A 144,179-nucleotide genomic window follows, 5' to 3' on the forward strand; every position below is an offset into this window, starting at 1 on the left:
TTTTTTCAAAATTTAACTTTTCACTAATTGACCGATTTTGCTATTTAAAATTGCATTCTTTAAAATGATGTAAAAAAATTATCTATACAATTCAAAAATTTTAAAACTTATATTAAATAAAAAACCAATGATCATTTGCTAAAAGATATATTTTGAGTGGAATTAAATTTAAATAAACGAATTTTACAACTGTGAACAAAAATCAATTCGTTTAAAAAGTTTACAAAAAAAAAAGAAATTAACATGAAGAGATCCAAATTTTGGAATTCTCTTCTGTCCAAACTATTGGAACCATATTTCCATAGTTCCGGCTGCCCCCAATATCTTGGGGGTCAGACATCTACATCACTAAAAAAAAAAAGTTGGTTTACTCAGAGAAAGTGCATTTTTGTGTCTTATTTCATAAAATATTGTTACTGTAAGACTGTCTTTTTTGTGTTAAAAGGGCATTTATACTCTATTCCTTTACTACTTGATTAAAAGCGCCAAATACTGTCTTTGAAGATTCTGGACCTCATTTCAAATCAACTTAAATAGAGTTGAAATGTTTAATGCTCATTATATGAATTATTTGCTTATGCTTTACTGCTACTTCGTAACCTGAATTAATAGTGCTTTGTTTTTTTTAATAAAGTGGAAAACTGTATTCTTTCTTCTTAGAATAAATCAATTATATTTTAAATGTGAATAAAAAGTACATTAAGTGCTTAATTTCTGGATCACTTTTATCAATATTAATGTACTTAAGTGTGTACTCAATAAAAGTTGATTTAAAAAAAGGAGCTGTTTTTGTACATTGTTTTTAAAAATTCTGCAAATCAAGTTTCGTTTCTTTTTTGCCTACTATGGCAGGTAACACAACTTTTTTTTTATTACAATTAATTTAAGACAGAAAGTAAGATTTGTATACTATTGAATTTGTAATTTTTGTTGAGAAGAATGTAATTACATGTAGAGAATTGGCATTTTATGTTTAAATTTCATATTGGTTCAAAATCAAAATCACTCATCCTAACCTATTTCAAGCATTGATTTGAAATAAATACTGTACTAAAATTTGGATATATGTCCAATTTTATTGTGTTTTTAATCGATTTCATTAACACACTGCGTTTTTAATCGAATTTATTAACACAGAAACTGTTCGTGTAGAATAGTTTCTGTGTTATTCTTCGTGTAAAACAGTTTCTGTGTTAATAAATTAATTCAAATATGGTGTTTTATGCTTTTTAAAGTGTTGACCACGCTGTAATTGGTCTTGTACCAGGAAGGTTCTGGGTTCGAATCCCGCTTAGTGCATAGGTGTAATCTATCTGTCCTTTTAAGGGTGACGTTGATCCACCTTAATGGGACCCACAAAACAGAAATAAACAATAGTGCCTGTCACGTGCCATATGTTGCCAAAAGTGGTGGGCATTGAAATAATATTTCTGGAATAATAATCTTTGGAATGTGTAACACATCATTCATACAAAGTCATCTTAAAGACTAACAGTTAAAATTGAGTCAGCTACTTTAAAAAAAAAATCTTTCTTGTGTTTCAAATTTTATAAATTAGAATGTCTTTAAAGATTAACAGAATATTGTATTTTAAGTTTATACAATTGTATAATATTTTTATGCTCAATTGACTGAATTAAATGATAAATTTTATATTATGCCTTTTGAGGTAACAATATGTCTTTTTAAATCTGTTCTGGCTCTTTCTTTTAGTATCTTGCTTTTTTTTTGATGTGTCACGTTGATGCATTCTTTTATATATATCTAACGTCGTTGCCGAGAGGAAGGATAAAAACAGGTCTTAGGCAGGGAAAGAGGGCACAATATTTAATTTTTAGAGAGAGAACAATCATCAAAGTGACACAAAATCGTTGTGTTCTTCAAGAAAAGTTAGTTTCCCAAAACTGTGGCTTTTCTTCAAGTCAAGTGTTCTATTGTTCAATACTTATCAGTGTTTCAATCAAATGACTTCTACTAACGTACTATTGGACATATTTTCTAAATTTAAGAAGTTTTAAATTAAATACAGTAGCATTAAATTCTAAATTGAAATTTATTTAAACTGAAACAGCTGCAGTGAAATAGTAGTAAGCTTGTATATAAAGTGAACTAAGTACCTTGGATAGATATTCTATAAAATAGCAGCTTTCCCTTAATCTTCAAGAAATGATAAATAAATGAGATACATTTTCTTTTGATAATTTTTATTTTTACCTTTTTATTTATTTTTTAGTGGTAAGTAAGAGTACAGCATATATGCAAAAAGTACAAAATAGGACACACAAAAAAAAAAAAAAAATAAATAAATAAAGCATGTCTATTTTTTTTCGTTCTTATACAATAGACAAAGAGTATTGGTAGACAGCTTGACTCTATGATGGTGCAATCACATAAGGTTTATGACAGCTACTAGTGGCAACATCCTGAGAAAAGGAGCAGCTAAAAGTCTTGTCTGCTTATTCAGCTGTAAAATAGAAGCATTTTTCTTGATAAAAAAATTAAAATCGTGTTACCTTAAGGTTCTGCAGTGGGTCAAAATCTAATCTAAGACATAAATTGTATTAATATCTGACAACTATGCCAAATAATGAAGAGCTTAATTATTTTTTATGAATTTAAAATATTTACTTATATATAATACATATAACAAAATTAATGACTAAATTTTGACTTGTTATGGCACAGAGATATTCTTCAAAGCGAATGAGAAGCTGCATAAATCATAGTAGAAACATGAAGTCCTGGTAAACATATCTCACAGAAAAGCTTTAAGCAGACAATGCTGTGAGATTATTCTCCGGGACAAATGTAAATCATCAGTAGAACAAACGGCAATGTGAATACTAATAATTTTTTTTAATTAAAAACAAATTATATTAAATATTTAAAGAATAATTTCTTACATAATCCAGGCAAAAGCTAGAAGAGAACAAGTTGCTTCAAATTAGTATTGCACTCAAGATACCTTGTGAAAATTTCAATCGATGGCTAAGTATATAACTAAAATTACAGCTCTTTAAATTGTAAATCTAAAAAGGATTGAATACATTACCTCGAATCAACTTGAGTAACAGAGTGAAAGAGGGACATTTAACACAAAAGTATACATTTAAAGAGAACATTTTCAATTATCAGAAACGTGTTATAAGCATGCACACATACAATTACATATATAAGAAAAATACCCACAAATTATTAAACTTCCGACACCTTCAGAGAAGTTTCACTACTCGTTATTAAAAAGCATAATAAACATTATTACAAAGCAGTAATGTTGAAAATATCACATTATATATAAGCAGCAACATTCATTCATAGAAATGTTAAATATTTTTTTCTCGGCAAAAGACACAGTTTAAAAAAATAAAGCCCAAATAGTGTTTTGCTATTTATAAGTATTTATTTCATGAAAGATAAGAGATACATTAGGCAACATACTAAGTAAGCTGAACAAAATAAACGAATCACAAATTTTCAGCTCATTTTAAAATGAGAAAAAAAATTGCGTAGCGTGGAGTACAGCTTAATTTCAGAAATTATTTAAATACTTCTTTTATATGTGTACTACATGTCAATACTCTCAATTGAACTTCGTGTTCTGTCAATCGTTGTCCTTGAATATTTCTTATGGTGCAAAAAATTTATTACATGTCAAGTTTTGTTTTAGTTTTTCTCATTTTATCATGATTTTTAACATTATATATTCACAATAAATTTTAAATCATAAAATGAAAGTAAATTAGTTTTTATATCTTTAATTCAGCTATCAATGCTTTCAAGAATTAATTTTCTGGTGAAAAGCCAATCCTAACATAAGTTGTGATACATTTGAATAATGGTGGAAATTTAATGATATATCATGTCATGGCATGATACTGCAGAATTACACATTTTGAAAGTTGGTTCTTGTGAAAATTTTGAGTAACTTACAATCGTCAATAAACATATAATACAGGGTTTAAGAATATATAGAATCACTCAAATAAAATAGGGCGAAGTATGCAAAATTCCTTATTAGTTAATTTCATTTATGTAAAAGTATGGCTAAAATAAAAAAAGAGGAATCAGGAATTAGTGTTTTCATCTCAGAAAAAAAATGGGTGAGAATTTCTCACCCTTTCTCAAAAACAGGGTGAGATTTCAAAAAGTTAAGTGAGATTTCAAAAATTAAAAAAAAAAAAAAACACAAGGAGACTAGAAAAAAAAATCATTTCTTTAATTATAATGCATTTTTAACATCTTCTAATTTTTAAAGCATTGAATATTTTTGCTGCATCATCATATGGAAAATGTTCTACATCGACTTTTTCATCAGCTATTCTCATTAGGTTGCTCAAATGCGTATTTGTTTCGTTTCTACCCACATTTGTTTCATTTGTCCGTTTCGGAGTAGAAGATATTGGCAAAGTATTTTACATTAACGAGCAAAAAATTTGAACGTCTTACATGAAGAAACCTTACCTACAGTAAAACACGTGGTTGCAGAGTTCTGAAAGAGGTTCCTTGGTTCCGAAGATGAAAATAATAAAAGATCCAGGAAGAAAAGTAAAACGGATTTTATTCTAAATGGCGCAAATGAGAATTTTTTTTCAAAATGCGAGAAATTCGCGAATTTTGAAATTGGTTTATAGAATGCGCAAATTTCTCGCGGTAATCATTTTTTTAATGCGAGAATATAAAAAAATATGCGAGATTCTCGCGCTCTCGCGCTGTTGTGAAAACAAAGAAAACAAATTTAAAATGCACGAAACTTAAAATATGATCTTAGAAAATAAATATTTTATTGCTAGTTAAGTAGGTTTGTGAAATAAAAGTAATATTTACAAAAAATAAATAATTCACATTCTCTAACATAAAATTGAATTAATTTTCTTATGGAAAATCAAACTAGAATAAACTTGATTGTGAAAGATTAGTCAAGGGTCCCAATCCTTGTTTCCAAAACACGCGTGGCAGTGCCTTTCCATAGGGAAATGTATGGAATTAGGTTGCCGGACACTCTTTCACTGTGCTCCATATAATTTTTGCTAAAAATAAATGAAGTCTTGTTATAAAAAAAACATACACTCTTAAAAAAAAAAAGGAACAAAACCACTCAATTTAAGGAAAAATTTAGAATTAAAACTTTCACTCCATTAAAAGAAGGCGTAAAATCAAACAAATATTAAAATATTCGAGAACTTGTTTACTTAAAGAATTAAAGTTAACTAATAAAATCTTCTTAAAAAAAACAACTAAGCTACACAAAAAATTAAAAATGTCTCAAATAAATAAATAAAAAGCTAAATTTCTAAAATTTCTTAATATCACTCATGATTAAAAATTCTCTCACTATAGAATATTTTACAAAAAAATTTTTAAGAAAAAAAGAATTTAAGCATCTCTCATAAAAAAATATGCTTTTTTAAAATATAAATAAATAAAAACAATATTCTCTGGGTAGAAAATTTTTCTTTCAAAAATTAAAATCAAGAGCCTTAAACGTAGGAAAAGATATACTTTAATTGCTTAAACCTTTCTTGCTTATTTAGTAAAAGGTATACTTTAGTTACTTATATGCATGCCATGAAAAAATACATTATTGAAGAAAAATAAAAGTTTATATCTGTAAAATAATAATAACCTAGTTCCAGAACTAAGATTTATTTAAAATAAATTTAACAGAATGCATAAAACAGAGATTGAAGTTTGAAGAAAATATTTAATAATTAATTGAACAATAATAATTAATATATAAAAAATTAAATATATTGTGTGACAAGAAAAAGTTGCTATTGAAATAAAATAATGAAAAAATAGTTAAACAAAACCAATAAGCTAAATATAAATTTTATCTTTTGTTCTAATACTTTTATTCAATTTCAAAATTTAAATGAGCATAAATACAGAATGATAAAGCATTACTTAATATGGTAAGACAATTTATACTACTAATTGGCAAATGAAAATGAAATGTATTTGACTGAATTATAAATGACTAAGTAAATTATCACCTTACATGGAAAAAAAGACATTTTGTTGTTAATATTTTTACAATTCATAAGATTGTTATGGTCAATAATGAAGTAATTGAAGTGGAGAATAATAAAATAAATACAGATATAGTAAACGTGACTTTACGCCTAATTTTTCCAAGTCAATAAATAAAATAAAACCAGCATATAAACAGATGTAGAAAAATGATTAGTTTAAAATTAATGATAATTCACAGCATAACTTAGTCACCACCTTTTTCTCCTCATGGCAGCGAAGGAATTTTGTAAGTCTCCCACAAATTTAATGGACGAGTAATTTCTATCGCTGCTAAGTTCTTAATGTTTTCTTTTAAAATCAGAAGAGGGTTCTACTCTAGCTAGCTAGTCCTTGAAAATTCTAAAGCAGTTCTTTTCCAGCGATCTTCTCACTCTTTTCTCTAAGTTTTATTTAATACTCCAATTTTTATGCCTATATATATTTTTTTTTCATAGTTTATTTTAACTACATTAAAGGCTATGCCCCCTTCTATTCATTACTCACCAATCCTTAGAGTTTCACAATTTAATTTCTACAAAAAAATTAAAAATTTAAACAAAGGCACGTTTAAATAAAATATCAGAAAATAAATTTTCATAAATATGACGAATGGCCAAGAGTGAAACTGTATGAAAGGTCACAGCAACCTCCCATCTTGCAGTAGCAAAACATGATAAATTTTCTAAAGCATTTTCATATTTTCTTTGACCATAGTCGAACCAAAAATGGGATAATACACCTTCCAATTAAACTTATCATGTTCCTCCAGGTCATTTCTGTATCATTTTCTTCCAGGATCTCGTTTTGCAGTCATGTCTTGAAGAATGTGACATTACAATTTAAAAGAAATCAACAACAGCTGAAATTAAAATATATTTAAGAATTAGTAAAAGAATTCACCAAACATTTAAAATAATTTATTAAAAATATTATTATCAAAGCTACATTGCTTTGAATATTACAAGTAGCTACACATGCTTTAGTAAATAATAAAAATAATTGATAGCAAATAACAGTTATAAATAAAACAAAAGAACTTCATAAAGCATATAAAAGCAAATGCGTTTTGTCTGTAAAAGGGATTGTTTTAAATAATAATCACACAAGTAAAATTCATTTCAACACGATTTAAGCAATATTTTAAATAAGCAGTCAAAGATAACAAACTTGATCTTCCACCCCTGAGTGCAGGATGAGGGTAAACTTTGAAATCATAATTATGAACTCCCATTTTTCTTTATTTCATGATTCTCAAAAAAAATTTACTCTTATGTTTTTGTTTTACCCTTATCTATAGGTTTATTTATTTTGCTTTATAGATGACGTTGTAGGGGAGAAATTTATATACATTATAGGTACCAACTGCTTAAAATGAATTGTTGAGTTAATTGAACAAGAAGGATATCCATATTTAAAAATTGCTATGTTCTGATCAAATTGATAGTAAGTTGGAAATATTAGACACCGAACTTTTTCAACTATTAAGTTTTATCAATACATAAAAATCAAACGACTTTTTTAACTATTCAAAAACGAAATCGGTTTAAAATTTTTAGTGAATCTCATTTCTCTAAAGCATCCAAATTTTCTTTGATTCCAAAACAACTGAACCGATTAAACTTTTTTGTGACATTAAGAACTAAGAATTTGGCAAAGGAATAAAATAAATTATTGTTATGACAGGTTGCTCTATTCTTTAATTTCAATTCTTTTGCAAGTCTCTAATTTAGTCAGGTTACTTACGTCTGAAAGAGAGGGGTAGTGTCTGATTAATCTTATTTAATATTTCTATTGCAGAATCCATCAGAGTTTAGACATCAATAACAGCATTTAAAGAACAAGACAATCACAGGATATTACATCACAACATTTAATAGTTAGTCACAGCACAGATTTTTTAAAATTTATTTTCTTTGCATATGACATAAATGAGCTCACGGCCAACTGCTTGATCGGCGGGTGCACTGCCTACGGTAGAAACTAGTTGCAGAACTGTGGTGAACAATAATTTTGTACAAAATAAGAGGTAAACAGCAGAGCAACAATTTTGTGCTTTAGTATAAATAACTAAAGTTTATTTAAAAATGATAAAAGATTTCGCTTTTGTAAGAGATAATAAGTCTGTGTATAGTTCATTTTGTAAATATACATCTTTAACCTTAGCTGATAATTGTCTTTGCCAGGTCCTGTGAATGTGCCATTTACATAGCAAATGTGGAACCTTTTCAAAAATCGTATTGAATGGATCAGCTGTAACTTTATTATTAGTCATTATACAATTACAATTTAGGTTTGGAATTTTAGATTTAAAAGAAAGAAATACTTAATGGTTTCTGCATCTAAACTGCTAGTAATAAAATGTGCAACTGGATAACTATGTCCAAACTCTGTAACTGAAGTTTATCTAAAAATATGATAAATATTTGTGTTATGAATTAAGCTAAAGAGAGTTTACTACATCATCAAGTAAAATTTAAATAGAACATTAAACAAGAAAACCCATATTTCTTTTAGACTGCTCTTATACCTCACAACTTACAAACTTAATTCTTTATTCTGATCTTTTAGAACAGACACATTTACAGACTGATGGCAGAAATAACTAACTTTTTAAAAAATTAATATAAGCAACTAACTTTCTGATACAAGAACAATGTTAACCTTAAAGGAGAAAAAATAAATCTTCAAACAATAACTAAAGCATCACACCAATATTAACAAAAATATGGTTTAATAACACAAGCCTGTGAAATGGATGTAATTAAATTAAATTTTAATTAAATTGTTATTGCAGAAATTGTTATTGTTAGAAATTGATCAACTTGTGTTAAAGTTTTTAAAATTTTGCAGTATGATCTACAGATTTAGTTTTTAGCCAAGTTATAGAAATAAGCATCTGTACATTGTTTCTAGATTATATTATTGAAGTGTGTTTGTGCTTTTATTTTTATTTGTTAATTTGTAAATCACTCTAGTTTTCAGAGGTAAATTACATGCATGTTAACTAAAGACTATAATACTTAAGTAGTTTTATACAGTATTTTAATCCGAGTTCTTATTTAACCCAAACAGCCAACACTCAATATAAGGACTCTTGCTGACTTAAACAGAGCATTTAAATTATAGTATAGTGAGGTAACGTGCATAAAATAACGGTTCTAAAAATTTAATTGTTAATAATTCTTGCCAGGTAGATAAATTTTTTTCTGTAATTTAAAAAATAGATAAAATACTTCTCTTTAAATACTTCTTTGAGGAATGAAAACATTTAATTTCAAATGCTATTATGGAAAGTTCATTTCAGTAAATTGTATATTTAAATATACAATTTACTGTGTTTTGATTAAGAAACTAAAAAATTTTTCTTGTTAAATTTCAAAATTAGATACTAAGATTGTCAACAGATGGAATCTATGGTTACAAACACCATTGTTCCACCTGAATTTGCAAGAGTGTCTAAATTAATGTCCTTAAACTTGAGCAGGTTTTGCTACATATGGTGGTCATTTAGAAAACATTTCCTTCTGTTGTCTTTTAATATTATCAGAACTTTTGTTCAATTATGTGCAACTAATTATAAAACTAAAAAATTACCTAGTTTCTTAAGAACAGTAGCAAAGCATCTAATTCTATCACCTTCATTTTTTCCTTAGTTAATATTTCAAATTCTAGGTCATTTTTCTGACAGAATGGGCAATAAAATAACATTGCATGCATCAAATAGCAAATGGGACTTCCGAATCTTACATTTTAATGAAGAGGTCCTATGCAATAGGGAAGCCTACAAAAAAGAATGTAAGCTATTTATAAAAGCGCAAATGAAATAAGATGAGTCATTCTATGATCTTGCTTTTGAAAATAAAAAATACACACAATAGCAAATAAAGCTAATTACTTCATTCAAATTATTTTAAAATAGAGTCGTTTAAAATCGTACCAAGAAATGACTCAACGGAAACAATCTTCAACTTGATTGATGCGACCCAAATTAGTACCGCTGACTCGACGAAATTAGTATACACCTCTGAGTAATAATATTAAACATCAAGTGGTGTGCCCTCTATACCTAGATAAATATAATTATGAAAAAAAATTAGAGACAATAACTAAAAACACACAAAATTCACTGAATTGGTTAAGTAAGAACATTTTAAAAAAGTGTAATGTCATTAATTTTGAAACTTTACAAGAAACTTGATTTATGAGTATTTTACAAGATGAAGTTTTAAATAAATTTTATCTAAAACTGATTTTGCCAGCGAAGTGTTACACAATGATTCAAGATGCAACAAGTTTTCAACTCTGATAAAACTAGTGCTTTATATATATATATATTTTATTCTGGGAATTCAAGGCTGAAAACACACCATTGAATCATAATTAGATTTATATTTCAAAGGAGGAGTTATTTTTAGAGTCTTGTCCCTCTTTTACTTCCATGTTAGGAAGCATTAATTGATTTTTCACAATGCGTAGAGTTACAAGGTATGTACGAATGGAATCTAATTACATCAAAAATCTGTAAGTATTTAATATGAGACCAATGGTTTTCGCATGTCTCTTGCTGAATAACGTGTTTCAATAAACATCTGCCTGAACCATCCGGAGTTTTGTCAACCCCCTCCCTTGTGGAGAGTGGATGTGAAATGTTATAGCCACCAGCCTACCTTTAAATAAACCTTTTGATAACTTATTATGGCTTATGACTGCATTATTAAAAAAAAAATACAACAAGGATAACAGGGATGTAGCCCTGTTATTTTATATACATATATATATATATATACGAGGGTTGTTTTTTTTTCAACCTCCGATGGGCTGTAAAGAAAAGACCGGTCAATATAAAAAAAAGATTTTATCACCAAAACTTATGTACAATACAGCTTATTTCTCTACATAATCACCTTGACAATTAAAGCATTTGTCATATCTGTGAACAAGCTTTGCAATACCCTCTTCATAAAATGTAGCCGCCAATGATTGAAAGTGAGTTGTGACGGTTTCTTTGAGCTCCACGTCAGTTTGGAAGCGCTGCCCTCCAAGCCACTGCTTCAGTTCAGGGAAAAGATGATAATCACTCGGTGCTAGGTCGGGACTGTATGGTGGGTGATCGAAAATGTCCCATTGAAATTGCTGAAGGAGTCGTTGGGTTACACGAGCGCTGTGGGGACGGGCATTGTCCTGTATCAGAACAATTCCAGAAGTCAGATTGCCTCTTCGTTTGTTTTGAATAGCTCTCCGTAAGCGTCGCAAAGTTTCACAATATGAATCTGCATTAATTGTTGTTCCAGGCTGCATAAACTCCACAAGCAACACACCTTTTTGGTCCCAAAAAACAGTTGCCATAATCTTACGGCTGTTGAAGGTTCGTTTGAATTTTGTGGGTCTCGTTGGAGAGTTTGTGTGCATCCATTGTTGTGATTGTCGTTTCGTTTCGGGCGTGTCAAATTGAACCCATGTCTCATCACCTGTCACAATGGATTTCAAAAAATCTTCTCCATCAGTATTGTAACGGTCAAGAAAATCCAAAGCTGCACCCATTCGGCGAGTTTTGTGGTTGTCAGTCAACATCCTTGGGACCCAGCGAGCGCAAACTTTTCTGTAGTGCAACCGTTCAGTAACGATAGAGTACAGGGCAGATCTTGAAACACCTGGAAATTTCATCGATAATTCACTTATGGTGAACCTTCGAGTTTCCCTAACCGCTTTGTCAACGCGCTGAACAATGTCGTCTGTGGCGACAGACTTGCGTCCTTGACCGCCTTCGTCATGAATATCAGTTCGGCCATCTTTAAATTTTCGGCACCATTCACGAACAACGCCATCACTCATAAAGGTGTCTCCATACACTCGACTCATTCTTCGATGAATTTCCGCTGCACTGTTCCCTTCTGCCTGCAAGAAACGGATAACAGCTCGCAATTCACAGTTGGCGGGAGAATCAATAGCGACAGCCATGTTTATGTGACTGCAACTCAACTGGAAATGACCTGTTGGAATCGGCATTACAGAGCGTTTGTGCGGGGAAGATGCGCAGTCGCCTACTGCGCACACCAATCACCTGCTGCATTCCTGGCCATCATACTGTGCGATCGGAGGTTGAAAAAAAAACAACCCTCGTATATATATATATATATATATATATATATATATATTATTTCTTAGGGAAAATTTCACTTTGTAATTCAACCTTTTTGATTTAAGTTTAAAAACTATTTTTTATCACAATCAGGCTGAGTTATGAGAGCGAATGCAAAATATATGCTTAGTGTGACAAAATGATCGATGCACAAAAACTAAGTGACAGTACAATAGACTACACATAAATATTTTTGAAAATTAAAAAGAATAAAACAATTTCAGTACTTAAAAAATTAATAAAAATAAGAATCAAGGAGAAAAAATGTTTTAAGAAATTAAAAAGAATGCATGAAGAAGGATTTTAAGAAATAAGAACTTTAAAAAAAATGAGCCCCACACCAGACTCCAAAGAATGGAAATTAGTACTTGATAATAATACTGTATTTTTCACTGAGGAACCAAAGTATTAAACTCAGACATGATAAATGTTATGGTATCTTTATTTATTTATAAGATAGACAAATGATTCCTAAAAGAAGAAATTATCTGAATTTTCTTCATTTTTTTAGCGCTTAATTTTTTCTTCTTTTTGTATATAAACAATAAATAAAAGACTTACAGACAAAAGAAACATTAAAGCAAACAGATTCCCCCTTTACTTAACTAAGTGTGGCTTTAAAAAAAAGAAGAAAAAAAAGACATCAAAGTTTGTAAAATCTATAGCAAAAACTGAAAAAAGATTAATGATAAAAACCTCAAGTATTTACTACAAAATCACACAAATCGAGCAGGTCAAAAAGAAATTAATCAAATATATGTTTCAAGATTCACATATTATAATTAATAATACTGTACTAAAAATATTGAGATTTTAAAAATATTCAAAATTTAGCACTGGCAACTGCTGAAAAATTCATAGAAAAACAATAGATTTATCGTATCAGATTATTAATATTCAGTTGCGCAATTTGAATTTTCTGTATCATAGTAATATCTGTATTTCAAGATATTATGTGAAAATCAACAGCAATGACTGCAAAAAAAAACGTAAATCAAGTCTGCGAAAAATCAATTACACAAATAAATATGTGATTAGAATTTCTCGCTTCTTAATAATATTGTATGAAAATATCACGATTTAAAAAATCATGACGATATCAAGTAGCAAAAACTGTAAAAATCTCAATTGAAAAAAACAGTAGTATCCTCGAAAAACAAACGATAATAATAAATACATAAATTGAATTTTGAGGGTCATAATAATATTGGATATTTTAAAAACCATGAGAAAATCAGTTGCAGTAACTGCGAAAGAAAAAAAAACCCATCGAAATCAGGAATTAAAATGATATCCAGCGGGTTGAAATCTCCATTTACAGTTATCATACAAAAAATTCAATCTAATTGTAGCTAAATAAAAAACGAGAGCAAATATATAATATTGATTAAATAATTCCTTTATTACAAATCGAAATTTATTACTCATTCAAAAATAAAGTTTAAAAGGAATGAAAAAAAACACAATTTTTTTTCTAGAGAACAGTAATTTAAATGTTAACTATTTCAAAATTACTTTGAAGATCATTAACTTAAATATTTTTCTATTCGCCTCCGTGGTTCTATTTTTCTATTCTATGGTTTTCTATTCGCCTCCGAAGTTATGACAGATACAAGATAAGAGTTAGTTATTACAGATATAAAGCATAAAAATTCAAGCAAATCTGCTGAAAAAAAGTTCTTTTGGATCTCATTAAGTACTCAAAAAGAAAAAAAGAGGGTGCTTGTAAATGAGGTATAAATTTCATGTTAACGAGATTTTGTGTAAGTGGTGAAATTAAAATTTTTTATTGGAGAAATTCCGAGAAAATTTTGTTGAAATATAAATTATTGATTTACGAAAGTCCGTGAATCAATAATCTTGCGATTCGCGGAATTCTGCAAATTAACAGAAGAAACACATGCCTGATAAGAACAAAAATTCCCAATAATCAACTTTAAAATGAATTTTAAAAATCTAATTAAATAAGTCAAATATATTAAAAAAATAATAGTAGATAAATAAAAAGGATTCTACCCATACATTATTAGCCCTTACTGTTTACATTCAAAATTGCAATGAATTTATCTTTAAGAAAAACATACCTTTGGCATCTCCAAGACTAGAAAATATAGAGTTGATTTTACAAAGAATATTTTCTGTAAGTTCGCGAGATTTTGCTATCATTGGAAAACTATTCCAATTATACACCAATTCCTAAAAGAAACAATATATAGCTTTAATGAGATATTACAAGCTAAAAAATTATAATGTTATGAATAAATGTTAAAATAATTTATAGTGTACTGAATAAAACAGTTTAACACATTTGATCAGCAATATATATATATATATATATAACAATTGCATTCTAGAAATTAAAAATGCAATTTGAATATTTAGTAAAAATGGCAGCTCTAGACACATTAGTTACCCATAAGATTTCTTTTTGTGTGTAATGCAGATTTTTGTTAAACATTTTTAAATAAAAAAAATTACAATATTAAAAACAAATTCTGCACAAAAAAAAATCAAATTTAATTTAACAAAAAATAGCTCAAAAATTATATTGATCCACCGGGGGAAAGATTAGGTAAGAAGCAATTGTCCTTAATTAAGACAAATAACCTATTAAAAATACACATAAAGCATTTAAAAAATTTAGTCAAATAATGTTTTTTTTTCTGAAAAAATTCCCCCCAAAAGTTTTTTTTTACGTAAATGAAATTTTTTTTGGAAATAACAACTTTGCCATTATCTCATAAAAAAATAGAAGTATATTAAATTTAGAAATATTTTCATAATACTCTTTGTTATCTTGTTTTCTCATTTATTACTAAAATAATACTAAACACTTACATTCATTGTGTAAAACATTTACAACAAAAAAATGGATAGTTTTAAATCATATATTGAATAAAAATAGGGTAATTATTTATACTTAATTCATGAATTCATTCTAATAAATAATACAGATCTCAGTGAGCAATGAAGTGAACTCAGTGAGCTGATGTGTCAAAATAATTACTGTTTTTTGAAATAAATTTCCCTTCAAAGTATAGAATTTTTTCTCTAGATACATCAAAAATAAATTTGAAAGCTAATTTAGATCATAGTTTAAAAAGTCTTTATTAACAAATTTCCTAACATAAATTTCTTCTCCTTCAATTTTTTAAAGTTGCAACATCCGATATTTTCTTTATGTTTCTCATGGCCAATCATAAAAAATGAATCATATGACTAGAATAAAAATTGCAATTTAAATATTGTTTTAAAATCACTGAAGTTTGAAGTAAATATTTCCTTAATTAAAACTTATCTTTAAAAATTATTCTTACATTTAAATTATAATTATATTTTGTTAAAAAAGTCATCAACACAAAAATTGTAGTTGGGTATAAAATTAGGCAGGTGAAAAACTGAAAACTTTAGCCAAAACATCATCTTCTTCATGCATAAATAAGCACCAAATTCACAAAATACAGAATATGAAACTTCTCATTGAAAAACAAATTATGAAAACAATTTTAGAAACTAACAAGCAGTAGGTAATAAAAATTTAAAAGAAAAAACTAGTTACAAAGCTTAAGAGCACAGATTCTTTTCTTTAAAAAAAAAATAAGCGATATAATTCAAAGATGATATGAAAAACTTGTGATACCTATGATATACTAACAAAACTCATGATATACTAAAAATTTAGAAATGCAATAAATATTACTTTTAATATTTATTTATGTTTAGAAATAAAAACTTGCTATTAAACGAAATTTGAAAATATTTACAGCATTTAGATAAAGAACTTAGTTTAAAAGAAAGAATGTGTGTAAAATATTCAATTTACAAATTTTTTAACAACAATGAGCTCATAAGTAAATAATCAATTTATTTAAAAAAATTGATATCAAAAATCTTAATTTAAATAATGATAGTAGAGAATAAAGATAAACTTATAAAACTTATAGAACTTATAAAACTTATAGAACTTATAAAATGTAAACTTTTTAAAATTGTTTGATATTTCAAGAATGTAACAAAAAATAATTAAAGTTTAATTAGGCTAAACTTAAAAGTTTAAAACTAATGTTTGTAAACAGAAAATTATTTTAACTTAGGCAAATATACTTTCAAAGAAATTCATTATACTACATTTAATTTTAAAATATTTAATTTTCACTTTTTTCTTAAACAATCAATTTCCTTTTTAAAAACAAAATAATTTGCTATTTTTTGAAAGGTACCAAATATTAAAATAAAAAATTAGATTATAACTAAAGTAATAATAAATAAGCTTTCACTAAATAAAAAAAGCTTTATCTAAATCTAATTCAATGAAATCTTAACAATTACAGTTACAATTAATAACTAACAAATTTAAATTTTGATATTTCAATTTGATTTTAACAAAAACATTAAATTTATCAAATATGGTATAATTAAAATAAAATCTAAAAATAAACGTAAGATAATTGTTACTTTTTTATATAAATTGACATCACATGAAGAATATATATTAAAAAATACTGAAACTGAATACAAACAGACTCATTGAATATTTTTGACTCGTAATTTAAAAGCCAATATAAAGAAATAAAGAGTTTATAACAAAAGAATATGGTTAAATGATATTTGGAAAAAATAATTAAAAAAACTGTGTCAAAGATTATATTCGTTTATTTTCAAAAACTTAATATAAAAACTAAAGTTTAATTTCTTTCAATAGTTTTCTTTTTTCAAAAAATGAAGTAGAAATAACAAGAGAAATAGTTCACACTACTTCTTGTATATACAAATAATTACTTACAATTATTTATTTTTTATTAATTATTTTGATTTATTATTAAATTATAAATACAAATATCAGGTGTATCAGATATTAATATCATCATGTGTATCAGACATTGGTTTTGGATTTACCAATTAAAAAAATGTTTTAAGTCATTAAACTTACCAATGCTGGAACAATCAGACGACCGTTCTGGAACACAAACTTGACAGATTTTCATACTACATACTTTTCTAAAGGTATAGATTTACCAGCTAATCGTTGTTTTAAGCTTGGAACTTTCCTAAAACAGCACATAAAATAAACTGCTTAATATTTTTAAAATTCAAGAGTAATAATTTAAATGCTACGTTGCAGAAAAAAAGAGCTAAAGTTCCAAAATGAGATAAAATTATATTACTTTAAAAACTTATGATCATTAAAAAGTTTTCCGCAATGATATTTAAATACAGACTTGTTTTATAAGCTAGACCTTTAATGGAAATTTAGAATGGCAATTAACAAAAGCAATTATTTTTGTAACTGCCTAAATAATAGCTTCATAATACATATTTCAGTTGTTAAACAATAGCCCTAACCAACTTAAATAATAGTGTTTTTAAATTTTACTCTCAATTATAAATTGTTGAGGACCACATAATCAATGATGAATTAGTAAGGGTGTGACGAAATAAACAACATTGCAAGTACATAAAATATACACAATAGTTGTAATTTACTTTTCCTCAAACTTCTTTTATTTATAACACAGCTACAAAGGTATAATTGGAAGGCATATCACCCTGGTAATTTATGAACATAAAAAACAAACAGAAAAGAATTGAATTCTAAAAATATTTTAATGTTTCTTTCAGTTTAAATTTTTAAAATGCGTTAAGTCATTATTTGAAATTTTAACAAGCAATATTTGAGAACAAAAATTGTTTTTTAAATAAAAAAAAGATCATCAGAATCATGCTTCTCTAAATTACTTATGTCATTAAGAGTGTCCTAAGAACCTGTTTCTATAATCAGAAAACATTTTTAATCATTTTAACATTTTAATCATTTTAACATTTTTAATTACGTTTGTATAGTTAGAAAATTTTTTGTAATTTTTTAATTCCTTAAAAAAACAAAGATTAAGTAGTTTCAAAGAAATTTAAAAATATTATTCATTTATTATATAAAGATATTTAAGAAACTATGTAAGATGCAAGAATTCTAAATAGATTACATTTACAGATAAAGACAAGCATTTCTATAATCATTACTAAAATAAATCTTACTCCATCATTTCTGAAATAGTACCTTGTAATTCTGTATTTCCTTCTTCTACCATCATAAAGAGAATTAAAGCATGAACATAAGTATAAACCGCATGAGACCACTCTAATCTCAATATATCAGAGCATTTTGCTGCTTCTTTCCAATCACATTTAAAGCTAATCAAAATATAATAAAGTTTGTCATATAAACAATGTATGTTCACAATTATAAAAGCAAGAAGGTAATTAATTCTTAATAATACTAGTGGCACCCTAACAATTCCCAATAAAAAAGATAATGAAATTTTTTACACTCTTGCTGAACATTAATAGACAGTTGATATGTGCCAATGACCTAGATACCCAAAATGTAATTTTCAAAACAAGATGATAAATACTAACTATTTCAGATAATTTATCATCTATAATTATGTGAATAATAATAAGCATAATTAATTAAAAAATCTCAACTTCTAAAAGCAAGGAATACAAATATTAATAAAAATGATATAATGATAAAATAATCATTAAAATGCATATTATTAAAAGTAACAACTAAAAGGAGAGTTATTTTAATAGGACATAATTATTATTCACATCAGTAACTAAGAGTTGATACAAAATAAAAGAAAAACTCGATATATCAGCAAAGCTATCACTTATGTTTTTGCTTGTCTTCAACTTTGAGATAAAAGACTAAATTAAAACTTTGTTTTTTCATATTCCCAATTTTAGGCAAGAAGGAAAAATAGCTGATAGTAAAAATATGATTATTGATATAATCATTTGCTTGGGATTTTTCCTTAGTTCATGTTATCCTCTAAAATGTAGTGCACTTATGAATTCTAAATTATATAGATTTAATGTTGCAGTATCAATTTATGCAAAGTAACAGAATTGCTCAAATTTGGAAGAATGGGTTATATATTTAATATTTTAGATTGCATCAAAAGAACAGTAAATAACAGTAAATAGCCAATTTTTCAAAGTCTTTGCCAAATGCAAATCTTAAATTTTCATGATTCATTTTTTTTTCCTCACAGAAAATTATTTTACGATAATTTGTTATAAGCTTATATTATTTGGACCCAATTCTAATTGGTTATGTTGCGCATTCCCAAGAATTACCGCAATTGAATAAAAATATTGATTTGCTTAGAAAAATTCATTTTGAGGATCGAGTTAAATATAAATTTTTCTTTCCAGTGGAAAAATAATTTGGCAAAACACAATTTAATTCATCAAATTCACGATTTTATCGCATTTGGCGAGGTGGCAAATCCTTAGCACAGGCCCTGCATGGGTTGAAGAGCAATGGTGAGCAGGGTATGCAAACCCCTTGTTAATTAATAAAAACTTTTGCAAAGTATAGAGCTGTGCATTAGCTACCTATCACCCTTTTAGTTTTTTAAATTTAACTAAAACACTTTAGCCTAAAAGTTGATTGGTTAAAACTATTGAATTAAAACATTATTAAAAATGAAAATTGTTCAATAAAACACGAATAAAAATGGAATAGTTAGAGCTCAGTCTATTGTAATTTTCAAAGAAATTAAGAACATCTAATTATCAATTGAATTTTTCTTCAAAATGCACAAATTTATAAACAAAGATATAGTATATGACTAAAATTAAAAATATTTTTGTATCCTTAAAAAAGATTCATGGGCAGAGATAATGCATTCATTATCAATGCATGAAGAATTTCAAAAAATATTTCTAAAAATTTTAAGGGATTCATGCCTTTGGTAAGTTTATTCACAATGACTTAATAAACAGAGAGAAAGTAATAAAAATAAAAATAAATGAATAAATAGTATTAGCATGCTAATTTTAGTTTGAATCTCGATATTTACCAATCAGGAAGGACTCGCCAGTTATCTTTACGAAAATAGTCCCTCCCTAAAACAAAGAAAATAATTTATGCGAACGGTCAAACAAATTAAAAATAAAAATACGAAAATGATTTGAAATGAAAATTTTAGTTAAAAAAAGTTAAATTATGAAGACATAAAAAAGTAGAAGAATTTTACATTAGTTTTGATTTTCTAAACATAAATAAATATAAAACATGAAGAAAAGGGGTATAAAAAATTTAGCACCTTTTCTTTACTTATGGAAAGCTAGTTTAAACTAGTCAATGTGTTAAAATAATAGTAACTCTCCAAACATTATTTAGACAAATGATTAATCTCTATGATCAATTATAACTTTCTTTCTTCTGCATGCAAGTCGAAAAAGGTTTTCTATCAGCAAGATTGTGCACATTAAAGAAATTTGAACTCATAATCCTCATAAAATAGTTAAAAAATAACAAATTAATGAAAATACATTGTTTGTTGATAATACGAGGAAGAGTTTAAATAGAAAACAAATGTCAAAAGTAGAAAATAACAGATAGTGAACTATTAAAAAAGGAAATTATTGTGACAATCTAATAGGTATTCAGCAAATAACAAATGAAATCTTATTAGGTCATGCTAAGTATAATAGAATATTAAATATTAAGTTTTAGCTTTTGAGAGAGAACAACTAATCAAAAAATGAATTATTTATGTTAATCATACTTTTTATCCAAGGAAGCTCATGTTGCGCGAGTTTTAAATTTTTTCAATTATGCTAATATTTTATAATTTTGATCCTAATTCAACAGAGATAGATACATAAATTTGAAGTAATATCCTGTATGTAAAAATTGCTGATGCATTGGTCATTATAAATATACATATGTTTTTCCATAACTAAAAGTAGCACAAAAATAATAAAAAGGTTAAAGTATAAAGCTGTTTCTATCAATACCATAAATACTGCTCTTAGTGCATGGACAGAAAATCACATTCATAACAGCAAACATGAAATTTATTAACAGCAGCAAATTACCTAAATGCTTATAAACTATGTCTCGATTTTTGCTTCTTATATGCATATGGGTTTATGTTTAAATAGAATCCTAAAACACATTCTAAAATTGAATTAATATCTAAATATTTTATAATCAAAATGTTTTTATCCCTAAAATCTAAATGCTTTCAAAAATTGAAAAATTACATAATAAAATATAATTTTGGTGACAAAAAGTAACACTTACAATCTTTTCACTTCAACTTTTCCGATTACTCTATAATGGCCATAAGGTTCAGGCAAAGAATCTATAAGATACAATAAAATAACACTTTGATAAGTAATAACAGTAATATAGAAAACTTCAGCATGAAAGAAACAGATGGTAACAAAATAGAAGTTAAGAATTCAAAACAAATTTTTCTACTTTGTTTTTTCCATTCGGCAATAGAATTTTTCATATTTATTTTAAATAACTTTCATGGACAACTAGCATTTTGTTATTAACTTTCACAATTGCTAATACCAATAATGTTTTTTTTTCTTTTTTTCCAGAAATAAAGTAATGTAGAAAATCAAAATTTTTGGGTGCTCAAATATCAGGAATAAACATCTATCCTGCATATTCCAGGAAGTTAAGCTTTAACTCTCAGTTAAAATTATAGAATTAGAAAATTTTTATTTCTATATCTTTACATAATTATTTGAACAAACCCTTGTAGACAAAATTTCATACTTCTATGAGAGAGAATGATGAAATTTGAAGAATAAAAGTTGATAAAATGTTATGCTACGATAAAATGTATGATAAATGTTACAATAAAATGCTGTTAGTTTTAAGGACTGGAATTTGAAAAAGAAAAATATCCATATTTATTTTGATAATATTGGCAAAAATCTTGGGTCCTAAATGATTTATTTTCTTAGGGACAGAAGAGAAAGAGAACACTTCAGGACTTGCTAAATGTTGTGCCTAAGACCTTACAAAGTCTAGAGATATTCTGAAATTGAATGTAATAAAACTTTTCATTACAGTAAATGAGTAAAAAAATTGTGAAGTGATCATTGAATGGAACTCTTAGTATAGATATAGGGGCATCAGATATAGTAAAAGACTCTGCCTCCTGTTTTCTAACACTCATCAATCGCTAGGAAAGGGACTCATAAGAGAAAAGTTTTTAATGCTTTGGCTTCGCTAAGGCTCCAACAATTTTAATATATATTTATATGTGATTTTTAATTTCATATTTGAAACTTTTATTACAAAGAGAAACAAAATAAGCAAATAAATAAAAAATAACGTAATCATCAGCTCACACTTAAAATATAAATTTAATATATTTCCCAGTTCAGATAGTTGTTTATTCTTAAGAAAATAATTGAATCTAATAAACTTTCATTTAGAACTGATCTTAAATCATTAAATTACAAGAATAACTTTTCTACCACAACTTGGGTAACAGACAATGTAGTTACAATGCAGCAGGCCTCTTGAATGTTTGTAGGACACGATGAAATTTCTGAAACATTGATGCATGAGTATGATAGAGCTGTCACGGCTTTGATTCTAACAAAAAGGAGCAGTAGCAAGGAAGCCACTGTTGGCTATAAAATCCCAAGACAGGGGGCCGCATCATAAAAAACATCACACTAGGATCGACCAGTGGTCAATTCCCACTTCCATGTTGAGATCCCTGCATGTGTGGAGATGAAGGAGAATAGATTCGTTCAATACTTTATTTAAAAACAATTCTCTCAATTTTTATCATTATTTTGGAAGAGACACTGGAATGTTCACAAATTCCATCGTGACAGAGGGAACCTCAGATGAAGCATCTGCTCCCCTCTACGCACGCTCTATAATAAATCTATTTCTTATTATATGTAAAAGTGATTAACTTATCTAAATGAATTAGGCTGCATAAATTTAAGTCTAAGCTAAATCTTACTTCGAGCACGATCGACAATGGAATATGCGTCGATCCAGGTATTTGAGCTTGTTAAGGTTTACCTTTACAGTTAAATGGTAGGTACTAGGCACAATGGGAAAAGTAATTTAAGAAAATTAGGCAGTGGCCAGAAGGTTGAAACGGGGTGGGTGGGGGTGCTGTGATAGCATTAGCACAATGGGGGAAATTTAGGGCTACAGCTCCAAGGAAAATAAAGCTTAGGAGTGATCTGGCTCCAGCTCTCTACCCAGGAGAATCGCTTCGCCATTCTACACTATTTCTTATACTATAATCATAATTACAATAAAATACTTTTTGAAGAAAATATCATAAAGGGAAGCATGCTAACTTTACTATAGAACAGTTTAAAGGAAAATAAACAATATTAATAAAATATGAGAAACATAACAACATAGAAACTAGACAATAACTATTTCTGGAGACAATATGAAGGAAGACTCAAACACTTACGAAAAAGGAGTGTCATCAATAGGTCCACAGTAGTAAGAATTATTCCGAGTAACAATTCTTTTCTGCTCCAGATAAAAAAAAAAGAACATTAAAATAAGTAACAAAGTAAAAAACCCAAGGAAACAGCAAAATTATTTGTATAATAAATAAAAGTAGTAATAAAGGTAAGAAAAATTCATAAAAATGAATTATATTAAAATCTTAATCGATTGCTAAATAGCAAGATAATTCTAAGATCATATTAGATCACTTCATTATCACAAATTAAAAGAATGCAAAAATTTAATTTTTGAAATCAATTGGGAAAAATAATACATTATTTGTTATCATTATTATCTTTATAAATTTTTTTTAATAATTAAATATGGTTATGAATAATATTTTAATAAAAAAATTCATGTTCACAAAAAATTGTAATTTACTTTAATTTTTTTTCTCCAGCAAGTAAATCTGTAACAGAATAAAATGTAAACAGTTTCTTAGAAATTGCTAAGCAACTAGAAAACTTTAGTTTCGTTTAGATGAGGCGAATTGTAAATAACATTACTTGCATGCATTACAGACGAGACGGGCTCAACCAAACCCTGATACCAGCATTATAACAAAACAAAAAAGTTTTCAGAAACTAATGGAGAACTTCCTATAAAATTTAAATATATTTTTTTTCTACCCTCAAAAAAAAAAAAAAACATACAAGAATCTGTTTAGTTAAGTTATTTGGTATAAAATATATGCAAAGAGCATTAAGAATTTAGAAATGTTTAATATCATGGCCTGAAAATATTTAATTTTAAATAATGTATTCTATATGTCAGTAAATATTGGCCTTATAAATAGGTTTTAAGAAATTCTCAGCGTTTTTACTTATCAAATCTTTTGCTCAAATCAAAAGATTTTGGGATTACTCTCAAAAAGTGAGTTTGAGCTCACTAGTTTGAGTTCAGCTAATTTCAATACACTTGGACTGGCTACATTTTCCCCATAAGAAGTTTTAGTTATTGACATCATCATCATTGGCACGACAGCCCGGGGTGGGACATAGTCTTCTCTAGAAGATTTCTCCGTGTCATTTTTCTTGTCACCAGATCTTACTAGTTCAAAATGCTGATTATTTTAAAATCCCAATGATTGAGTCATTCAAGTTTTGGATGTCCTCTAGCTTTACTAACAACTGGTTTGTGTAAGAATATCTTAGGAGTTGGACTAGTTGCATCTTAACAAATGTGCCCAACAAATCTCATTGTTCAAATTTTATTATATCTATGTCCTCATAAATTATGAAAATTTCTGTAGAAAGTGCCCTCTTTGACTTTGCCAAAAATGGTTTGCAAGATGTTTTTTTTTCCACAGATGGTTAACATAAGCTTCTTTCTTCGGGAGAGTCTAAGTTTCAGATGTATAGATAAGGATTGGGCATCTAATAGTTTTGCACAGGAGTAGTTTTGTATGTCTCTTTACGCATACTGATCTAAGGCCATTTAAACATTTTAAAAGTATTATTTTAATTTCTATTGCTTTATAAAACATAACATTGCTGCATAAAACATCAAGGTGAAATACTACACAAGGGTATCTCAAATTCCTTCCAGTCTTAAGTCATTGTTAAAAGGAAAAGGGTAACTAACAAAAAGGGATTCTCTGAAATTAAATAAGTTCCATTTTTCTGAGGAAACAATTTGAGCACACCAACAAAAACTGGGGAAAATGTCGAAACTAAGTGAATACAACACTAAAAAAAATTGAGTGACATAAAAAAAAAGTTGCAAAACTTCTCTGGTTACTTGATGTCATAAAAAATTTCAAATTTTATTGACAATTAATTAAGGAGAACTACTTACAAAGCCTTCAATTGGAATTTTTACAGACATTTCCCCCCAACCTATTCTTCTGTCTACCATGTTTTTTCTTATCTTCAACAACATAAAAAGTTCATTAGTAACGGAAACCAGTTTTAAAAGTAATTTTAAAATAAAATAAAATTTCATACTTACTATTAGCAACTGATCTTCAAATTCCTTGGAACAGACATAAAAAATACAAGTTGCAGTTAAAAAGAAAAATAAACAATTGATTATGAACACATACAAAAAGCAATAAATTTGCAAGCATTACAAATTAATAACTGTCAAATCTATCATAAGGATTAGATTACTTCAATGAAAATTCCATGTAAACAAAATGTAGTAAATTAAAATATTCAGGGTTTATAGGAAATGTAATAATTTTGATGCTATGTCCATAATTACACACATTCTCATATAAAAGTGTTTTATTATGTTCATGGAAATAGAATTTCCAACCTCTGCTAAATTTTATAAGTTTAAATTACCAGATCAGTCAGGGAATTTTCCAGAACATGTATGCACTGTTGTACACCCTTGGTAAAAATAATGCCATTACTAAAATATTCGATAATGAGTTTTTTTTAAAGTTATAGCAGTTTGAGCACACAGTTTTCTGACACAATTTATAGTAAACGGAAACTGTTTCCAGAGATAAATATACCATTTATTAAATTATATATTAAACTACATATTATTAAATATACACACACCATCTAATAAAGAAAATCGATGTGTATACAGCACCTAACTCTCAGCAGCTAGATTATTGAGGAAAAATACTACCAGTATTAGTTGAATAATGGATTAAAGTCTCCCAATTCTTCTACAAGCAATGCAAAACAAGATTTTCAAACAAAAAGTCTTTAATGAAGGAGTAGTGGTGAGTTTCAAGTCAATATTTCAAAATAGCAAGTTTGATAGTGAAGAATAACTTTAGATGTAACATGAAAATAAAAAGTTTTGTCCTTTTTCATTAATTTTTACAGAATTACACAAGTTAAAAATGTACAGAAATATAAGTCACAATTAAGGGCCAGCACTGGATACAAGGCGACTAAATACAACAAATGGTGAATAAAAAATTGCCTATCAGCTGCAACCGAATCGGCACTTTTTCGTCCAAAATGCACCCGCGTGCATTAGCAAGCAGGTTATTATTTCTTTTTAACAAACATAGAATTATTCTGAATATTTTTTATATTCTAAAAATTACTTTATTGCAGCCTTATTTTTTAAATTTTTTCTTCATTTTAGATATGAACACTGCAGCGTTTCCCATATTTTGGGAAATGACTTAAATTATTAATAACAATGTCACCTTTTTTAAATTGCTTAAAATTTTCATTTTTTGAAAAAACATAAACGGGTTTAAAAAAATGGCTATGGTTGAAAATACATTGGCTAGTATCAAATTTTCTTAAATTTTTCCAATAACTCACAGCATTATTGCGTCTTCACTCTGAAATTTTTGAGTTTTTACAAATTCCTAAATACAAGTCAAATTAAAGTTGCAAACCAGAAAATAATTTTAACAAAGAAGATCAGACTGAATATGGAGTTTAATAATACAAGACAAAACACTGCGGCAAATTTAAGCAATTAAACTAAGACTGTCAAAAAAAAAGAAAAAAAAAAAAGAGAAAGACTACTGATGTATTTCAAAACAGAGGGAGTAATTTATATAAAGCTACTTAAAACTATAACTTTGTTTTGACAAAAAATAATCATATGAGTTGGCTATGTTAATAAGATTGAAATTTTCAAGGATATTAACACAGAGAACAAAAAATAGGAAAGAATAACTTACATACAAACCCGAATTTGTGTCAACTAATTCAACTTCTGTTAGGTCGACATTTCTGTATCCTGGCTTAAGTAACTCTTGAAACTATAAGAAAATATTTCATATCATCCCAGAATAGTACAAAAGATTGCATTTCAATCCAATGCTTCAATTAAAAAAAATTATTAAGGTCTTGGCCTACTAAAACTGTACTAATGAACCAATTACATTTTTAAGGCAATTAATTTCTCAATTACTTCATTAGAAAAAAATTGTTTATATTACTTTCTTTAGTAAAATTATTTTTATACAAAGTACTATCTGAAATACAGTAAACATAATGCACTGCAATAAAATCTACATATTGCATTGCAATGTATTTTACTTTATTTTTTTTCTTCAAAACTGCTAAAATAATGGTTATTAAGACGCTTCTCGTACAATGGACGCTTAATTATTTTGTTTTACGTAGATTTTACTTTGGATAAACGAGAGCTCGACGTGTATGTGTGTAAAATGTTTTCGACTTCTTAATTAGTTCCAGAGATATAGTGAAATATTCAAAACGTCAAATTAATATTAAGGGACCAAATTCTAAACCACACTTCTTTCTTAATCATTGAAACCATTTTTCAAGATTTCAGCTTTCCCCATATTTTGAGTGCTAAGAGTTCTAATGAGCTGTAAAAAGTTATGGTTTAATCAAAGAAAGTATATTTTTGTGTGTTTGATTTAAATTTTAAGGAAATTGACAAGCATTTCAGCGTATTTAAAGTTAGTTCCTCAAATCATTAAGATTGCATTGTAGCATACCTGCCAACATTGGAGAAATAAAATAACGGAGATTTTACTAGTGACATTTTTTTAGGCTACAAGTAAAGTTTTGATACATCAAGCATAATCATGTAAGTCAAAATTGGAAATAATATAAGCACTTACATTTAACGAAGTAAAAAATAAGTAAATAAATCTTAATCTAAAGAAGATCTTTTTAAATCATGATTTATAATTACTTAAACTATTAACACTCAACATACTGCATTACTGGCAATAGCACCATCTGTTGAGGACTAAGAAGTATTTTTGACATCAGCGGATATTTTATCGCCATTTTTTCAACAAAAAAAAAATTTCTTCAACATATATGGAGAAACTTGGATATGGAAAACTATACGGGTAAAAAGGAGATAGTCATAAAATACAGGAGCCTTCGTTAAAAAAACAGGAGACTTGGCAGGCATGTTGTAGTACACGAAACTCAGATCAAAAGTTATTAAAGCATTCCATTTTCTTATTTTGCTACCGTATATCATATGTTTTATTATGAGCATATCTAATTCCAGAATTTAAAAAAAAAAAAGACTACTAAAGGAATTAATATAGATAACATATATGCAAGTTCAAATCTATATCGTCAAATCTCAAAAAAAGTAAAAATTGGTCGGAAAATAAATCATAAAAACAATAAATAGGAAATATAAAGCTAATCTATAAGAGACAAAAGTTTTTTTCTCCTTCAAAAATTTTAACTCTCATTCCTATTTAGATTAGTGCCTATAATATAATAATTATTACAGTGCCTAATATGAGGAGGAAATACACAGTTTGCTTAATGCGTAAAATAATAAAGAACAAAGAAAGGAGAGAATAGTAATTTGAAGGATGTTGAAAAGTGCTATATTTACAAAATTTGAAATCAATAAATTGATGATTGAGAAATGATTCGAGTTGTTTATGATATGAATGAAAAATTCTGTGCAACATTTTCTTTTAAAGTAATAGAAGAAATTATTCAATGAGACAAAAGAAATTACATTAAAATTTGGGAAAAGTTATAGGAAATGAATTTAATTTAAGAAATAAGTGCTGATATTAGTTCAAAACATTTTAATAAACAAGTGATATTAAGTAGCATTGAAAAAAAGTTACCAATGGTCTAAGCTCTGGATGAAAAAGTACATGCTCATTATTTGTAATTGCAAATGAATAAGCATTGACTCCAATCTAAAAAAAAAGAAAAAATATTTTTATGCACATAATACAAACTTTTAACAATACATGAAATACAACACACACTGCAACCGCCATATGAAATTATAAATAACAAGTGTCTAAAAAAAGCAACGTAAAAATGTTCAACATAGGTTTGAAACTTAGTTCTTGCCCCTACAATTTCTTAAATAAATGTAATAAAAATAATTTCATATGTTACTTTGCGATAGTAAAATTAAGATAAATTTAAATATAAATCTTAAGATATTAGTAAAACTGTTTTAGTTAATAAGGGGATGTGTGTGTGTTTTTATGGCAAGCAAATTATTATGTTTTTAAAATTTGAAACTTTATTTAAAGTCAAACAGGAAAATACAGATATTTTTTTTCCTTAAATTTACAGAATAGTTAAAGACATCAAATTTCAAACATGTAGTAGAAGTAGAATGAGTCACACACTCAACATTATCTACCACAAAAATAATTTCAAGCATACAAAGTAGATTAAAATTTTTTTTTGTAGAAGATTCATTCAAAAAATTTAATTTTGCTGATAATTGGATTTCTAAGATTTGGATTTCAACTTCTTTTCAAATGTACAGTTTTGAATAGTATACATTGTAAAAACTGTAAGGTGACTTTATTGACCCTATGACAGTTAGAAATAGAAAAAGAAAGTCACATAATGACTTGTAGTTTGTTCTGCATTGTGAAATCAGAAAATAAACAGTGAAGTGGTGTACAGGACAGAACTTGCAAAGCAAATAGTAAATATTGCAGAAGTGAATAACTTGATTAAGTATATTCTTCCATTAATGCATAAAAATTTCTTAAACACATAGTGAATATTTTAATGCTCTAAAATAAATTCTCTTAAAAAAATATAATTAAGAAGATTTGATTGTCAAAAATAATAAACAGCAATTATTAATAACAGCCGTTTTCCATACGCTAATATTTTCCTTAATCTTCTAAGAAAAAAAAACCCTCACTTAATATCAAGTACTAAAAATTCCACATAAGAAGAAAAATGCAATCTTACTGCCATGATTATCAAAATTAAAAAATAAATAGAAAAAAGTTATATGAACAGAACCAATTCTGCGATTGGTCAAAATTTGCTTCAGCGCATTAAATATTATCGCACTGAGTGATCGATATAAAAGACATTCTGAATAAAAAAAATGCAGAGTTCAGAATCAGTTGCAATTAGTATCATGGTGATATTGACCTTTTTTTTCCTTCAAAATTTTTTTTTCATGCAAAACTAATGCTAGCCTTTAAAACTTGAATCAAGTTTTATCAGAAAATGAGAACCCTATACACTTTTAATAAATTTTGATTCTTAGTAATTCATTGTAATTTTTATACGAAAAACTGTTTCTATGTGAAAAAATAGCTTCTTGGCTGAAAAATGTTGAATTAAAAAAAAAAAGCATAAATAAAATAAAAACGCAATAAATGAAACTATATAAGGGCAACAATTCAAAGCAATAGTGTTTTTCAGGTTCAATAGCTAAACTTGAAAACTTTTGGTAAAAAAAAAATTAGGAAAAAATGAATTATTAAAAATCAGTACATACTTTAAAAACATACTGATTTAAACAATGTTAAAAAATTATTTATATTTAATTTACTATACTGTAAAAAGAAAATCAAGTTTAAAGCTGATTTGATTTTTTTGACACAAATAATTATACTAATGTATATAGAGAGAATATGAAAGATACCTTATAAGCTCTTGTTAATTTAGTAATTTCCCTGATAGGAACATCAGTACCAGCCACTCCCAATAAACTAGCAGACTTGATCTAAGAGAAAGTTTATTTCAACTCACAGAAAAATAAATAAATAATAAAAAAACTCTTACAAGAATAAAGAAGGGAAATTTGCTGCAAGTTTCACAGTTTGCAACGTTAGGCCAGTATACTTACATTTCGTTTATCAAATACTGGAGTGGCAACTGTAGTCATTAATTGAAGAGGCTGAAAAGAGCAACACTTTATTAGAATTATAAACTTATTTACATAAAAATAACCTAGCTTTTTTATTACAGAGATTAATGGCACTACTTTTCGATTTGTTAAATAAAGATTTTTGCAAAAAAACCAACAATTATTAACACCAAAACGTTGTTAAAGCAAACATTCATTGAACCACTTGTCTTTTTGCATTCTTGTCTTTAGATGCTCTAAATAATAATTAACTAATTTTATTTTCTAAATAAAATGTATTAAAATGCTATGTGCAGGCTAGGGTTTGAAATTTGTTGCAGGAAAAAAAGAATCAAATTTCGTGGAAGATTCATGGTATGCAAAAATAAATAAATACAATAAAAGACTTAGATAATGCAATAATAATAAAATAAAATCCTTATTAAAGCAGCTGATTATTAACAAAAATTCATGCTGTGATATGCATGGCATGTTAAACAAAAGATTCTTTTTTCATTTGTTTTAGTTTGATGTTATCTACTTTCGCTTTCTTATACTACTTTATACATTCTATCCAAGGCTATGCATTCTACAAAATGAGAATTAAAATTAAGAAAAAAACTCAGAATGTAAAAAAAGACATTATAAACAAAGAGCCTAGATGACTAAATACATCAAATTGTATGGAATTCATTAAAACAGGTGTTTATTTTCAGATTTTTTTGCAGTAATTTAATAATTCGGATGATGAGCAAAATACACCATTGCAGTACTTTAGACTAATTGCTACAAACTCAATAGTTACGTACAAAGTTAAAAAAAGTATAGCGCAAGCTTTAATGATGTTTGGAATTTTAATATATTTAGCATATTATTTTAAGAAATAATAAACATGACATTGATGTTTTTGATTTCAAAAATTAATCATTTTTATAATAATTTTGTAATATTATAATTTCCTGTCTAAGAGCTTTGTCAATCACATTGAAAACTCTTAAAAATAAAATATGACACAGTAGAACCTCAATCCAATGTTCCCCCATGTATTGTCTTGTTTGAACAGTTTTATCCCAAATGCTATTCTTATAATGTTAATAATATCAGTTTTTGTTATGAAACAGGCAGATTCCCACATCTGTTTTTCAGAAATTTTACACTAAAAAAAATATCAATAAGAAAAAAAAGGAAGTAATTTCTGATGATACCGATGGAGAAGAAGATAAGGATTTGTTACAGTTTGGGAAAAACGCCTCAATAATCACGCTTGATGTTTATGAATTCATTTCATAAAATGGTGACATCTGTGGAGTTGTCAGCTTGAAAAATGGTTGCAGAAGCTGAAAAAGTGCAAAGTGATACTGATGAGAATGAAATGGAACCACAACCACTGCCAACATTTGCGAAACGCTTTCAAAATAATGAGAGATTTTCCATAGCCACACGGAAATACAGAAGATGAAGAACAATCTGTCGAAAATGTCAAAAGTTAGTTGTTGTTAGAGGAGTGTTGTTTTCAATGAAATAGTTCCAAATATTTTAAATAAATATATAAATCAGTTATTCTTCTTTCCTTTGCATCTTAAATATTTTTGCAGCAAGTAAATTTCAATTAAAATTTTAATACTTATTTTAAGTTTATTGATTTTCCAGTCTATTATTTCTTTACAACTTTTTATGTGTTTTCAGATCATTATTTAATATTTTTGTTGGCCTGCATTCGCCACTTTCCCGTATCTATACATTGTAATGAATTGTTCTACGGGAAACGAGCAATCGAGGTTCTACTGTACACGCTACTAGCAATGTATGAAATTCGGTATTTTACATAATACCTAGAATTGCCCCACAAAGAATGAAATGATTAAACATTGTTTTACATAATATTCAGGCATTCTCTGGCATGTACAAGTATTCTATAGAACGTTTTATCTTCAAAGAGATATAGAATGGTTTACCTTTAAAGAGGTATTGCAATGCTTTCTATCAAGTGGTGGAGAGATGTTAGAGGGTATATATCTATTTTTATCTATCCAAAACTGATGAAATCGATACAAAAATGCTAAATGATTTAAAACTGTATCACGAAGAAATAGTGATATGCAGCAGCTTAAAAAAACTTCACATCTTTATTTTCAATTAGATAAATATAAAACAAAGGTATATATTAAATTAGGGGTGCTCAACCTGCGGCCCGCCAACCCTCCATGTGCGGCCCGCGGCCGCAATCTGAACAGAATGAAAAAAAAATTAAATATTTGTTTTTGAAAAATAATAAAAAAAATTCGGTAATTTAAATTTACACTTTTAAGTTTTTGACGCACCCAATCTCAATCAATGTAGTTTTTCGATGGTTAACGCTACGGATTTCAGCATAGTTTTAAAAATCCCAATATTTTTAATACATCATTATTCCGATTTACGAATTTTAATTACCACTTTTGACGCCTTTCGTATGTGCCGATTCCAATGACTTTTCGGTAGTTATTGCTGCCCATTTTCAAGTAGTTTCTGAAATAGCGATTTTTGAAAGTTATGAAACGCTTTATTTGTGCAAACTTCATGGAAAATCTAAATGACTTTAGAACCTTTTTTCAACAGTTATTGCTGCACATTTCCGCCCGGTTTTTAAAACTTCGATATTTTAGCACGATATTATTACGAATCGCGAGTAAAGAATCGCTCATTTAGATAACCATTTTTTGACACGGCTTAATTGTAACGATTTTATCGCAAATCAAATTATTTTTCAATCGTTATTCTAGAAATTATTGCTACACATTTCTACAAGGTTTTGAAAGTACCGATATTTTTTATACGCTATTGCGACGTTTTAATTTCAAATCCCGCACTTAAATTACATAAAATTTTGATGGACTTTATTTACTCCAATTCCATCTGAAATATAAAAGTATTTTGGCTATTGTTTTAGTAGTTACTACGTTTTCCCCGTGATTTAAAAAGATTATGATATTTTTAATACTATGGTTTGACAGCAAGCGAGTTTTGAATCGCGCATTAAAATAATTATTTTTTACGTGCTCTGTTTGTGCCGATTTTATCATTTGCGTTGTATCGATTTTAACACGCATTTTTTAAGAGGTTTTTCGAGCGTGTTTTTTCTTCTTTCCCGTTATTGCTGCATTTTTATTTGTGATTTAGAATATACCTGATATTTTCACACAATATTACAACTCGTGAAATTCGATTCAGTTTTAATTTTTTTTCGTAACTTAAAAAGTAATTACGTATCTTAGCCAAATCAGCACCTTCCCAGGAAAAAAAAACGAGATGTGTTTATATTAAACGCGGTCCGTTTTGCAAAAAAAATAATTCAAAACACTGCATAATTCTTTAGTCCCATGAACACGTGCAAGTTTAACAACACACATCGAACCTATTCTTTTTGTTGTGACTTGTAATTTAAAAGTCATACATCGTAATTTGTATTTACGCTATCTGAAAATTGCCCATCGCATTTCGTATTAACATTAACGAGATTTAAAAATAATCCATCGCGTTTCGTATTTACATTATTTAAAATCACATATCGCGATTCGTGTTCTGGCGTTTAAAATATCATCCGTTGCTACTTTTCTCGCAATTCATATGCACGCGTTTTAAAAACCATATATCGCGATTCATATTCATGCATTTTAAAAATCAAGTGTTGTGAGTAGTCCTTTCGCAATTTAAAAGCCACAAGATTCGTATTCACGCGATTTGAAAAACAAGCAACGAGTTTTTTATTTAAGCAATTTAAAACTCACACATGGCAATTCGTATTCAAGCAATTAAAAAATAACGCATAGCAATTCGTATTCAAGCAATTAAAAAATAACACATCGATATTTGTATTTCCGCGATTTAAAAACCCAGAAAGGAAGAACACCATCTAGGACAAATTCCAAAACTGATGATGTTATTTGCTCTAAGTTTAATACTACCCACAACAACAGCTTCTGTTGAAAGACTGTTTTCCAGAATGAATTTGGCCTGTTCAAAATTACAGAGTAGTCTTTAAATACAATCATTACATTTTCATTTAATGGCTCAAAAAATATCACATGATCAAGTAGATAAAATTATCACAATATTCAAAAATTTTGCAAATTACAGTATAACCATTAAGAAATTTTTTAAACCATTTTCTACCTTCTGGTAGCATTTTATATCATTTATGATTATATGCTGGGAAATGATTTGTATATCATTAAATTTTAACTGTATAAAAAAAGATAAGTTTCGTAAAGTAATGTAAATTTTATTGATTGTAAATAGTAAGTGTCATGTTAAAAATATATTCGTCATAAAAAGTTGTAAACAAGTATCTTAATAGTTTTTTATTATTAAGGAATATAGTTCCTTAAAATTTAATGTGTTTTCTTTCTTTCTTTTTCTTCCCTCTCTCAGCCTCTTATAATTTAAAATAAAAATGTCTGAAAGTTAAAGTACATTCCCTAATAAATGCTAAATCTTATTTTCCACTTAAGGGGTTTTGTTTTAATCATTTTTAACCCTATAAACTTTCTTTAAATCAAAGTATTTAACTTGAATTTATATTAATAACTAGAATATTTATTTATTTGAAATTTAATTCTATGAAGAAAAAATTTAACGTTAAAATCTATGTTTAAATGGACTTTTGTATTTTGTAATGTGATAAAAAAAATTTCAATTTTTCCATAGTTTTTAAATTATTTCAATTTATCTAAATTTTTTCTGATAAATTGATTCTGATTTTCGAATTCTGTTTTCTTTCTTAAGTAATCAGTTTTGCATTTTCTAATTTTAAACGTTTTAAAGTATTGTATTTTCTGCAAAGAGATTACAAGGTTAAGCGACAAAAAGAATTTAGTGTTATATAAACAATGATGTTTATATAACAATCACCACCAACAATTGCTTTCAATATGTAACATATCATCTAATAATCTAAACACTTTGGCATGCGGCCCTTCATTGGTCAATCTGCTGTGCATGTGGCCCTTCACTGAAAAAGGTTGTGCACCCCTATATTAAATGCTATTTTTTTGTTGTTGTTATAATTATGTTAAGTTTAAATAAATATCAATGTGAATAGTTATTATAGATAATTTAATTATTTTATCTCAAATCCAATTAATGCCATCAATTATTCCAAACAATTAATGGCCTTAGCCTTCGTTGCTAGTGTACCTTTCCTGTAAATGGGCAACTCTCATTAACAGACAATTTTTTAAGTCTCAAGAGTGTCTGCTTAACCAAGGTTTCCCTGTAATAATAATTTTCATGTTTCATACTTTGCCTCAAAACACTAGGCATCCTACATTATGTCGATGCTTTATATATTTCCAGTAACATACATATAAATAAATCATAACTACATTTTTTAAAGACAGAATCATATTACAGATATATTTCATTTAAAAATTCAGGAAAAATACAAGTCAAATAATGGAACAAAATTTTTAAAAAGGTTTTAAGGGTAAAAATAGAATAATTACACATAGTATAAATTACAATTAGAACATAATAGGGTACACACCTGTTTTTTCTTGAACCTACTACGAGGAATCTAATACATAAATAGCACATGCAGAATGTTTCATGAGATAATGTAAAATTCCAGAATGCAGCATGCAGAGAAATATAACAAATGCACACTGTTAAAGAGTTATCCATTAATATTTCAAGTAATACAAAAGACATCTTCCATTATAATAATGCAAAAAAGAAAGAAAAAAGCATCATTCCAAATTTTAGTTTTACACACAATTTTCATTGCTTGTTATAAAAAAATCAAAGAAAGTTAAAATAATAAGATAAGTTCAAAACTAATTTTGTTTTTCATAATTTTTATTAAAAAACACAATTTCCTTCGCTATAGTTAATTTTTTAAAATTAATTCATCAGTCTAAATCAGATTAAAGGTTTTCTTCAAGACCCTAAAGTGAATCAGTGAATGTTAAGGCAAACTTTGAAATTACAGGGTATGGATTCATGGAATTTGGAGTCATTTGCTTGTTCAGTAATTTACTAGAAACAACAAACGTCAGGATTTGAATTGGGAATCAAGCAAAACATAGGGTCATTAACTTTAGAACAAAAAACAAACCCTAATCTCTTTTGTTTCGTGTTCGGGCTCAGGTGTACTATCAGGATCAGCATAATCTTCATCTTCTTGGGCAGAATGCCACTGCTGAATTCGCATTTGATTTAGCTTGATACGAATTTGTTTAAATTCTCTATCCTTCCATTCTGCTAGGTTGAGGTCAGTTGCCTGAATTTTGTTTAAAAGCAGTAAATATAAGAAATTATACCAAGTACTATTTTTGAAAATTAGATTGGCTCTAATTTATAATAATAGTAATAAGAACTCAAATAAAATTTCATCAAAATTAACAATGAAAAAATAGATTAGTGCATAGTGTAAAAGTATTAATCATGAAGCATTATGCATAAAATAATTTAGGTTTAAAAATGATTTTTAAGATCCTTAAAGCTTTAAAAGAAATCCAAAAAACATGCAAGTTTTAAAATAGTATAGCTGAAGTGGTATAAAAATTGCGGCTAAAATGATATAGCTGAGTTTATTAGCTTATTACTTAAAAACGATGTTCCGATACATGCTCAAATACTATTATTTTAATAAATTTTTATAGCAGAAAAATGTAAAAATATGTCAAACGCTTGTGGAAATATTTAACTTATGAACTTTAAATAAAAAATTATTAATTTAATAATAATAATAATAAAAGATAGTGAAGTAAAACTTCTTAAATTATATTTGTATTACAATATATAGAGGACATTCATTATTCATATATTGGATATTCCCAAAATATGAGACATTAAGAAACATTTATTCAATTATTAATTATAGTTCATATTAAATATATTGATAAAAACATCTGCGTTATAGAAACAGACATGTACGTAAAAAATTTAGATTTAAATACTAAAAAGGATTAAATTAACAACTCACCGGCACATCTGCATAGACAGATGTCCATACAAATGGTCATGTACCAGACAAAACAACAGGCCTGCTCATAACTGGCACATATTTCTGAAACAGTAAGAATAGAAATTCATTAAATTGATACCCGACAAAATTTGTCCCAAAATTTTGGTAAAATATTTTTAAAAAGATTTATACATTTCAAATGTTGATAACAGAAAAAGATACGAGTGACAAAAAAAAGCTTTTATGAGTCTTTCAAAAATCATTACATGATTTTTAACAAAATTGTAGAATATAATAAAAAAAGAGATTACATTGCAGTCTTAATTTTAAGAAATATTAACCATTAAATTCTTATCAAAAATATTCACCTCATCTCACGCACATTTGTTTTAAATTTTATTCCGGTTTAGAATCAAAGACTATGAATTGGTGCATATGAGAAAATTTTATGTTTTTAGCGAGTTCCAATTAATCACACCCAAATAGGTAATTTTTTTAAGCATGATTCATGTACTATATTGCACAAATAATAAAAATACTTATTTTCTCACATATTTTTCTCATGCATGTAAAACCAGATTTTTCATAAGTAATCCTGAAACAATAAACTGTTATTTGACAAGGGGGAGGGTTAGTCTAAAACATGGTTTCATAATATTTGAATAAGCCCTAATCACCTCCAAAGAAGCTCCTAATCACAAAAAATTAAAAACTTTTATTTTTAATTCAAAAAATAAATCAAATTCCTTCTTAAAGTAATATTGCATCTTTAAAAAACTAATTTAAATAATACAGTTAATATTTTTTTTATTAAATTAAAATAAAAGATATTTTCAAAACCTAAAATTGTTATGTCAATAGAAGTGAAGAATTTGTGTTATAAAATTACAAATTTTGTGAAAAGGAGGTTTAATACAAAATTGTTACTTTTCATTGAAAAAAGTTGTTTACAAACTTTCCTGAATTTTCAATTTTTGCTGGTTTTTGTAACCAGTTTCTATCTCCTGCAGGTTTTAAAAAGCAAATTTATACCCCCTGAGTTTCTCAGGTTTTTTCTGAGGGACATAAACCTTGTCATTCCAATGGTAGAAAACTTTTGTCATAGATTACAATAATGCAAGGTTATTTCCTTTTACAAATATTTTATGCAATACAAATATAGGACAACCAGTGATACATTTTTTAGTAAAAAAATGACCATTGAACCAAATAATCTAAAGACTAAAAAAGTTTGCATAAAAAATATACACAGATCTAAACTTTATCCCGAACCTCAGAAAGTGTAGCCATGTGTGTATAAAAACCTGGAAAACAGTAAAATATATTACGGCCCTTGAGAGTGGAAGACTAAAAATCATACACATACATAATGAATAAAATGAAAAACTGAAAAAAAAATGAATTTTTGTTCAGAAAATTTGGATTTAAGTTAAATAATCACAAAGCCATGTTTATATTAAAACCAATCCAGAGTAAAAAAATTTTTGTACTAAAGCAACTAGACATTTGCATTGATTCTATTATAAATTACAAAATGAAGCCACAGTCAAAATATCATAATAGGCAATGGAAATTTCAACAACATTGATATCTAGACAGGTATTTGAATCACTAAAAGGAGGAGGAATAAAAATCTGACAGCACACAATGTGACAATTAAATTTCTTAAGTTTTCTGAGTCTAGTTTTGACAAAAAATAAAATTTGTTCTCCAGTTTTTATTTATTGATTACTATAAAACAACTTGCATTATATTTCAGTGTTCTCTTAATGCTACTTATTTCAAAATTCAGAAAATAATTATTTCTACGAGAATGAATATCTCCGTGATCACTAATTTTTTGTATATAGGAGAGATGGGCAAAATTGGGAAGAGGAATAAAATAGGGAGCAGTCAGTTTTGATTAAATTACTGCTGACATTTATCAGATATGACATGAAATTAGAAGTAGGTATTCATCATTTTATTCAGAGATGAATGAAAGAGAGTGCAGACTATTTCTCTGTCAATAGTAATTATTCGAAATATTTATCATAAAAGTTTTAATTTTTACATCATCAATATTACTTTGTAGTTTTTTGTTCTTTAAAGATTTATTTTCAGTAAAATCATCTGATAATGCCTTTTTTTAGCAATTATTTAAGCAGATTTCGCATCAAGTTTAAAATAATATAACTCTCCCTTTCTGTTAAATGGCACTGTAGAATAAAACTGAGATTTAGTCAGTTGGACAAAATCAAGTAGTACAAAAGGCTATAAGTTACATGCTAGACCAAGTTAAAATCATAGGAAGGTTAGATACAGAGTCCCAAATGTAAATAATGGACACATGAAGCTTGTACCAATGCAGAGAAGTAGGATTAAAGTTTTATTTATGATTTCTGTTAGGTCAGTTACACATAATTTAATAAAAGTTACAAACATATGAAATTCATAATTACTTATGTTCCTCAATTTTCAAGTTTTTTGCTTAGCAGTGTACAAGGTGATTGTGTAAAAATTTAATACTATAATCAAGCATAATTTCAATGCAAACCTGATGTTATTTGACTAGGTTGGATAAAACCAAGTACTAACATAGTTCAAAAAAAAAATGTATAAAAAAAAAGAAGACAAACCTTTATTTGCACAGGCCATCCAATTTACTTCATGTGATTCAGTAACTTCCTTACCAATTAGGTATGTAAATACCTAATTGGTATTTACATACTAACAACTAACCTATAAATTAGTAGAAAAATTAAGCAAGATTGCTTCCATTTAATAAAATTATAAAAAAAAATTATATTTAAAATGATAACTGCTGTCTTATAATGACAAGAAAACTTACAGGTAAATTTGGGTAATTGTAACTCCTAAATATGTCTTCAAATGTATTAGGAGCTCCATCGGTAATTATCATAATGGCTTGATTACATTGAGTACCCAATCCAGATCGATTGTACTGCAACAATAAAGTAAAATTTATTTTTAGTTTTGATTGAAAACAATTGAAAAACAAAAATATTTTGATGATGATAAAATATCCGTTCCTGTTAACAATACCAAAGTTGATGCAAAAATACATTAAAAAAATAGTGCATTCCTGGAGTCAAATTTTTTGTAATGTAAAGTAAATTAGATATCATGATACATGTGAAGTTGCTAGCAATTATTCAATAATCATAAAATTCGCACAAAACAAATTCAAAGCCATAATACCATTATTTACAACATCCAAATCCACTCTGTTAATGCAAGGCTGCTAATAATTAATATCTAATCTTACTATGGCCTCTCACATTATACGTACAAAACAATAAACATATTTTTCTTTTCCACACAAAAACAGTCCAAACACTCAGTAAATACACTTCTCTTCACAACATGAACATATCAATTAAGTTAAATTTCTAAATATGGTTGCTCCTATTCTTTTGTTGTCAAGGCGACTATAATAAGTTTTTTAGTGCTGAAATTTAATATATTATGTAACATACATGATTAGATTTCTTAGTAGTGCCTTATGGATCACTGGAGTTGAGGTGTTACAGTGGATTAAATTTAGGTAAAGAGAAAGCTTGTAAACAGACGGTTACAATTAAGTTGTTTTGGTAGAACAGATCCTTAACACAAGGAAACATTTGGAGAAAGTAAACAGGTTTCGCTAACTTATTAATTATTTTCTATATTATTTGATTGCAGATTTCACAGCTTTGGGGAAAAACATGCTAAATATTTTGAAAACACTCAAATTTCTGTAATTATGTGGTTTGTAAAAAAACAAAATATAGAATATTATTTTCTAAATGATTAAATTATATCATTAAAAAAAGATGTCTAATAAACAGATTCTTGATATTTTTGTATATTTCAAATCCAATTCCTCCAAATTCCACAAACTACCATTTTTCCTAATAGCATGGTCATTTCATCAGAAACAATAGTACGCAATATACTAAAACAACTTCAGAATGGATTTTTTTAAACACCATCTAGGCATTTTAGTCAGCTTCGAATAAAATCTTCTCTCAACTGTAAAATTTTCCAAGTATAGTATAAAAAAAATTTTTTCAAAACTTTTTTTGAAATTCTAAATTTTAAATATTGATCTCTATACTCACATATTCACAAGAATTTTTTTAGTCAAATTCAAAAACATTTAGTTATTGTGGAATGAGTCTTAAGTTTATTCTTTAAAAAAAACAAACTTTTAATGTTTAAGAAATCTAAATATACAACACATTTTAGTTTTTAAGCTCAAATATGTATATAAGTTCAAAAACAAAGTTTAGAGTGAAAATGTCAGAACAAAATATCGATGAATAAAATATATTTAAAATTTGGAATATATTTGAAAACTATAATTGTTAGATTGAGGTTTTCATAACAATTCCAAGAAACTTAAACATTGCATTTCATAAATGACTTATTATTATTATTTTTAAATTAGATGACTAAAATTTGTCTTATATTTATGACTAGGAGGCTTCGCCCCCTGCTCGCTGGCGCTCGCCAACCCCCGGAACTGCTTTCGTAGTTCATTTCGGATTGCTTCGCAATCCAATGCTCGCTCATTGGATACGTTCTTAACGTCTAGCTTTTGCATACTTTTTTTAATACTGAAGTTTCGAAAACTTTTCACTGTAGAAAGTTCTAAACCTGTACATTTCAATATTATTTTAAAAATCCAAGCAGTTCACATATTTTTCTTAATCACACTATTCTAAATTTCAGTTGTTGAGAAAAGTAACTGTTGTAAGTTTTGTTTCAAAGTCTTTCCCACCAGAGGGCTAAAGCCATGTGTTGTAAAACAATATGAAATAGTAGTCTGCCACTGAACGCCGGATGTAAAGCATTGGCTTTGATGAAGATAATTTTGTATTTTTTATTCTCTGAAGGGCGCCACCCTATTAATATGGAATTTGTGAAATAAATGTAGATATTTTTGATTGTTGATGAAGCCCATCATTTTGTGTTTTCATCAGTGTTCAGAAGCAGAACAACTATAAGTTTTTTATTTTATCACAAAAATATAAAATGTATAAAAAACAAAGAAAAGAATAAGAAAATGAGTATAGTCATAGAAAAAGTTAAAATTATAATATAGTATTTGTCAGTAAAAATAAAACTTTTTGTTTAAGTCATTTCTAACAATTCAAATTTCTCCGAGGCAATTCTAAAGTATAAATTAAGGTAGTATTGTTAAGTTGAAACACAATATTTTTAGTTTTGATGTCAACAATACAATTAAATTTTTAACAAAAACGATTGCTTCCATTGTTAAATTCAATGTCAACAATTCAAATTTTTCTGAGGCAACTCTTAACCTTTAAATATTACTTTTTTATGTACATTTCTAAACGTCAGTATTCAACCACAAAACAACTTAAAGTCCTCAAATTTAGCATGAGGTTGTAAAATGTAATGAAAGAGGGTCATAGCAATAATGAAAGTAGAAGTAAAGTTAGTATTGCAAAATTAAAACAATATTTTTAATCAATGAGCCAAGTTCTTCAAGAAGCAGTTGTAGAAGTAGGTTGTTTATTTAAAACTTTATAGAATTTCTTTAAAAACACAATTGTTAATTTGGGCATTTGGCGATACAACACTTATAGAATTGAAGGATTTGTTACGTCAAGCGCTCAGGTATCATAATTTTGATCTAGTTGTGCTTCTATGTCATTTTGATTTATGTTGCTAAGTTAACTTTCAAAAAATTCTATGGCTGGCAACAGCATTTTTATTTTTTAACTTGTTTATTTTTATTTCTTTTAGAATTCGTTATTTTTTTAGCGAAATGTTTTTTAACCTAACAGAATTATGAAGAAAATAGATATATGAAGAAAATAAAGTAAATATTTAAGTGTTGCGAAAAGAAATTTATTTAGTTGTACAAAGTACTTCAGCCAAAATTTGGGAGCCACGTAAGAGAATTATATATATTAGATCAGAAACACATCATTAAAAGGCAGAATGCATTGGTGTTTTCAAAACGTAAACAAAATAAAGCAAACGTTGCAACCAGCGGAAAAGAAATACAGCCAAAATTTGGGAGCCACGTAAGAGAATTATATATAATAGATTATATAAGTAATATTTTTAGAGATAAAAAATTTTTTTGTTGATAAATTAAAAACCACAGGGACAACTTTTTATCACCGTGAAAATTTGAGAATAAAGTTTCTCATGATACACTATTTTGCATGGCATTAATTTCACGATTTCTAGCAGTGAGAAACTAGTTTGATAGGAATTAAACTATGTCTTATGTTGATTGGAGTTTAGAATTGACAGTTAAAAGGGATAGATGAAATTTTAGTCATATATATTTGTGAACGGAGAATGTTAGGCTGTTAGGTTAAAACAAGGAGAATTAAATGGACAAAAAAGATAAAACAGAGAGTGAAATAATACTATTGAGGCTAAAAGATACACTAATTTTTAAAATATCAATTTTCATAAATTTCCATCAAACTTTTTAGAGGTTTTTGTAAAAGTAATATGAGTTACATATTTATTGTTCTGATCAGAAGAAAACACACAGAAAATATGCTAAAAATTTCAGGAAAAATATCATTTATTATATCACAGTATTATAAAATTGAAATATTTTATCACTTATTCATTATAGAATTGATAGATTCACAACCATTGAAAACAGATATTTCATGTTTATATCTGTTTTCAGAGGGAAAAAAATTACAAATCAATCACTGCACAAAATATTAGTTTCAATGATAATTTCAGCAAGCAAATGATAATATTATTTAATTTTAAAACATATGAAACTTACTTTTTGGAGAACTTCAAAGGCTGTTATCAAGCTCAATGTAAAATTTGCTATATTTGCTGTCTCCATTTTTTTCATATGCTTCATAAATTTCTAAAAAGTATGATATTTAAAATTATGGTATGTATCACAAAAAATAAATACATAAATATTGTTTAACTTCATGACATAACATGCATTAAGAGAAAACCAATTTGAAAGAAAAATTTAAGACTAAATTTTTGTTCTTCAAAAAAGTGACACATGTCTTATTGTTATGAATTTAATTAAAAAAAATTCTTCTTCATAACATTTTTAAATGAAGAAATTGAACAGTTGAGCACTCAAATGATCAAGAATTTCAAAGCAATCACAATCCCAAAAAATATTCAACTAAGATTGAGATGTGAATTGTAGTTTAGTTGAGAAGTCCCAGCCATCCAATTAATTAACAGCAAATTACTACTATCTTATCTTACACAGACAGCTAAGACTATCTTCATAGACAGGATAGTTTTAGTTAAAATAGGATAATTTATAAATATAAGGTAACAATATGCTAAATTATACAACTGATTGAATTGTACAATAGAAAATATGTTAAATAGAGAAAAAAAGTAGAGAATATAGTGGTGTTTTAGTTAGAAATGCTCTCTGAATATTTGGTTTGAAATTTTGATTTTAAATTCATATATCAAACACCGCATTTTATTTATTTAATTGTGTATAAAGATTTGAAATAAGTTAAATCAGATAAATGAATAAGCTGTGGAATAAAAATTACATTATACATTGAATTTTAATGAAAGATAGATCCAAATATCTTTCATGAAACAGAAATTTATAAGAACTTCTGCTAAAGCAAAAAACTTTTTTTTGACGTGCTAAAAAATTGACTAATGAAATGATAAATACATAAAATGTGAACAGTTAAAAAACATACAAACAGTTTCGAAACATTATTCATTAAAAAAAATAGACAGATTTATAATTGAAATATACAAATAAATTTCATGTAAATAATTTAACTCTCATACTCGTATATTTTCTTCATTTGCTTGGACCAAAGCATTTTCAAAGCAAGGAACAACAGGAGTGACTTCGTCCGAAAACAAGGGATGAACCAGGGTTTTCACTACAGCGCGAGAACGCGAGAATCTCGCATATTTTTTTCTTTTCTCGCATTAAAAAATGATTACCGCGAGAAATTCGCGCATTCTATAAACCAATTTCAAAATTCGCGAATTTCTCGCATTTTGAAAAAAATTTCTCATTGCGCCAATTAGAATGAAATCCGTTTCACTTTTCTTCCTGGATCTTTCATTATTTTCAACATCTGGCCCATTATCTAGCTTCCCTGTTTACCAGTATTGTTCGGAGTCTTTAAGAACTACAGAACACCATCCCTCCGAACCTCTTTCAGAACGCATTTCTCTTCAACCACGTGTTTACTGTAGGTAAGGTTTCTTCATGTAAGACGTTCAAATTTTTTGCGCATTAATGCAAGATGGACAAATACCTTGTAAAGGCAATATCTTCTACTCCGAAACGGACAAATGAAAATGAAACAAATGTGGGTAGAAACGATCAAAACGAAACAAATACGCATTTGAGTTACCTAATTAGAATAGCTGATGAAAAAGTAGATATAGAACATTTTCCATATGATGATGCAGCAAAAATATTCAATGCTTTAAAAATTAGAAGATATTAAAAATGTATTATAATTAAAGAAATGATTTTTTTCATGTCTCTTTACGTTTTTGTTTTTTAATTTTTAGAAATCTCACTTAACTTTTTGAAATCTCACCCTGTTTTTGAGAAAGGGTGAGAAATTCTCACCCATTTTTTCTCTGCCATGAAAACACTGGATGAACATAGTTATCATTCATTATAATCAAAACTTTAGGAACAATTCTTATTTTTCTTAATTTTCTAGTTTGCATAATGAAAATAATTTAAACAATAAAGATAAATTTATGAACCGATAGCAATAACAGAAAATAGTAGACAAGTTTAAAATTGACAATATAAGTAACAAGCACTTATTTTTTAAAGCATAATAGACATTTATGATAATAGAATAAATGCTTCAAATATCGCAGAAAATGATAAAAATAAATTTAGACAAATGAGCAAAAACTTATAAAGCATTTTTGGAATCTTTATATATTTTTAGTCGCAGTAATTATTCTAGATGATCCATTACTTATCATTAGTACATTTTTGGATTAAAAGTTATTAACAAAGATTAAATGAAATCTAGAAATAAACTTTTTAATAATTCTAATTAATATACAAAGTTGTCTTACACCAAGAATAGTGACAAAACCATCTTCTGTTAATGTTAAAAGAATATCAGCCACAACATTCCTTGCTATTTCTTTTCTTATTCCTGTCATAGATCCACTACTATCAACAAGTATAACTATGTCTTTTGCTGAGACTGCAGCTTTTACATACCTGAAAATACAAAGTAAATATATCAGAAAACAGAGGATACAGTCAACTTGAATATATATATATATACATAAGAGACAAATAAAAGAAAAGAGAAAGTTTGAAAGAAAAATTAAGATTTTATTAACTGTGCATAAGCTGCAAGTACATAGAACCCATAATGTAGGTTAAAAACACAAAGAGAACAAGGAAACAAACAAAAAAAGGGAGAATTTTAAGGAAAAAAAGAAAAAACTATTGTAAATTAAAAAAAGTAAAAATTATTGAAAATTAAAAAAGTAAATTTAAATTTAACAATAAAAAGATATAATCTAGCAATAAGCTCAAACAATTATAGCTGCAAACCTAGTGCTTTCTAATATTACATTAATATAACAAAAACAAAATATATCAATACAATAGCATAAAAAAAGGCAGTGTGAGAGGCTGATTCACAAACAAAATTTATATATATACACACATTTATATAAATGCACAAAATATGTTTAATTAACACTATCTTACTTATTTAAAGAACTTTTAAATAGCGAAAAGCAATAGATATCTGCATGAAGGTAAAGAAACTTAATCTTTAAAACAAAGACAGATAACATACGTTAAATGTGAATCAAACTGATATTAAGTCGGTTGCAAACTAAAACTGAAAAATTTAAGTTGGCACTCCCTGTAAGATACATTTGCATGTGTGTTGCATATGAGGAATTGCTAATGCATTTGAGGAAAACTTCCTAAATTTTACACATTTTGATCTGCAATCTAAATAGTTATACTTGAAATATTAGGTTTCTTCCAATTATACATATATATATCAGTTTCATGAAAAAAATAGAAAATTGTGGTCGACGAATACCTTATTACAATCTACAGTTTTGTAAACCTTTTCATTTTTTTCACGAACTAATGCATTTCTCTTATAGTTAGTTGCAATAGGGTAATTTCACGATATACAAATATCAGATTTGAGGATTTTAAAACCATACAGCTCAGTTTAGAAAAAAAGCAGTTTGAGTAATTTTTGTTAAATCAATTCTTAGTATCATTTATATTTACTACAATCTATAGTATCTTTCATAAGTTTAAAAAAAAAAAAAAAAAACAAAAACCAGACGTTACGATATGTAAAAACTGTAAAAGCCATGTTTTAATTCTTTTTTTTAAAAAAAATTACATTTCTAAAGGTTAGTAAATATTAGTAGAACTGCTTGATTTTATTAAACTAGGTTAAAGTTTTATACATCTGAAGACTGCAAAGATATAAAGGATGGTATTGCCCTATATTAATATTCATATATAGTGCTATACTAATATGCTTCATGGAAGGAATGATGACTATGTCCCATCCATGAAGCATAATACTAAAGGTTGAAACATGGGAAATGTAAAATAACTTATAATGATGCTATGAGAATAATTAAATAAAGTAACACCATTATTAAGTGACATTATTTAATTTTTGTCACCACTTATTAAAATTAAGACCTCTGGGAACCCTGTAAAAATACATATTTAGATTTCTCATCAAAATTTTAAATCTCACCAAGAGCGAGTTCGGCAATCATAAATGTCTGGCTTTTCCCTGCCTTCTTTCACCCAAGTAGTGGCTGTAAAAATGAAGAAAAAATTTTGAAACTGAAGATAGCTTAAAAATAGTAACAATAATTAATTGCCTAACAAAATGGAAAAATTTATGATTTTTTTAAATTTTTTATATTGCAGAGATTGGATCTGAAATAAAGATAAATTAAAACAGTATTACTCAAAAGCTAGTTAACTAATATAAAGCACTTATTAATTACATTTGAGTATAATTAATTTAAAATAATTTGTATAAAAGAAACACAAAAAAATTAGATAATTTAAAAAACATGAAGTGACATTATTAGATATAAGTTATCAGAGACTAATATGGTCAATTTTACAAGTTTACTATTTCCATTTTTAAACTAGGAATACATCAATTATAACTATAGTTAAATGCTTCTGCACTTAAAAAAAAGTATCCAACAAAATAATTTGTCATGGTCTTCTGAATTGATGACAGTTGCAGTTTCAGCATTTATTTAATCAACAATAGCTAATTGCAGCTATTTTTTAATGCAAAATCAATATAATATGATAGTAGTAAAATATTTAGGGACAATTTTAGGGGAAATTTACTTTTTAATCACATATACACACACATATGAAAAAAAAATTAATACCAATAAGAGAAGGGAATTGTTTTGCTTTACACACAATAGTTATTTTAAAGTCTAAGTTTATTGCTAGGTTTTAAATCATATTTTCAGAAACCTAACTGGCTAAAAGTTAACATTACATATTTTCCCCCCCAACAAGAATAAGTCTTATTTATTAAAAAAAATGACCATAAATTTTTCCTTACCAGGAAATGTGCATAAAAAACCAGTATTACTCCCAAAATATTGCAAATTAAGGAATGGATCAACGGCAAGATTATTTCGAAATGCAGGAGTGAGATATTCTGACCATTTATGGAGTTGAGAACCTTGGGATCTAAATATGAAAATAGCAATGTAAAAAAAATATCCACTAAAAAAAAAAAAATAGTTCTAACTACTATGAATAAAATAGATAAATAAAAAATTCCAAAAGAAGGAGCTTTTGAGAAGCTTTAAAAATAGTTAAAACATTCTTCAAAAATCAAATAAATTGAAAAAGACACAGCTTAAAAAAAAAGAGATAATTTTGTTTAATAAAATAAAAATTGCAAACTAATCAAGAAGTAACATTTTAATATTTATGGCTATTCAAGTCCAACCATTTGAAGATAACTAAGTGAAAGTGGAAATTTGCAGATTATAACAAAAGAAATAATAAAGTATTTTTTTACATTTACTATTTATTATAGAGTCATAGGACAAAAATGTTTCTTAAGTTAATCAGGTTTTGATAAAAACTTGGTTATAATTTTTTATTCCTTAGGTAGTAAATTAGTAGAAAAAGATTGTGAAAATTTAATTAGGGTATAAAGAAAATAAGGCAGAAATATACAGCCCGTTGTACCCAAGAAGACAGATGAAAGTTAAATCATGGTATGAATAAATAATTTTAAAGGAAGTTTAAAAGTTTTTTATTTTTTAATTTATAAATACCAATAAAGTACCACTTTAATTGGAGGTAGAAGTTTTCAAGTAAGTAACGAATTACGACAAAAGTAATCTCTCTACCACCATTTGAAGATTATTGAAAGTTAAATTATAGTAGAGCACAGGTAGCTTAGTTTAAATGATTTTAAATTCAAAAGTACCAGTAACATACCATTACAATTGGTAGCAAAATTTTTTGAGTAAGTTCAATTGGTAAATAAATACAATATGACAACAGTCTTTACTATAACAAGAATAAGCTAATTGAAAGTCAAAAGACGTTTAATTAAAGTCATTTAATTAAAGTAGTGATTATGTAAAAACTAAGGATGTAATGAATAGTGATTTGGCAGAATACTAAATGCTCGGGCAAAAATATTGGCCAAATACCGAATATTCGACGCCCAAATAGTAACCTTTTTTTAAAATTATTAATAAATGATAGTTTTTATACATAAATAAGTTTGTACCCGTGTAGTAAATGGTGACTGATGCACGTTAAATCTGTCGAGTCTCAAAGTTCTCTATGTTCCCATAACAAATCAATACCTCTGGGGGTACTGATCCAGGAGTTTCCTTGTCTTCTGGATTGGTTCAAAATTACAAGGCTACAGAGTTGAACATTAGTAGTCGTAAACCCATTAAATTGGGTCGGCTGTTCAACGACGGTTATAAAATAAAATATTTAGCCGTATTATTAGTATGGGGTAAAGGAAAAAAAACTTCAATAAAAATGCTTAAGATAATAAAGATAATTAGATATTAAAATAATTAAAAACATTTAAGATAAAAAAAAACTATCTAACAGCTATTAAAAAAACTAAAATTGCAAAGTTGAAAAAAAAATAGAAAAAAAATATTGTCTTCATTTTTAAAACAAAATTTTAATGCTAAAAATAATATTTTCCAGAAAAAATTATCTGTAACACATTGAAAGAGAAAAAAACTGTATCAGAAACGTTTTTAAAAAAGCACCAGTATCATAAAAACGCCCATATAAAAAAAGGTTATAGAAAAAAGCGAAACCGAAAAAATAAAATTCGATGATTTCTCAAAGAAAAATCGATGACTTTTTGAAAGAAAATTTTAAAGCTAAGCATCTCAGTTTTCCAATTACCTTATTTTCAAGAAAAAATGAAGTTTAAAAGACTAATAGAAATACTCTTAATTGTCGTGCCATAATAAAAACAAAAATATTTTTGAAAAAGCTAGATAGAAGTCAAAACAAAAATTTTTCTAATTTTTGAATGAAAGATTTAATACTAAAAATCTCGATTCAACTTTTTTACAAAAAAGTGACCATAAAAGAATAACGTTCATTAGAGATGCTCTTTAAAAAATGCTGTAATAATAAAAACGACGATAAAAATGAAAGTTAGCAAAAGAGAAGCAGAAATGTTTTTTCTTCTTAATTCTGAAATATAACTTTAACGTTGAGAATAATAGTTTTCCATGTCATTGGTTATCTGTCTTATTGTACAGGAAAAAAGTGACAATAAAAGAATTAAGTCTATTGGAAATGCACTGTTAAAATGCTCTGCTATAGTTAATACAGAAAAAAAAGACAAAAATGAAAAATTAAGAAAAAGTTTTCAATTTTTAAGACACAAAATTTTTAAAACACAGCAAAACTGATTTCCCTGAATGTAAACAAATAAATAAATAAAAAAAAAAATCTGCATTACAAAGCTCATGGGTTCAGTATAAAGTAATCTAGTTGCGATTCTTCACATTTCGTTTTTCCATATGTCTTTCAGAACATTTACTAACTAATTAACTTAATTTGAACTTACAAATATGTGTAAAAATATCTTTAAATAATGTTTAGTAAAAAATTCGATTTCAGATAATTCTTTATTAAATCTATTCAAATTAACCTTCCTCTTCCAAAAAGAAACAAACCATTTATTGAAAAATAAATTTCTAGATAATACTTTGCCGAATATTTGGCAATGCCAACCGAATATTACGCAAAAGGATCGAAATTCTCCCATATCCGTTAATTACATCCTTAGTAAAAACTAAAACCAAAGGAAGATAAAAGAAATGATAATAAGCTGTAAGAAAGCTTTGTGCCAATGAGGATAGTTTAGCAAAATGACATTCCAGTCACAAAAGTTGTTTGAAAATAAATAGTCTTCCAATGGTGGACAGGCAGTAAAATCTGTTTATATCTAAGAAATAAAAATTATTATTAATGATTTTTACTTCTTTAATATAAGTTACATGTTTTTTATTTATAATTAGTTACATGTAAAATGAAGTAGAGATGACTACAATATTATGTGTAGGAAAAACAACAACATTTATTTAAAAAACTTCAGTTAAAAAATGCGGAATGTTTAAATTACCTTTATCATAAACATTTGTAGGTACATGAACAGAGCTATGTTTAAAATTTACAGGAGAATTAGCAAAACTTCTGTGCGGTTTCATATCTAGATCTCTAATACTCTTTTTGGGCTTTCTTTTAGTTACTACATCATTAGAATCAATTTCATTATTTTCTACTTCAACCTCTTTCTCTTCCATTCGAGCATTATAATATTCATGCTGAAATGACAAAAATTTATTTTATTGTATATGGTTTGTTTTTTATTTAACAAACTTAAGAAAGCATCATTAAACAGAATGTGTGGAAAAACAACATTTGAACCCTTCATAAATGCTGTGTTTAGCTCTCGAATTTGATTTCTTTTTTTCTTCTTAAATTTTATCAAACTAATCACATATGTTAACAGGAAAATAAAGTAAAAATATCAGGTAGATAAAGTCAAATTAAAAAAAAAAAATCTTAACTCAAAATTCCCTCAAACATGTAAATCAGCAGCTAAAAATTAACTTGTAAATCTCAAAACATTTAGAGAACAAGCTTTGCAAAGGCCGATAAAAGATAGGAGGGATATATTTTTTTTACTGCAAAACAGAGACATTCCTAAGTCGAAATAAAAGTTTGTTAAAAGAGATATATGCTTGATAAATAACATCTTTAAATTGAATTTAATGTTAAATAAAGCAACACTTTTTTTAAATGTAGAATAACAATGCTTAAATAATATTAATGAAAATAAAAAGAGATAGAAACATTTAAGAAACATACAATAAATGTTTTAAAATAAAACAAAGAAGCTTTTTCATTTCAGGAAGCACAAATAAAGATTTATCTATTAAAATATCCATAAGCATCATAATACATACATATGACAATGCAAGAAATATTTTTTATTTAACATTTTTGTTCCAAATGTGCATGGTATAAAAATTAAGCTCCTTATAACCGATATTTTAATTACATAATAAAGACACAAGGACTTTAATATAAAAAGTACCATCAATTTTCTACCAATGCCTTTAGGCATTTCCGATCTAATCTTTAAATCCTTTCAAGATAAAAATATTAGCCCACTCAGCTTATGTTTTTTTTTTTTTTTACAATTAAATATATATATTTTTTTAATGTAAAATCATTCTAATTTTTCTAAAAGCTTTTAAAATGATAAAAAAAAAAATACTTAGCAGTTTTAATGCTTAAAATGCCATAAAAGGGAGTTTAAAATTTTTTAATAAATTTAAATTGGTCTTTTAAAAGTATATAGGAGATAAAATAATGGTAAGTCAGCTGAAAATTAACATTTATTTTATTTTATTTAACTAACTTCTTAACATGTTTTTTTTTTCATAAAGTTTTCAAAGAATTTATAATAATGTGCTTAAGTTTGAAACAAGATACAAAGAAGCCTAATCCAAGAATCTAAAACCAAAGTGACTGGGGAAATAAACTTGAGAAAATCATCATTTCCTTTTTTAAAAAGAAGTTTTTAAGATTCAGAAAATACTTTTTTAATTTCAATTAAATATTTTTTTTAAAGTAAAATCATTCTAATTTCTCTAAAAGCTTTTAAAATGATTAAAAAAAAAATACTTAGCAGTTTTAATGCTTAAAATGCCATAAAAGGGAGTTTAAAATTTTTTAATAAATTTAAATTGGTCTTTTAAAAGTATATAGGAGATAAAATAATGGTAAGTCAGCTGAAAATTAACATTTATTTTATTTTATTTAACTAACTTCTTAACATGTTTTTTTTTCATAAAGTTTTCAAAGAATTTATAATAATGTGCTTAAGTTTGAAACAAGATACAAAGAAGCCTAATCCAAGAATCTAAAACCAAAGTGACTGGGGAAATAAACTTGAGAAAATCATCATTTCCTTTTTTAAAAAGAAGTTTTTAAGATTCAGAAAATACTTTTTTAATTTCAATTAAATATTTTTTTTAAAGTAAAATCATTCTAATTTCTCTAAAAGCTTTTAAAATGATTAAAAAAAAATACTTAGCAGTTTTAATGCTTAAAATGCCATAAAAGGGAGTTTAAAATTTTTTAATAAATTTAAATTGGTCATTTAGAAGTATATAGGAGATAAAATAATGATAAGTCAGCTGAAAATTAACATTTAAACTTTATAATCAGTTTTTATTTTATTTAAAGTTAGTGAACACTAACTTCTTAACATGTTTTTTTTTATAAGTTTTTCAATGAATTTATAATAATGTGCTTAAGTTTAAAACAAGAAACAAGAAAGAAGCCTAATAAACATTCGAAATAATCATGGAACAATAATGAAAAATGTAACTATTACTAACTTGAATGATCTAAAGTTGAATGAACTACAGCAATAATAAATATTATATTAGAAAATTACAAACTTGTAAATATTTTATAAAACTTTTATATTATCGTCTAAGCTATTTGAAATAGTCAATTTAATATTGTACTAATTTAATATAAATAGAACTTTCTTTTTCATGTAACTAAAATAAAGGACATAATATCTTTTCAGGATTGATAGTATTATAATAGCTTACTTTTCCTTTAAAGTGTTAAATTTTCATAAGAAAGTAAAATACTCCAAATTTTACACAAATTTATTCTTAATGATCTAAGTACATATTAAATACAAGTGAAAAATAATTGTAATTCTGTAAACTGTAAACATATACAGTGGTGGCCAAAAGTGTGGACACTTTTTGAAAGTTTCATGTTTTTCAACTTTGTGTGCTTGTAGAATATATTAATTTTCACTTAAATGCAAACGTTTATATATCAAATTGAAGGTAATTTAATGTAGAATTCAATAATAAATACAGTATTGCAATATCTGTATTACAAAAAAAGTTATGCAACAAATAGTCAGATCTATTTTAGATTTGCATTTTTTTAAAGTGATACTTACACAATCAATACTTAGTAGGATAACCCTTATTTTTTAAGACAGCTTCACATCGTCTTTTTATCGAGTGAACGAGTGTTTGGAGTTCATCTTTCGTAATCACATGGTGCCAAGAATCAATAATAGCTTCAATAAGTTGTCTTTTATTGGATGGACGTTTTTTTCGTACAAAAATTTTCGAACGTCTACACAAATTTTCAATTGGATTGAGATCAGGGCTGTTTCCCGGCCATGGTAATATATCTATGCCTTTATTTTGAAAGCATGCTTTGCATACTTTTGCTGTGTGGCATGGAGCTGAATCCTGCTGAAAAATAAATGGTGCGTTGTAGGGGAAGAGATCCCTGATGGAAGGTATCAATTTTGGTTTCAGGACAGTTTCGATGTATTTCTTGGCATTCAGGCTGCCATAACAGGCCGAAAAAAATGCACAAGTGCTACTACCGATAAAAAAATTAAATGGCTATGCCTTCCAGATAGAAAAATGTCATCAGATGCCATTAGATGTGAAATGAATGTAGCTGGTATAGCAGTAAGTTCAAGAACAATAAAAAGAAGGATATCAGGATTTGGACTACAAGCTAGAATTCCAAGGAAAAAACCATATTTAAGTCAAAAGCAACGCAAAAAACGAGTTAAGTCGGCAAAAGAACACATTAAATGGTCAGAAAATCAATGGAAGCAAGTAATCTGGAGTAATGAGAGTAAAATATCGCTCTCTGGAAGTGATGGTAGAAAATACGTGTGACGTAGAGTAGGTTAAGCGCTTCATCATGATTGCATTGAAGCAACTACAAAAAATCCAACAAATGTCATGATTTGGGCATGTATGTCTGCAGATGGTGTGGGCCAAATTCAAGTGATTGATGGCATCCTGAATGCCAAAAAATACATCGAAACTGCCCTGAAACCAAAATTGATACCTTCAAACAGGGATCTCTTCCCCAACAACGCACCATTTATTTTTCAGCAGGATTCAGCTCCATGCCACACAGCAAAAGTATGCAAAGCATGCTTTCAAAATAAAGGCATAGATATATTATCATGGCCCGGAAACAGCTCTGATCTCAATAAAATTGAAAATTTGTGGCGACGTTTGAAAATTCTTGTACGAAAAAAACGCCCATCCAATAAAAGACAACTTATTGAATCTATAATTGATTCTTGGCACCATGTGATTACGAAAGATGAACTCCAAACACTCGTTCACTCGATGAAAAAACGCTGTGAAGCTGTCTTAAAAAATGAGGGTTATCCTACTAAGTATTGATTGTGTAAGTATCACTTTAAAAAAAATGCAAATCTAAGATAGATCTGACTATTTGTTGCATAACCTTTTTTGTAATACAGGTATTGCAATACTGTATTTATTATTAAATTCTACATTAAATTACCTTCAATTTGATATATAAACGTTTGTATTTAAGTGAAAATTAATATATTCTACAAGCACAAAAAGTTAAAAAACATGAAACTTTCAAAAAGTGTCCACACTTTTGGCCACCACTGTATAAATAAAACAAAATCAGTGGTCAGAAAAACTAAAAATTTTTTTTTTGTAGTTAACTAGTCATTTGTTTCTTCCGAATAGAGTGACTACTAGCAATGTTTGAAATGCAGTCACCATTTCAGGCAATAAACTTTGCTAATCTCAGTAGAGCGACAGCCCATAGAGGGCCAAGGACTACCTCAGCTTTCTTGACTTTGGGCTCTGGGGTGCAGGAGCAGATGTTCCGGTCAGGTTGTCAGCCAAACACGGAACCCCCAGTTTTTAGTTCCCAAGCATGCTTGGTACTCATTTATCGACCCACTGAAGGGATGTAAGGCTGAGTCAACTGAGTTGCCCGGACTGAGGATCGAACCCAGGACCTGTGGCGCGGGAGCGCAAAGCGCTACCACTCAGCCACCGGGTGTCATGAACTTTGCTAGAGAACTTAATTTTCACCTATATTTATGATGGTTTAGAAAACTAAATTGAACTTACAAGAAAGAACATAACATCAGATCTCTTGACTGTTATCAACTTTTTAAATGTCAACAACTTGATGAAATTCAGAAAAGGATTAAAGACAACAATGAAGTACATAACACTGAAGTACTATGAGAATTCATAGAGTAAAATATGTTCCCTTCAATTGCATTAACATGCACACATTCTTTAAGTATTTCACTAGTTCACTGTTCCCAAATAATTTATTTTTATTTTTTACAAATGAAGCCAGATTTATATTAACTTGCTATTTGCAAACACAGATTTCCATAACATAACAATCCCACTCATGTAAGGTCAAAACCAATTTTTCAGACATAAGTAGGTTTGCTTCAAAAGTTATGATTAGACAGCGGATAATATGCAATTGCATACGTGCATATGCAATTGCATATTTTAGCACTTTTTGCCATTTGTGCATATAAATGCATAAAAAGGTATATTTGCTATTATAACTGCATATTTTCAGCATTTTATGGCTTTTCCCTCCTAAAACCATATCACTATTCTTTTTATGTTAGCATAAGGAACGCTTTAAATTTTGTTTTGTCATTCTTTACCATCTGAAAGGATCAGCTGGATTGATGTTGCTGGGGGTGATTGCAATCACATGAAAAAGATGTAGAAATGAGGTGTGTGTCGGGAAGGGGGTACAAAGGGCCCACCAAAACAGATATTCGTCATAGAAACCTCAGAAAGGGATGGCCAGATATTCTATGAAGGGATGTCTTTTCCTGGAATAAATAATTGTCAATCTGTGTGGGAAAAATAAGGCTTCTGTGGTAGGTAGAAAATGACCTCCCTTTCCTGTGATTGATTAGTTAAAGGGTGGAGTGAATACATTTTTGGAGAGAGCTGCTATTCTAACATATTTCGATAGTCCATCCGATAGATAGACAGTTTCGACATCCATCAGTTGAATACGTAGTTAGTGAAGCTTCGAACGTGATTTTTGACTGCTGAATTTTATAATATGCCAAAAATTAAGTCGACTAAATCAAATTTAATGAAGACATGGATTTCGGACTATGGGAAGGACTTTACGACCGATGGGGAAATAGTATTTTGTGCGATTTGTCAAAAACACATTTCCTGTGAAAAAAAAGTACCAAATCGATCAACATATAAAGACTAATGCTCACTCCGTGAAGAAAAAGCAGAATACAAAAGGATTTGTTCAAAGTTTATTAACTATTCCTGTTCAAGCAGCTAAAAAGGAAAGTGATTTTTCTAGTGATTTATGCAAAGCCTTAGTAAGCAGCAATATTCCTTTAAAAAAGTTAAATAATCCAAATTTAAGACAGTTTTTAAAAAAATATTGTACCAATTAGATCATTCCCGATTAACCGATATAACTGAGCTTTAACGAGCCCTGAAACTTTTTATATTAGTAGAAATATGTAATGGCATTATAAAGAAAGTATATATCCTATAAATTATACTTAATATTTAAATTAATTAATTTTTTAAATTATTAATTTGTAATTAATTTATAATAACTAATAATTAATTAATTAATTTAATAAATAAATTAATTAATTTAATAAATTAATTTATTACTTTTTTAATTTATTTTTCAAATTAATTAATAAGTAAATTAATTATTTTCACTATTTAAAAAGTGAGGGAATGACACTAATAGTGAGGGAATGATATTTTATTTTAATATATGTTTTCATCTAAGTTACATCTACCTAAAGTTTGAAAATGATAACATACTAAGTATATCTAATATTTATTATAATTTAGTCTTATATATTTAATAGTTTTTACAGGTTTGGGAAATAAAATTGGCTGGCACGATTGAACAAAAAAAAAAAAATTAATAATATACTCATCTTGAATCATTCCCTCACTTTAGCGTCATTCCCTCACTTTATACACTAGTGAGGGAATGACGAATTCAATAAAATTTAAAAATAACAGTTAGGCCTAATTAATTTCTGAAGTCAATCACATACAATTATATTCATACAAGAAAGCAACATATAATTATCCACTTTCTCGATGAAGTTGTATTTTATTTTACTCTAAAAAATGACATGAGGGAATGACAAATGTAAAAAATTTTACCTGGTTTGATTCATTCAAATTTATTCCACAGCAAAGCTTCTTTGAGTTGAAGATGGAAACATACTGCAATTTTGTTCTATGATGCCAGTTGTTAACTTCTGAAGTTTTTATTAAAATATTTTTATTCTAAGAAGATTGCAAGTCATAAGAACATTGTTGTGAGGGAATGGCGCGAAACACTGGGGACAAAGTTTAAAATAGTGCTGTGTTAATATTTTTATCAGAAATTAAATTTAAAATTGATTTTCTGAATTCTATATTTCAGTATTCTGAAATAAAAAACACGAATTTGTAAAAAAAAAAAATTTTATTTCAGAAACAATTTTTTTCTTTTTTTAAATCAGCAGTGGGGGCAAGTGAGGGAATGACATATTGGTATATTTTAATTACCTAAAATAAATAAAAAATAAAAACTGATAATTTTATTTTTATTCTTTTGTTAGCTTGCATTCTGAAGGACGCTTTCCCTGAATTTTTTTTTCGTAAGCTGTAAAACAAACATAAAATAAACTGGGGACATGAAAATGACTGTTTTTGTTAGAATGACCCATATAATGAAGAACTAGATGATATTCGACGAGATATTGGAGATGGCCCTATATGGATTGAAGTCGATGAGACGACAGATAAGTGCGATCGCTATATTGCTCATTTTATTTGTGGAAAAATGGATAATATTCCTACTCGACCACATCTTCTAGCAAGCAAAGCCCTTAATAAAGTCAATCATTCAACCATTGCATGGTTTGTCAATGATTCTATCAGATTATTATGGCCTGATAGAGATGGTTCTGAAGATGCTTTGATTTTTGTCAGTGATGCCGCTCAGTATATGGTCAAATCTGCAGCAGAACTGGAAATTTTGCCAGGAAATTTGTCCAATAACATCGGCTGACGTGGAGAGGTCATTTTTTACTTTCAAAATGATCTTAGATGACCGACGACATCAATTCACCATTGAAAATTTGGAAAAACACTTAGTTGCGTATTGCAACAAAAATTATTCAGTTTAATAAAATCTTTCCCGAAAATGCGATGATTTTTCTTCTCTCATTTATTATACTTCAGTTTTAGGCTTTTTCTTCAGAAATGTGTAGATTCAAGTAAGAAATATTTTGATTTTCTTCCTTTTAACAAAAAAATGTTTTAGCTGTGTTTGTTGGAAAACTTGTTGGTAGAAGTATTTAAATAAGTTGAACTTTTAATTTCTATTTTAAATGCATATTTCTAGTTTTGAGAGCATTTATTCAAGTTTTTTAGTGCATATTTTGTCCGTTTTTTAGTGCATATAATCCGCTGTCTAGTTATGATGATGTAGGTATAGAAATGAATGATTATTTAATTTTTTGGAATAGAAATAAATTTCAAAAATTATACTTTTTCCAATTTTCTCTTTTAATAAAAAAGGAAATCCATGTAAACTAATAAAAGGTAAGTAATTAAGTATTCTTCTAAACTTTTTTCCATTAAGAGCATAAAATATGATGATAAAAATCCGACATAAGTTCCGTCCCGTTTGTAGTCAAATATAGCTTTGGTAATAAAGGAAAGGAGTGCTATAAAATATATTGAATAGTTACTGCTAGTTTTTTCTAAGATAAGACGTTCTGAACGTCCACTCGCATTTCTTCAATCACTTTGTAGCATCAGCACTTAAGTCATTAAATTTCTGAGAGAATGAATATTTAAATAACACAAAAAGGGATGTATTGTAAAATTTAACAATCTTAATAATTAGTTGTTGTTTTAAATAAATTCCCTTTGGCATTCAATGGAAAAGAACAGCACCACAGAAATATATTTGAATAATTTTGCTTTATTTAACTTTTTAAGGATTTAGTAATTATTAGAGACACTAAATAAGCACAGCCGCCAGTATATACTTTTGGAATCTTAATCAAAAGTAAGTAAATGCATATACATTATGGGTCTCAAGTTTATATTTAAGCAAAGAAAAAAAAATATTATCAAAATTTGATAAATCACTCATAAGGAAGAACATATAAAACAGTTTGATTACTAGATGAAAACATTTTCTGGTAATTGCTTTAAGTTTCACAGCTTTCTCCTGCAAGCAGGTTTTGATGTTTTTGTTTGGTTTTCCTAAACAGTGATTCATAAGATTATTATATCTTTCTAAGATTAAATATTAACTTATACTTTTTTTAAAACGATTTTAAAAAAAAAATAGTTAAGACATAGATTACAGAATCCCCTAAATGTAACATAAATTCATGTCTTCATGATTTAAAATATTCTTGATGTTTAATAAATAGGGTTGAAAATATTTTTTTTCTGGTATAGGTAAATATTTAAGAAAGATTAAAACTTATGCAGAAAACGTCTTGGTTAGCATAAGGCACAACTAATTAAGAATATGTTTTCCAGGTGAAGAGTACAGTTAATATCATTGGAGTCAAACTTTGAATGTCCCAACAGAAAAAAATGTGCAGATTTCATAGAATATATTTTCTTTTATAACTTTCAACTATGGAAATTCTTAATCGTAACTATAAAAAATGAATGCATCTTCAAAAATACATCTTATGTCAAATTTATAACTTAAGTTAACGTTAATTATTTAGCATTGACGCAAAAATAAAAAATTAGAAGGACCACTAGAACACAGTCTTATAATGTTTTTTTTTTTTTTTTTTTTATCAGAACATTTTCATAAATGCTCTTAGTATTATCCTTAGTAAGTACCATTACTTTTGCTCATACTATATCTATCTGAAGCAATTTCAAAGTTTGATCGATCTGAAGCAATTCAAATGAGAACAAATAAAAACAGATTTCTAATACAAATTTATACAAATGTTTATTTTGAGTAAGTATTGATGATGGAAATTTTCCGGTTGCCTACTTCTGTGCTATTTTAGATTTATTTTATTGTTGGTTCACCAAGTTGCAAAGCAAAGGTAGCGCTTGGGTAACCACAGAGCCGTCCCGATACTCATTCCACCGGTTCTAGACTGCAACGGTATCACAGTGTACGAATATTCATTCTGAAGTCGAATCAAATCATTAGCAATAATGCCATTATTTAAATAAGTTTGGTTACAAATACTATTAGATAATTCACATTGAGTAGCAGCATTATTTAAGTGGTGGTTATTATTTCCGATTTATTTTCATGTCTAAGCTTATAAAAAAAATGCTTTTTGTATTGTTATTGACTTTTACTGTTTACAATATAAATTGCTTTACTGACTAATCTCAGTAATAAAACTTTCTAGAATATCAATATAATATGTAATATGAAATAAAAATGTTTATAACAAAATATAAATTAAAAATGTATATAATGTAATACGAAATAAAAAGCAAACGAAAATTTTTTAAGAGGAATTTTTAAAAAAAAAATTTAACAACAACCAATCTCAATTTTCAAATACCAAATTTTTAAATCTTGATAATGAAAAGAAAATAATTAGATTGGATGTAGTAGCAAAATGCTTCAACTGGTTTAAAAAACAGCAAAATTAAATTTAACGAGTGTTGTTGATACAGTAAAAATAAAGAAGAAAAAAAAAGAAAACTTAAGAGTGAATAACTTACTTCATAATTGCAAAAAAATTAATGCCAATTTAGAAAATGAGCGAATTTGCCTAATTGAGTTTACCATTTTAATTAGTGTGCAGCATTCGACATTATTTGAAGTAAATGGAAAATATTAGCTGGAGGCAGATTAATAAATTGACATGAAGTGGTTGAAAGTTTTCTTCCTCTTTTTGAAACACATATGTTGGAGTTTTTATAGTAAATTTTGTTTATTGGCGGAAGTAACATTAAATCTACAGATTGTATTTAATTGTTCATTTACTAATAATTATAATACTTTCGTATATAATCCTGATTTTTAATTTTCACCGAATTAAATGATTATTCTGTTATGTTTTTAAATAAAGTAGTGATGAAAATGATTGATATTTTAAATCCATTTTTATATGGATTATTATATAATTGTAAAAAGAAACCCTTAAAGGAAATGGTGGTATTTTGTGGTGCCGAATTCATACATATTGTTAATTTTGGGACCATTTGAATGGTTTTTGGAGTTATTCCAAGAAAAGAAAAGGTTTTTATGCTGCATAAAAGAAAGAGAAATATTGAAATTATCGTAACGTCTTTTTGATAAACTCTTTGTTCCTTAAAATATGTGGAGGGGTAATTGCATTGTAGCAAATATGACTTCAATAGTTAATACTCAGGAGAGGGGTCAAAAGTTTGGGACACAGAATTGTTAATTTCACTTTTTGTGTAAATGTCTGGAGTTACACCGATGTTGAGTACTTGTAACTAATCACATGATTATGATTATATCTAATTACGTGGTTGTGCATGGCGTGTTAACGTAGCACCTTGTGGGCATGTTTTTATTATCATGTTGAATCAGATTTAGTAGGATATCTGCTAGCGATGTCACTTGTGTTTCGCACCATGCATGCTGACCCATGGAGCACGTTACATCCAATTTTCAAATTTGTTCACATACCATCTTCCAGATAAGTTTTAATAAAATTGGCAGACTTGACAAATTTTAATGAAATTTGGCATAGGTTATAATAATACAAAAGAATGATATAACAGTTATAATACACAATCATGATTGCGTGCAACGTTTGTGGCGTAATTACCACTATAAAATCAACCATCGATATTGGCATGTTTTTATCACGTCTGGGTCACCATTGAAGGGATTTAATCTTAAGACTCTGTCAACCTTCATCTATCAAAAGGTACCTCTGGTGGAATCAAGTTAACATGTCTTATATACTAGTGAATTGGTATTTAATGTTTGTAGTGGTAGTTAAGCTACATTCACTATAAGTCATAAGATATGGAATAATGCTTACATAATTAAACAAGAAATTGATTAATAGGGGGATATGGTCCTTATTGTACAGGCTAATAAAGTGATTTCATAGTAGAATTAAAATGGTTGAAGAATCTGTAGTACTTGAGCCCAATAGTTCATCAACACTGTTTTCAAGCTGTGAATGACGGTCGGAGGAAAGTTGCAAATTCCAAGAGCTTTAAGACCTCATTCATATAACCTACATGAATAAAAGTGCCTCGGTTGAATTCAAGTGGGCCATTTACATGATGTCAGCCTAGATCACGAAACCTCCGCTAAGTTGATGATTGATTTCTAAATTTTTTTAAAGCAGCTATCGGATTCCAACATATCTCTTAAAGAATGAAGAATTTAAACCAGGAACTCGCTATCTGCCAAGTAATATCCGAGAAAGTAATCAGGGAAGGCATTACGTTGAACTCCCGCTGATCACGAAATAGTGAACTTTAGAGTTGGGATTAGGTTTTGAATCCTTTTGTTTACTTTTCGAGAGTGCAGCAGAGAGTGTTTATTCTAATAGAAGACGATACGAATCCTTACAGAGTTCATCTGGTCTACGATTCTCTTAAAATTAAGCAAGAAACATTCACTGGATGAATTGTTCAGTCAGATCTCCAGACCTCAAACCTATGGAGCACATGCCTAGGACTTTCCAAAGGAGGAAATTAAACTCACATTTCCTCTCCGACAACTATTTAGGGCCTGAAAATTTCAAAGCTTATAACAATAATTATAATTATATTTACAATTGTGGTGACCAATTTTTATAGAAAGTTCTATACTGCTTATTTACATTTTTGGAGTTGCAATGTTAAACAATTTCTATCTCTAAGAGTGAGTCATATCGTATCTTCACATATTTTTTTCCCTTGTTCGATTCTGCAATAAATAATTCATACCTTTCGATTCAAGCCAGTGTTTTACACAATTATGCTTGTAGATTACAACTATTGAATAGATATTTTATTGCATTACATTAACCTAAGTTCATATCCAATTTTATTAACATCAGTTCAATAATTCGTAAGATAATCGACTAAATATTGAAATTATTTTAATCTATTGTATTTCAGCGAATGAAAATTTAGTTGCATACAATTATAAAACTAGTTGATCTTAAGAAAGTTCTATGTAAAACAACATTTTTATAAGAATTTATTATTTAATTTATAATGGTCGAATTTTTGTTAAAAAAATAGTATGGTACATGAATGTTTATATTATTTTAAACTACGTATATATAAACAACATTAAGTCTTTTAGTTGAGAATTATAAAGAAAACAATTTTAATATTTATCCATAATTGGAACTAACCCATAAGCATTAAAAAAAAGAAAGAAAAGAAAGAAACGCCGTTGTGGCAGATAACTTAAAAAAAGTTACTAGCCTACACTGGGCTGTGTGACTAGCTATATTGATGATGAAATGAGCATGTCAAATATAGTTGAAATCAGTTTTTATGGAACAAAGTGTTTAGCATACTTTGCAAATTAGCTATGGTGCATCTTTAAAGGATGTAAGGAAATTCATTGTCGATTTGAAATAATCGTAAAACCTATAGGAAGGCAATTTCGAAATATATTGTACTAAATATAAAAGAAAAATTATAGATCTATTTTATGTACCCTATTTTCTCATAAAAAATATATTTGATCAAAGAATTTCCAGTGCTATTAAGAAAAATTGATCGAATGTTTTTTGAAAAAATGAGAGAGTCACTGTAAAAAAACTTTAAAAAAAAAAATGATTGAAAAAGAAAAAACTGATTGAAAAATAACTGAGCTCTGAATTTAGAAAAAAATTCTAATAGTGCTTTACGAAGATAACTTTTAAAATAACTGTATAGAAAATAGAAACTATGAAAAATAATTTTTTTTCTCGCTTATTAAAGAAGGACCACCATCTTCTATCCCAAAATATGTAGAAGGGATGTGATTGACAAAAACACAAAAAAGAGGAACTTTATAACTGCAGCATTAAACGTGCAAAAGAAAAAAAAATGATATGAATTCAAAAGCCAATCTGATAATGATTACATTATTATCTATTCAAATAAATATAAATAAATGGTAATTATGTTTTTAAATAAAATCTTGATTAAAATAATTTTTTTTAATAATTTAGATAACTTTGAGTAATTATGCATAAGCACGATTTTATGTATCACATCATTTTAAAAAACATTTCTTTAATGGTCAAAGGACCTTCATGGACTTTCTTATCAGTTCTTTGCTTTTCCGATGGTCTTTTATTAACATGACTGATCTGTAGACTGCGTTTTGCAGACTTCTGATCATCAGTGTTGATAGGACGAGAAAGTTCAATTCTCACACAATTTTTAAAGGCCTTAGATTAAGAATCGCGATGTTGGATTTTAAAATCGCTTGAAATAGAATCGCGATGTTGGATTTTAAAATCGCTTGAATAAGAATCGCGATGTTTGATTTTAAAATCGCGTGAATAAGAATCGCGATGTTCAATTTTAAAATAGCGTGAATAAGAATCACGATATTGAATTTTAAAATCACGTGAATAGGAATTACGATATTGGATTTTAAAAGCACGAAAATACAAATCGCGTAAATAAGAATCACGATGCATAATTTTTAGAGTCCGTGAATACTTACCGCAACGAGTAATGTTTAAACCGCGTATAAATTCGAATATCGGTGTTTGATATTACAACCGCATGATAACGAATCGCAATATTGAAATTTAAAAATATATATGAATACGAATCGCGACATCGGATTTTAAACTAGCGGGAATATGAATCGCGATATTGGGTTTTAAAAACGTTTAAATACAAATCGCGATATTGGGTTTTAAAAACGCTTAAATACAAATCGCGATATTGGGTTTTAAAAACGTTTAAATACAAATCGCGATATTGGGTTTTAAAAACGCTTAAATACAAATCGCGATATTGGGTTTTAAAAACGTTTAAATACAAATCGCGATATTGGGTTTTAAAAACGTTTAAATACAAATCGCGATATTGGGTTTTAAAAACGCTTAAATACAAATCGCGATATTGGGTTTTAAAAACGTTTAAATACAAATCGCGATATTGGGTTTTAAAAACGTTTAAATACAAATCGCGATATTGGGTTTTAAAAACGCTTAAATACAAATCGCGATATTGAATTTTTAAATTGCGTGAACGGGAATTGATTTTCAACAAAAGAAGAAAAAAATTTTCAACAAAATATCATTTACTGCACAAAAATTTTTTCCGCGCGGAAATTTATGAAAAAAGAGCGGAATATTTGGAAAAATCTGAAAAAAGCGGAAATCAGCGGATCCGCGGAAGAATCACATCCCTGAAATGGATCCAAAGTTATTAATAAACTCAGCTAGAAGTGACTGTGAAGGTTTTATTTTTTTATATATTTTTTGTTTTAAAATTAAGTCCATTAGGGAGCAAAAAGATAATAGGATTTTAATACCGAAAGAGAGGGATCATTAAATCTGTATCTCATAAAAATTGCTAACACTTGAACTTTTTTCATTCCTTTTTTTTTAAATTTTTGTTTTAACTCCGGATATTCATAGGATTTTTTTTTAAAGACACTACGTTCAAACCCATCAAAAATCACTTACAAAATGTGAGTTATGAATGATACAAGGTTGATTGAGCCTACAAAAGCACAATTGCTTTCTGAATTAAAGATTTTTATTGAACGTAGTCTTAATAAATGAATGACATTCAAGACGAAGGAAGATAAAATCATTATTAAAATTCAAATAGTGAAGAATAATGTAATAAAACAGAGTTTAATGGTTTCGCTTATCGATCTAAAAATTTGTGTGAAATCCCGTTAATTCTTATAGCCTGAAAAAAAGCGATATAAAAATTGCCCATTTTAACATTATTGTACAAACAAGGTGCTTGGTAACCACCACTCTTAATATATAGTTTTCGAATCATTGTCAAAAATGAAGTAATAAAAACCTTCAGGTTTTCAAAGTAATGTTTCTAATGCCAAGAAAACTGCTTACTTACTTTAGGTTTATTTTGCAAACGAAATTATTAAACCTTAAATTAAGTCAGCGAAAGCATTATTGACAGTGATCAGTGAGCGGATGGGTGACCTCTTTGATCAACCTGCGAAGGTACCGAGTGTGCGTAGTATCGATCCTTCATGCGCTGATCATCTGGGCAAGTTCATCGGATTATCTCTCAGCTGAGGATTAAAATTGTGATGGCAAGTCTTCGGATTATCCTCAGGGATGCTTCTGAGACCGTCGCCAGAGGTCCACTGGTGCAACTCTAATGCGACGCAAATAAAGTACTACTACTATGTGCTAAATTATGACTTAGTACTCAACAACGGACGATCGTCATACTCGCGCTATTATCAAACATTTGAAGAAATTTTATTTATCAGATACAAAGATACTGAAGAGTGGGAAATGAGAGAGTTCAGGAAAAATTGTGTCAGAGATAAAAAATTAGAACAATTTAGAAACTTGTTTTATTTTTCTTAAATTTTATAAGCAATCAATAAAATTTCAAATACCAAATTTAAAACTGTAATTGAATAAATTATTCAAGAATAAAAGTTTCGTATTAAACATGCAATAATGTTTTCACTTACATTAGTAATTTTTTGTAAACATGTTGCTTGTATACTGCCACCTATGGACTTTCCAAACCTCAAAGCCCAGTTGTTCACTCTGAAAAATAAATAAAAGCATTCATTATTATTTTTTTTGAATACACACTTATTTATAATTTTTGGAGCTTTATTATTATTGTTAGGAACACAAACTTCAGTCATCGAAAGTCATATTAACATCTGTCCATATTAACCTTAATCCTAAGTCCTATATTAAGTCCATATTATTCAGTCCATATTAACATCTATAAAGAATGTTTTATTCCCGTTTTTCAAAAAAATTACGACTGGATTACCATCTGTGGAATTTCGAAGATTATTTAAAGTTTTGACAAGTCAACAAAATGGAAAAGCGGTCCTCCCCGAAAATTATTACGCATCGAAAAATGGGCCAAGCTGTGGAAAAACAGTTCCAGTCGATGCTTAAAATTCGTTTTTACTTAGAATCAGCTTTCATTGACGCAAACAATTTAGCTTTACATATGTTTCTTTTCAATCGTTTTGTTGTTAAAATATTTCATATATATTCTTTTTCACACCAATATTACAATGATTCTGCCCCATTTTAAAAATCGAAAGTTGAAATTAGATTAATTAAGCATTTTATATTTCTTGCAACCATGTATGAATGTTTGGAAAAGTGCTTAAAACTAGATAATAATTTTTAATGGTAATAAAAAATTTCAATATGCGAATTCATTCGTAAGTATAGTAAGCTTAGAGTTATATTCTTAGTAAATACAGGGTGTTCCGTTATGTCTGCCCTTAATATACATTTTCAGTAGTTTTATAAGAAAATATTTAAAAAAAATGTACATTAGATGGGAGGCATAAATTAATACTGTAAGTGAAGAAAACAAAAACAAGAACGCTTTCAAACTCTGACCAATCATTATTGAGCCAGGAAAGATCACAGGCATGTTCAAAACAATCAAAAGCCTGATTATTTGTTTAGTGAGACTTGAAGGCATTCACTTTTCTCGAAAAACCGTCTTTAAACTTCATCATCAAATAAACTGATTTGAGATGATTTTAATCCCTTCTTTGCTTTTGTTGACGACACATGCAATTGGTCAGTGATTAAAAATGTTTTTGATTTTTCTCTCTTAAATATTATTTTGTGATCTTTTTATGAAATGCACTATTTTTTTACTTGATATTTTTAAAAGGATTTAAAAAATACACATTACGGGTGCTCATAGCGGAACACCATGTATTGACAATGTTAGAGGTGTAAGATTAAACTGTTGAATATAAAATATTCGAGTTGATAATGATGTTGATGTTATAAGTTTGTGTTCGTTAATTGATGTCCTCTTTTTAATCACCAAAGAACACAAAAAACTGTTCTTGCAAGATTTATTATACGTAATAAAATTCGTTTAGTGAAGGAACGTTTATGATTTATTCATGTGCAATATCCATAATGGTTTTCGTGTAGTTATGCTTAAATTTCTATAAATCATGTTTAAGTTGAATGACACTATGTAATTTAATTTAGAAAATCAAAACGATGTTCTAAAATAAGTCTAAAAAAATAAATAAATAAGAAGTCACTAAAGTACATTTGAGGTCGAGAGACCCATGTTTATCGAAAGAGACCTAAAAGGATTTTTCCAAGCATGACCACTTTTCAAATTCCAGTTTAAGGGAATAGCCTGTTTTCATAGCCTGTTTTACTTCTCCCGATAAACATTTTTTGAAAGTCTTGTAATAGGTAAATAATTTGCAAAACATTGATTTAACTTAATAAGAGTTAAGGTACAAATTCAGTAAATTTCATTAAAAAAAATGTCTATTTGTTAAAAAAGTTAACATTTATCGGTTTTGTTAAAATTACATTCGTTTTTTCATCAGGCATTTCGCGCTTAAGAGGACACCAATCTAAGGGAGAAATTTTTCATTGCAAATTCTCTTTCATCTCCATTACAAGTTTAAAATTTAAAAGAAAAAAAAGGGAGTTCAAGCAAACTTAGAGTAAGCCATGAAATGTCAATTGTTGATAAAAGAAGAAAAAAAATTAAAAATATCAAAAAGCAAACAAATTATTGGAACTTCTCCATTGCGTAATTCTAAGTTTATCTTCTCATAATTTAATTTCATTTTGATAATTTAAAAACTTCTTTTCAGTATTACAGGGATGCTACTCGCAAAATATCAAATTGTCTCACCAGAAATTGCATTTCGTCTCAGTTAAAATCTCTTTTTGGCTCAGTTTGTCTCAGCTAAAATTATTTTTTTCACTCAGTTTATCTCAGCTAAAATGATTATTAATCAGTTTGATAACAATATAAAGATAATTTTCAGGATCCATAAAACCATTAATAGCATACTAGGAGTACTACAATTATACATACATTCACTATTGCTATGATTTTAAAAAACCTGCATATGATTGATTATAAGAGTCCACAAAATTGTTTTATGGACTCTGTTGTTTTCATATATATTGCATTTATCATTTGTGCCAATGAATAGTATCTGTTCCAGAATTTTACAAAGTAAATTTTAACTTTCTTATTTTTTAAAATATAATGGTGTTAACTTTCTAAAAAGAAATATCTATTTAGTTTCAGTAATTCCAAAGGGAAAATACCCATTTTATTTTGAGCTCAAATTTCATCTCAAAATATATAACTATTCAGTTACAAGTCTACAGATTTCAATAATTAAAAGAGACATTCAGTAATTAAATAATGAGAGTTTAAGAAAATGCAAATAACACAAAAAAAAACACTCTTTGATAGAATTCAGGAGGTGCAGTGAAATTTTGAAATATTTTAGGTAGGAATTTTTCAAGAAAATTTTAGGGAGCACTTAATAGCCAAAAATTAGCATATATACATTTTTATATCAAAACAGAAATATATAAAAACTATTATAAACAATTTAAAAAGACACATATAAATATAATTTTCTTTCTAAAATGACTTGCATCCTTTATTAAGTATAAAAGTAAACTTTTTAGTTAATTGGCATTGACTAGTAGATTGTACTTTCTTGCATTCACAAGATCAGTTAGTTGACTATGTTCTTTTAATTTATATAGCTAAATATACAATCATAAAATGTGATTATGAATGCACTTAGTAATTGTTTAAATGCAACAACTGTAGAAAAATATATCACATCTTTACAGTAACTAATTCAAGAAAAAACTTAATTCCACTTCCTTCTAGAATCGTGATACTGGATTTTAAAATTGCGTGAATATGGATTGCGATTTTGGGTTTTAAAATCGCGTGAATATGAATCGCGATATTGGATTACAAAATCGTGTGAATATGAATCACGATATTGGATTTTAAAATAGCGTGAATATGAATCGCGATTTTGGATTTTAAAATCGCGTGAATATGAATCGCGATATTGGATTTCAAAATCGCGTGAATATGAATCACGATATTGGATTTTTAAATCGAGTGAACATGAATCGCGATTTTTGATTTTAAAATCAAGTGAATATGAATCGCAATTTTGGATTATAAAATCATGTGAATATGAATCACGCTGTTGGATTTTAAAAATACGAAAATACAAATCATGATATTGGATGTTAAAATCGCGTGAATATGAATCACGATTTTGGATTATAAAATCAAGTGAATATGAATCGCGCAGCTGGATTTAAAAAACACAAATCACGATATTGGATTTTAAAATCGCGTCAATATGAATCACTATTTTGGATTTTAAAATCGCGTGAATATGAATCGTGCGGTTGGATTTTAAAATCGCGTGAATATGAATCACGATTTTGAATTTTAAAATCACGTGAATAAGAATAGCGCTGTTGGATTTTAAAAACGCGAAAATACAAATAGCGATATTGAATTTTTAAATCGCGTAAATAAAAATCACGATGAATAATTTTTAGATCACGTGAATACGAATTGCAATGAGTAATTTTTAAATAGCGTACAAATACGAAAAACGAGATCTGATATTACAACTGCGTGATAACGAATCGCAATATTCGATTTAAAAATGCGTGAATACGAACCGCGACGTCGGATTTTAAACTCGCGAGAATACAGATCGTGATATTGAACTTTTAAATTGAGTGAATAGGAATTGCTAGTACGATTTTTAAACAGCGTAAAAAAAATCGCAACGCATAAGTTTTAAATCAGTTAAATACGAAAATCGATGATTGATATTAAAATCGTCTGATTAAAAATCGCGATTTTAGCATATTCCAGCGCAGTTCCTAATATTTAAAATTCCGAAAATCAGCCAAACGAAAAAAAAAAAATATCGGTGGTCGAAACGAAACGCTTAGACTCCTTTCTACTCTATAGCGGAAGTCGCGGGAATCCGACTATCGTTCCGGCGGCTTGGGTTTCTCTAATTGGACACCCTAAAAATTTTAGTTTTTGGAACATGGTCGAAAATTTTAAAAATTGGGAGAAAAAAGCGGATTTCCGCTTTTTCGTGGAAGTCTTTCATGCCGTGGAGACGTGAACGGCAAAATGATCTCCAATGACTCACGGCAATGCGGATTAATATTTGAAATTGAATTCAGGTTTGCCAAATTTTGGACGTTTTGTCTCAGAATGGCGCAGCTTTGGCAGAAACTGAGCTGAATGTCGCAAAATGGCGCAGTTATGCCGTTTTGTCTCAGTTTGTCGCAAATGGCGCAGGCGTAGCATCCCTGGTATTAGAAACTTAATGGTTTGCTCTAGGTCTGACTAAACTCACTTTTTCTATACGCTTTTCTAAATTTTGAATTAGTTCTATGCTTTTTCTAAATTTTAAATTAGTTATAGAGATGAAAGAAACGTTTCGTTCGTGGTAAGGCAAACTCTGAAGATTGTCAAAAAGAATTATTGTCTCTCAGATTATGATGAATATCCAATAGTAAAGGTTTGCTGTTTTAACGCGGATAACGTTTCGAAAACAGCGAAACTCAATTTTAATTTTTCGAATAATTTAATTTACTATAAAAGGTGATAGATAAAAAATATGAAATGCGGATGTTGGCCAATTTTACTCGAATGCATTTTTTAAATTTTTTTAAAGAATTAATCGTTTAAAAAAACTGACTTGCTTCCTACCATAGCTTTTCAGATTAAAACTGCATTAAAATGTGTGGGTAAAACAGTTCTCACAAATCAAAAGGAAATATCTATTATTTGGCTATTAATCAAAAATCGTGTCAAGGCGTAAAATGATATTCAAATTAAAATGTTTTAGAGAAGGGAAAAAAAAATAACGGATAATCTTGAGCGCCAATATATTATGATTAAAAAAAAGAGGATTAGAAGATAAAATTATAATTTAAGTGTTAATAGGCTAGTAGTTAAGGACAACGATTGTCTAACCCTGGACGGGAAGCTTCCTATTTCATGTTTGCCCCACCCAGCATGCAGGAAACCTGTTATAATTATTCCTTATGTAAATAATGTTTTTCAGGAATATAAAACTATCTGCTTTACGGATGGTAGTAAGCTTGATGGAAGGGTTGGTCTTGCTTTTGTAATTTATGAAAATGGAACAGAGAATGTTACTGCCAAGCACCGACTACATAATGAATGTACTGTTTTCCAGGCTGAACTTTTGTGTATAAACCTGGTTGTTAAGTGGATACAAAATTCTTTTAGTGAAAATCAAATTTTTAAATATCTCATTTGTACAGATTCTCTTTCTTCACTTTTTCTTTTGCGTGACACGACTTCTACTGAGAAGCTTGTGGTGGAAATTCACTCGATTTTGAACACTCTTGAAAACGTAACTATTCATTTTTCTTACGTTCGTGGCCATAGCGGTATTTTGGGCAATGAAAGAGCAGACCAATTGGCTAGGGAAGCTACGTGTGGTGAAATAGACTTAAGGGTGTCTGTTCCAGCTTCTCACTGGAAGCGCATCGCTAGAGATAAAATCATTGCGGACTGGAATGCAGAATTTCTTGCTTCGCCTCGGTCGCTCTGGACGAAAAGGTTCTTTCCATCCATTTTTCACCGTTTGCAATGTAAATTCTTTGCAACTGATTTTAAATTGACCCAAATTTTAACAAACCATGGAAATTTTAAAAGATATTTATTTCGTTTCCATCTGCAGACCAGTGGAATTTGTGCTTGCGGTGATGCTGATGAAGATGCTGAACATATTCTTCTTCACTGTAGTCTCCATGCGAGTGCCCGAATGAATTTAAAGACTGATTTGAGACGTCTTTCAATTTGTTGGCCACCTGTCTTATCAGAACTGGTCAAAAGTATTGAAAGTCTTGCGGCCTTGCAGAATTTTGTTTTTAGTGTAAATTTGTAAATTTTTCTCCTTTTGTTTTTTACTTACAACTGTAAGCCTCATGCTATACTTTGTGGTGCATGAGGAGTTTTAAGTCGTTTAAATTAAAAAAAAAAAAAAAAAAATAGGCTAGTAGGTATGAAATGCCTATTAATGGGAAGACATTTATAAGTTACTGTTACATTAACTGTTCTAAATTATATCAGTAGCAGGATTAACCACAAAATATTGCGATAAATTTGGATTCACAATATAATTCGGAATCGCAACGGATAATTATGAACGCCAACATTTATGTTTAAAAAATAAAAGGGATTACAAAATTAAATTCTAATTTGAGTGTTAAACAATATTAATAGGTTAGGAAATATGAAATGCCTATTAATGACAAGACATTTATAAGTTACTGTTATATTGACTATTCTAAATTGTTTCAGTAACAGGACTGACTGCAAAACACTACCATAAATTCGGTTTCACAATATCCTTTGGATTCGCAACGGATAATTTTAAACGCCAAAATACAATGGATAAAAAAATTAAAGGGATTAGAAGGTTAAATTTTAATTTAAGAGTTAAGCAATATTAATAGGTTAGGAAATGTGAAATGCCTATTAATGGCGAGGCATTTATAACTTACTGTTATATTGAGTATTCTAAATTATGTCAGTAGCAGGATTAACTGCAAAACGCTGCCATAAATTCGGTTTCACAATATCCTTTGGATTCGCAACGGATAATTTTAAACGCCAACATATTATGGATAAAAAAATTAAAGGGATTAGAAGATTAAATTTTAATTTAAGAGTTAAGCAATATTAATAGGTTAGGAAATGTGAAATGCCTATTAATGGCGAGGCATTTATAACTTACTGTTATATTGAGTATTCTAAATTATGTCAGTAGCAGGACTAACTGCAAAACGCTGCCATAAATTCGGTTTCACAATATCCTTTGGATTCGCAACGGATAATTTTAAACGCCAACATATTATGGATAAAAAAATAAAAGGGATTAGAAGATTAAATTTTAATTTAAGAGTTAAGCAATATTAATAGGTTAGGAAATGTGAAATGCCTATTAATGGCGAGGCATTTATAACTTACTGTTATATTGAGTATTCTAAATTATGTCAGTAGCAGGACTAACTGCAAAACGCTGCCATAAATTCGGTTTCACAATATCCTTTGGATTCGCAACGGATAATTTTAAACGCCAACATATTATGGATAAAAAAATTAAAGGGATTAGAAGATTAAATTTTAATTTAAGAGTTAAGCAATATTAATAGGTTAGGAAATGTGAAATGCCTATTAATGGCGAGGCATTTATAACTTACTGTTATATTGAGTATTCTAAATTATGTCAGTAGCAGGACTAACTGCAAAACGCTGCCATAAATTCGGTTTCACAATATCCTTTGGATTCGCAACGGATAATTTTAAACGCCAACATATTATGGATAAAAAAATTAAAGGGACTTGAAGATTAAATTTTAATTTAAGAGTTAAGCAATATTAATAGGTTAGGAAATATGAAATGCCAATTAATGGCGAGGCATTTATAAGTTACTGTTATATTGAGTATTCTAAATTATTTCAGTAGCAGGATTAACTGCAATACATCGATAAATTCGGATTCCCAATATCCTTTTAGAACAATCAAAAGTATCATTTTTATTTTTTTATTATTTTTTTTTGCAGTGATACAGTCTCAATAAAGACATAAAGTAATCAAGGCAGAACTATTAAGAAAACTTTAAGTTCTTTGCCACTTTAGCTAATGAAAAGTTGCAGTAATAACAGCCTGCCATTCTGATTTTCTAGCAGAAAACCTCACAAGACAAAATGGCGGGAAAAAATGTCAAATGCAGTTGACTTCTAAAATAATTAGTAGCCATTCGCCCCTCTATAACGTAGCCCTGATGAGCTTTTCTTGAAAATCACTCAACCCAAAAACTGTTTCGGAACCCGCATTTTCACATTACTCTTTTTGAGGAAAAAAAAAAAAGATTTTTTTGTTGCTGTGTCTGTTTTTGCTTGATGATATTTCATTCGGTTTCTCTGATTCTAAGAAGAAAAACGAATGCTACGAATCTGAAGATACAGGAAAAATATCGAGTTCACGTTAGATATTGTTTTCTTTATGTATTTTTTTCTTTTCGTCTTTTTAAGTTCTGAAATTGGAGTTTTATCAATGCACATACATTTATATATTTCCAAAAAAAAATTTATCAGTATAATTGTTTCGAAAAATATGGAAAAGTTGTGTGTGTGACAAAATTACTAAGAAAACAGGGACAACAATTTAAAAAAAATGAAGGAATAATTAAAATTTAAAATAAAGGCAGAAAACACAACAACGAAGAGATATAATCTTGTTGTCAGCTCATACGATACGATTATATTCGCGAAAAAGTGCTTTCTAATATTGTATTAATACAGCCATAGCAAAATTTATCAAAACAATAGTGTGAGAAGCACCAAAAAAAAAAGAAAAAAAAAAGAAACCGATTTGAAACTAAAAAAAAAAAAAATCAAGCAAAAAACACAAAATAAAACAAGTTCAACAAAATGCAAAATAAAATGCAAATAATTAATTAATTGTAATGTTATTACTGATATTTTTCAAAAATGATTTTAAAACATTCTCGTAACTAATTGCCGTCGAACTTTTCAACCTCTGAAATTTAAATTTTTGTGGCTATGTTTAAATGTTTTTTTTTTTTAACCCATTGACGACTCTGCACTTAAAAAGCCGTATTTTAACCTGCAGTTTTCTCCACGTAGCAAAACCGGTTTTTCCATGCAGTTTCATAGGGGAATAGGGAGAAGCATTCTTCCAATTTTGCCCATTTGCTAAGCCGTCAGTGGGTTAAAAGGTATTCATTTTCATTAGAGGCAAAATGTCCGAAGGCAAAATTTCTGGGGCTCGAAGCGAATTGTTTCTAAATCGATAAGTACGTCTACTTTTCTTCTTCTTCTTTTTTTAAAAAAAAATGTAAAATTTACGAATGAAGAATCACTTCGAGGAAAATCGTAATGTCATAATACGAAAGTCTGTGAATTGAATTCAATGGGATATTTTGAAAAAATTTGCTTTGTTGCCTGAAAAAAGAAGTAAATAATCAAGCTCAAAATAAAATTTTATGATTCAATAGCGAATACTTACATTTTACTACCTAAATACCAACTAAATTATTCGTTATAAGATTTAAGTGAACCTACAAAAATTGCTGGTATTAAGTTTTCTGAGAAGTTTGTGCCAGAAATTTTCCTTCTCCCATGGTATTATCATTAACATATTTAAAAAACTCACTCGTGGTACAAACTAAAAGATGTGACAGAAAATCAGGTATTTTAAAAATGCCATTAAGAGTGAATGATCAGCTTTAATAACGCAAAATTACGCAGTAAACATAAAAAAAAAATATTTTCAAACTTGAAAACTAAAGGGAAAATCTTTATTTTTCAGAAATAAAAATGCTCAGCATCCTTTGGTAACACATATGACAAGTCTTCTGCAACTATTATCTATTGCAGCATCTCCACCGTAACCGAGGCAGTTTTTGTAAAATGCCTTTACTTCATAAGCATATTGCGCTCCTTTCCACTGCTCCATTATAACTTAAAATGCTTTAAAGTTTTCTGAAATAGGGAGCGCAGTGGTTTGAGCTCGAAAAATTCTGGCCAAAACTACAAATCATTAATGTTAAGTCATTAAAAGAATGAAGAAAAATATAAAATAATTCGATAACACAATATTCTAATTATTATTGTACTATCAATACAAAATGGTTAATAGTTTTCTGTTGTTGTTTCTAATGCCACTTGCCACACGGTCAAGCCTGCTTGGTGAAACCGAGCAAATTTAAGGCTGAGTTCAGTTCATTGAACGTGTTCAAAGAATTTGACTTATGAGCAAGTATCTACAATAATTTTTAAGATAAAGATTTTTTTTTTTGAAAAAAGAAAGAGAATCGTGAATGAGATGTACTAACCAAGGGATTTCTAAACTTTTCCAAGCAAATTATCTGCTGTATAATTTTAATTAGATTCTTGTGTGCAAGATTGAAAAATACAAACATAGTTAATACAACTCATTTTTAGAATTCATTCTTCTCTAATTTGAATTAATATGAGGTATTCATTATAATTTATAAATATAAGATAAAATATAAATAAAGCGAAATTACAATGCTGCTCATAGCAGTTCTTCAAACCGCAAAATAAACAAGATTTCGTTTTTTTTCTCGATTTTTTTAATTCTCGAACGAGAAGAATAGCAAATGCTGAAAACCCAGTTTTGCATAGAACACTCATAGCTTTTCTTTTACTTAGGGGAGGATACTTATATAATATATTACATTATTTAAAACTCTTTCAACTCTACCTTGAAACTTTTTTTTTAAATTAACAACAAACTACTAGTAAAGCAATTTAAAGTCACCACTCTTCCATGGAGCTCCATGCACTCTTCTAACCTCACGCGGTGTACAGTTTGAGAATCATTTATGTAAAACATTTATAAAAAAATATTTATTATTGGTCAAAATATCAAACACATGTTAATAGATAATTTATTATGCTTTATCATTTCATCTCATCATTCAATAACAAATTAATTATAATTCCTGCTACACTATTTCAGAGAAAAAGCTTTTAAGATTACTGACTAGAAGTAAAATATATTTTTAGAGATTACTTATTTTCAGATAATAATACTTTATCATTTATACTTCATAGGTTTTATCTCAATTACAGTAGGGAACCGATTATCCGGAACGATCGGGACCATCACTATTCCGGATAACTGATTTTTCCGGTTTTCTGAATCGCTACAAAAAGCCGTTTTTTTTTTATTGTTAAACCCAACTAAAAAAAAATATTAGGAAATAATCTTAAAAAGAAGAAAAAACGATGAAGTAATACACTAATGATCATTTCCAAAATGATGGTAAGGTAAACATCGTTCAAAAAAGAAAGAAAAATCCTAAAATCTTATGAGGAAAAAAAATTTTTTTTTTTTAAAATGGCGGGAAAATTTATCGAATTTCATTCCGGTTTTTTGGTTTTCCGGTTTTCTGATTTCCGGATAACTGGTTCTGTACTGTATTACTCAGGTTAGAAAGAGCAAAGCAGAAAATAGAATCATCAAAGATCAGTTTTGTCTAATCAATCCTTAAATAAAAAGATTTTCTCTTCATCTCAATTGATCCCAGTTTGAAAATGTTATTCGTTCTATATCTATATATACATATATATTTTAAATTTAAATGAAACAATTTTACACAAAGTAATTTTTATTATAAAATACTGTTTATGAACACACTACAGTAGTTTCCATTGGTCTTTTCTCTCAAATATAATTAATAAATTCTCTTAGATGATGGTTTTGAGATAATTTTAATTATTATTCTCGTTTTTTAGCTTTAATAGTAATTGGTTGTAATTAGAAATTTTTCTTTTTGCTTTATATTTTTTCTTCTAACATTTATTTGAATTATCTTACATGAATTTGATTTTATACATATAAAAAAAAATGGTTTATTAACAGATTAAGGTAGGTACCATTGATATTTTTTATTCAAACAAAAGTATTAGATCAAAATTCTTACATGCCTGAAGTACCTTGATCCAGAATACATATATTTTTAATTGTTATAAAAAAATTTTAAAAGTGATAATTGCCTAAAAAATTACCACAAAATAAACAAATTAAAAGAAAAATTAACATTGACAAAATGTAATGATAAAAAGTACGAATTTTGGCAGTGAAAGAGATTTTTTTATAGTAACTTCTTCACTGATTTGTACCTGAGATTCTTTTATGCCTGAATTAGATTGATAGAAAAATCTTTTTCTTCAGAAATTGATTTATAAAAAAAAATTATAATGACAATCGTCTTGAAAAAATTATCATAAAACTACCAAATAAAAAAAATATATATAAAATAATTATTTTCTAAAGTCAAATTTATTATTATTTTTCTTTTAGAAACTTTTATCACTAATTTGTACCTGAGATTCTCCCATGCTTTTTGCTTCCTCCAGATCTATTTCATCCTCTTTGTAAGTAGAAGATTCAGACCAAGCAGACAGCCAAAAATCAGTGCCTATTTTCATGGCTTGGGTAGCTATACTGAGAAATATCACAAGCAATGCCAAAGGTAGAGTACATGCATTCATATACATAAGATAAACTTTCTTTGAAATTTTGCCTCTCTCTCTTTCTTCCTCTTTAATGAGTTTTCCATCGGGTAACTGCACTTGCTCACATTGGTAATTTTATCCACTTTAAAAAAATGATAAAATTCTATTATCAATAAATAATTTCAACATTACATTTAGACAAGTATACATTTGCTAATAAATAAAAGACAAAATTAAATGAAAGTCAGGGTGCGTAGCCAAATTATTCAACAAAAATAAGCACCTTTTAAGCACTTTTCAAGCAATGAAATAATATACAAAGATGCTTCACACTAAAGTACATTTAAAAAAAATGCTAGTTACATCTTTAAACAATAAAACAATATAATTATTTTAGAAATCTCCATTACACGTATTAATCTAAACCACATACCTTCAGTATTATCTTCCTCCTCTTCTTCTTCAATGAGATCATCAGTTCTAGTTGATATCCTGGAATTCAACCTTGATGGAGGGCACTTCCACGACCTTCTAACTACACTTGCAGAGCTTGCACTCGACCTAGACCTCAAACTCTCGACAGACTTCATGCGATTCAGGAGCTTGTGACCAGTATCAGGATTGTCTGGATCAGAAGAGGATCATCATCGTCACCCCAATCGTGGCAAGGCAAGGGACTGGAAGGATTGTGAGACATTTGCCGACTAAGTGAAACCATTCTGGCTCTTGGCTTAATATCTTGAAATATATACATATTTAAAAACTTTTCGGTTATTTAAAGGAGTCTAAAATAATTAGTATGGCGTAGTTATTAAGGTGCGAAAAACCAATCTTGGCATATAATGCATTTTTCAGACAGCATAAAAGGGAAAAAAATCAGACAATGCACATGGTGAAAAAGTTAAAAGAATGCAAAACCCCCTATCCCCCCCAAAAAGAGAATAGTTGGATAATAAGAATAGATAATAAGGTAAAAAAACTAAAAAAAATTTCATTCAGAATCATAACTTCATTCTTTTTCATTAATTTAAAAATTGCAAGTTTTATTACACAAAAGTTGCATGAATAAACTTAAAATATAATGAAATTTAAGAGTTTGGGATATTAGTAATGTAAATTTTAAAATAGAGATGCATAACATACATGCTTTTTAACTTTTTTGTTCACCGAGGAAAAATTTCAAAACATTTATTTTCCTGTACACAACTACTTTCTTAATTTTTAAATAAATCTAAATCTTTGAGTTAAATTTGTTTTATACTTGTTTCAATTATATACTTGTTTCAATTACAGAAAGTTAAAAAAAAAATATTGTGGTGTCAAAAGATTTAATACACATTTTAACCTTATATTTCATTGTTTTCTTCTCAATTTATTAAAATAGTGTGAAAAACAGTTTTAAATTTTTCATATTAGTTACACAGGTTTTCAATTTATTTTTAGTTGCAAAGGAGATGCTCCATTGCCTAATTGAGAACCCCAGGTTGTGCACCTCTTTGATAAAACTGATTTAAACCCAAACATAAAAACAAATAAGTTGCATATTAATTTTTAATTTATAGAAGCTCTAAAATACTTAATACTTCCAGATAATATCCAAATAAAACCATGAAATTGTTTTGGAATGTTTAAAAATATTAATTACTGCTTTACCAAAAAACCATTTCTTTTTTGCATATTTCATTATGCTTAACTAAAGCTTATCTACATAAGTTAGAATGTTAGTTAAATACAATGCCATATTGCACATCAAATTTGGTAAAATATAATTCATTAACTTATAATTATTATTTGTTAATGCATTATATTGTAACAGTGATATTTTAATTCGATGTACATGGCAACTACAATGCATAAATAGTTTGTTTATGTTCTACATGGCTTTATGCCTGTCTGTGTTAAGTAAGAAATATATAGTAAAAGAATTGAAATCTTTGTGAAAGAATATAGAATGCGTCACATAGGAGAATTGATACTTGACAGGCTTGGCTTACTCGAAATATAATGGAGAGAACAGTTGCGGAAAAAAACAAATGCCACGTTTCAAAAACCGATTAGGGTCGATATACCCACACAACGTTACTTGCAGGTATCCCATTAATCAATCCAAAAGAACATTACCTGAGTAGACACTATTCTGTAGAGTTGTTGCCTGGATATTAGACAAACAAGCTTATGTCTTTCCTTTGATATACCTTCAGCTTGACTATTATCACTCATATATGCCTTTTTGGGTTTCTTCATATTAAAATTGACATCCTGCAAAAGGCTTTCCATTTCTTTGGGGGTACCTTGTTTCTTTATTGTGCAGGATTCCATTAACAGTACCTATAATTGCATACCAAATTTATAACTGATTTGTTCGTTGAAGTTTTAATCACAAGTCAATTTTAATCTCAAGAAAGTTTTATGGAAATAAGAAAAACTAGCAGAAGTAAATATGAAAAAAGAAAAGAATTCCTGATTCTTAAATATTACTAAAAATGAATATTAAAATAATAATTTCGATATACAGTGTGCAGCGGTTTAAATTTTATCTGAAATTTAACTAGTAGATGATGCACAATATAATATTAAATAGTTTTCATCATTCATAGATTGTGACTTAAGTATTATTTGAAAAGTATTTCATTCTGAAGTTATATCAACATAAATTCTATAAAAAAAAATAGGTATTAAGTTTTTATTAAAATTGAAACCAAATGAGTAGGAATCTAATAATGTTAAAATATTTGGCGCAGCAATTTAAAGTAAAAATTCTTTAAAAAAAAGAGAAAAGCACTGAACAAAAAAAAAAAAATCAGTTTAAACTTCTAAATAACAGTCTAGCTTTTTTAAAATTTTAAGTTGGTTTGTGATTAACAATTGAATATTTGGCAGTTTTTACATCATCAGGGGTGATTGTGAGCCCAAGTCAAAATTCCGGAAAATTTCCTGAGTTTAAAAAAGAAAAATTTCAATTGAAAAAAAATTTAAATTAGGTTTTTCTAGGAGAAGTAATTAAAATTTACAAATATGTCTTACTTTCTTGAGTTTATGATTATAACTTTTTACTGATAAAAAATGTATCTGGCTCTCCCTTACAAACAAAATAAATTGTGTTTTTAAGTTCCACTTTTGAAAATTTGATTTCTGGAAACTTCTGTGATCAATGATTTTTTGAAACGTCTGGACCTTCGATCTCCGGAAACTTCCGGATCACTGTTAGCGAACACAGCAGCCCTGTATCATACAATGACTGTATAATACCATAACATATAAAGACTGACTAATTTTAAGTAACTGAAAAATACAATACACTTTCTATAAATTAGGAAATTGGGAATTAAGCTTTCATTAAAAAAATAAGTACAATTGAAAATTAAAATTTCTTTGCTTATTAATACAGACAAGATAAATATATATATAAATAAAACAAATAAATTAAATTTTTTGAAACATCAGTCTATATTTTTAAAATTTTAAGCTTGTAAATATTGATTATTTAATATTTTTACCAGTCTTTCTTGATCTTTTATAAAAAAAATTTTTTTTAATTTTAAGTCTTAAAAAAAATATAGAATGCCTACCATTATTCAATGTCAATGATCACCATTCATTCATTAAGGTAAAGCTATCGTCCTAACTTCAATAGATGACAGAGAAGTGTAATATTTTAAAATAAACTTTAAAGAAAACAAAGAAAATGATATATTGAAAGTTATAAAATATTTTACAGGCTTTCACACCATGTTAAATCTTTAACTATAAATTTCGCTAATCAAACAAATATGCTAACATTTTAAAACCGTTCTGTAAATTAAAGAATGTGGCTTAGGATTAATTAAAATTTCAAATGAGGATTCAGTAAAAATAAAATCAATTTCGCTTTCAGTGTGGATGTAAAGTTGAAGTTTTATATATATATATATATATATATATATATATATATATATATATATATATATATATATATATATATATATATATACATATATATATATATATATATATACATATATATATATATATATATATATATATATATATACATATATATATATATATATATATACATATATATATATATATATATATATATATATATATATATATATATATATATATGAAGTATTTCTTTCAATACCATGCTTTTAATAAATAGAAAGGTATTAAAGAAATATTAAGTTGTCTATAAATAACTTCTCTTACTAATTTAGTTATGTAAGTTGAATAGATTCCTTTATGATTAAGCCGACATACTTACTAGCAAAACAAGTCGTGCAGGAGAATAAAAAGCTCTAGCAAGAGCAATTCTTTGTTTCTGTCCCCCGCTGAGATTCAGGCCCCTTTCACCGATTTAAGTCATGTCTCTAGCAGGCAATAAATCTATGTCAGGTTGCAAAGCACAAGCTTGGATCACTTGGTGGTACCTGTTTCAAAATCATATAAAATACAACCGGATTATAAAGGAAACAAGTCAAAGTTAGAAGAAAATATTTTGAAAGTTTTACACATTCTTTTTATTAATTGATTGAAAGGAAACCTCAAAACCAAGTCATCAGCCAAAAATAATCAGTCAGCACTGCAAGAAGCAAGAAAGAATCAGCACTGTCAATATGCCACATGATCACTGGCTTGTCATGACATGTCAATATAGTTTAATTAGATCTTAAAATTTACAATGTAAATTGTAGCGGAACGGTGGCTCAAGGGATAGAGGTCTTTCCTCCCAATGAGGTTAACAGGGAATCTCAGCGATAGTTGGTTGAAAAGAATGCTGCATCCGGCTCGAACCGATCACAGTACTGACATAAAATATCCTCAGCGGTAGACGGATCATGGGTTAGAATCTCTTTGCCATCAGGCTAACTGTGGGATTCTTAGATTTTTTTCCCTCCATCTAACGTAAATGAGGGTTAGTTCCAATAAAAAGTTCTCCACAAAGGCTAGTTTGATCTAGAAGTCCCTTGTCTTCTGGATTGTGTTCAAAGTTCCAATGGTATGGAGTTGAACATTGAAAGTCATACACTCACAGTAAACACATAAAAAGGAGAAAAAATATTACAAAAGAATCAACAGAATGATCAATGTAACTGATGAGCAGTTGAACATCAGGAAATTGTACTTTTTAATTGTCATTTATGGTAAGCAACTTATTTAAAGGTTAAAATGAAGTGATGTACCATTACATCACAGATATCTGATTTTGAAATGCATGAATTTATAAGTTGCTTTATGATAAACTATCTAATGGGCAAAAATATTTAAAATTTCTTACCTGGGTTGATGTTGAAACGGAATAAAAGTTTATATGTATATATATATATATATATATATATATATATATATATATATATATATATATAAACTTTGTTAAATTGTTTTAACTTAATATCACAGAAAAGTCCCCAAATTGTTAAAATTTTGAATAAATTTCAGTTTAAAAAAAAAAACAGTTCTCTTCCCTGTTAACAAATCAAATTTCATCATCTGAAAGATCCTCCAGCTGATTTTAATAACTAGGGTACTTACTAAATTTTTTGTCAGTCACGTTTAGCATAATTTGTACAAACAAAACACAACCTTACAGTGCGATTTAAGAGCATGAAACATAAACTTAAAAAATCAGAATATTAAATCCAGGGACCGATCAAGACCAATTCAGGCCCAAGGCCCACCAAATTCTCTGGGCCCCTTACAAAATATTTTGAAATTAAATTACTGAAGAGTAGTCCTAATAATGAAAAAAAATCTATTGAACTGCATGATTTAAGAGAAACATTCTAAGAAATTTTGAAAGCAGACAATTGAAGATTGTTTTTCAAAGATAAAGTTTATGTATCTATAAATTCAAGCAAAATATAAAACAACAAAACATGTTATGTCAAAATAAAAATAGTTTGGTGACCACAAACAATTGAAATCAGCGATTTTCGCTGAAAGTCACTGATTAGCTGAATTTTTTTTTATTGTAAGCTGAAATTATTTTTTATTTAATACTTAAACAAACACATAGCTAGCCCACATTACATTAGACGTTTTACTAATTTTTGTGGCCCCTCAGAAATTGTGGGCCCTAGGCCCATGTCTATTGGGTCTAGGCTATAATCAGACCCTGATTAAATCCACTTTAATCTAATTAGCCTTACATAATCTGACATCTTGATTACACAACTAAAATGAAAGAATGTCTATTTTTGTGGCATTACTTGTGTTTTATTCACATTGTATCATACCTGCCAACTTTTAATCCCTTCCATTATCATTTTTCCCAGTGGTATTAAAATGGAATTAAAACTTCGATTTTAAGCAAACAAATACGTTGTATTTGAGAAATTTAAGTTGACAACCATGATAGTAACGCATATTAATATATGTGCTTAATTTTTGTAAGAATAGTGGTGATCAATATCATTTAAAAATTAAGATTATGAAAGAAAAAATAGTATATAATTACTACCACTTTAAATATGAAAATAAAATCTTCCGGAAAATCCGGAAGAGTTGGCAGGTATGTTGTATAGCTAGTACAATGTGAAGTAGTAGACTGTTTATATATATATGGACAAATAAGAGTTTATTTTCACATAAAATATAATGCACTAACCTTCGCCCATCATATGGCTGACCAAACAAAATATTTTCTTTGAGTGTTGCATTAACAAGCCATGGTTTTTGTGGTACATAAGCAATGAGAGGAGAGCTGTAAAAGATAGATACCATAAAAAAAGGCAAATTTTATATTTCAAAAATCAGAAATCAGTTTATAATTCAGAAACTATCTTTCTTAAAGCTACAATTAACATTTTTCAATATAAAGCAATTCTCTTACATTCATTTTTAGATTGATAATTTATTTTTCAAATATTTAAAATTTCAAAAGTCGTTGAGCAGTTGATCAAGATTTTCACATCCTTTAAAGTAGTTGCTTTCCTGCATAGCAAATCTGTTACATCCCAAGTAATTTAACTGAAATGCAGCATACCAGAACAAAGCTTCGTTCAGATGCATAATGCTTGGAGGGTTAAGCAAATCTTTTTCATAAAAAAAATAATTAGATTTATTTTATGATTATTTAGATTTATAATTAGATTTATTACTTAGATTTTGTAATTAGATTTATTTAAAATTAGTGATGCAAATTTGATAAGCTTTTTTCTTATTGTCTTAGGTCACACAAGTGAAAAACATAATGAAATTTAGGAAGAGGAACATATTCTTTGCATCAAGACCTTGTGAACAAATAATATATTGAAAGTACAGTCTTTATTATAATTAAAATTACTGTTATTATTAAAAATATTTCACACATAAAGCTATGATTTACAATTATATATTAATATTGAATTATTTAAAAATACATTACAATGTTGACCTTTTATATCAGAAAAATACCACTACTGTGGTGAGATTATTAAAATACAAAGCTTTAAGAAATGATTAAAAAAATGGAAGCAAAATTTGATAAGATGGCACTCTGATGCTTATTATAGTCACAAGAAAATTTTAAATTATATTTTTCATCCTACCTTACACGTATAAAACCATCTTTAAAAAAAAAGAAAAAGAAGGACACATGTATAATTTTTTTATTTATTCATAGAAGAAAAAAATAACTTGGACTAGTTATTAACATAAAACTAGATAAAAACATTAAATTATAATTTCTTTATTCATTGGAATTGAGTAAACACTTAAATACATTATAAGATACTTTTATTAGATACATTATTAGTTAAGTTTAAAACTTATAATTAATAAATAGTAATTATGCTTAAGTAAATTTAATAATAAAATCCAAACAACATTATCAAATTTAAGAAAGATCAACTTGAGCTGCATATAAATGTTAAGTCACAATAAAGTGCAAAAGTACAAATAGTGTCCAATAGACAGACATATAATTGGCTGGCTAATATAATGAAGCAACTTCTTCAAGGTCAAAAACCCTGTAAGTCAATCCTTTTTCCCCCCTTTCTTTTTGAAGTATAATATTTGCATCTGGCCATTTTCTTTTTCCCATTTTGTGTTTTGAATCTGAAGAAGGTTCGTCATAATAGAAATAAAAGAATGGCATCCCTGTTTATGTGCAGTATTTGTGTGTTATTTAAAAATGATCAACTTCATTAATAAACAGTGTAAAATACTGATTAAATCATTACAAATGCCTTTAACATAATATATTTAATAGCAAAATATGGAAGATGTTCACGTATAGTGCCATAGAAGACACTGATTACAATTAATGGTTTTACATTACTGCACAAAGCAACATTTATTGAGCTGTAGAAATTATTATTAACATTGAGAAATATCATTAACAAACAGTAAGCAAACCTGTTCCAGTTAACTGATCCACTTATCTGGTGAAGTTCTCCAATAATTGCAGATAAAAGGGATGATTTTCCACTGCCTATGGGCCCAACAACAATAGTTAACCTACCTAAAATAAACAATTTACATTATGAACTATATCCCACAATAAACATATCATTTCATGCTTTTTTTCATAAAGCAGAGATTTAATCAAATTTCAGCTTTTTTCATAAAGCAGAAATTTAGTCAAATTTAAGAAGAAATTATAAGAAAGAAATTAACCATTTTGATAATGAACTTACTTTTTAAAATGCTAATAACAAATAACATAACTTTTATTAAGCAATAACACAATGCATTCTAGTTAATTTATTTCAGAAGTAAATTTACATTACTTTTCTATGTTTGTGTAAAAAAGTTCCAACTGAATTTTAATCCTATATAACAACTTTTAATCATAAAAACTTGAATTTTATATTAAGATAAATCAGCAAAAAAGAGTTTTATATTGGAAGATACAGTTAGTTATTACATTTTTCATGTTATCTTGACACTAAAATGACGGATGGGGTTAATTTGGTCTCTCTTGTTTTTTTGGTGCTCAGCAATTAAAACAGTAACCTACTGAAAATGTTGAAAATTTATGACTTTCATAATTTGATCCAATTTAAGTGCTTATTTAATTATTCATTATAAGGCACTTATAGAACCTTATATCTAGAATGATAGAAGGGGCCAGAGTGGGCCCTTTGGTATTTTGGTAGGTATCCTATAACCCCAGGTAGGTAGGTTTGGGTATAAGATACTCTTCAGTAAGCATAAGGTACCCCAATTTCATTAAAAAACAAAATTATTTCAATAGATGCATGATAACTATTTAAAGAGAAAAGGAAACTAAATTATCTGAGATACTAATATTTAAATATTATTGAAAAGTCGATGTTCCATTTAGTCAAATATTTTTGATAACTAAATACAATAAAAGACCATAGAATTTTTTTGATCAAGCATTATAATAGTTTTTATTAAATTAATTATGAGTATAATTTGAAATTTTGGATCAGTTTATTGAGGTAAACTAGGTTGTCTTTCTAGCAATGTTCAGACTTTCTAGAGTTAAGTTGCTATTTAAAAAATCATTTTTATCATTTGGTTATCATTTTTAATAATAATTCATTTGTTTATCATTTTTATTAAAAAAAAAATCTAAAATTATTGGAGAACAAGCTTATTGTTTAAAATTTTTATTGTTCAAAATTAAATCGAATTTAATAAAAGCTAGAAACGAAGAATAAATTTCTAAAAATTTTTTTTTTACAGTATGAAACTAATTTAATAAATAAAATCCCTAAACATATGATGTGTTAATATTTAACCAACACTCTTTTCTTTATTTCCACTATAGCCCAACAACTTTGCGTCCATACTAGTCAAATTTAGTCATTAAGCCAATAATTGGTCATTTAAAGAAATGCAAATATTAAAATCTGTAATAAGCATAACCAACCATAAGATAATTTTTCCAAGTTTTTAAAACAATGAATAAAATTAATCTAAAACAGCAATTGGAAAAAATAAGAAAAATCTACTTTTCTACCATAGACTTGTTTTAAAATTTACCTAATACCTAACAATCAAGTGTGTTTGATCTGAAAATTATATATGAAAATATAAAGTTTTAATCTTGAATTTGCTAAAAATTGCAGAAAAATTTAGACTAATAATTAACAAAATTATTAAAATTGTCTACATATGCTCCTTCTCCAATAGAATCAAACAAACTTTTAACCGGTCCAAAAAATTTACTACTCAATTCATACATACTTTAAATTAAATATATAAACATTTGAGTACATGTAGCAATAATTATTTTTTTAATATTTAACCTCAGTTTCAATAATTTTAAAAATAGTAGCAAAGTAATATAAAAACAGAGTATAATAATAATTACCAGCAGGAATCTGTACGTCTCTTAAAGTTGGAACACTGTAATGTATCAAATCATGAGTAAAATATTTAATTGAAAGGAGAGTTATTCTCTTCAAGAGGGGGATAATTATAGAATTCAGGGAGGAACACTCCTTCTTCTGACAGGTATCCTTTACTTTCAAATGAATTCTCTTTCACTTGCAACTGAAATTATATTTATATCCTTATATGTAACATAATTACTAAATTTCTTACATACCAAAAGAACATAAATAGATGTGTGCATATATATATATATATATATATATATATATATATATATATATATATATATATATATATATATAGCATAATAAAGACAAAAAGGATAAAAGAAAAGAGATTAATGAAAAAAATTAAGAAAAATAATAAGTTTTCTTTGTCTTACTGTGCATAAGCTGCAAGTACATAGAATTCACAAAATAAAATAAAAATAAAGAGTAAACAAGGAAAAAGATATAAATGTTTCTCAACAGAAAAAAAATTAAATTTTTAAAAAAAAAATCATAAATTTAAAAAAATTTTACAGTTAAAAAAATTAGGAAGGGATATAATCTCGTCATCAGCTCGCACGATTCCATCTGAAAAAATAGTGCTTTCAAATATTGCATTAATGTAGCCAAAGCAAAAGATATCAATACAGTAGTGTGAGGAGCACCAAAAAAATTGAAACGAAAATAGAACCTATTAAGAAAAAAAAAGCAAAATAAAAAAAAAGCAAAACAAAACAATAGATAATAAAAATTCAAGAAAATACAGAATAAAACTCAAAATGTTATGTGAATTCAAATGTACTCACATTTACAGGTATTTTTCAAAAATAATTTAAAATGTTTGCCAGATTACAAAATTTGAAAATAGAAGAGGATGAAGGAAATAAACTAATGGTGCGTTCTTACTAAAGTACAGCAGCCTGTTTGACTTTTTAGTATATATATGCGTATATGTATATATACATACACATAAGAAATGTCTCAAAATGTTGCAAGAAACGTTTAGCGGAGGTAAGGTACACCGGCAGAATAAATCAAAAATTGCATTACAATCCATGACCAACAGAAAAAAAGCAAATGTATGAAATCTTAAAGGACATAGGAAAGTGACGAATTAAAAAGTTATATCGGATATCTTGATAGCATATAGTGTTCAGTTGGCACCATAAGATGCTATGCAAGCTTTAGATCAAGGAAACATTGATTGCTACAGATAAATTAAATTTTTTCATATATCTAAAAACAAAATAATATAAAGTTTATAATGTTACAACAGGCACTAAGGCATTATCAGATGCTACACATACCCAAGACCAAGAAAGCAGGTATCACTGGAACGCAATAGCTCATTTGGCATAAAAACTGTCATAATAATTTGGCCACACTATCAGGGTAGGTGAAAGCATCTTGGTGATAGTACTAATAAGTAGCTGACAACCATAGATAAAAAGTATACAAAATCTTGTAATTCTGGAATACCATTTGCCATCACAATAGATCAAAATTTGTAAAAATTTTATAAAAAAATGGTTAAAATTATAAAAACCACATATTTTAGGTAATTGATTTGAGGTAGCATCTAAATGTTGCCACTTTTAAATGAGAATATCTGTATAAAAATTTAAAACTATGATACATCTTCTGCCACCTGAATGGTCCATTAAGGTAACAGAAGATATTAATTTAAGAGATTCAATTTTGCTACATAAATAGTGCTATTTAAATATTGAAGCAAATAAAAAGGAGAAGATATTTAGTTATAATTCCAAAATTTTTTAAAGATATTTTCGTTTAGAAATGATAAATTTTAAATGCTACCACTAACTGACCAACAAAATAAATTATTTTTTTTTATAACTTTAAAAATTATTCGGACAAATTTTTACAAACTTTGGTCAAAAGCAGAATATATTAATTCAGAGTTACAAACTTTTGTCATACATCAAATGATGGTATTTGATAGCTTTTCCTGCACTACTGCCAAAAGACTTAAAACTCTGACTTTTTTGACCCACTCTAATATATACAATGGAATGTCACATATTCAGAATTGTTCGGATTTCTACGAGTCTCGAAAATCAATTTTCTGAATAATAGGTTTTTAAGGCCAACAGAGATTGAAAGATGTGTTATTCAATAATAAATTAATGAATGATAGTTAACAGCAAGTTTCATACAATAGCGTTTTGTTATTGGCTAAATCTGAAAAAATGGTGAGAAAGATGACTCACTCCTCACCCTGTGTAACAAATGCAAGTGTTCTGAAGTACTATAAATATTCAGCTTCATTAATATTCATAGTTTATTGCACTCAGTAAAATATACTTTTTTTTAACTTCTAGTCTTTTCATTAGAGCATTTTAATAAGTTCATTAAAGCAGCATAAATATTATCCTGAACACAATAAAAGGAAATTAAAAACTAATGTCTTTTAAAATATTGAATTGGTTCTATGAAAATTAGTTAGACTGGACAGATTTGTTAAAAAAAAAAACTGACTTGCACAAAAAAAAAAGTTAAGCATATAAACTTGCCAGAACACTGCCACTATCTGGGACAAATTCAACTTTTGCATCTGGTTCTTCTGAGTGATCTCTCCATGGAAGTGTTAAATCAACCTCAGGAAGAACTAGAAATTGTAGAGTACGTCTTGTACTCACCTACAAACAAAGGGGGAAAAAATTAACCAATGAAATAGAGTGGGTTGATTATTTTAGATTTATCTCAAAAGTTATAAATTTTCGCAACAAAGATAATTTTCACTTTAAAAATTTTAGTTTTTTTATATGGATAAAACATATGAAAAAACTTATATGGTTTATCCAGAACACTTGAGCCTTGGGGATATTTAAGTAATGATAAATGTCTGCACCAATTATCTTGGTTAAGGGGCACAAAAAAGTGTTGAGGCAGCAAAAGGCGTGCCAGAATTTAATATATGTTTATATGCTACGGTTTGCCTAGCGCCATTAAGTTATACCCTTTGAGTCGGCTCTCTTCTGTGATTTTCCTTCTAACGTTTCACATGACAAGACTGGTTGCTGCCGAAATTCAGAAATTTTTTGGCTCAGGTATTGATACGAAAATCTTCCTGAAGCCTTATTGAGCATTACTAATCAAAGTAAAAAAAAAACAGTTATGCTATAAATTAAGTCCGATGAAGAAAAAAAGAGAGGGGGAAATATCAATGGTGTACTTTGGAAATTTTTGATCCAAGCTAACCTAAAGATTTATCCCCCTAAAGAAAGTATTTCCGAATGAATTAAATAGATTCATTTAATATTTTATACATACATAAAAAAATGATTCTCTGACAAGCACTTTTATATAATTAAGAATTTTCAAGTTAAAGACAGATAGGATAATATGCACTGCTTGAAGAAAAAAAGTATTAAAAACATGCATTTATTAATCAAGAAAAGTTAAATATTGGCAATAAAATAAAAACATATACTAAAAATACTTTTTTTCTTAAGCAGTGATAATATGCATTGCTTAAAGAAAAAAAAGTGTATAAAAAACATGCATTTATTAATTAAGAAAAGACAAATATTGGTAATAAATTAAAAATGTATACTAAAAATATTTTTCTTAAGCAGTGATAATATGCACTGCTTAAAGAAAAAAAAAGTGTATAATAAACATGCATTTATTAATTAAGAAACGACAAATACTGGTAATAAAATAAAAATATATACTAAAAATACTGGAAATATCTTCAAAATTTCTCAAATACCAATAGAATTTATTGTTTGACAAACTTTTTGATCTTCTTTAAAATAGATAAAAAATTAATTATGAAATATTTCAGAAAAATAAGACTTACCACAGCATTGATAACCATTGGGATGACAAAAGGTATTATGTAGAGTGGCACAATAAGTTGATTGAATAGCGCTAGACCTGTGAAAACATCAGCAGGCATGAGTGGACTTCCCTCAATTTTCGAATATAATGAGAATGCCTAACATAAAAAGAAATTTTGTTAAAATATATTTATTAAATTTTAAAAAATTAAATGTGGTGGAATTTGATTTTAAAAAGAAACTATAAAACTAATGATTTAATATATAGCATACCACTAGTGTCACAATTATTGATGATGTTTGAGTGATGAAAGCTGAAATGAAGAACATTTATGTTAAAAAATAACTTTTGAAATTGTTTTTATTAAAAGAAAGAGAATTAATATAAAATTAAAGAAAAAAACCTTCAAAAGTTTACATGAGCAAAAAAATTCTATTAAAAATATGCTTGGATAACAGAAAAAGTTTTTTTGTATTTGTTTTTTCAACATCAGATACTGAACTCTTGTTCTTCGCTTTAAAAGATGCCAAAACTGTCGCTGATTTAAAGTTACCCAGTGGGCACCTGTGAACCTAAGACAGAGGATGCTGCTTACAGGGTTGCCACTCAAATCTGGAGAAAAAAATTCCCTGTACATATTATATACAATATATTAAGAGGAAACCACGATTACTGTACTCTTGTGTGAGCTATATTGGGCTAACTACATTTATTAGTTTTAATTGCTGGAAAAACAGCTGAACATACTTAAATAATGCTATAGTAAATATAATGGTTAAATATCCCATAGATTACGTTTTGAGTGGTCACCAATTTTTAAAAGACAAAAATAAGTAAAAAATTCTCCAGTTCGTTAAGAAAAAATCAAAATTCCTTGCATCCCTGTTATTTTAGGTGATTTTTAAATTCCCTGTATTTTCCAGGTTCTCCTTGTGGAGTGACAACCCTGCAAGAGTGGGCCACAGAGGACAATACACAGAGAGAAACTTCCATGTCCTGAGCAGGATTTGAATCTGCAACCATTGGGTTTGCAGTCAGGCACGCTGATCTTTTAGTCACCTGGCCAGCTTATATCAAAATAAGTAAACTTTCTACCATTACTAAATCGATAGATTTAATTAAATTATTTATTTCATGCAACTTCTACACCCCAAAACAATACTTCTTTGTCACAGAGCTTTTCGAGCCTGCTTGAAACTTTTTTGAGATTGACGTTCGAAAATAAATTGAAAATTTTAATCAGTTTCATTTTATGAAAAGATTGGAAATATTCTTTTTTTCAGGTTTTGTTTTAAATAAATGATAAGGTGTAGAATTAAAATTTTTTTTAAAACAAACTTTTCATTCTAATACAAAATACACTGCAGGGACAATATTTTTTGTCACTTTTTCATCAAAATAAAAATTTGTATAAAATATATATTTAAAAATTGAGAATTTGATTGGCACATTCAAGTAGAACAATCAAACAACATTTAGTAGGAATGTTACTTAAGTTTGTAAAAATTTTGAATTGCATTTTATTATTCAATAAGATTTTGACATTTTCTTTTGTAGTTTGTTTTTCTGATAGATAACAGAATTATTATTAAAAAAAATAATAATGACACCCGAACCATCAAACGACCGTTAACTTTAAATTTATAAACGTCTCAAAAGTTGAAGAAATTTCGAACAGACTCCAAGAGTTCCATGTTGCTGATTAAATCCAATAACACACAATATTTTCTAGAATATCACATTAAAATAAAATGTTTTAAAATTGCTTAATATGCACTTTTTTATAAATCTCTTAATCTAATACAACTTCTACTACTTACACCACCATACATTCAGTTATAAAAATCAGCAACTTAGAATTATTTTTTTAGTATAAATATCAGTAATTTTTTTTAATATTCAAAATATTAAAAATTAAAAGTAAGATAAGCTCATCAAAAAAGCATTAATTAAGTAAATGTCAATATATTATTTGAATCCCAAAAAAATAGGCTTATAAAAAATGTCTTCTTATTACAATAAAATTTATTATAGATATTCTTTTTAAGAAGATAAAGAGATTTAAAGAGTATCACATGAAGAAGACCAGTTAAAAATTGTGAAATATTTTTAAACATATTACAAATAAAAAATTCAGTGTGACTTTAAAAACAAGCTTTTAAAAACAGCAGATAAAAAAGTTATACACAATTATTTACAGCAAACTATAAGCCATTTAAAATTGGTATAATTTTGGGGGGGAAAATGAAGAAATCTAAATTGTTTGGAAATCTCAAAGCAGGCATAAAAGGTAAAAATATGGGAGAAATATTTTTAATTTAAAATGCATTCAAAATGCTTAGGGGCAATATAGTAATAATAAACACTTTTTTAAAAGATTACATATTTACATCAAACTGTTTTTTAGCATAGTTTCCAGATAGGTACTTAACAAGTTTCCAGTATTCGCACAACATAATAGCATGATGCGTTAAAACCTGCTATTACCTAAATAAAAATCATGCTGCCTTCAGAAGAAAAAAAAATTATAATATGATTCAACAATAGACTGACCCAAGTTTTCATTTATCCTTTTGTTTAGGAATCAATAATTCGTGTTATCATTTTGAGAAATAAATAATTGGTAGCCAATAACTCTAAAAGCTGAATTGAAAAGTTGATTTGATTCATTTTGCAAAGAATAAATTCAAATTATTACATTATAACTTATAAAATATCTTCGATATTTATTTACATAAAAATTTTCAAAAGTAGAATTCCTAAATTTTAAAAGGAAAATTTCGCTAAAATAATTTCCATTTAACAATTTTTCTTCTTCTCATTTTAGTTGTTAACTTTCATTCATTAACTTAAAACGAGGTTCAACCATGTAAGTTAACTAAAATTTCAAAACATAAGTAGTTTAGAAGTGACCTTGACAAGCAAACAATAACTTGTTATACTCACTATTAAATGCCACACAAACTGCATCACTTCTTAAAATTTTAAGTTCCTTATTTCGAATTTTTTGCACCAAATGAGCATAAACTGTTTCCCAGCCATATAACTTAAACAGCTTGATTCCTTGAAGTAGTTCAGTAGTTCTTTTCAATCTCTCATCAGAAACATCCTTTCAAGAATAAATACAGAACAAACTTTTAAAAATATATCATAATTATTCATTTAAACCTATTCTACAGTAGTTAATAGTTCTTTTTAAAATATTTAGCTAGAGAGTCAAATATAATATGTTAATTTTTAAAAACTAATACAATATTTATAAGCCTATTACAAACAATTTTCAAAATAAAATTTAAAAAATTTCAACAGAGATACAAGGGTAAAAATTAAGACAATGTAGAGACTAGTCCTCAGGAATATAATTAATAAATATTGCTGGTCCATAAACATTTTCACTGGTCCCTATACAGGACTTGAGTAGATTTTATTTTTAAAAAGTTGGTTCAGTTTAGTTGAAAAATAACAAAATATTGGTTTAGTTGAAAAATAATTTTTTTTTAAACTCAGTTATGATGATATATGTTTTTGAGATCAAGACAACTTTCTTTTACATTACTTGCTAGTTCAGGGGACCACTGAATATTTTTTGGAAGTCTGAGTTGAATTTCGGAGGTACAGGACCACTTGACCAATAACGTAAATTTCGAAACCTGAAAGAGAGTGTAGGCTTTCATAGAGTTCTTTCTAATGCAAATGCTAAATTTATAACCTTGACTTATCATTCTTGACACATCAATTCTAAACATTTTTTAATAATAACTTCTCGTCAGAATTTTTTAGATTGGTTGTCTACCATCTTATTATTTAAATTTGTTATGATTTGAAGCTTACATTTATTAATCATTGAATAATCACACAAAAAAGCAAAAAAAAAAAACTCTTATAGAAAAGGAAGAAAAAAATTTTAACTCAAGAAAAGGTCAAAGTTAGACAGCATTTTAAGAGGAAAAGAATCTTAATCTCCAGGAAATCCTTATTTAGTGCTTTGTAAAAATATATTCTATATAAATAAAATGCAAATAATTAAAAATTTAATAACATTTTAATTACAAAGCAAATAAAAAACTATTTCAACATTTATTGAAAAAATATCTATTCTATCTAATTTTAGAAATCAGGAAAGAAAGAAATATTTTCAAATTTTTTCCCAATCAAGAAAAAGTCAAAGGAGTAAAAATTACATAATGACAATAAAAAAACAAGAATTGCAAATTTTAACTGATTTTTAAAAGTTATCACACACACATTGATATTCACACAAAATAGAAAAAAGAAAATACCAAGAGAGAGAAGAAGTAAGAAAAAGGTTCAGAATAATAGAAGTTATCCAGATGAAAACTGTAAGAGAAAGGAAGAAAAATTAAAACACTTAAACTGCAAGTAATTAAGTTAATACACAGCATTTAGAAAAAAAAGTTGGAATCATAATAAACTTCAGAAACAATAAATTAATAATCAATTTCTCTTCTTAAATTGCTAAAAAATAAAGTTTTAGTTGGTCCATAGTTTTTTATAAAAGCAATACTAACTTGAAGCTTTTTTTTTTTCTCACTAATCAATCTGTAATAGTATTTTTTAACCAAGAAATTATTTTGAAAATAATTCTTCTTACAACAACCCATTGTGGGTCAGAGGGCCATGAAGGTTGAGGTTTAACAATTTTGTGATCAACAACATCATTGTAATAATGTGGTCAGTATCTTCTCAAGCAGACGGATACCCATTGATCTCAATTTGGTGAGCTTCAATCTGCCACTAGAAAATAAACCCCAGTCCTTTACAATAAAATCTCAGTGCCTTCAAACACTGAGCTAGAAGAGGCTCAATTATTAGGTAAAGTCAATTAATGCTGAGTCAGCAGCCTTTTATTTAGAGATTCTAGATTTTAGCCAAGCCAAAAAAAGTGGATCTGATTTTTGGTGAGCTTCAATCTGCCACTAGAGAATGAACCCCAGTCCTTTACAATAAAAGCTCAGTGCCTTCAAACACTGAGCTAGAAGAGGCTCAATTATTAGGTAAAGTCAATTAATGCTGAGTCAGTAGCCTTTTATTTAGAGATTCTAGATTTTAGCCAAGCCAAAAAAAGTGGATCTGATTTTTCTTCGTTTAAATTGCCTAAAAAAAGCTGGCTAAAATCTAAAAAGCCAGCTTTTATAAGCACTTGTATTTTTCAAAAACTGTAACAATAAAAATTTTTTTTGATTAATTAAATTGGTGTAATTGTGTGTTATGACCGATTTGGAGCAGCAACTTTGCACTTTCAAATAGTTTGCAGCAACAGCTTTAACCATGGAAGCCTTAAAAGAATAATTTTAAACTACTTAAAACTACAATTAAAAATCAACTTATTTAATGCAGCATAAATATATGAACAATACAAAATTAACTATAATAAATTACTAATAGTCTATCTTTTTAATAGAGCATTTTTACAATTTAAAAAAATAAATATTCTAAATCAATTTTAAGCACAGTTAGGAAGAATTAAAACAAGAAAGAAATAGGTTTAGAACATTTTAAGACAAAAATGTCGAGTTTCGAAGCTAACATAGAACAGAAATTTCATTAACATTAATTACATTTTACATATTTACGGAATAAATACCTTTAAAAGAAAGCAAAATTAATATCATTATGCACATTAATCAGATTTTACAGCATAGTCATTAATAAAAGAAAGATAAATACATGTACAATAATTTTGAAAAATAAAATATTAGAAAGTATGTATAAACCAGCTTTTTTGAATAAAAGTTGATTGGAAAAAGAAAAAAAAGCTTTTTAGCAATCCCGCCATTTACTTTTATATGATTAGGCCTATTTACCTTTATGGCAATAAACCCACAATTCCATGCTCATAAAATTAATTGTTGACTACTGTTTAGGTCAGTTGCACATGCACACCTTGACTCCTTTTGAGATCTATGTCACCACAAAACTTATTTGAATGCATGAAAAATTTTTAAGTCACATAGGGACAGATTTGGGCACTTTTAAGATCATTGGCCCAAGACTGCTCATTTAAATTTCTTGCAGAAATTCCTTTATTTCATTAACTGTGAATGGTCAGTGCTTATTTAAATGTTCAGATTTGATCACTTTTCATTTTTACCAGCTACCTTTTATTTTTCATAGTAATTTGATTACAGTGGCTATTTCATGCAATTCATCTATCGAAACTCAAAAGTATTGTCAATATTTGTTATAGTGTTTCGGCACTTTTGCCATTGTGACAATAGTTGTACAGTTCCACGCTCATAAAAAACCATAGCCAACTATTTAGATCAACTGTACATGCACACCATGATTCCCTTTGAAACCAATGTACCTTCTCATTTGAATTTTTGCAAAAATTCCTTCAATGGCATGGCAGGTCTAGTATTGTCAAGCAGCATGGTGATTTCACAAGATTGTATATCGGAATGTTTACATTTGATCACTTTTCTGAGTTTTGCTAATGTTTCTACACACCACTGAGAATTTACTATAGCTCCCATAACAAGACAAGCATGAGCTCTTTGTGACCAGTCCTTTAATTACACATTACTCACAGAAACAGAAATTATGAATAGCAACATCTGAACAATTCTCATTTTTTTTAAAAATCAATTATGTAATGAAAAGCATTGAAACATAACAGATGAAAAGTGTGTGAATTCTTATCATTACAACAGCAACTACCTTTTCCTAAATAGAATAGTTTTGGCTTAAAGACTTTTGTCTATATCTTTATTGATTGTTGTTAATAATTGTAATATAAAGTATAAAAATATCTTTGTAGCCATGAATAAAATTTTTATCCATATACAGTTAAGTAGAAAAATTATTTTTAGTAAAAGCAATATTTTTTATTCTTAAATTTAATAATAATCAAAAACATTCTAAATTGTAAGATGTAAAATGTTTTGTATACTTTTAAATTACACAATTTACAGTGATAAATTCGAATATTTGAGCTAAATTGGTTGAATAGTTTCTGAGGTTAAAAAAAGGCGTATTAACATTATAAACAGATACTCACTCACCAAAGCTTTACTTTGAATCCAAGATAATAATGTACAGATATAATACTGTATAGGAACTAAAAAAATTACAGTGGCAGCGCCAATCAATGCACTGTAACCAAGTAGGAGGTAGAGAAGAACCAAAAGAAGAACAACCTGGAAAAAAAACTCTGCTTTTCAATTTTTAGAACAGGTAAATTTTAGGTTTCACCACAGATTATTAATTGAAATTGCACAAAGTACATAATTGTTAAAAAAAAAAATTTTATTAAAAAAAAACATTAAACCTCAAATGAATTTATTAAAAATTTTAATGGTGACTATTCTAGATTTTTCTAAATAAATTACAACAAAAATCCAGTTTATCAGATAAAAGAAGAAGAAAAAACATTGTTTAATATTCATCGAAATATAAGTTTTAAAATCAAAAACATTTGTTCAAGATCATTGTTTTTTTTTTCTTCTTTCCTAATGGCTGCCACTCAACTATAAGTTCTGTTAAACATCATAGTTTGTCGGAAACAATAACAGTATATAAAGGTTCAACTTATGTACTTAAAAAAGGCACATAAATAAAGGTGACATTATACACAAGGTTGTAAAACATCTTTATAATACTAATAACTATTTTTTTTCTTCAAGAAAGATAATTAAAATAAACAAAGTAATAAAAAAAATTCAAATATATATTTTAAAAGCAAAAAATAAGTTTGCCAAAAAATAATATAAAAATACTTTTAAATTAAAATTTTAAAAAAGAGAGAGCTATAGCTTTACAGTTACATACCTTTAAAGGTACAGCCCATATATAATGGCCCATGGAAAACAGCATCAACATGTTAAAAGCATCAACAGACATATGATTGACTAGAGCTCCAGTATCTAAGCCTGTAGCAGAATTTGTCTTTAATGCTTTTTTATAAACAAGACACTTAAGGAATGAGAAAGAAATTAGTAAAATCCAAATTTGCTTAAAAGCTATAGCTAACAGTACACACTAAAATAATGAATTAAAAATGTAGAAGTGCTAAATAATAACTTCCTAAATTATATAAAATTAAAATATAATGTATACCAGCAGAACATAATTTAGAAAAAGATTATGAAAAAAAAAAATTTAGTATTTGAGAAAAAATAATAAGCTTTTTTTAGGAAAAATAATTAACCTGTTTCGAATAATGTCCATAAGTAATTGAATTGCTTAACCAGAAGAGAATATAATTAAAGAACATAATTGAGAAGAATGTTGATGAAAAATTGTTACAACTCGGTTACATCATTAAAAAAAGACCTAAAGACTATTAAATGCCTTGCGTTTGGTTCACACACGATTGCACAAGAGATAGTAAGGGAAACAAAAAACCTTATTTACAGGTTCATATATTCATTCAGATAGTAGTTCGACAGCAAACTTTGCATCACTCACAAACAATTGTACACTTTGTCTAAAGTAAGAACTCCCCAAGCCATTCGCCTGGACCCACGGCACTGACTATTGTAATGAGATATAACTATTTCAAGTAAGGGGTGAGGTCTCAATTGTTTAGGACAGGTTTTGGCTCTGGTTGGCGAGCGAAAGGGAATCGTTTTCTCCGGTCTATCGCATTAGCTCTAGAGTGAAGAGAAGCTACACCCCTAAAGTGCACTATTTATGTTTCCATAGCAGCAGACAGCCTCAGACTTTGTGGTGGGGGGAGTTCTTACCATAGACAAACTATAGGTTGCTACTCATAAACAATAATAAACATGCAATGGATAGATTTCCTTGCATCATGTGGCATCTCCATACTTTGCAGGCTTACTTGATAGCACCTATTGTTAATAAAAGCATATCAGTTAGCAGTGATGCTAATCAAACATCACACTATCAAATCACTGTTGAACAGTAATGCAGAGTAAAAACATCATGCAAGTAAGTGAATCAGTTAAGTGAAAGAAAACACGTATGAGTACTGGTCACTCATATTTATTTGGTGATCTAATTTACATCACAATGATGCTAACAACTAAATACTTAATCTTAACTATTAAAATCACTAAAATAAATATATGTAGACAGCCAACTTGTGACTAACATTGCAGACAGATGTATGCTAATTCTCTGTTTATGAAACGCATTGTAACCATTGCATCCCCTGACAAGCTATCACGTAAATACCGGATGAGGTATAAACAGGACCTCTAAAGCAAATTAAGTCCTGCTCACGTCACCAATAAGATCAGTCAACCGCTTGCTTTTAAATTTGCTTATCAATGGAACTTTCAAACAAAGCAATAGAAACTACAAACTTTTTTTGTTATTTATTTGTTTACAATCTTGATACTTGAAATGTCATGTGCAGTGTTATGTCCAAAAACTGCATCATTTTTATAATTATTATTTTCTTTACATTTTAAAGAATGAAGTTAAAATGTCTTTTCAATTTCTATATTAATAAGGGAAATATCTTAATTAAATATAAATTTCTTGCAAATGACTTTTAAATCGAAAATTTAAAAGAATTATTGAAAGTAAATATTCTGATAATAAGGTTTAGCTTCTAATGCAACATTCAATTTAGAAATTCTAAAGTAATAATAAGGTAGTAAGTCTCATAGGGTATAAAATTTTGAAAATTATTGTTAACATTTATGAATATACAACTGCCTATAATAACATAAGAGTAGTAAAAATGTTTAAAAAAGAGTAACAAAGTATTTCACCTGCAAAGCTGTCCTTAAGTGTGTTCCTTCTGCTATTGCTAAGTGGTTAAAATTATTTGATAATGTGCTTTGTAGGAAAGTGGCTATAAGAACAATTACAGCCATAACAAAACCATTTTGAATGAAGCAGTAGGATAATATGGCTGAAAAAGAAAAATCAATTTAAATTATACAAAAATCAATTTAATAATTTTAAATTATCCTTGTTAAAAACTTTAGAGAGAGAAAATACTAAATGAACTAATGAAACATTTAGGTTTAAGGAAACCCTTGTGGTCAGATAACCTAAAATAACTTTAAGTACACTACATTATTATAGGGCTGCCAACTTTCTACGCTTTAAGGGAAAATTTCATATCCTGGTAGTTAAGTTTAGGTGTTAACGTATAATTCTTTGTTTTGCAAATTTGATATAAAGTTATTATCCACACCACTACATGTTAATATTTAAAAAGCTGATATGAAATGCCACTTTGTTCCAAATCTTCCGTGGTAACTCTTTTAAAATGCTATCAAAATTATGAAAAGTCTGAAAGCTTTAGTTTTTCTACCACTCATTATGATATTTTGCAAATCGCGTAGCAGTTGGCAGCCCTGTTATTACAATAAGTATTTAGTTCGAATTTATGTTTGGTTTCACTATAATATTATGTAAGTATACATTTGATACCTTTTAACTTTTAGCCATAAAAAAAACAGGTAACTATTACCATACATATATGCTAAATTTTATAAAAAATTTTATTAGGTGAATACTTTCTTTCATCACCTAACATAAATCATAGTAATTTTTATGATTTAAACTTGTTAAAATAAAGCTGGAAATTAGATTAAATTAGGCAATTTGTTATTATTATTTTGGTATGACTACGTTTTTATTATTTTATTAGCAAATCCTAGTCTCACTTTTATATTTCATAAGACAAACTAAATTAAACTAAATTTAATTGTTTTCATAAACAAATCTGGAATTGTATAATCATTATTCAGCTTTTCATTTAAGCACAACCTTAAGATCACTTTTACAAGTTTTTTTTATTATTATTATTGTTATTATAACCGGCGTTGAACAGCCCACTGAACAAATTATCACTGCTAAACTGCGTAGCCTTGTAATTTTGAAACCAACCCAGAAGACAAAGGAACCCCTAGATCAAGCATTGGGACAAACTAGCTATAAACAGGGTTGCCACAGTAAAAAATGAACAAAAATAGTTGCTTTTAGTATCCTCAAGCATGAAAATAGCTGCCTAAAACTATAAAAATAGTTGCCTGAACAGGAGCAAAAATTTATCAAAAATAGTAGCCAAATAATTAAAATTGTAGCTTAATTGTAAAATACTATGATAAGGACTGGTTGATGTCAGAAATTTTAAATTGTTATACATCGTCCGTTAGACATCGCGATTTAGCATATGTTCAGAAATAACCTATGAGAAATCAATCAAAAAAAAAAAATAATAATAAATAAATAAATCTATTACCAAAGAAAATATTAATTCTAAACATATTCTACTATAATATCAATATCATTGCTTAATTTTTTCAAATAAAAAAAAAAGAAGTCAAAGTAAAAGCAAACCCAAGATTTATTTCATTTTCCTTAAATTAAAAATGATTTAAGATTTATTGGTTTAAAAATAATAATACTGTAACAAAATATTTTACATACATGCATTAAAATTTAAAAAAAAAAAAAAAAAAAAAGAAAAGAAAAAAGAAAGTAGAAAACAAACCAAAAAAATGTTCACTTCAGAATTTTTTTTTTTTTTTTAAATTATTTGTTGGAAAAAAAAACATGCTTTTGAAACATCATTAGACCCTCTTTTATTCAATTATTTAAAATAATATAAAGTAGTATTAACTAATGGTCAAATTCTGTACTGAATAAATGTCAAAATATTTTTACTTATTTATTATTATTTTCGTTTTTGAAAATAAAATTGACTAAAGATTTATTTCTTTAAAAATGACACTGACTATCTAACAAATTATAAAACAAATAAGTATGTAAAGAATTTTAATAAAATTTAAAAAAATACTTTAAGTACTAATGTTAAATTATTAAATATTACTAAACTCCTTTATTTAATTTTTTTAAAAATTTGTTTTTTAACTAATAGCCAAATTTTTTTAAAACATTGTTTTCAGTTTCTCAAAAGCATTTGTTTGAGCATTTGTGCTTGATTATTAGAAATCGAGAAACAGAGATTTTGAAAGAAAACATTTCGAGATACACAAGGAAAATACATTGAATTTAAATAGTAAATGTGAGGAATTTTAGAAATTTTGAGATAAAACAACTTTAACTGTAATAATAAAGGTCTTAGTTCCAGATTGAAGTTAATTTGACATGTTAAAGTTCAAATACATGTAAGTATTACTAAAAATTTAATATGGGGAACAAACCCAGTCTCATTCTAATCAAGAAATAAAACATGATTTGTTTAACATCAAAAAGAAACTTAATAACATTTTTTCAAGTAATAAACAAAACTCATAATTCTTAAGAAAGAATAAAATTATCTCCAAAACCCAGTAAATGTAAGACTATTTAAAAGTTTTATAACAGTTTTCTTAAGAAGACATGCAAACGGGATTAGAACCATTGGAACAGAAAGGTATTACAATTGCATTGAAATTAGTAATAATATAAATTTACACAAAAAAAATATATATAAATATAATTAAAAGAAAATTTAAATAAAGTTGTGTGTCTACAGACGCATTAGAAATAAATCTGCAGTGAATAGAAATTAATCAGCAAAAAGAATTTCCAAGCTACTGAAACTATTTACCATTCCGTTAATAATTAAAAACTGCTTTTGTTGTCTTCTTAGAAAAGTTTTAATCCTCGAGATACTCCTTGGATAAAACTGTATTTCAAAAAACTGCAAAAGATTCTCTTATTTTTTCTACACCAGAGACACAGGTGATTGTGACTCAATGTGTATCTTATCTTTACATTACTGGATATCTTATCTTTACATCGATTGTAACCAATTCCTTTTAAATTAGGCTTTTCTAAACCATTTAAATTAAAAATGAGTAAGACACAAACAAAAATTACACTGCTAAAATAGAATCCTTGTCAAATAGGCTTTTCTACCTGATTCAAATTAAAGAAAAGTTTAGAAAGAATTAAAAAAATTTGAATCTTTGTTAAACAGAATTTTTCACAATATTCAAACTGAAACTGTTTAAAAAAGCAAATGCAAATGAGAATCACAGAAATAGTAATACCGCTAAAAGTAAAATGTGTTTTAATTAATGCGTTAAATATACGAAAAAAATTTTGAACACATATTATACAGCTATAAGTAAACAGAGTGCTTAGCCAAATATCTCAACAAAAAATAAGCAGCTTTTAAGTACTTTCTAAGCAATCAAAAAATATTTTTTAACATAACATAACAAACTTAGTAGGTTTTACTGTATAAAAAAGAAACTGAAATACATCTGACAAGTATGGGTAAGTATTGTGTTGCAGAAATGCAAATTAATGTGAATAAATTAAATTTATTACAGACATTCCAAAAATGATTGTAATAATAAAATAATACTTAAAACCTAGCTTTTCTCCTACTTCAAAAACACAAAAGCTCAATCAAAATAAATATATGAAACAATATTCTAATAAATTATTTACAATGATAATAATTGAGAAAAAAATACTTACTGTGTAGACTACTGATTGTGATCCTACTTTTATCAAAAACATTGCTGCACCCAACACATGCCCAGCATAAAAAGCTTTGATTTCATCAACCTGCATAAACAATATTCTATTTTAGAGAGCATAGCCAGATTTTTCAACAAAAAATAAACACCTTTTCAGTACTTTTCAAGCACTCAAAAATATTTTGAGTCACTATAAAAATAATAATAATTAGGATCTCTCCAATAATAAAAACAATTTTTTTCTATTGCTTAAAGTTCTTAATTTATAAACATAAAATTAATAAAATTCAATATTTTAAAAACACAAACATGAAAAAATTACTAGTTTCTGATAAATATGGCAGAGAAAATTGCGAAGATAATGCTTTTTTTGTAATTTAAAACCCCAATCGGCACGACAAAGAAAAAATCTCTTTCTAAAAGATAGAATTAAACACTTTTTTCAAATTCCGAATAGAAAAAGCACCTTTAAGAGCTTTTAAAAAACATAAATCAAAAATAAGCACCTTCAAGCATTTTTTAAAAACACTATGCTAAAATTTCATAAAGAATATTATTTAAATAAGTAATAGTATTTAAATAAAGGAAAATTTAAATTTTCATTACATTATACGTCCCTAAAAATATTTTGAATAAATAAATAAACATAGTAAGAAATATATACATAAACTTATTGCTGTTAAGACTACCAATGGTCGTTAGCAGCAAAATAAGCATGATGTTTCCAGAGAACTTTCAGTTTTATACTTAGCACTGTAAAAACTAACATTAACATTGTTTTATTAAATTTCTATATCTAATCGTCTTGTTCCTAACTGCTATGTTCCTAATTGTGATTCTTAATTAAAAGTAAAATACAAAAGTGAGGTCGTTATTACTGAGATAACATATTATTGAGTAACCCTCAATTCTGGCATATTAGCACTGAATAATGTTTTTATTCACAATAAAAACATTAAAGCTACGCATTTCAGAAAACTGTCTTGTCTCCCTCCCCCTTTCTGTTTTGATGGTGATGAGATTTAAGATATTTGACTCATACACAACACATTATAATATTATTTGTACTTTACAATGTGTTTTGTGCATCAAAAATTTTAATTATTGACCAGCTCAAAAGTGCAAAGAGGCTAAATAACAGAAATATAAGTTGACTAGATTATGACTTATATTATTAATAAATAAATATAAAGAAGACCAACAAATAAATGCATTCTCATACCTGTCAACATTGGAGAAACAAAATAACTGAGAACTAGTGACATTTTTTAGACTACTAGTAAAGTTTTGATACATCATGCATAATCATGTAAGTCAAAAAGAGAAATTCAAAATTGGAAATAATATAAACACTTACATTATGCTAAGTAAAAAATATGTAAATAAATCTTAATCTAAAGAAGATTTTTTTTTTTTTGCTTATTAATCCTTTTGCTTATATTTTTAAATAATAAGCAAAAATATATAAATTAAAGATTTTTTAATTTTATTTTTGCCATCAACAGATATTTTATTGAAAAATATTTTTTGTAAAAATTTCTTCAACAAATACACAGAAACTTACTGAATATATGGGTAAACAGGAGATAGTCGTAAAATACAGGAGTTTTTGCTAAAAAACAGGAAGGAGACGATTTAAAAAATACACTTAAAAAAGAAGTTGAGACTATTTTATGTGCAGAAAATTTAGTAACCAACTATGCATTTTAATTGCTGTGTTAGGAAAGAAAATATAAAACCTAAATAATGTAGGAAAATACAACTTATAAGTAACTAATTTTGAAATAGAAATTTTACAATATACAGATCTCGCTTGAAATTACTTAATTATTTAAGCTAGTTGATGAATATTCATTCTATGTTTATTAAATATTTATGTTCTTGAAAAAATTACAAAATCTAAATAATGTAAGAAAATATAACTTATACGGAACTAATTTTGAAATAAAAATTTTACAGTATCTTATCTGCAGTATCGTATTTAACAGATATGGATTGAAATTTTATTAACTTATAGCTAGTTGATAAATATGCATTTTAAAATGCTGACACCCTACTTGCAACAATACTGATTGTACTTTTATTATTCCTGTAATAAGAAAAAGGCTAGAAGAATTTAATACTAAGTAAAATTAATGATAGCATAATTTTAAACTTTTAACAAGGGATAATTGATCAATATGTAACTATACCATTTAAAAAGTGTTTACATAATGAGATGTTAAAAATATAAAAGGTAATATATGGTAGTAAAAGGTAGTAAATGAAACATTTACGCAGCAAAACTGAAAATCAGCACCTTAGTTACAACTGGCTGGTCTAGTATGTTACAAAAATTAATAAATGACAAAGGATTTAAAAATTTATACTGTAAGCACTTGACGCTATTCTTTATTAATTGATTTTTTTTTTTTTAATTTCAGAAGTTATGATAAATTTTGAAACATACAAGAAAGGGAATATTGGAAGTTATTTTTCAATTATGTAAATAGTTTTTAATGTAAATGCTTTTAACTACTATTGTAAATTAAATATTTCAAATATTTAATATTATTGTAAATTAAATATTTCAAGTAATAAATCTTGTCCAAATATTTAAATTTTTTTTAAACAACTTCATATATATCAAATATTTCAAATACTTATAAATTATGTTATTTTATACCAAATAAAAATTAATGTAATTTTGTTCCTCTGTGTCCATTCATAAGAGTATGGTCATTGAATGCATTTCATTTTAATGAAATAAAAAAGTCAGAGTCATGCTAATGTCAATATAGTTGTTTACTTGCCTTCAGTTAATATTTATGTTGTCTCATAGTAGAAAAAATAATTATTAGTAAGTAATTTTAAAAACTGAATGAATAAAATTAACATGTTAATGTACTAGGATGTATTTTGTCGTATACTGATTTATATGCTACAGTGTAAAGTAGAAAGCTAAAAGTCCTGCCTGATGATTTCCTTTTAAATTTGCTGGAAACATTTCTGAAATTTATAAATTTAGAATAGGATTAAACTTTTATAAATGACATGCCTTGGATCCTAACAGTGATAAGACACTATTTTTGTACATTCAGAATGCAATGGGATAAACTGGATAAAATAGAAGAAATCCTTAATTATCACAGGGAATAAAATTAAAATTTATAAAAACTCATTGAAACTAAGTTTTTAAACAGGTTTTGTTCATTTATATTGAATTTGTAAATTTATTATAAAAGATAAAACTAAAACTATAAATTCCACGTTTAAATTTAGTCATAAAACAAAAAATTAAGAAAGATAAGCTTTATTAAGCATTATTCTATACTTATATTTTATTCTATACCAATTAGGAGTGAAAGATATTATTCAAATAAAATTAATTTCAATTAATTATCATTTATTTCAATGCTTTTGTTGTAAGCAATTTCACTTTTTTATGTCCTAATCACACTAAAGTTCAGCATTTAGTTATTATATGACAATACTAAATAGAAAAAACTATTAATGTTATTTTCATAGTAAAACATATAAGTCCTTGCTTACAGTTACTCATTAATTTAAACATACGATTTTAAATGAGAAAAAAAGCCTCCCCCCCTAAGAGCAGTTTTGTTCCGTTGGGGTACAAACTTCATGATCTTGTTTAAACTTAGTATACAGAAATATTAAAACATTAATGCCAGTATATAAAATACACCCCTTTGAAAATCATACTTATATTAAGCTATTTTTCTATTAATGTATTAGTATTAGAGATGTAGAAATTTAAAAAAAATTGACAGCTAATTTAACACACTGGACATTTATTATTCAGAAAGATGTCAACAATTCACAACTGAATATGGATTAAATAAAGAATTGTGTATTATTCATATTCTGAAACAGATTTGTATGATCAATTCTTTAAAAAAACTACTTGATACCTAAATAAACTTTTGCGTTTAAAAAATATATTTCAGGCAAATCTCTCCACCTTCAGGTGTTACTTTCAAAGTCACAAATATTAGGAATTATAATCAGAATTTAAGGGCTATTAAACCATAACCACTCTCAAATAAAGAAACTAAAAAATTGAGATTTCAATAATTTATATGTACAGTTAATTGAATTTTTCTTCAAAGTTAGTAATGAATTAACTATTTGCAATGTAAGAAAAACTAAATTGTATCTTAAATGTATATAATTTTGTAAAATTTTAAAGAAATATATATCCTATTGAATTAGCAATAAAACTGATAACTGATTTTTTTGGACCATTAAGAAACATAAATAAAAGAAATGTGATTGTCAATTAAAATAACTTTGTACACTTTCTTGATTCATAAGAATTTAGGACAATATATATCCTTCTTAATGAAGAAAAAATATTTTTATTTCTTGAAAAAAAAAAGTACTTTGAAAAATTCTTATTTATAAATGTTTTCCACTAAAATTAAAATGCTTTAATTGTATATAGATCAATACAATAAGTTAAAAGTACGAGGGTTGTTTTTTTTTCAACCTCCGATCGCACAGTATGATGGCCAGGAATGCAGCAGGTGATTGGTGTGCGCAGTAGGCGACTGCGCATCTTCCCCGCTCAAACGCTCTGTAATGTCGATTCCAACAGGTCATTTCCAGTTGAGTTGCAGTCACATAAACATGGCTGTTGCTATTGATTCTCCCGCCAACTGTGAATTGCGAGCTGTTATCCGTTTCTTGCAGGCAGAAGGGAACAGTGCAGCGGAAATTCATCGAAGAATGAGTCGAGTGTATGGAGACACCTTTATGAGTGATGGCATTGTTCGTGAATGGTGCCGAAAATTTAAAGATGGCCGAACTGATATTCATGACGAAGGCGGTCAAGGACGCAAGTATGTCGCCACAGACGACATTGTTCAGCGCGTTGACAAAGCGGTGAGGGAAACTCGAAGGTTCACCATAAGTGAATTATCAATGAAATTTCCAGGTGTTTCAAGATCTGCCCTGTACTCTATCGTTACTGAACGGTTGCACTACAGAAAAGTTTGCGCTCGCTGGGTCCCAAGGATGTTGACTGACAACCACAAAACTCGCCGAATGGGTGCAGCTTTGGATTTTCTTGACCGTTACAATACTGATGGAGAAGATTTTTTGAAATCCATTGTGACAGGTGATGAGACATGGGTTCAATTTGACACGCCCGAAACGAAACGACAATCACAACAATGGATGCACACAAACTCTCCAACGAGACCCACAAAATTCAAACGAACCTTCAACAGCCGTAAGATTATGGCAACTGTTTTTTGGGACCAAAAAGGTGTGTTGCTTGTGGAGTTTATGCAGCCTGGAGCAACAATTATTGCAGATTCATATTGTGAAACTTTGCGACGCTTACGGAGAGCTATTCAAAACAAACGAAGAGGCAATCTGACTTCTGGAATTGTTCTGATACAGGACAATGCCCGTCCCCACAGCGCTCGTGTAACCCAACAACTCCTTCAGCAATTTCAATGGGACATTTTCGAACACCCACCATACAGTCCCGACCTAGCACCGAGTGATTACCATCTTTTCCCTCAACTGAAGCAGTGGCTTGGAGGGCAGCGCTTCCAAACTGACGTGGAGCTCAAAGAAACCGTCACAACTCACTTTCAATCATTGGCGGCTACATTTTATGAAGAGGGTATTGCAAAGCTTGTTCACAGATATGACAAATGCTTTAATCGTCAAGGTGATTATGTAGAGAAATAAGCTGTATTGTACATAAGTTTTGGTGATAAAATCTTTTTTTTATATTGACCGGTCTTTTCTTTACAGCCCATCGGAGGTTGAAAAAAAAAAAAAACCTCGTATTACACTTATTATCAGCAAAAATTTTACTTACCAGATGAAACAGTGAAGACAGAATTGTAGTCAGACATGGTAACTTGCTTGGTTGAATCATCTTGTATGCACACAGGTTGATTTGTTTATGATCCTTCGTTCCAAAGCTCTTGCCATATCATCCTGTTGCTCATAATGATGAGTAACAAAAGCAACAGATTCAACTTTTGTTTCAGGTTCCTATAAAATAAATGTGATTTTACTTAAAATAATTATTTATACGCTTGCAGAGGTACACTAACTATTATTGATACACTAAAAGCTTATGGAAATTTAAAGTTAGAACATTTTTAAGATGTATATAACTGTTTGTTTGTATTTTTCACAAGTAGGTATTTATTAAAATTTTATGGACTTTCACTAGAAAAGAATAAAACGGTTAATGAACATTTACTTTTAAATTATTAATGTATTTCAGTTAACAAAATTACGTTAATATCTGGTGAAAATGGGAGAAATTTTTAATGGCCACTTTAAAAAACTAGCTGTCTTTTCAAAAGGAAAAAAAAGAAAAATAATATAATTTTAGTTTTTTTTATTGACTTTTATATCTTTGAAAAATTGACAGTTAACAGGATTTTTCTTCTTCTTTTTTTTATTTATTTTTTTTTCTTACAAAAAACATGATTATTAAGAACCAATGATTTCACTTAACCACATGCAACGACAGAAAATTCGAAATATAGAAGGGTAGTTTAATTAATAACTAACCATCAGGTCAGCTGATAGATTACAAATAATGACTGGAGACAAAAGAACTGTTGTTCTCACATGAACCCCAGAAGGAAAACGAACTAGAGAGGTTTTAAAGTCGAGATAGAACATTGAAAACTTAATATCTTTATATACAAGTTACAAAACAAAGACATAAAGATAATATTTCAATTAAAAAATCGCAATCGGAATTTTGGGAAATAATAATGTTTATAAACATTAGTACATTTCAGATTAACAAAATTAAGTATTATAAATAAACAGAACAAGGTCCTTGAATGTTGAGCACTGTCTTAATGAATTATTTCAGTTTTATAATCTTTTGTATTAATAATTTTTACCAGAGTAAATTCCTTGTTTACTTTGTTACTGAATAAATATTTAAGATACTTCAAAAATGGTAAAAATAAATTATTGGTTTAAAATCAGTTACGAAAGATTGCACGAAAATATTTTTAAGCTTTTAGCTTACTTGTTTTCTGTGACTTTTCAGTTTTTTTGGAATTCAAAGTTTATACGGGGTAAGATAAAAGCGTACAGCGAACCATTAAATGAACATCTCAAAAAAGAGCAGAAACAAGAATCAATAGCTTTGCATGGACACTAGAGTATCGTATGGAAGCCCAGCTTAATGTAAAATTTCCCCTACAATTGAACTTGAACAAAAAAATACGGAGGGTCTTGTATGGATACAGAACCTCCTATTTAAGCTGAATTAAAATTTACATAATAATTAAAGTACTTAGGACAAAATTGCATTGAAGTTAAATTAATTTTTAAATGCATAAAAATATTTAGCAATATTTAAATAATTGATAGGATTAGTTAAAACAGGAAACCATTTCCCAGAAATCAAAGATTTTTAATGACTTAGTTATTATATTGAAGTAAAAGTTAAAAATAGAATAACGATGCTAAAAATTAAAATTTAAGTTTTAAAATTAAAAACACCCATTCGATAAGATCATTAAAAGCAAGATGCCTAAGCAAATACAGCTAGAAAAGAGATTATAAGTCACAAAGCAAAAAAAAAAAAAAACGTTTGAACTTAAAATTGGTCAGGGAATCGGGGGGGGCGGGGGGGGGGTCGAAAAAATTTCTATCTTTATCCTTTCAGCGGAGTGCCGTGTGCAAGCGAACAGCGAAGAGAATTGGATGGTGGGTGGAGGAGGAAGTTTGTTTATGTGCGCCGTTGCTAGGCAACCAGATTTAAGAAAATTGTTTCTCTGCACTTAAAAAGAAGATAATATTTCAGAAAAATTTAAGAAGTGCGCTTTCTTTTAATTGGTATTGTATCATCTATTAAATTTAAAATCGCCCTTGACCTTTTGGCTGAAGAGGGCCTAGTTTCATTTGGGGTAATTTTTTAATTATTTTTTTGGCAAATGGAAGAAAAAAAATGGTTGGAATGTTGAGGTCGAAGTGAATAACTTCATTCCTAATGCGAACCAAGAGGCTTTAGTAATAATTCTAAGAGTTTTATTTTTGAGTGTTTGGATTCTCATACGATTTGCCTAGGAATGGGGATTAGTAAGTAAGGATGGGTCTAATGATGGAGGTATAGGATAATAGTTTCGATTTGAGTTAACTTTTACTATTTATATAGCAACTAATTTCACCTTGAGCAGCCTTTGCTTTTTCAAGAGTTTTCGTAACTCTCTGTTAAATGTAAACTGGAATCAAGAGTGATTCCTGAATATTTAGCATTTTTGTCCCAGGGATTGGGTTCGTTAAAGACGGTTAGGGGAGAGGAAAAAGAACTAATTCTTCTTCTTTTTTTTCCTTTTAAAAATGACAGCGACAGGTTTAGAGGCATTAATTTTGATTTTCCAATCAACGAGCCAAAGCATCAAATCGTCTAAGTAATTTTGGAGATCCTTTATGATTTTGGATAATTCCCTTGAATGGGTAAAATGCAGTAACACGAAATTTGAAACCCGGGGCCGGGGGATATCATTAATGTAAAGACAAAATAAGAGGGGGGAAATGAGAGTACCTTGCGGGGGACCTTAATAGTTTTGGGGCGTCAGATATGATTACGAAATTTTACACGGAAAAATCTAATACTAATGAAAGGGTTTGATAATATGAAGAAAAACTAAGTTGAACGAGCATGTAAGAGAGGGCAAGGTCGGCCCCATGATATTTACTCATATTTTCTGGGTCTTCATGATCAAATAATTCTTGCTCTTCCTTATCATTTTGAACTAGATTATGCCTGAGACTTATATAAATGTCCATAATAGAGCTACATCTCAAATTAATAAAATCAATCTTAATAGTGTATCTTAAAATTATTTAATTTTCTAGATATCTCTTTGCGTATGGATTAGTAACAGTGTTACGAATTTTAAGCGGTTATTTCTACTTCTTGAATTCTACATTTATTGTATACTATTGTCTACCCCATTACTTTCTAATTATTATTAAAATTTGTGGACTGATCGTTAAAACACGGTTCCCAGCAGATCACCGAAGTGGCTGCTCATCACTGGCTGCGGTCAGTGTGAGGGTGGGTGACCACTTGGACCACGAACATACGGTTACAAAAGCGTTAAGTAAAAATTGCAAAGTAATAAGTAAATATAGTCTCATTTTAAAAATACATTTCTTTTTTTTTATCAGTTTTCTAATAATTCATTAATTTTGAAAGTTATGAATAAAATTAAAAAATAAAATAAAAACATTGAAAAACTTACAATTTTGAGGAAAAACTTTCAAAGGGATAACAGGGAAGAAAGTTCTAAATTTAATTAAAACTATCTTCTTTGTGATTTAAACATTGTAAAAAAATGTTTTCTTTCAAAATTTAATTAGATAAATATTTTGAAAGCACGACAATATATAAATTTTTAGATTAAAATAAAAGTTATTTATAAAAACATATTCCACAAAATATTACCAAGATTAATGTTATTAATCATACCGAATTTGCACAGATATCTAAAAAATTAAGCAAACTAAAAAAAAATTCATATTACAAAAGTAAATTAGTGAATGGCTTCTAAAAACTTTTATTATTCTTTGTTACTTGGTGCAGAATTTAAATTTCTTTAATAAAATGTTAAAAAAAAAATAATAATAATTTTGAAATTTAAACACAATGAGTATTGAAGCTAAACATTTTTACCCTACATTCTTAATATTTAACATATTTGAGAAAATTTATTTTTTTATTTCAACTGCTTTTAAATAAAATCATTAAGATATGAATTACAGTTTTTTGGAAGGGAAAATCTGATTTCTTTTTACATAACTAAACATAAGATTTTTGCAGCATTTAAAACATAAAAGCCCCACACTTAATGCTTCTTTCATACCTTGGCTCTAAATATTATATAGTTATATCATAAAACAACTTAGAAGTGACAATTTTAAAAGTAATAATATAATAATTTACAAAAAAGTAATAAGCAAAAAAAAAAAAAAAAGGGAATAAAGTACAATAAAAGTTTGCAAAAAATTTATGCAATTGGTGGACGGTCCCTGAAGTAAAAATATTATGCTTGAAATTCTCAATTTACCTAACTCATAAATTTAATGAATAAAAGGGAGATGCAAATTTTGAGGTGATGAAGCCTTGGAATTCTTGACTACTCGGGGGACCTAATAAAAATACGTAATTAGTGAATGAACCCCAAGTCAAGTTCAAAGATTATTGTACTGATCTAAAGATAGAATATCTCGAGAAGACATTTAGTTTGGCAGTGACGAAGATGATAGCACGTGACCAACGATGAGATTAAGAAGAGAAATAAAATTTTCTATCGCTATTAGAGAGATTTTTTTTTTAACTATGCTTAGTTGGTTCCCGAAATTAGTGAAAATTCGAGAGATTTTTCAGTTCGATTTCAGAAGGCGGAAAATGAAGTCTGAAATTGAGAATCTCTACCAAAATGCAGCAGAGTTGCACATGAGAGGGCACAAATCTTCCCCACTGAATCCAGCTCAGTACACGCACATGCGGACCCGCAAGTATTTCATCAAACATGTGAAACGATTGACGTTTACATAAGCTACGGACTGACGGTACGCCGAAAAAGACTGGGGTTAAATGAATTGTAACTTTAATAGAATCATGTCTTTCTGTATAATTCGAGGCGAAAGTCAACGCGGTTAAGAAAAATCTATTGAACTATCTATGAAAAAAAAAACAGGCAATGAGAAAAAAAAAAAACCTTTCAGGGCTTTTGAAAAACGGAAATTAAAAATAAGCACCTTTAAGCAGTTTGTAAAAACGGTACTGACCCTGTATTTTAGCGTTCATAGCATTAGCAATAGAAAGAAAAAAGTTGTCAAGTCTCTTTTCTCGGAATCTATCGTAAAGCACTTCTTTTTTTCAATTACACGGCAGCAGAGTTCTGAATTGGAATTGAAAAAAATGTAGTGGTAGTTTTTCTCCATTACCCCCACAAGAATTTTATCTGTGATAAAATCCAATTAATGGATATCACTATATGATCCCTTGCTGTTTTTGCGAGAGGTTGGGAGAGCTTTATTAAGACCACAGGACTTTGAGCAGTGCGAGCTGTATTAAGATCCCTGTTGTGCGAGCTGTTGCTTCTGTATTTACATTAGCAGTGTGTACAGACCCCCGTTGTGTGTGATCGAGACCGTTTAACAACAGCGTGAGGAGAACAATATCACAATCACAAAGAGCAAGTCAATTCAATTCGAAGTGGATGTTACTGTCCATAGAGGCGTGACCAGTTCACGTCCGAAGGTTTCCAATGTGAGAAATATGTTACTGACAATGTCAACCGTCATCTTTTATAAGAAACCTCAAGATAAAATCGAGTTAACTTGTCTTATATACTAGTGAAGGGGACATTAATAATTGTAGTGGTAGTCACGCCACGAAGTTTTCAGCATTATTATTTGTGCACGGAAAATTATTGCATCATAAAGAGAACATCCTGTCCGATAAAATGCAAAGTAATCAATAAGATATAAATAAAATATCAGCCTTTTAAAATAATAATTAATTAACGACTGAATATGTGGTTACTATAATTTATTTGTTCGAATAAAAATGTTATTACAATGAGGCCCCAATTCTTTCCCATACCTCTTTTAACCAAAGATGGCCCTCTAAGTATAGGGATCAGTCGACACAGGAAAACAGGGTGACTAAATATGTAAATATTAAACAATTGTGTGCCATTCGCCACTGGCGCTACTTTTCCCGCCAAAATTGCACCATGTGCTCCAAAATCAGTGATTTCGACTTCTCGTATTACGCAAGAAATATGACCACGAACTTTCACCGAAACTTTCATTCCACGCATTCTTGTGTCTTTGCTGTCATGTGCCTATACCAGCAAGCCTGCTTTGGGAAATCAAGCGAATTTTAAAGCAGACGGTGCGTTTCCTGTTTTTTAGTGGCACCATCTATAGCCTAGAATGCGACTTCAGACTCATACACGTCGCAGCCTTTTTAAAGGATAAACCCACTCATCCATCCATCCACAAATCATAATTTTGACCTGAACCAGAGAATGATCTATCTCCAATTCAGTTCCCCTAGAAGTTTGCTTTGTTATGGGAACATGGAGGATTTTGTGACCCAACAGTGTTTACGTGCACCAGTCAACATTTATTAAACGGGGAGTCCTCGCCGGCAGGAATCAAACTCACGGTCACTTAAACATGGTCTCAACGCTCTACCAATCCAGGTCTCCGAAGAGTTCTTTTGTTCTTGGATGTTACAAGATTACTAAATAAGATTTTAATGACGAATAAAATATTTTTTTTTATCTTCTCCACTCACTGCAATGCGAAAAACTGAGATTTACAGAGTATAAGGTTTCTTTTGAGAATTAAAAACAATTTTTTATTAGAATTAAATTCTAAATTATTGTTCTTGACGGCGATTTTATCCAGGCGCATTTTTTGGTGTATTTTTATAGACTTTTTCTATCGTCGCTTTTTTCTAAAATTTTCGGCTTTTAATTTTTTTTATTAATAAGGAACTATTTTTTCAGTTTTCTTTTTCTGTATAATTTTTTTAATAATTTTTCCATTTTTGAATAATGAAACACTGAACAATTTTATTTTACACTAGATCAGTATTTATCCCAGTATTATTATATTAATCCCAATAATATAAGTTTTGTTTAGTATCTAATAAACATTACGATTCGAAACTAACGCAAATTTTATCTAGCAATACTGGTTTAAAAGATTAAACCCTAAATTTTATAAGATAAAAACGTTATTCATACTATGCTTACATTTTAAATAATATTACTTAAAAGGTACAGAACTTTTTTTAAGCACTTAAGAGATGAATCGTGTAGTGTGTATAATATTTTGAGAAATGCATTACATAAATAATATGGATTGCTTTTTTAATCCTTTTAAATTTCTAATTTTTGAAAAAGTGGCCCCTATAAAAAATGCTACTGGCTGATAACAATTTCTTACTATTTTTGTCCTATTTCACTCAGCAAAAAAAAAAAATCAAAAAATTTAAGCAAAATTTACTTCAAGTTAAATTTGTCATCGCAACCACAAGTTTGAAATTTGCTGCAAAACGTTAGCGAATTATTGCAAGTAGTTCGCCCAAAATTTTCGTAAGGAAAGCAACTAAAAAAAAAAATTGGCGCTTTGATGACGTAGGAAAAAGTTTGAACTTCGCTACCAATCTTTAGCAATTAAGATTCTGACCGTGGAAGCTTAAGACTTCTACAGGACCAATCGCAAGTTACAGAAAAAATAAATTTGTAAACATTGAGTATCACAATATAAAAAAAAAATTCGTCCAAAACATTATTCACACTTCTATCTCTACACATATGTCATATGTAATTATCTTAAGTAAAGTGTTTTAACTAGAGACAAGTTTGAATTTTGAGAGCGGACGTTTGCTCTTTGTATAAAATTGTTAGCCCAAGTATATGCTATTTTACCTACCAAAGAGTTGCGGAAAAAGCAACGTTTAGTTTTCTTTATGATTAGAAAGTTCGAATTTTAATCTCATCGTAAGAAATCCTCTGGCCCATAATTTGTTTTCGTTAGTCAACTTGTTAATTATACCACCAAAACTAGTTTTACTCAACCTTTACTTAGAAATTGCAACTTATGCCTTAGATACTTCAAGTATGAATTTTTCCTGAAGTAGCCTATTACAATGTTGTAAGTTAGCATTGCTTATAGTCTCCCCCCCCCTCATTTATCACAAAAGAATTAGCAAATCACATTATTACCAGAACTATGGTGTATCACAAAAAACCTGCCAATTATATGTCATCTTCATCATAAAGACAAGAATTTGATCCGTAAAACTCAAAAATAAAAAGTAATAAGATTTCAATGAAGTTATGATCATATCAATTCAAATCATTCGAAAAATTACATTTATAAATTTTCGCCACTGTATAACCCTTCATGTACCAATCGGACTTTTAATTTAAACTATTAATATTTCCATAAAGCATTGAAACAGAACAAAATATCCCATTTTAACTTGCTTGTCCATGTAATATGACTTTACGTTTATTATTATTGATTGCCAACACACGATTATTTGAAGTTTAACATCAATCTAACTATTTATATGTTGGTCATTTGTTCTACGAAGCCATTTTATTATTTCTCAATTTCATTCCTCAATTCTCAGCTTTTTATCGAGGTCAATTTTGTAAGCAAGTCTTTCATATTTTCTTGTTGATTCATTAATATTTTTAACTAGTTAAGAAACAAAGTATTAAATGTTTGACTTAAATTTTACAATGACTTGTAAAATCCATATTAAGAATTTTAAGAAAAATTTGAAGTTAACATTCAATTTTTAAAAAAAAATAATATTTGTCTATGTGTAAAACAGACTATATTTAATGGGACAAAAAAGTTTTTCACTCTTTTGATAATTTTTTAATTAAGTGGTACATAAAGTGTTAAGTACAGTACAAGTTTGATTCAACAAGTTCGGCATGTTATAAGAAATTCATTATTACGGCAAGTTGCTGACAAAATTCTGTCCTTGATGATTCCAAAAATATTTAGATTCCAAGATAGAGCAAATTGAAGAAACAAATTTTTTACTTTTAACAAGTCATATAACAAGCCAAATATCCAACTCTGTTGGGCTGAATTTTATTTTAGAGAATTTATGACTTTTTCACCATGAAAATTAAATTTTTCTCCCAAATGATAGCTCACTAAATTTAGAATCGTAAGATTGAAATCATGTTACGATGACAATATCATTTTTTTTCGATAGTTCACAAGCCAAAAAAAATTTTACGACCAGAAAAGTTCCATCAAATTTATGACTAAAAAACGACAGATTTTAACGTTTTCAAACGTTAGGTCATTGTAATAATACGTTAGCTCAAGGAAAATCATCGTTAATCATCGTAATTAAGGAAAATCGCCTTCCAACTTAAAAACAAAAGGTGCTGTCAAATCAAGTATTATTAGCTTACTTTTGACCTAGAAATGACAAGAAACTAAGCATTAACTTATTTTAATTCATAATTACTTCAACAAAAGGTTTTGTTAACTCAAATACCAAAATAAGTTAAGGCCAGAATAAATGTTTGAGAAATTACAAGTTTGATATTTTCTTTCAAAAGTTAACTTATTGTAAGAAAACTAGGGTGACCACTCAAATCAGATTTCAAATTTTCCTGATTTTTAAAGGTTTTCCAGTAAAAATCTTAAAATTTCCAGGTCAGCGTGTTTTTTTTCTTCTTAAAATATAGGTAGGTACAAGAAAAGCGTCAATATTATTTAAAATGCTATTTTTAATATATCATATTAAATAGATGTGGAGAATAATATGTTTAACTAGGAGAATATATTTTTAATGAATAAAAAATGTTTTTTAGTGTTAAATAGTTTTTGTGCAAAATGTTCCGAATAGAAAAAAAATACTGAGTTACCCAAAAAGCCCTTGGATAAGTACTGTTTAATATATTTTACTTAACCAAAGGAAAATAACTCCTGGTGATTACACATCAATAAATTTTTACATTTATTTACATTTCAATATAGAGCCATTTTATAATGTATTTTATCCTAACAGTGCTCTTTATAAAATTCATTGATATTTTTTTTAAACCAATATCTTAAGTAAAATGCTTAGATAATGTTGTTTGCTTTGAATTAGTCCTATTATTTTAAGAGATATTTCAGTAATCGCAGATGCAAAGTTGTCAAATTTCTTGTAGCATATTCTATAGAAAAACACAAGACAAAATTCTTTAAATTTTTTTTCTTATTAGAAATTAGAATATTTAAAAATTCCAATCTAACCCCACGTTTTTTTGTTTAGATTATTTAATTGTTTTTCTTCTTACAAATGGGCAATTCCATGGTGTCAGACATGAAAAATTAACATGAATTTCTTAGAAAAACCATCTTATGAAACATAAGTTATAATCATCAAATTTTTATATTAAATATTATTACATCATAACCAATCGAAAAACAATTTATTTTAAACAAACTGATTACAATAAGTTCAAACTAAATGGATTAAATTGTGAGTGTCGGATGTAAATCGCACAAAAGCAATAAACAATTACTTATTTAATTGATAGATAATTGTCTGAACTTTATGAATTTGTTTATAATTTAAATGTAAACATGACTGAATTTTGAAGCTGACACTTCCATAAAAAATTCTATGCAGTTCTTAACTTGTAAAATATGATATATAATTAAGTTGAAATTTTTTGCTTCAGTGTCAGACATAAAGTTTTCCAGATGGATATAAATTTTAGTTAATGATATTATAATGACTGAAAATCATTTAATCTTAATACTATAAACATTATTTTTCAATTAAATATCTACTTTAAATTTAAAATGTCTAATATTTCCTGTTGTAATGAATGGATCAATGGGTTTTATAATATTTTCCATCCTGTAAAAGTTAGTTGAAAAATCAAGCATTTTAATTTCAACTGTGCTACATATATTAACAACAATGTAAATAAAATTCATATATAAGCAATATTTCCTAAATTGAATAGTTTCAAAAATCTTGGAATAAAGAAAGCTGCTGCTATTTTTTTTTTAGTAATATGAAAAAGAATACCGAAAAGTTTCATTATTTTAATATAAAATTTAAAAACAAATCTATTGAAAAAAAAGGTCACTGTACATTATAAGAAAAAAAAATTTTTTTTTACTGTATTATTAGCCTATAACAACTTTTTCTGGGAAAAAAAGACTGCATAGGAAAAATGATAATTTAATAGTTTTATTTATTGCCAGCATAAAATTAAATAATAATTTTGTACAGCTCTTGCAATCTATTCTATTTCATGTTTCAAACCATACAATATAAACTAATATTACTTTTACTTGCATTTAGTGGCATAGCTAGCGGTGAACAAGAGTATAGATCTCCGGTTGTAGTACAAGAGATGTGCCCAACTTATGAAAAAAAATTTTTTATCAATTCTAGAACAAATTTTAATCTCTTTTTAATACCCCTTCTCTAGTTTAATTTGTTAATTACAGACCCAATAACTGCTAACAATTTTATCCCATTTACCTATGTGTAATTTGCTAAGCAAGTAGGTTTACTATTTCTTTCAAAAAAGAATTTTTTCCTACACTAAAAAAAAATAAATAATAATAAATAAAATAAAAAATAAATAAACAAAAAGTAAATAACTACATAATGTTCTGAAATTTTTTTCTGTAAATACATACATTTTTCAGGTGTTAAGCGAAATTATTGATATAAAATGTTCTGAATAAAGATAAATTGCTTCTCAAAAAATTAAAACTGAGTTAAGTAGATCAAATAAAAAATTGAAAATAAAAAAATATATAAAAACTTCATTGATCAATTTTAAGTTATAATATAAATAATTTAAAGTACAGCACAGTTAAACAAATTTTAGTAGAATACAGAAGATAAATATGTTATTGTAAATTAACCTAAAGAAATATTTAAGATGTTTTCTATTCAGATTTCACTTAATTTTATAAAGAAAAAGCGAAATAAGAGATGGAAATAAATAAAAACAAATGTAATAAAAAGAAAGGCAGTGGTGTCCGACGTAAATATAATTAATTATTAATATACAATAAAAATATTTATTATCAAAATCTTGCTTTTTAAACAGAAAAATAATTTAATTATGTTAAATCGAGTGACTCCATACAATTAATTATGTATTTTGGTGTCGCATCTAAATTTTACGCAGTAATTTTTTTAAAAATCAAAATGTGAAATGTTTATACACATTTGTGCAAGATAACCTGTTTTGTTACAGTTCACTTTGATTATTATTTTTTCCATTTTCGATTATTTGCATAAATTAAAAATAAATAAACAAACAAACAAACTGTACTTTGTAAGAGATTCACTTATCATGGTTAAAAATTTGAAATGATGTAACCTTTCATTTAACAGCCTATAACTTATTGAAAACTGATATTTACAAATCATTATTTTGAAATCCTTAGTTTTTCACCTTGGAAATGATCCCTTGTTAACTTAATATTAAATTTAAAATTTTGGTCATCCCAAATTGAAACCTGTACCAGTACAGTGCAGAACAAAAAAAAAAGTTTCTTTTCCCTTCTTCCTAATGAACAAATATAATTATTTTTTTTTATATTCTAAGTTTATACATCATTTAACATGTTTGCCACGCATTCCTTCGTTTTTAGGGTAAAAGGAGAAACAGTTTCGGAAATATTTCTGGAATGTAAGCAAAACATTTACAAACTTTTGACATTGCGATTAATACACATTTGAATTTTAAATTAGAGATTCATAAAATAATCTTTTTTTAAAAATAAATATGTTATAAATGGTTAAAATGAAATCCAGAAATTTAGCATCAATGCAACAATTTTGCTGTTAGCGATTCAAGAAAATGAGTGATTAGTTGGCTTTGCAGAGAAAAAAATAATTCATTGGATGGAAGTACAAAAGCTTTCAGAAAAAGAGCGTAAGATAAAATCTATCATTAAGTTATAACCAATTATTTTTTGAAGAATTTTATAAAGTTAAAAATACTGAAACGTTTTGTTAAAAGAAAAAAAAATACCCCCAAAGCATCGGAACAAACTTGAACTGTAAATGAATTTAACCCACCGATTAGAAGATAAAAAACAGAAAAATCCTCTTTTTATGAACAGAAGCAAATATACTAACCCCTTCATCCACCTTCCTCACAATTTTTGACTTTCCTTAACTGCTTAGTCCCGTAATTTCCAAAGAGGTTAAAGATTTCTCCATTCATTTAGCAACATGGGAGAGTTTTATATGGCATTCTAGCTTACCTGGGTAATAATGGAGAGAATTTTAATGAAGTATTGCAAAGTTAATGATATTTTGACTGTTTGACGATTTCTAAATCTGAATAATGTGGATATAACGGATGGTAAAGAAATTTAAATTAAGAAAAAAAATCTAGCTTTTCTTAAAAATTTCCCTGATTTTTCTAGGTTTTTTCCAGTATAAAAAATTCTCTGTTAATTCCAGGTTTTCAAGCTGGGTGGCCTCCCTGCTTTTATAAAGTTAATTTTTTTAAAAATAGATAAAGTTGCAAACACTAAACAACCGAAATTTATAAATGCAGACAATTTCACCCATTAATAATCTGAATATTTATCTGCTATTTATTAAGAAAATTTTCAGAAACTTCAGTGACCCAGTGAAATGAAATCATTGAACAATTTTTGCTATAAACAAATTAAAACCAAAAAGTCATACATACCATAGAAGGAGCTTGATTAGAATTTGCTTGAGATAATCCAAACGGATTAAAACGATCTTTTTCTAAAACAAGAAATAAGTATTAATACAGTTTTTAAAATAATTAGAATAAAATAATTTTTAACCATCTAAGTAATAGATCTGGCCCTTTTAAAACTTAAAAATTTTAGCTAACATCAATTTTCATTCCGGTTCCAGTCTGTTTGCTTTTCTGAACAGAAAACCTATTTTCCTCACAATGGAGATACTGCGCTTGGCATGAAAATATTCGCATGACTTTGAAAATCGGTTAAAAGGTTGAACAGGTCACATTGTTGCAACAAAAACTGTTGTTGTAGCAAATGTCACTTGCCAACACCAGCAATCCTCCCATGAGAATCTAAGCTATTTTAAGGCAGAGAGAGCATTTCTTGTTTTTTCAGTGGCGCCATCTAAGCCCAAGAGTACGACTTTAGCCATACACACGTCACAACCTATTTTACCGGGAGAACCCATTCACACTCTAAGCATCATAATTTTGACCTTAACCAGAGGAAGTCCAATTCAGTACTTCCGGAGATATTGATTTGTTACGGGAACTTGGAGGACTTTGTGACCCCAACAAATTTAAAGTGTCCTAGTCACAATTTATTACACGGGGATTCTTCGATCAGCAGGATTCGAACTCATGAACATCAGGCCAGCAAACCTACCAACCAGGCTATTCCGACCCATGCTACAAAAACTAACTTATCTCAATGTTATTTAATGGGTAACAAGTTAGTAGCAGGGAAAGACTTGCTCAATTTTGCCTACAGTTAGAACTTGGAAAGCTAGAGTTTTCAAAAGTGAAAAGCAAAAAATAAATAAGTAGATTCAGATCTGTCAAAATGCAATAAATTTTGATACAACTACTTACCAGGGTTTGAAGGGGCAGAAGCAGTATCAAATTCCCCAAATGGATCACTTACAGAGAATGAATCATTCTTTAAAGAAAATAATAATGCTTTATGAAATATGAATGCACATAAGTTGATACAATACGTATTTAATGAACATTCACCAGGTATGAAACAGGAGCTACTGAATCGAACAAATGAAAAATTGTTCCAAATTATGGCCCCCTTCTCACAGACATACAATACATTCTCAAACAAAAAAGGTAGAAATAAAGCAGTTAACACTATTTTCAGGGTCTAGAGATGGTTGTCTGAGGATGCCTGTAAGTTTTAATTTCTCTTCCCAGAGCATTTCACACATATTTCATTGAGTAGAGATCTTAAGTTTTTGCTGGATAATCTATTAAGTCTATATTTTCACTTTTAAGAAAATCACAGTCTATCTTATTTCTGTTCAAAACTAATTGATCAAATCTGGATCTAAATCAAATTTGGGTCAACTGTATCAATTAAAAGGCAAATATAATGGTTGTTTTCTCAGATACTTGAGAAGTTTTGGCAAACCACTGGTTCTCTTCATATGAAAGAGTTTCACTCTTGAACAAAGGCGCCACTATCTATTCTCTAATGTTACCAGTGTAATGATTAAGAAATTTACTTTTATGGAAGCTTAGTGTTGGTGGTCCGAGTAAGCTGAATAGCTGCAGACCCCCTATATATTTTATAAACTAGCACTTTGACTAGCAAAAGGTATAAAAAAGAACCCTTGATACTCTTTGCTTGATTTTTCAGAGGTGAGGTTATCCCTATTTTCATTTAAGGTAACACATGACAACACAGAGCTCATCAGGTAGATAATTTTCTAAAAAAGTGCAGACTTTGGTCAAGTAGATTTGATAATCAGGTCTCTGATCTCTATCAAGCATGATTGGTACACTCTAGAAAGCAATTTCGGAGTGCTCTCCAAAAAACCTTCAAGGGACTGAAATCAATATTGCTAGATGATCATGACCAACTGCCCCAAGAACTCTAAAATTGCCGACATTAACCCACTGGAGGTTTTGACACATTCCTTTTAACATTTTTTTAAACTGCTCCAAAACGTTTACACTTTTCTTTAAATAACTGTGGATCTGACCAATTCCCTTGGCCCTCCACTCCAATAACTATTGCATGAAAGGTCAATTTCTTCATATCTAGATAGATGAAATTCAATTTTCTCATATCTAGATTATCTCATTCTAGATAGATGTTTTGGAGCAAACTAATTCTAGGCTTATTCCATATACAGGACCATATTAACCTATTTTTTTAATTAAATTTTTTTAATCCACTATTTCATACTTTGAACTCACATGAGTAATACACTTGATCATGCAAAAGGCATTATATTTGTTGAGAGATCATTAAATTTGTATTACATTAATTATGTTGATAGTAAATTTCACTAAAATCTATACAGTAGTTCTAGATATAATCTATTACATCTAAAATTTCTTCTCAATTTTTAAACCCATTATATAACGGAACTTTTAGCTCTAATATTATAAGAATCATAAGTTTTAAGCAAAATAAATATGTGAAATAGAATGTATGTGTATTGAAATGTTTTTTTAAATTAATTGTTGTGTTTAAAAATGTATAATACAGTAAACTAAATTAAAACTAATAAGAAATGTATTTTTTAACCAATTTACAAAAAGGAAAAAGGAATTCATAAACCTTAAACTATAAATTTTGTTTTAATTCTATTTTTATAGAGTTTTGACAATAAAAAAAAATTTTAAAAAAAAGAAATTCAAGAATACTATCTAAAGCAATGCATTTGCAGAGTCAAATAGCTGTTTTTTCATAATTTACCCCCATAAGAAACATTATTCATAGAATGTAATAATTTGTAAATTCTGATTGAACTGCATATTTGATCGATTGAATTAAAAGTTTCTAATATATACAATATTATTAAAATAAAACATTTAAATCACTTTCTATAAGTTGTCTTGTTTTTAAAAACAACGAGGATGAAAAAAGAAACATTTAATAACATTAATTTTATTCAAATGATAATTATTTTACTAATTAATATTTTACTTGTTTAAGTTTCAGCAATCAGAAACAAAAGCTCAACACGTCGAAATTACAGAAAATCAATGGCAGTTAGAATTTCTTCTAAAATATTTATTGCATAGCAACCAATTATTAATACCTGTTATAAATTTGAAATAATCAAAATAAAATATTTTTTTTTTTAAATATTGAAATCAAAATTCTCACTTTATTTGATAGTGATGTAGTTACTTTAAAAGCACTTTCGAAAGGGTCTCCACTGAAAGGATCACTAGTTGCTGCTGCTGCAACATTAGTATCCACAAAAGAACCTATAAAATAAGAGAGAATTCTAGACATATATAGAGAATATTCCTGAATAGCATTAATTATCAATCAAAAATTTATTATCATTAAAAAATTATTAAGGGAAACAAACTATAAAAGTGAAACATACATAAATTCAGTTTCATTAAATTAAATAAAAAGCAAACTTTACAAAATAATAATTAGAACTTTAATTATGCAAAAACTAAACAAAATGTCATATAAAGAGTGTAACAAACTCATTAGAGCTAAAAGCAAAGAGCAGTATTTTAACTTAAAGAAATAATTTATAACTAAAACTTTATAACTCCAAAAAAAAAAATAACGAATCAAATAAAAATTGCCATTATCAATGAGAGGTTTAGATACCAGCAATTTTAAGATAAATACAGGATACAAAGGATCATTAAAAATTTAATAATAAGCTAAAATAAAATTCTCCAAAACAATATTAAAACAAAATGAAATTTTCATATAAAATAAGACATAATAAAAGCCTTTAAAATATATATATTAAAATTATACTGTGGTCTCCAAGCCATAATGCAAATGTCAGCAGTAGAATTGTTAATATCAATAGGTAAGAGCAGCCTATTCACTTACTGCAGGTTCAAATCCATTGTTAAGTAATTTTAAGGTGGGAAAAAATTCATACACTTTTTTAAGATGTACAAATATGCCATATAAACATTGACATGTGTTTTTAGATATGCATATATTTACTCTGAGGATTGGTTAAAAAATGTTTTGCTTTATAGTCTCAAATTTCAATTTAAAAGACAACAGAAAAAATAGAAGATTGATTATGGAATGATATATATATATATATACTAGAAAGATTCCAATAGCATTTAAACAAAATAAATAACTATAAAATATCTATAATTCAAAAAAAGTATGAGTAAAACAGGAACATTTTGAGCTTTGAACCCAGAATTTCTTGATAAAAATTTGGGAAATTATGATTAAAAGGTGTTATAAATTTGTTCAGGGTATCACCGCTCTGAGGGAAAATGGAGGGATACTCAGGTGTAATAATATGCAAATAATACTAAGTTCTCAATTAGTTACTTTGTATCAAATTGAAACATTTTATTATTTTCATGAATATTTTTTTTTAATTTATCAAAATATTAAGTACTCGAGAGACTATTGTTTGTAGATACATTATAACAATACTACTATATCTTATATAATTGAATTAAAATATAAAAATACCTTAAGTAAAACCTAAAATTAAACATTGTATATTAATTAGTTTCTAAAAATATATAATTTGCTATGAATAATTGTTAACAACTACAATTTAATTAATTTCATTAAATTTGGGTTCAACTGCCCAAATCAAATTGAATCTGAATTTATATAACAAACAAACAAACCAAATAAACCAAACTAACATAACTGCATGTTTAGAGAGATATCAAAAACTATTATTATTATTTCAAGATAATTTTCCAATTTGATTTCTACATATTTACATGCTGAGTAATAATTAATTCTATAAGTATGCTTGAATTGACATAATTCTCTTAATGCTTCACAGAGCATGGGGCCACAGGTTTAGCCACTAACCATATTTTGTGTGCATATTTTGTGAATAATAAGAAAGTTTTAAAATTTTCTCTTCAAAGAAATAAATGGGAAAATATGATTACCTGAAACTCGTTTACAGGTGTAGTTACAGCTGGTTCAACTTCATCAAAGGTTTTTGGGACCTTAAAAATATTTCATGCATTTTTAAAAATTATTTAACTAACTAAATCACAAATGCAGTTTGATACAGTCTAATATAGAATAAAAGTACTAGTATAAAAATAATTGCAAATACTTTCAGACAAACCATACAGATTTTAATATTCGTAGTGTTAAGAAACTAAACCTATAAAAAAATTAGTATCCAAATTTCCAACAAATTAAGTTACCACAAAGTTGCATAAAGTTGATAATTTGGAAAATATAAATTCGATTTAATGTATTTTATAAAGAAAAAAAAATTTAAAAATAATAAATTTAAACTTATATAATCTAACTAATTTAACATCTGTCAATTCAATAACAAAAAAACAACAATAATAAAAATTTAATAAATATCATTGTATAAACAAATATTTTCTGAGAAATATAAACCATTTTTGTTTCCAGAAGAGGGATTAAATGATGTATGAACTGAAAACTAACTTTTTGAAGAAAAAAAAAAACACATTTTTTATGCATCTCTGATGCAGTCAGGCACTTTTCGCAAATTTGTGGGTTAGTAAAATGATTATATCGAATACTTTACAGTTCATTCATTATTTTCTTCAAGTTGATTACAGTAAATACTTGAAAATTGCCTTTTGAATATGAAAGAAAGTGAACATCGAATAAAGCTGAAAAGCACAGTCTCATAATAGAATTTCTGCCCTTGCAATTAGTGTATATTTTTAATCATGCTCTGCAAGAAAATTTTCCCATTTTACTTATGAAAGTAACACAGATAATTGAATGCATGAAATATGAAACAATGCATTTAGTAAAAGAGAAAGTAAAAATTTTACTAAAACAAAATAAAAGCCCATATAGGAGATAATTCCAACTATTTTTTTTATGGATTACAATAAAAGCTTAATGACAGAAGAATTATAATTGGTCATACTGCACCAAACACAAATGTAACAACCATCAGAACTAACTAAATATGACTAAGGTCTAAGTCATGTGACCAGTACTTATTAATAAAAGGGACGCTCTAAGGCGTTGTCTTTTAAAGAAACACACAAGAGTAGAATAATTAAAATACCATATATCAAAATGTATATATCAAATTTTTGAACCCCTAAAATTTTACAAAAATTAGGGGCTCTACTTATACACCAGTAGTGAAGATGGACATTAATTGATCGAGAAATATTGATGCATTATAATCGATGTGATAGATATGAATAATTCTGTATGGATTTACCCCTTTCAAAAACTATTTTAATATGTTATATACAATTAATTTTCATTTTCTTTCAGAGTATTTTTTTTCTCACATATAAAGGTTTTCTTCTGAAAAACAATTCTTATGACTAGAAAAAAACATGAAAAACATAAGGGAAATCTTTCTTAAAATATACCATAAATCTAGAACTTTTAAGATTCAAGGACATATGTATTGGAATCAATAAGTTAGCAAATCCCACTCACTCTGTAACGGTTTGAATGGAAAATTTTGAAGACTGGATTTTTTTTAATGTATTTTAAATTTCAAAAGCTTTTAAAATTTAATATACATTAAAAAAACATTTAATTCCTAAGATGTGAATTAATGTATTTCACATCTTAGGTTTCTTCTTCCGTAAACGACGTATACTCCCAACATACCAGAAATTTGCTATCTTGTAAAAAAAAAAGGAATTGCCTTTAACACTTAGATGCTTGATAATTATTTTTAAAAATTTTATAGTTTAAAATTAGAACAGAAATGTAAGCATTGTATTTAATATATGAAATTAGTTGAAATTAGAATTTATTTTTATATATGTAAATAAATTATGATAATTAAAATTTACATGGATCTTTATGATGTGAATAAAAGATAAACACAATAAATGTTTCTAAGTGATAAACAATCTAATAAAAACTAAAGGCATACTTACATTTGGTGAAATATAGGTTGTGTCATCATTAGGTGTAGAAAAGCCATTAAAAGTCTGATACATTTCGGAAATCACCAAATGAAAACGCATTATCCATATCCTTGATAGCTTCACTCATTAACCTATGTTGCTCTTGTATTTGGTCAATTTTAATTTTAATCTAGAAGAAAAGAAAATAAACACGGAAAGTTAAGTAATTGTCTTCAACAAAAAATTAAGTATTTTAAAATATCAAGTTCGTCATTAAGTAGTTGAGTGAATTATCACTTTAACAGACAGACAAAAATTAAATTACTTATCCATATCCTTGATAGCCTCACTCATTAACCTGAGCCGTATTGTATTTGGTCTTTTATTTGATCAATTTTAATTTTGATCTGGACAAAAATACACAAACAAAGCAACTTTAATTGTTTTCAACAGAAAATCTACTAAGACGAATTAAGTTGTAAATATTTTAAGCTGCCAAGTTATTTTAACAAGTAGCTCATAGCTCAATTTACAAAAACATAATAATGCAGCAGAGGAAATAATTGAAAAGCATAACATAGGAATATGATAAGTACAATTTTCGTGAATAATCACTTTAGCAAATACACAAAAAATTTACATGCTTACATAAGTTTGAAATTTATTTTGAAAAAAATAATTAAATAGAAAAAGGATAAATAAGGCTGTGTTTATATCGTTTTTTTTCCTCCACAAAAAGCAAACTATAAAATGAGCTTTAAATTTATTTAAAAAATGAATAAATAAATAACAAATAAGTAGAGACAAGTAAAAAAGATTTATTGTGTTCTTTACAGTGGATAAATTTTAATGCTTCAAACTCAATCTTCAATAACCAAATAAGCAAAATGAAATGGAGAAAATATATGTGTTCGATTAAGCGAGAATGATGCATTTGTGTTTTAATGCATTGTTTTTAATTTACTACTGTTATCACATTAAAGTGGATTATTTGTATTTTATAATTACAAGTGTTTTTAAAAATAAGCTGAAATTTAACAAACAATATTAAGTAATATAAAATTATTTACTTGGCTTATCTAAAGGGTGCTACTTTGTAAAGAAGAAATCAAATTGAGTTTTGCTTGAATTGAGTTTGCTTTCCATTTGGGACTCTTCTTTCCTTAACTCATTCAATTCCACCCGCTTTTCATTCAGTTCCTTTTCTTGTATCTAAATAAGTATAAATTTAATTGTTCAAGCATTTATATACTCTAAATTTAGCATCAATATATTAAAATAATTTCATTTAATTAATCTTAACAAATTAGAAGACTAAATATTTGACAAAATCAATTAAAAGTTTTAACAACAAACCTTTAATTCCATTTTTTGTTCATCTTCCTGTTTTTTCATAGCATCAATCTGTTAAGGAAAAAAAACATACATGATTAAAAAAATAGGATAGAACTGTGTCTTTTTAAAAAATTATATGTTTTAAAAATACCAATTCAGTTTATGGCATATAGTGCAAATAATAAAATGTGTCGAAATATATTTAAAAGAATAAATAAAGTTTTTTTTTGTTGAATTATTTTGAAATAAGTAAAAACAGAACTTGAACTTCTTGATAATGAGCTAAAAACAAGGTGGCCACTCAAATCAGGTTTCAAATTACCCTGATTTTTCCAGGTTTTCCAGTAAGAATCTTAAAACTTCCAGGTCATCGTGTTTTCTTTTCTCATAAAGTGCAGGTGGGTACAAGAAAAGTGTCAATATTATACAGTATTTTATTTAAATGTAATTTTTTTAATATAACATCTTGAATAGATGTGAAGAAAATAATATGTTTAGCTTGTAAAATATATTACTTTCAGCGGATAAAAAAAGTGTTATAGTGTTAGTTTTGAAGTTAATGCACAAAATGTACCAAATAGCAAATACAGTGACACAAAATAAAATTTAAATTGCCTTCTATTTCCTGTTGGAATGGATGGATCAATGTGTATTATACAATTTTCCATCTTGTAAAAGTTAATTGAAAAATCACTAATTTTAATTGTGCAAGGTGTATTAACAACAATATAAATAAAACTCGTATTTAAGCAATATTTCCTGAAATTTATTAATTTCAAAGATCCTGGAATTAAAAAACTGTCGCTGAATTTTTTTTTCTTTAAATAGATACATTTTTCAAGCTCTAAGTAAAATGATTGATTTAAAATGTTCTAAATAAATTTAAATTGTTTCTCAAAAAATAAAAACTGAGTTGTTTACCTCGAAGAAAGTAACAAATTAAATTAAAATAAAAAATATATATAAAAACTTCTTGATCAATTTTAAGTTATTTATATTATAACTTAAAGCACAGCATAGTTAAACAAATTTTATTAGGTTACTGAGGTGAAATACATTATTGTAAATTAACCTAAAAGGAATATTTAGATGGTTTCTATTCATATATCATTTCATGAAGAAAAAGAAAAATAAGAAGGGGAAATAAATAAAAACAAATGTAATAAAAAGAGAAGCAGTGGTGTCTGAGGTAAAAACAATTAATTATTAATTTGCAATAAAAATACTTATTATTATCAAACTCTTGCTTTGAACAGAGTAATAATATAATTTTGCTAAATCCTAGTTGCGCAGCATGATTAATTATGCATCCTGGTAACAGCACGTAAAATATTATAAGTGCATGAGAATTTTTTTTTTGTAAATCAAAGTGTGAAAAGTTTCTACACATTTGTACCTGTTAATAACCTGTTTTGTTACATTTCACTTTAATTATTATTTCTTCCATTTTCTATTATTAGTGTGAATTCTTTTTAAAAAAAACTGTACTTTGTTAGAGATTCACTTACCACAGTTAAAAAATTTTAAATGATATTGCCCTTCATTTAATAGTCTGTAACTTAATGAAAACTGATATTAATGTATAACTCATTATTTCTAAATCTTCAATTTTTTACCTTGGAAATGATACCTTATTCACTTAATATGAGGTTTAAACTTTTGGTCATCTGGTTGCCCAACTTGAAACCTGTACAGTGCAGAACAAAAATACAAGGTTTCGTTTTCCTTCTTTCGAATAAACAAATATAATTAATAAAAATTTCCATTCTAAGTTTATACATCATTAAACATGTTTTTCATACATTCCTTGGTTTTTGCCAGCTTTTTAGGGTAAAAGGAGAAATAGTTTAGGAAATATCTCTGGAATGTAAGCAACATATACCAACTTTAAACATTGTGATTAGTACACAGTTCGAATTTTTAAACAAAAATCAAATGTTTACCAACAGAAACATTTAATGTTAACATCTAGTTGGTTCATAAAGGAATCTTTTTTTTCTAAATAAAACATGCTATGAAAGGTTAAAAGAAAATTCAGAAAATTAGCATCAATGCAACAATTGTAATGATTTTGCTATTAGCGATTCAAGAAAATAGTGATTGGTTGGCCTTACCGAGAAAAAATAATTCATTGGATGAGAAGGCAAAAGCTTTCAGAAAATAAAATCTATTATTAAATCATAACCAATTACTTCTTCGAAAGTTAAAAACACTAAAACATTTTGTTAAAAGAAAAAAATATCCCCAAAGCATTGGAACAAACTTGAACAGTAAATGAATTGCTCCTACGGAGCACAAATATCCTAAACCCTTCTTCTACCTCTATTACAATTCCTAAACTGCTTAGTCCTATAATAAGAGGTCAAAGATTTCGCCAATCATTTAGCAATATGGGAAAGTTTCATATAGTATTATAGTTTAGCAGGGTAATGATGGAAAGAATTTTAATGAAAGCAATGTATGTATTAGTAAGTTGATGATATTTCAACTGTTTGACAATAAATTTCAGTCTAAATAAAGTGGATATAACAGATGGTAAAGTAATTCCAATTAAGAAACAAATTCCAACTTTTCTTTAAAATTCCATGATTTTTCCAGGCTTTTATCCAAATTTCACTGACTTTCCCAGGTTTTTCCAGTATAAAATTAATTAACACCCCCATTAAAAATGTGCTCCTGCTTGCTTACAATAGAAGCAGACAACCGCAGACTTTTAGTCTGGAGTTCTCCTCAAAGTCACACAATAGATAGAGCGCAAAATAAATAAATAAATTTGTTATCAAGTTAACCAAGGAAGGTTAAACAACAATCTTTGACTGAGAAGAGTGTAATGCTTCCTCCTAATGATAGTGCACAGTAGGAAATCCTAATTTCAAGTTAATGTCATAAAACTTTACTGTCAGAATTTTAATCTTTCAAATTTTTCTCATTTTGTTTTGCCATGACATTTGAATAGATATAGGCAAGGACTGTTTAGAATTTTTCTTTGTGTCTCAAGTTCACGGAGTTTATTTAAACTCTCTTTAGCACGTGCTGAAAACTACAAATTAGAAATTAGTCTACAGACGTTACATTTTGTTCAGAAAATATTTAGCGCAGGTAACTTAATAAAAATTTGCGTTAATTCTCCCACCAATTCAAAAAAAAGCTATACCTAAAATGTATAAACAATCAGAATTCTACTTCGTAAGCCCATTGTAATTACTTTCATCCCAACAAAAAGTAGAGGAAATTTTAGTTTTTTGTACTGCTTTTAACCTTTCTCTTCCCATTGTCAGAAAAAAATAAACAAATCACAAAGCCCTTTTTGTTCTTTTTGAATAGCTCAAAAATTTCTTTTGATGTTGTTGTTGTTGCTTATCCCCTTGGTCTAGAGCCCTAGACCAAGTCCAGAAGATCATGTCGCATCAGCAAGTCCTAGACAGTCTCTCCATCACTCATCATGTCAACAATGATTATATCTAGGGATTGTATCAGAAATTTGAAGACTCTAGAAACCAAACTATCAGGGGGCTTATTTGTAACTTTGAACCAAAGTTAAATGTTATTTGTATACAAAATGCGTTTGAAATTTTCAAAACATTAGTTAATTATGATATATTAGTAAGTTTGAGTATGAATTTTTTTCCATTTTTTTTAATCAGACATCGCTCATAACCTCCCACCCACTTTGCCCGAAAGAATGAGCAAATCCCAAATAACTTTCAGACTTTAGGTGCTCTTCGTATATTTATTGAACGGCCTAAAAATTTATTGAAGCACCAGAATACAATTCTTACCAGAGCTATGATGAATCACACAATACTATTCGCCTTCATAGAGACAACATACTGGCCTATAAAATTCAAAATAATAAATAAGATATGCATAAAATATCAGACTTTCAAAATAATAATACATTTACGACGCATATGAATATGTGAACACTATTATTTCTTTGTTCGAAGAAACATTTTATTACTACACTGTATTACACTATTCTTACAATATTATTACAATACCCTATTCTTTCTAAAGTTGGCCCTCCTAAGTATAGGTATTAATTAATAGTGGACACCGGCTGCATGGAGACTAAATATATGGATATTAAACAATTGCTGCCACTCGCCACCTGACGCAACGTTTTCCAGCCAAATTTGCACCATGTGCTCCAAAATCATTGATTTCGACTTCATTTATTACGCAAGAACGATACTATTTTCACGGAAAATTTCATTGCCCGCATTGTTGTTGTTTCTAATTCCACTTGCCCATACCAGCAAGCCTGCTGGGTGAAACCAAGCGAATTTTAAAGCAGAGGGTGTGCTTCTTGTTTTTCAGAGGCGCCTTCTATGGCCAAGAATTCTATTTCAGACACACATGCGTCGCAGCCCGTTTAAAGGGTGAACTCATTCATTCATTCATCCACAGATCATAACTTTGACCTGAACAAGAGAACAATCTAGCTGCAATTCATTTCCCCCAGAAGTTTGATTTGTTATGGAATAACATCCGTTTGATTTGTTATGGAGATTTTTGTGACCGAACCGAGATAACGTGCACGAGTCACCATTTACTAAACGGGGAGTCTTCGGCTGGCGAGGATCAAACTCGCGGCCACTTAAACATGCTCCCAAAGCTCTACCAAGCAGGCTATCCTGGTCTCCGAAGAATTATTTCATTCCTGGATGTTACAAAATTACCAAATAAGATTTCATTGCGATTTTTTTTATTCAAAAGCGATTTTTTTTATTAAAACTAAATTCTAAATTATTGTTTTTGACGGCGATTTTATTCAGGCGCATTTATAATTGTTTTTTCTTGTTGTTTTTATTACAGACTCCATCTTTCTTCGTTTTTTCGAAAATTTTCGACTTTTAAGTTTTGTTTTAAGATTAAAGAATTATTTTTTTTCGTTTTGTATTTTTCACTAATTTTTAATATTTTTTTCTCTTTTGAATAATGAAACTCTGAACAATTTTATTTTACACTAGATCAGCATTTCAGGGGAATTGAATTTCGTTAAATTCATCAAATTTTAATTTATGGATGGTAAAAAAGTCATGTAATGAAACATAGTGCGCTAAATTAATCCCAATAATATCAGTTTTGTTTAGCGTCTAATAAACTTTACGATTCTAAACTAACACAAACTGTATCTAGCATTACTGGATTAAAAAGATTAAGCCCTAAATTTTATGAGATGAAAACGTTATTTATACTATGCTTAAATTTTTAACAAAATTAATTAAAAAGGTATAGAAATTTTTTTAAGCATTTTAGAAATGAATCGTGCAGTGCATATAATATTTTGAAAAATGTTTTACATAACTAATGTAGATAGCTATTTTAACAGTTTTAAATTTCCAATTTTTGAAAAAGTGGCCCCTATAAAAACTGTCACTGGCTGGTAACAATTTTTTACTCAATTTGTCCTATTACGCTCAGCAAAAAAATTTTAAAAAGTTTAAGCAAAATTTACTTTTGGTTAAAATTGTGATCGAAACCCCAAGTTTGAATTTTGCTGCAAAACGTTTTGTTGCAAATTATTGCTAATAGTTCATCCAAAATTTTCGTAAGGGAAGCGACACAAAAAAAAAAAAAGTAATGTAGCTATTTGATAGCGTAGGAAAAGGTTCGAACCTTGCCACCAATCTTTAGAGATTAAGATTCTCCTCAAAGCAGGGATGAGAGTAGTCAGAAAGTAAAAAAGAGGAAATCCAAGAATGTATATATATTTAGTAGAAGCTACGATTTTCAAAAATTTGTAAAAAAAAAGAGCGATTTTTAAACCATGTGATTATAAATCAAGATGATTAATTTTAAAATTGTATGAATATGAATCACATGCATGTTTGAGAGAATTCCGATATGTGGCTTTTAAATCACGTGAAACTCTATATCGAATTTTTAAAGAAAATTGAAATTACAAATTAGGTTGGTTATTTTTTAGATTGCGTAAATACGAATCATGATGTATAATAATCACGTATAAATACGAAAATCGATGCTTGATATTACAACCGCATAAACGAATCACGATATTGGATTTTAAACTCGCGTGGATACGAATCGCTACACAGGGTTTTAAAAAAGCTAAAATACTAATTGCGATTTTGGATTTTTAAATCTTGTAAATAAGAATTGCAATGCGCAACTTTTAAATCAAGTAAATGCGAAAATCGATGTTCGATATTAAAATCGCGTAAATAAGAATCGAGATATTGGCAGATTCTGGATTTGGGATTTCAAAAAGGTTTGTTTGTATTGTTTTTGCTCAGCCGTAATAAATAAAAATTAGATTAATTGAATGAACAAATAAATATTTTCACCGCAAATCCACAGCTATTTTTTTATTATTTCGCTTGCTTTCCCGCCAGCAAACAAGAAGGAGCGACGTCTGAATTACGAAAACACGAGCTGTCTGGCCGGCGGGCATAAATACGGAAAATCTAATTTTCTGCGCGTTAAAAGCGGAGAAAATAGTTGAAATAAAATGCGGAAGGGTTAGCAGCTACGACGTAGCTTGAATTTTCTATTTATCTTTGAAAATCGGAAATAAATATAATTATTTTATTTCAATGACTGAATTTTCAGAAAATGCGGAATATTTATAAAAAAAAAAAAAACTGAAACTTTTAGAGAATCGGAGTTTTTGATAAAAAAATCTAATGTCTTTTTTTTTTTCTTTCAATTTATCTATTTCTCAGTCAGAATACTTTTGTTATCATAAATTCTCGTTTTATATTCTTCATCTTTCTTCTTACAAATATCTTTTATTTTCTTTGGAACATTCTAGTTCTATATTCTCTCATTCCTTCTGCAGCTGTTTTCCCATATTGATAACTCACTTAAAAAACTTTTAACTATAAACTAAACACACTATCAAAAAAAAAATGGCACAGTTTTGTATAAAAAGTGTGCATTAATAGTGAAAGAACTGGTTTAAACTAGTTGACTCATGATGTATTAGCACTTGTTTACATTCCTAGAGTCAATTTTTAATGGCCAACCTCTCAATTTTGTGTAACTGAGGGGACATTTAGTTTTGTCCTCTCTGTTATATGAGAAATTTTAAAATTGTTAGACTTTTTTCTCTTCTAAAATATAACATAACATGATTGTACTGATAGATTTTACTGTAAAAACCAGTTATTAAGTTAAAAGGTTAAGTTAAAGGTAGTAATGAATGAAATAAACTTAAAAGAAAAATTATAACAAAGGGGGCAAATAAATACTTCAGATAATTTTGACTTGAAAAACAAGAAACTTTTTTTTGACAGAAATCACTTCATAATTAGCACATCAGGAACAATTTTACAATATAAATCAAACTATGTGTAGAATCGTAATATTTTTAATAACTTGTTCTTCTTTAAAATGGACATTTTTTTTTTATAGAATAAGTCGAAATCATGAATGCTCTCCATTTATGATAGATTTTACTATAATCATGCATAAATCCAAAAAATAACTTTTGAATTCATAAATGACAACAAATTTCCTTCAAAATGATACAAAATACAAGGACATTGAACCGTAGCTCAACATTTTACTGGATTTTAAAGACTGTCAATTACATATCTGGTGAAATGTAAAGTAGTTTAGATCAGATTATTTTAATGAAAAAAATTTCTTAAAAAATGACTCAGAACAAACACTTAATTATTATACACTAAATATATATTTAATGTGTTTTAAAACCACTTGTAGTTAAATAAACATAAAATTAAATGGGTAAAATTGAAATATGTTTATTACCAGTAAATTATTTTTTGTACAGTTAATGGAAAATTATAATTTAAAAATTTATAATTTAAATATAATAATCTACAAACAATAAAAACTTCATTAACACTTAAAACTATCCTTAAAAATATCACAATCCAGAGTATAGATTTATAATAACA

General features: G+C 27.8%; 1 long non-coding RNA gene and 2 pseudogenes across 3 annotated transcripts; all 3 read right to left on the reverse strand.

The window, feature by feature from the left end:
* Positions 1–6,827: 6,827 nt before the first annotated feature.
* On the reverse strand, positions 6,828–9,943 carry LOC147816955 (uncharacterized). The gene is made up of 2 exons (XR_015429621.1): positions 9,607–9,943; positions 6,828–6,871 (listed from the first exon to the last, which is right to left on the reverse strand). It is a non-coding gene; the product is annotated as an uncharacterized LOC147816955 (long non-coding RNA).
* Positions 9,944–18,209: 8,266 nt separating this feature from the next.
* On the reverse strand, positions 18,210–81,387 carry LOC147816956 (voltage-dependent calcium channel subunit alpha-2/delta-3-like; annotated as a pseudogene). Its single transcript, XR_015431410.1, has 23 exons — positions 81,283–81,387; positions 59,533–59,658; positions 52,593–52,794; positions 49,518–49,648; positions 48,672–48,735; positions 46,989–47,137; positions 45,712–45,809; positions 44,699–44,788; positions 40,742–40,867; positions 40,542–40,614; positions 39,172–39,227; positions 37,942–38,025; positions 37,072–37,236; positions 30,978–31,028; positions 30,774–30,854; positions 28,981–29,055; positions 27,076–27,156; positions 25,416–25,439; positions 25,263–25,334; positions 23,425–23,486; positions 21,252–21,312; positions 20,020–20,065; positions 18,210–18,340 (listed from the first exon to the last, which is right to left on the reverse strand). The product of XR_015431410.1 is annotated as a voltage-dependent calcium channel subunit alpha-2/delta-3-like (transcript).
* LOC147816957 (ATP-binding cassette sub-family C member 9-like) lies at positions 68,855–108,948 on the reverse strand (annotated as a pseudogene). Its single transcript, XR_015431413.1, has 16 exons — positions 108,867–108,948; positions 105,188–105,330; positions 103,272–103,415; positions 102,506–102,640; positions 98,427–98,589; positions 95,753–95,793; positions 95,500–95,637; positions 94,208–94,333; positions 91,664–91,845; positions 89,734–89,839; positions 88,004–88,099; positions 85,661–85,826; positions 83,536–83,742; positions 81,848–82,189; positions 81,283–81,556; positions 68,855–69,074 (listed from the first exon to the last, which is right to left on the reverse strand). The product of XR_015431413.1 is annotated as an ATP-binding cassette sub-family C member 9-like (transcript).
* Positions 108,949–144,179: the final 35,231 nt, after the last annotated feature.

The sequence above is a fragment of the Parasteatoda tepidariorum genome, chromosome 1 (assembly GCF_982258835.1).
Source record: "Parasteatoda tepidariorum strain Cologne lab strain chromosome 1, Ptep-v5.0, whole genome shotgun sequence".
NCBI lineage: Eukaryota > Metazoa > Arthropoda > Arachnida > Araneae > Theridiidae > Parasteatoda > Parasteatoda tepidariorum.